The 138,424-nt window shown below is 53.5% G+C and overlaps 4 protein-coding genes and 3 non-coding genes across 8 annotated transcripts; 1 reads left to right on the top strand and 6 right to left on the bottom strand.

Moving 5' to 3' along the window:
* Positions 1–15,776: 15,776 nt before the first annotated feature.
* Positions 15,777–30,407, bottom strand: MYO1G (myosin IG). The gene is made up of 22 exons (XM_065884357.1): positions 30,316–30,407; positions 28,654–28,862; positions 28,383–28,476; positions 27,442–27,607; positions 27,113–27,166; positions 26,282–26,377; positions 25,906–26,025; positions 25,060–25,284; positions 24,821–24,966; positions 24,268–24,382; positions 23,933–24,103; positions 23,654–23,724; positions 22,527–22,601; positions 22,194–22,326; positions 21,324–21,490; positions 20,901–21,108; positions 18,902–19,125; positions 18,186–18,330; positions 17,392–17,496; positions 17,071–17,184; positions 16,009–16,163; positions 15,777–15,933 (listed from the first exon to the last, which is right to left on the bottom strand). Exons 1-22 carry the CDS (start codon positions 30,405–30,407, stop codon positions 15,777–15,779), a joined length of 3,042 nt encoding a protein of 1,013 aa, XP_065740429.1.
* Positions 30,408–36,155: 5,748 nt separating this feature from the next.
* On the bottom strand, positions 36,156–36,288 carry LOC136128624 (small nucleolar RNA SNORA9). The gene has a single exon (XR_010656215.1). It is a non-coding gene; the product is annotated as a small nucleolar RNA SNORA9 (small nucleolar RNA).
* Positions 36,289–46,124: 9,836 nt separating this feature from the next.
* Positions 46,125–103,013, top strand: CCM2 (CCM2 scaffold protein). Its single transcript, XM_065883807.1, has 11 exons — positions 46,125–46,449; positions 61,650–61,805; positions 67,902–68,075; positions 92,016–92,099; positions 92,728–92,911; positions 96,306–96,442; positions 97,349–97,484; positions 100,121–100,178; positions 100,526–100,664; positions 101,369–101,507; positions 102,493–103,013. Exons 2-11 carry the CDS (start codon positions 61,707–61,709, stop codon positions 102,771–102,773), a joined length of 1,431 nt encoding a protein of 476 aa, XP_065739879.1. The 5' UTR covers positions 46,125–46,449; positions 61,650–61,706; the 3' UTR covers positions 102,774–103,013.
* Positions 103,014–104,643: 1,630 nt separating this feature from the next.
* Positions 104,644–114,065, bottom strand: NACAD (NAC alpha domain containing). Its single transcript, XM_065884356.1, has 8 exons — positions 113,999–114,065; positions 106,166–111,859; positions 105,907–106,019; positions 105,751–105,825; positions 105,208–105,354; positions 104,980–105,126; positions 104,748–104,870; positions 104,644–104,658 (listed from the first exon to the last, which is right to left on the bottom strand). The coding sequence occupies exons 1-8, from the start codon at positions 114,063–114,065 to the stop codon at positions 104,644–104,646; spliced, it is 6,381 nt and encodes a 2,126-aa protein (XP_065740428.1).
* A 6,544-nt stretch (positions 114,066–120,609) lies between these two features.
* TBRG4 (transforming growth factor beta regulator 4) lies at positions 120,610–130,496 on the bottom strand. 2 transcript variants are annotated; one of them, XM_065883963.1, is made up of 11 exons: positions 130,397–130,496; positions 128,028–128,492; positions 125,531–125,854; positions 124,750–124,921; positions 124,315–124,472; positions 123,591–123,701; positions 122,683–122,827; positions 122,079–122,324; positions 121,718–121,829; positions 121,490–121,604; positions 120,610–120,843 (listed from the first exon to the last, which is right to left on the bottom strand). In XM_065883963.1, the coding sequence occupies exons 2-11, from the start codon at positions 128,439–128,441 to the stop codon at positions 120,742–120,744; spliced, it is 1,899 nt and encodes a 632-aa protein (XP_065740035.1). In that variant the 5' UTR covers positions 128,442–128,492; positions 130,397–130,496; the 3' UTR covers positions 120,610–120,741. The 2 variants fall into 2 exon arrangements, with proteins under 2 accessions (XP_065740035.1, XP_065740036.1); XM_065883964.1 differs by lacking the exons at positions 124,315–124,472; positions 124,750–124,921; positions 130,397–130,496 and having other exon boundaries at positions 120,742–120,843; positions 128,028–128,441.
* LOC136128621 (small nucleolar RNA SNORA5) lies at positions 124,566–124,700 on the bottom strand. The gene has a single exon (XR_010656212.1). It is a non-coding gene; the product is annotated as a small nucleolar RNA SNORA5 (small nucleolar RNA).
* On the bottom strand, positions 125,087–125,223 carry LOC136128620 (small nucleolar RNA SNORA5). The gene has a single exon (XR_010656211.1). It is a non-coding gene; the product is annotated as a small nucleolar RNA SNORA5 (small nucleolar RNA).
* Positions 130,497–138,424: the final 7,928 nt, after the last annotated feature.

Raw genomic sequence — 138,424 nt, 5'->3', positions numbered from 1 at the left:
GAATAAGTTGCAGACATGATGCGCCTTTACCCTTCAGCATCTTTTTCCCAAAACAAGGGCATTCTCTTGCCTAACCAGAGCACAGTGATCAAAATCGAGCAATTAACAGAGATCTGATACTCTTCTCTAATGGACAGAGTTGAGTTAGATTTTGCCAAATGTCCCAATTATGTCCTTTGTAGCAACAGAAGTTCCCGTTGCGTCCAGTGGGCCCTCATCCTTCTTTGCTTTACTCTGGAGCCGCTTCTCCTTCAACCTGTCTGTGTCTTTCCCAGAGTTGACGTACCCGAGGGGGGAAGGGGCATTATTCTGTAGACTGTCTCTCACTTTGGATCCGGAGAAACTTCCTGACTTCAGTCTGAAAACCCGCCCCGCCCTGGCTAGCTCAACGCCCCACGGCAAGCGAAATGCTGCCCGCCACCCAGATGAGCCTTGGTGCCAGAGCAGGGGGGAAGACGAGGTGGTAGAAGGTTCCAGAGTCAGCAAGGAAGGCCGGAGTGGCAGGCGAGACTCGGTGGGGGTGGGGAGTCAAAGTGTGTTCGTGACCAAACCTGCAGTGGAAACTGCCCTCAAGCCTTCCTGCCACGCGCTGCTCGGAAGCTGCATGACCCCCTCGCCTGCTCCGTCCTTTCCCATCCAGAAGGAAACTGGACTTAAGAGAGAAAGGCAGTCTGGTGGCTTAGGAGAAACTGGTATTGAGGGGTGCCATCCCCGAGGGCACTGGCACTGGGATTCCCGGGCCGGGAACCCAGCCCTGCAGATGCATCTCAGCTTGACGTGCTGGGGGCCAGTATCCAGCTGGCGTGCGTTGAAGCCTCCAGTGACATTTTCTTGGGTTTGCTGGAAGCAAGTGTGTTCTTCTTGCACCATCTAAAGAGATTGCCTCATCTGGCCTGGGCAGAAGGCCTGCACCTGCTGTTTATTCTAGGGATTTTTGTCTTCCAAGAGGTAGAAAATCAATTCCTTGCATTGGTGTTGGGGTCCAGGGGGCACAGTTTCTCAGCCTTGGGACTTAACTCAGTAGCCCCACCTCTCTGCCCCCCGCCATAATTCATAGCTCCTCTTGGCCTTAAAACATAAAATGCTTGGGACACTCCCAGAGGCTGGAGGCGGCTTTAAGCACACCCATCAAGCCCTCTGTACCCCACATTCGCCACCTCCCACATGGCCCCCGATTCCCTGGAAGGGGTACGTGTTCCTTGGAACATTCCAGGCCTCCACTGCTTCACTCCCGTTTCCCAGCTGTGAAATGTGTGCAGACCACTCGGTGGGTGCAGGTGGCACGCGAGAGCCCCAGACAGCATTGCCCGTAGGTGTGATTCATGGGTGTGGCTGAGCTTCCTGTGGACGTTTCCCTCAGACTCCATGCTGCAAAGACCCAGTGTTGAGTAGAGAGAACATGAACACAAAACCCAGGAGGACTTCTGTCTTTCTTTGGGAGGCACATTTGTTGGACAAGAGAGTTGAAGCCCCAACACAACAATCTTAAAAGGAACGGGACCCCTAGAAATAGGACAGTCGGAAAATGTATCAGCTGATAATGGATAAGCAGGCCTGAGGAGGCTGTAACTCAGGTCACTAGTGTTTGAACCCACTCACGTCTTAAACAGCAGGGCGCTGGCCTCCATCCCCATGGTCTCTCCTCAGTGACAGGGGGGTGTGAGGGGCCTCCTCCCAGCTGCCCTGGCGGCTCAGTCAGAGCCAGCTGTGCCCACAAAGCCTCTAGTCAGGCCTCTCCTCCCAGCTGCCGTGGTGAACAGGTTTGCCCTTTCCAAGCGCCTTTAGGTCACTTGTGGTCTTTCCATGGAGCTGGACAACAGCCATCTGTTCTGCTTCTTATTTCGTCCAGAAAATCCCAGTGTTCTGTCTCCCGCCTCCTCCTAGGGGTTCTGTTTCAGCTCCCCTGTCCAGCCTTCCAGAAGGCTGTCTGGCTCTGAACCGGGCCCTGCTGGGTTCCTCCGTCTGCCCTTTGTCCAATTAGACAAAGACTGGTGATGCCCAAGTCCACGCTGAGCACAAGCAAGGCCATATGGTCAGGAGATGAAGGTTTCTGAGGCCAGTGGTAATGATGATGACCTGAACTGAATCTGCAGCTTTTAAAGAACCTTTACCTGGTACAAGTTAGGAACATGGTCTGGGGAAGATGAGAACAAGCCCTATGGGACTGGATTAGAATTGGAGGTATCAACATGAGCTGGTGGTTTCATTACACAGACTTGTGTGTGTGTACACGCACACACACACAGGCAAATAAACACAGAAACACACACATACACGCACATATAGATGCAGAAATATATACACACACTCAGACATATAGGTATGGGTGTATGTATTTATACACATACATTTCCTAGAAGCAATGACACCCCAGTAGCAATGAGCACACCTAGCACCCAGACCTTGGTTTCTTAATACCATTCACTACTAAAAGGAACCAGAGCTCCTTGGAGAAATGGCTGGTTTCAGGGCTGGAGGACAGAAAGCACAAGCTGAGCCTGGAATATCTTGTGTCAGAAAGTAAGTAAATGCTCAAAAAATAAGGGGGACATGTCAAAAGAACACCCCTGTTGGCCAAATCTGAGACAATTTAAGCATCAAATAAAGAATGATAGTAACAGACTATAAGCCACTGAAGAAAATAAGGTTCCATGTATACATGCTGATATAAATGAGTAATTGAGGGAAAGGAAAGCTCTTCTTTTTCTTTAATATTTATCTTTTTTTATTTCATTGCGCTGGGTCTTCGTTGCTGCTGGTGGGCTCCTTAGTTGTGGCATGCAAACTCTTAGTTGCAGCATGCATGCGGGATCTAGTTCCCTGACCAGGGATCAAACCCAGGCCCCCTGCATTGGAAGCGTGCAGTCTTAACCGTGGCGCCACCAGGGAATTCCCAAGAAAAGCTCTTCTTTTCAGTAGAAAGCAAAGTGACAAGTGTAGAAGAAATGGTGGAATCTGACAAGCATCAATAGCAATTATCACAGTAATAATTGATTCCGGCAAGAATCATCAATGGATATTAAAAACAGTGGGTGAAAATTTGCTGGGTAAACTGAATATTGACCTAGTCTCAAAGAATCTCACTGTAAGTACGTGTTAATTACAAAAAGAAAAACAGTGACTCTGCAGCGGAGAAACCTGGCAGCCACCACCCTAAGCCGAGTGATCGCGGGTAACATCACCAGGAATGGGACAAATCGACCTCAGGTGTCATATGATCACAGAGAGGGACACATGTCACCTCTGCAGTATTCCTACCAAAAATGCAGAACCTGCATCTAGTGTTGAGGAAACAGCCGACAAACCTACACTGAAGGAACATCCACAGAATCACAGACAACAAACTAACTTCAAGAATGCCAATGCCATGAAAGACGAAGACTGCAGAACCGCTTCAGATTAAAGGAGAAGGAAGAGATGTGACGACCATGCGATTTCTTCGCCATAAAGAACATTATTGGTGAGATCTGAATAAGGTCTGTAGGTCAGAAAATAATGTGGTGTTAATTTCCTGATTTTGATAATTGTACTTGTGGTTGTGTAAGAGGTTATCCTTGTTTTTAGGAAATACACCCTGAAATATTTAGAATTAAAACAGACATCATGGCTGCAATTTACACTCAAAGGATTCCGAAAAAGACGCACCTGTACAGAGAGCAACAAAGCAGATGTGGGAAAACTTTAGCAGTTGGAGGATCGGTGAAGGGTGTACAGGAGTTCTTTGTGCTAGCCTTGCAACTTTTCTGTAAGTCTGAAATTATGTCCCCCAAAGTTAAAAATACATCTTCAAGTTGTCAAAATGTTTTAAAAATCATCCAAAATAAATTGTGTTGGCCCTCCTTGTCCCATTGTACCCTTTTCAGATTCACTGCCTACTTCAGCATGCAGTCCTCTGGGACTGGTCGCTTGCCCATTTAGAATCTACGTGAAGGTTTTCGAAGCCTTTCTGGGCAGCAGGGAGTCCTCGCTAGGCTGAAACACACAGCTCGCGGGGTATTCTCACAGCTCCTACATGCTCTGCCCTGTGGTCAGTTATTTCCCAAGGCTTATTTTACTGCTGGTCTGCAAACTCCTTAAGGGCAGGGACTGTGTCTTATCTTTGTGTCTCCTTTACAGTGAATACTCAGTAAATATCTAATGGAATTAAGTTGAAAGGAAGTATGCATCGTCGACTCTCCGTGTCTTTGATCACTCGGTAAATCATGAAAATAGCACACAGTGAGCAATTACAATTGAGTTACAACTGGGCATCCTGGTGATGTTACTGTGTTTTCCCTCCTATTAGAAAATGTGTTCTTTTTTTTTTGCGGTACGCAGGCCTCTCACTGTTGTGGCCTCTCCTGCTGCAGAGCACAGGCTCCAGATGCGCAGGCCCAGCGGCCATGGCTCATGGGCCCAGCCGCTCTGCGGCATGTGGGATCCTCCCGGACCGGGGCACGAACCCGTGTCCCCTGCATCGGCAGGCGGACTCTCAACCACTGCGCCACCAGGGAAGCCCTAGAAAATGTGTTCTTTTAAAAAATGTCTTTATTGTAGAAAATTTGGAAAATACAGAAAAGCAGAAGTAGGAATGTAAATGATTCAGAGATGGCAGCATCAGCTCTTCCCTGATGAAGAGCCACCACTACCCGAAGATATCAGTGTCTGTCCTTTCGAGCGTTTCCTATACAAAATTTTAAATGCGAACTTACACATAGGTGTGTGTATATACATATATTCATATTATGCATACTGATGTCTGACATTAAGTTTTTGTTTTTGTTTTTATTGGCCATACCACACGGCATGTGGGAATCTAGTTCCCTGACCAGGGATTGAACCTGTGCCCCCTGCATTCGAAGTGTGGAGTCTTAACCACTGGACCGCCAGGGAAGTCCTGACATTAAGTTTTTATTTTATGCACAAAATTAGATTGATCAAAATCTTTGGTTACCATGTATTTTTATTATTAGTCCATGCGTCACAGCTCTCTTTTATCATTCATTCATCAATTCATTCAATAATAATATTGTAATAAAACTCAAGAATTAGAACACTGACAATAATTGAAATCTACCCTATGTATTCCTCCCAGGGTTTATCCCCCCACCTCTCAGAGGTGACTGAAATCCTAAAGTATAAAAAATACATTGTTTATTTTTTTAACTTTATAAAAAGGGAATTATACTGTAAGTTGTATAAGTCAAGGTTCTCAAGATAAACAGAACCAAAAGGATATATATATCCCTAAAAACAAGGGGGTTAGGGGTGCCAAGCCTCCCCATAGTTGAAAATCCAAGTATAATTTAATCTGCCCTCTGTATCCGCGGGTTCAACAAATCAGACAGTGTAGTACTCTAGTATTTACTATTGACAAAAATCTGTGTGTAAGTGGATCCATGTTGTTCAAGGGCCAGTTATATATATACATGGAGAGAGAGAGAGAGATTTTAAGGAATTGGCTCACGCTACCGTGAGGCCAGCAAGTCTGAAATCTGTAGGGCAGGCAGCGGGCTGGAGAGCCAGGGAAGAACTTGAGTCCAGAGGTCATCTGGAGGCAGAATTCCCCCTTCCTCAAGAGAATCCAGTCTTTTTTCTTAAGGCCTTCAACTGATTGGATGAGGCCCACCCACATTATGGATGGTAATCTGCTTTATTCAAAGTTGACTGATTTAAACGTTAATCTCACCTAAATAATGCCATCACAGCATTTAGACCGGTATTTGAGCAAATATCGGGTACTGTGCCCTGGCCAAGTTGGCACATAAATTAGCCATCACATATATAGCCTCCTGGACTTGATCTTTTTCACTCCACGTTATGTCATGAAGATTCCCACACTTTTTGGGGTTTGCTTGTTTAGCTGGAGTTGATTCATGTTCACTGCTGTATAATATTCCATCACCCTGTTCCATCTTCTGCTGGCGGGCATCAGGGTCATGGCTGCTGTCACAAACAGCCTAGGGGACCCTCTGGCACTTGTTTCCTGGGGTAGAGGTGCAGGGCTTTGTCTTGTGTATATACCCAGGTGCGATTTCCTGAGCTGTGAGGCACGTGAATGTCCAAGCTCATAAGGAAAAGCCAGATGGTTTTCCCGAGTTGTTACACTGGTTTCACTCTCCCCGGCTGTGTTTAAGAGGCCTCTGATTCACAGCCTCTCCAGGCCTTGGCATTGTCAGATTCTTCATTTTCGTCATGAAATGGATGAAAAACTCTTCTGTTTTGCCGCCTTGGTTTACGTTTCCCTGATTAACAAGGCCGGGCATCTCTGTGTGTGCTTCTTGGCTGTAGGCGTTTCCTCATTGGTGAAATGCCTATTCGTGGCTTTTGTCCATGCTTCTATTGGGTTAGTAGTTCTGTATATGTTTTTAACACAATTATTTGTGCTCCTGCCCTGCTTACCTCCCACTGCCACTCCTTTGGGGTCCCAGTGGTCCCTCACGCCTTGCCCTTGAGTGTTGAGGGACTCTGAACCCTCACTGCTTTCCAACAGGTCATGTCCTCATCACAGCCCTCGACCTTCTGTCTCCTTTGGGTTCTCTCACTCGCTCTCCATATGGGCAGCTCTAGCTGGCCCTCTTGCCTGCATCCTGGACTCCATGTGGCTGAGACCAGCCCCGGCCCCGGCTGTCCCCACTGTTGGAGTCTCAGCCACACCATCTGCCTCCAAGTCACCGGCTCTGGCTGAAATTACCCTGCAATGGAACCCGACACTGAGAGTCAGAGCCATGGGTCAGAGTCTTGACTATGCTTCTATTTCCAAAGTCTGGATCCTCCTGTTTTCAGAGTACAAAAGGGTAAACTTCAGGTCCAGGGAGGCGGTTATAACTCTCTCTCTCTTTCCAAATAATTCGTGTTTTCCTGCCTGCCTAGTGGGTTAAGCAATGAGACATCCCCTTTCTTGTCCTCGGATTGAGTTGCTTCTTTGTTTAACACAAGCTTTAGTTCAGGAGATAGAAATACTTATAAAGTATCATTTATTAAAACTTTACTAAAATATTAAAGGAAGTTTAAAATGAAAAAAAATGTCCTACATAATCCTACCAATTCCCTCCGTTTTCATTCTTCTGGTTCCCTTCTAGTTTCTATCCACATGCGTATCTATTTTTATGTTGTAATTACTGTGTGTAGTTATATATAGTATATTGAAAATGAAATAGTTTCTCTTCCCCCCCCCCCGCACTCTACATTACTTTTACATGGCTTGAACATGTCTCCATATTTTTATTGTTATCTTAGTGATCACCAATTTAAATGAGCCGGTAGAATTAAGTGTCCTGTGATGGGGGCTCTAGGTTGTTTCCAGTTTCATGTTTGTTATAAGCAATGCTCCTATGAATAGTTATTTTTACTTGGGAAATCTGCAGGGCTGGCCCACTGGGTCAGAGGTGACACTCGACGTCTGCGTTTCCAAATCAGTTTCCTCCACATAGGTGGCTCACAGTGTAGATTTCTGAAGCTGCTTCCCCACAATTTGTTTTATCGTTTTTCTCTAAATATGGATTTTAAGAGACTGGAAAGTGGGGGAACTAAGATCCCACAAGCTGCATAGTGCGGCCAAAAATAATAAATAACTAAATAATAAAAATGCTCAAAGGACTTGAAGAATAGATGTTTCTCCAAAGAAAAAATATATATAAATGGCCAATAAGCACATGAAAAGATGCTCAAAATGACTAATCATTAGGGAAATGCAAAACAAAGCCACAAAGAGATACCACTTCACACTCATTAGGATGGTTATTACAAAAAAAAAGGAAGGAAAATAATTGTTGGCAGGATGTGGAGAAATTGGAACCCTGTTCTTTGATGGTGGGAATGTAAAATGGTGCAGCCCTTGTGGAAAACAATCTGGTAGTTCCTCAAAAAACTAAACCATAGGGCTTCCCTGGTGGCGCAGTGGTTGAGAGTCAGCCTGCCGATGCAGGGGACACGGGTTCGTGCCCCGGTCCGGGAAGATCCCACATGCTGCGGAGCGGCAGGGCCCGTGAGCCATGGCCACTGAGCCTGCGCGTCCGGAGCCTGTGCTCCGCAACGGGAGAGGCCACAACAGTGAAAGGCCCGCGTACTGCAAAAAACAAAAACAAAAACTAAACCATAGAGTTACCATATGACCCAACAATTCCACTTCTAGTTATATCCCCAAAAGAATTGAACACAAGGTCATGCAGAGATATTTGCACACCTATGTTCAAGCATCATTATTCACAATAGCCAAGAGGTAGAACCAACCCAAGTGTCCATCGACAGATGAATGGATAGACAAAATGTGGTATATACACACAATGGGATATTATTCAGCCTTAAAAAAGAAAGGAAATTTTGCTATATTCTATAACGTGGATGAAATGTGAAGATATTATACTGAGTGAAATAAGCCAGTTACGAGTATAAGTAAGGACAAATACTGAGTGTTTCCACTTACATGGGGTCCCTAGAGAAGTCCAACTCATAGAGATGAAAAGTAGTATGGTGGGTGCCAAGGGCTGGGGGAGGAAGGCTGGGGAATTAGTGTTTAGTGGGTAGAGTTTCAGTTTGGTAAGAGGAAAGAGTTCTAGAGATGAATGGTGGTGATGGCAGCACAACGTGAGTGTATTTAACGCCACTGAACGGTGTACTTAAAGGTGATCAAAATGGTAAATTTTATGTTATTTTACCATAGTTAAAAAATATTTTATAAAAAGAGGAAAAAGAAAGAGAGAGAAGAGCCCATGAGCTGTGCTGGTGAGACCACGTGTATGTGTTGGTTGGACAGAGCCCCGAGGCCACATTTTCAATGGTTTAGTGACAGGTAAACCCTTGAAGAAGCTTGATGAGGCTGGAGAAGGGCCTAGAACTTTGGAGGAGCTAGGTTAGGAGTTTTGGCCCAAATTTGGAGCTGGGTAGGGGTGGGAGGGTGGAGAGGATGACCGGCCAAGGTAGTCCCAGACATGGAAGGACAAACAGAAAGGGGCTTATGTGTTGGGTGAGGTGTGCATTAGCCCAAGAAAGGCTGATTTCAGCTTAGTAGGAAGGAAGACTTCTCACAGTCTTGAGCTCTGAGTCATGAGAGAGTTGCTTTGTGGCACAATGACCCGCCTGATGTGGTCTAAATAGGACCCGGTGACCAGCTGAAAGTCCCACCCCACCAGAGAGTAACACCCTGCCAACCACGAACACCTCTGCGGGGCCTGCCAGACGAGACGCACCTCCAGTCCCTGCAGGGCTCTTGTTCAGCAGTGCTAGGATTCCTTTAGTGATCCCAGGGCCTCGGCACCTCTCAGAGGCTGAACTACAGCCAAGCAGCTGTTTTCACCAGGCCCTGTGTTTGTTTTTTTCTGACAACAACCAATTCTCCGACACCAGGTGGGTGTCAAAGGATTCAATTCATTTCTCACATTCACCTCCCGAGTGAGCACAGACCCCACAGGGGGAGGGCCCAGTCCCACAAGGACACCCACACCCTGAAAGCAGTTGCTGCAGGCTGCCCACTCTTCTGCCCAGCTGACCGCAAATTCAGGGGCTCCTACGACCCTTCCTTTCATGTTCCACACATTGCTAGAATGACTCACAGAACTAGGAAAGCCCTGTACTTGCAGTTGTAAAGGAAATAAATGAACAGCCGTATGAAGAAGAACAAAGGCAGGTTTGGATCCTCTGGGTGGGGCGGCAGAATGCACCACCCTCCCAGCACGTGAGAGCGTTCACCCACCCGGAAGCCGGCACCTCACTGTCCAAGAGCGCTATGGACATTTCATTACGTGGGCCTCAGTGATGAAGCCACTGCCACAGACGGAACTCCAGCTCCAGCCCCCGTGCCCCCGGGTGGGAGCTGATGGTTCCAGGTCTTTCTGGTGACCAGCCCCCCATCCTGAGGCGAAGTGAATAACAAGAGACACTCCCACCACTCAGGCAATTCCAAGGGTCTTAGGAGCTTCAGGCTGGGACAGAAAGTATACACCAAGTACATATTTTTACTATGTTACACCATGGGTTCAGATCCACTGAGAGCACCCGGTGGAAAGTGCAATGAGGCAGGCCGGTGGTCTCAGAGGGGTGACTCATCTCCCTTCCTGTCTCCCCAGGGTCCGCAGGCAGACAGATCCCCATTTCCCTCAGTTGAGAAATGAGGGCATTCACTTTAAGGTTAGTTGCGAAGATCAAATGAGGTGTGTGTCAGAGTGCTTTAGAAATGTCAGAACTAGTGTCTGAGTCTGCCTTTGGGCCATTTCTGCACTTGTGCTCAAATACTGAGATTGGGCTTAATGGCAGATGTGGAAATCATTCATTCATCCCACCAGAGCCTTTGGTGAGAATCATTCTTTCATCCCATGTGGCCTCCCACTGAGCCTGGCCTTCTGTTAGGTTATGAATACCCGCCCACCACCTGCTGAGTGTGGCCTTCTGGAAGGGTCCTCAACTCTAAGAAGGGGAGTTCAGAGCGGGCAGACCACCTCCAGATGTCTGGGAGTTTTTCTTCGGGTGGAGATGCCACCAGGGTATTTGCATAAGAGCTCCCCAGCCCGGGCCAGAGCTGCACTGTAGAACCCAGTGAGGGCTGAGCAGAAAGGCGAGAAACCGGGCAGCCGGCAGAGCGCCCGCGCCCCCTGGTGGCCGTCGGCGGCACCTCGCTCCTTCCCGGACAGGATCTGCGGCCCGGCAGCCTGGCTCTGGGTTCCCTGGTCCATTCACTGGTTGCTCTTGAATGGCTTGCGAGTGCCTGCGGGCCTCCAGAACTCTCGGGCTGTGCTGTGCGCCACCAGCCACAGGGCTCTGAGCACTTGCAGCGGGGCGAGTCCAAAGTGAGGTGTGCAGCCAGTGGCAAACACACCCTGGGTGTCAAAGACAGTACCCCCAGAAGTAAAATGTGATGTTGATAATTTTATATTGGGTGCCTGTTGAAATAATAATATTTTCAATGTTATGTTAAATAAAATATTTAAATGTATTATGGCTGTTAGAAAGCTTAAAATTCCATATGTGGGGTGAATCCCATTTCTTTTGGTTGGATAGTGCCGTTCTAGACCCTTGGTTCCCAGGCTTTGGGATTTCACAGGTGAGCAAAAGCCCGCCACCCCCGCCCCCCGCCCCGCCCCAGGTCTGACTACCAGTTTGATACTTTGCTAAGTGACGGTGTTTTAAAATGTACTACCACCGCCATTCCCGTAAGGATGGGCGTTCTGTTATCAGAGATGCAGGATGCCACGGTCAGAGTAGAGAGCCCGCTGAACTGCCCACTCATGGCCCATTGATTCGTTTTCTCACTGAGTGGGGAGAGCTCTGTCAGACCCAGAGTGCAGGGCGGCTCTCCGAGGGGCCTCTCTTGTGAATGCGCACATGGTCTTGCCCTCTCCCTTCTCGGCGTCCACGCCTTCTGCAACCCGATACCTGCAGGAGCCCTGCGAGGCACGGGGACCGGGAAAGGCGAGGAGGCAGAGGACTGCCCAGCCTTGGTCTGTGGGTGTCACCTGGTCCTTAGAGCCACGGCCACTGTGCGAAGCTGAGCGAGACCCGGGCAGCTGCAATCAATCCCGAGAAGAAAGGGCAGGCTCAGTCCCTAGACCTGGCCCTTGGAATCCCATCACTGTCCCCTGATCCCTGCTGCCCACCCTGCTCTGCTCAGGGACGGAGAGACGCTAGGGAAGGCCACATTCCAGGCCCACATCCATAGGCTCACTGGCGTAGTTCCTTGTCAAGGGTGTGATTTGGGCTCAAAATATTTTTTTTCTTACTGCAACATAAAATACGTTCAGAGCATAAACTTCAGAAGATAGAGTTGACTAAAAGGAGATAGACACACAATGACATCATACAAAAGATAGCACCGTTAGCAGTAAGATCCCTCCTGTCCTGCCCCCTCTAATATACACCCATATATTTTTCAAAACTGTAATTAGGGACTTCCCTGGTGTCACAGCGGTTAAGAATCCGCCTGCCAGTGCAGGGGACACGGGTTCGAGCCCTGGTCTGGGAAGATCCCACATTCCACGCAGCAACTAAGCCCGTGCGTCACAACTACTGAGCCCATGTGCCACAACTACTGAAGCCTGCATGTCTAGAGCCTGTGCTCCACAAGAGAAGCCACTGCAATGAGAAGCCTGCACACAAAAACGAAGAGTAGCCCCTGGCCGCAACTAGAGAAAGCCCGCACGCAACAACGAAGACCCAACGCAGCCAAAAATAAAAGTTTAAGATAAAATTAAAAAATTAATCAACAATCATATTAGGTACAATTGTATTTTTTTAAAAAAAGGGGAAAAAGGGACTTTCCTGGCAGTTCACTGGTTAAGACTTCACGCTTCCATTGCAGGTGGCACGGGTTCAATCCCCGGTTGGGGAACTAAGATCCCACATGCCTCACAGTACGTCCAAAAAAAAAAAAAAAAAAAATGGGCAAAATACTTGAATAAACATTTCTCCAAAGAAGAGACACGAATGGCCAATGAGCACATGAAAAGTTGCCCAATGTCATCAGTCATCAGGGAAATGCAAATCAAAACCTCAATGAGATACCACTTCACACTCTTTATGATGGCTATTTTAAAAAAAGAAATAGGGCTTCCCTGGCAGCGCAGTGGTTGAGAGTCCGCCTGCCAATGCAGGGGACGCAGGTTCGTGCCCCAGTCCGGGAAGATCCCACATGCCGCGGAGCAGCTGGGCCCATGAGCCATGGCCGCTGAGCCTGCACGTCCAGAGCCTGTGCTCCGCAACGGTAGAGGCCACAACAGTGAGAGGCCCGCGTACCGCAAAAAAAAACCCCAAAACACACAAAAAAGAAAATAACAAAAGGTTGGCAAGGATGAGGAGAAACTGGAACCCTTATACACTGGTGGTGGGAATGTAAACTGGTGCAGACACTTTGGAACCATCTGGTGGTTCCTCCAGAAAGTTAAACTTAGAGTTACCATTTGACCCAGCAATTCCACTCCTAGGTATATATGAAGAGAATCGAAAACTTACATCCACGCAAAAACTTGTGCACAAACGTTCACCGCACCATTATTCATAATAGTCCACCAAATGTCCATCAACTGATTAATGGATAAACAAAATGTGGTATATGCAAACAATAGAATATGATTTGTCCATAAAAGAATGAAGTACTGACATGTGCTACAATATGGTTGAACTCTGAAGACATTATGCTAAGTGAAAGAAGCCAGACGAATGAGATCACACATTGTATGATTCCATTTATGCCAGGGGTCCCCAGGCTGCGGACTGCTGGTGGTCCGCGGCCTGTTAGGAACCGGGCTGCAGCAGGAGGTGAGCCACGGGCTAGCGAGTGAAGCTTCATCCGCTTCATCCGATGCTGCTGATCGCTCCCCATCACTCCCCATCGCTCCCCATCGCTCCCCATCACTCCCCCATCACACCCCATCACTCCCCATCACTCCCCCTCGTTTGCATTATCACCTGAACCATTCCCCCCACCCCTGTGCGTGGAAAAACTGTCTTCCATGAAACCGGTCCCTGGTGCCAGAAAGGTTGGGGACCGCTGCTTTATGTGAACTGTCGGAATAGGTGGCTTCTCTTGTTGCGGAGCATGGGCTCTAGGCGCGCAGGCTTCAGTAGTTGTGGCACACGGGCTCAGTAGTTGCGGCTCACGGGCTCTAGAGCGCAGGCTCAGTAGTTGTGGTGCACAGGCTTAGTTGCTCCACGGCATGTGGGATCTTCCTGGACTAGGGCTCGAACCCGTGTCCCCTGCATTGGCAGGCAGATGCTTAACCACTGCGCCACCAGCGAGGCCCAGAAGAGCTGGACTTGAACCCCGTCTGTGGAGCTTCGGGGTGGGTGCCCAAACCCTCAGCTCAGCTTCATTGTAGGGAACGGCCACAGTCTGACATGCCCAGAGCTGGCAGGTTTGTTTTGTGGGTACATGGCCCTTCTGGGGGGAGTGTGTACTTTTGGCATGGAAACTCTATGTGAACAGTTCCCATCCTCAGTGGGAAACCTCAGCAGGTCAAAACACAAGACTGCAAAAGCGGCCCCTTCTGTGGAAGGCGGCCCTCCTGAGAGACAAACCCTTGACAAACCCTCTCTAGACCCAAGCCTGTTTGCTTTCGTTTTCTCACTGATGGGAGCTTTCTCTGCCAAGCTGCCACTCAGCAAACACCTCCTGTCGTTGGTCAGTGAGTGGTCCCTGTGTGTCCACCAGGGCCAGCCCCGCAATGGAGCCAGCAGCTGCGGCGGTGAGCAGAGCAGCGTCCATCAAGGCCACCATGACTGGCGGTGAGGACTGACGCAAACCAACAATGACAGAAACCAATGAAATGTTTGCAGGTGACCTGCGTGCTTCAAGAGAGAAGTACTGTGTGTCTTACTAGCTCAGGACAAGGTGCTCCGCAGAAGGGGGCCATGAGGGTGGGGTGGGAGGGGAATTCAGGGAATAAAGAGCATGTAGGAGAGGACCCGAGGAAGGAGGCTCAAGCAGGTGAAGAGGGGCAACAGGGACACTCCTCCCAGAGGTAGAAGCATGTGCAAAGGTCCTGAGGATGGAAGGGGCTGGGGTCCTGTCACCTGAAAGCGCTCTGCGCTTGTGTGTGGGGATGATTCTGGAAGGCCAGCAGGCCCATCTGATTAGGATGTTGCCGTCTTCCTAAGTGCAGTGAGAAGGGGGTGTTCAGCCGGGTGGCATTCTCCATGGACAACTGGTAGCCGCAGGGAATTAGACCGCAGCAGGTTAGGATTTGAGAGAAGGCGCAAGTCCAGGGTGAGAAGTGTGCTGATCCCACAGTTACTCAGGGGTGGAGACAGCTTGCCTCGGCAGAGGCCCCACATAATGGATGGAGGTGAAGGGAGGCAGCAGGGTTACTGGTGTGAGCATCAGGGACAGGAACACCAGGAGGAGGGGCTCGTCCCAAAGCCACCAGGGTCACCAGAGCCGGGAAGAGATGCCAGAGTAGGCCATCTGGGGGCTTTGGGGGCCTCAAGGCCTCTTCCAGGGCAGGAGCAGCCAGACACAGACCTGTATGGCGGCAGGTGACCCCCCCCGCCCCCCAGGAGAGGAGAGGTGACAGTAACAAGGGGAAGCCTCAGTAAGTTCTCAGCCCTTCCATGACACACCCAAAGGCCATGGCAAACAGACGGCGACCTCTCTCCACACCAACAGGGCACAATCAAACAAGGATGCCCCCAAATTTAGGGTGCCCCAGGAAGAGGAAGAGTGCCACATTGGGGGCAGAGAAGCCACCTACTGAAAGAGGAGAGGAGAGGGCCTGGTTCTGGATGGGGCCGGGGCAGGGGCAGGGGCTGGGGAGAGGCTCTGCTAGCCTGAGCGGGGGCGGGTGTGCTCACTCTGGCCTTCCTTGGGTTGGCTTCCTGGAGAAACCCCAGGCATGGGGACGGGCTCCCAGAGTCTGGGGAGTCCTGGCTACCGGTGTCCCAGAGGTAGGGTTCCCAGGCCGTGGGATGCCCATACCCAGCACCGACACAGACAGCAGCTGGGACAGTGTGTGCCCCCAGTGTGTGCTCTGCCCAAGCCCCGTCCCAAGATGGCCCTGGGACCCCCAAGCTTCCCCAATGGCCCAATAGGAACAATGCAGTCCTACAGGAGGGCAGGAGAGAGAAAGAGACCAAGGCTCTGGGGACATTCGGAAACCCAAGAGGGGCAGCCTTGGATGCAGGGGTCAGCAGAGGACACTGGGGTGAGGTTTGCCAAATCGGCGGTGGCTGGAGACTGTCCGCCCCCGGACACAAGCCTACGCCCGTCACAGACTCAGCGTCCTTTACTGCACTGCGAGACTGCGCTCTTTCCCCGGTGTGGGCGCGGGTGGAGAACCCCTCGGCCAGGCCCCGGTGCGGGCGGGTAGGCCGGCTCAGCAGCCGGGCCACAGGAGGGTGAAGGCACCGCGGCTGCAGCGGAAATCCGGCTCTGGCTGCTCCGGCTTGGGCTCCACGGAGACCAGGCGCCGAGCCCCGCGCTGGGTCAGCGGGATGCAGTCGGAGACGCGGACCTCCAGGGCCCGGCCCTCCCTGAAGGAGGGAGGTCAGGGTCAGGACGGGCAGGGCTCCGCAGCCCCGCAGCCGCCCCCGCGCCCCGAGACTCACCCCTGGCAGTGCGCGGCCAGCACGCCCACCAGCTCCCCGACGCGGTTATCCAGCGGCGGCCGGGAGCGGTGCAGACACACCACCAGGTCGTCGTAGCCCCGCGCGTGCAGCACCACCAGCTGGTCCCGCCCGCTGGTCACGCTCAGCCCGGTCACCTGAAGGGGGCGGGGTCTCAGGGTCAGGGGCGCGGCAGGCCCTCCTCCCCAAACCTGCACCTCCACCCCACAGCCCAGGAGCACAGGCCCGCCCCCCGCACACATCTTCCCCTCCCCAGCACCCCGCCCGCCCCCCTCGGCCTCTCCCGAGCTCCCCTCCTCTCCCCCAGGCCCCACAACCCTGCTGCTCCCTCTAGGTCCCCTTCCTCCCTCTCTGGTTCTGCCCATAAAGGCGAGGGTCGGGCAGGGCGCACCGCACACGAGGGCTTTTTGCCCTAATGGAATGTTCTAGATCTGCACAGTCTAACATGGCACCACTGCTCACCTGTGGCTCTCCAGCACCTGAACGTGCTGGTGCCACTGAGGAGCTGAACTTTTACTTTTCTTTCCTTTTCATTGCATTTAAATAGCCACACGGGTCGTGGCCACCATACCGGATGGTCCTCCAGCCTGACAGTTACAGGGACCCCCAGCCTCAGTCCCTGCCCTGGGTTGCCCCTTGGCCTGTGGGAATATGAGCTGCGACTCCAGGGAGCAAGTGGGTCACAGAACTGGACAGAGGGGTGAAAGGCGGGTGGCAGCCACCCACTGCAGCCAGCTCCACGTGGTCCAGTGGCGGAGACCCCCGGGCAGGCACTGGCACAGATGTGGGGAAGAGGGGCCATTTGGCATTTCGTTCTGCCAAAGAGTGGAGCAGGAGGGGGGCGAGGAGGCTGAGGATGGGGCTCTGCAGGCTGTTCAGCAGGGGCGCATGGGGCGGGGGAGGAGTTGCCAGCCTGAGCTGATGCTGAGCTCCAGAAAGCTCCAGTCATCCCAGGTAGGCATGAGGGAGGGGCCTGGCAGTGCCCAGCAGGACACCGGGCCAGCTAGGGCCTCACGGATGGCCCCGCCCCCGCACAGGGCTTACCACGTCCAGGGGCACGGCCCGCATCACCCGGTACTGCCGGCCTGGCTCCAGCTTGTAGAGGTGCCGGTCTGTGAGCAGAAGCGCCCGGTCCCGGCTTTTGTTGAAGCGATTCACCTGCGGGACAGGTGCTCTCAGGGTCACTTGCCTGCCCCAGGGGGCTCCCCAGCAGGTGTGGCCAGTGGCCTCGCCTCCCTGAGGCCACTCTCTCACTGACTGGGCTGGAGCTGACGACTTTTGAAGTTTCAGGGTCAGCTGTGAAACCTCTAAGCTAGGCCTGGGCCAGGGCTGCCACGGGCCTGCAGCCCTGCATCCACTGCTCACCTTTCGGACATGGCTGGAGAAGAGCACGGCCCCGAAGCCGTCCTTTTCCCGAAGCGTCTTCAGTCGCTGAGCAAACAGGTCTGAGGCTGTGGGGTTGTCTGTGGCCTGAGGACAGATGGGGGCTGCCTGGGATGGAGTCTTGGGACCATGCTTGACTGACAGCAACTCTCAGGGAATTGGCACAGTTATCCTTGACCTCAGAGAACCTCGTCAGGCCATGCGCCAGCCTCCTGGTGGGTCCACCTGCCACACTGGCTTCCTTAAGGCCCACCGCACAGATCCCCTGCAGCCCTGAGGTTCTAGGCACACATGTCTGTGCCGTCCACACCACCCACCAGCCCTGCTCCCCATGCCAGGCCCGGGCAGACTGAGAGATGGAAGGGGCTGGGTGGGACCTCGCTCCTCCATGCCAAGCCACCCACCTGGGCAAACCTCTCGCCCCTAAGGCTTCATCCCCTGCAGAATGGGGCCAGGGGGTGGCTCACAGCACCCGTGTGGGCCAAGGGGGGCCATGGCATGGAGTCAGGGGGCTGTGCCTAAGAAGGGGGATCTGTGCCGGAGAATGGGGGGGCTGCCCTGAAAACACAGGAACACAGAGGGGGAGGTGCTGAGTAAAGCCCAGGCTAGCTGGTTCTGAGTGAAAACCCTTGAACTTCAGAGGCCAGGGGCAGGAACAGAGGGATACAGCCCACAGGACAGCCAGGCTCAGGGAGAGGACAACTGAGGTGGACATGGGCAAGGTTTCAGCCTTGAGCCTCTCCTTGGCACCCAGACCCCACAGCCCTGACACTTACGGAGGACAAGTAGTCCCGGGCCCAGGCCCGCCGGCAGCCCCAGTCCTGTCGCAGCTCCTGCAGGGCCGCCATGGCAGCCACCTTGGCCTTGATCTGAGCCATGTCTGAAGGGGGGATGTTCTTCACCAGCTGCCGGGCCCGCCACCTGGAGAGGGCCAGGTGGTCAGACAGACGCCTGTGCAGCCTCACCCTTCCCTACTCCTGGTTCTGCCCCTTTTCCTGAGAACACACGTTAGTGCCTTTTCATGTCCCTTCCCCCACAGGATAAGGCCAGGCCCCTCAGCCAGGCACTAGCCACCCTCTGTGTCCCAGCCTCCCTGGTCGCAGTGGAAGGTGGCCTCTCCTGCTCTGAGCATGCTGGTTGCCCTTCACACCTCTCCTAAAGAACTCCTACTCAGCCTTCAAAGCCCTGCTCAGTTGCAGAGTTTCCCCCACTTCTAGCTCTGACCCACCACCCTCCCTGCAAGCCTCTAGCAAGGAGATGGAGGCCTGCATCCCCTCCAGATGTCCAGAATGGTGCTGGGGGCGTTAGGAATCTTCCACCGGCTGTGGGGTGTGGGTAGCCAGCTGATGTGCACAGCCCCCTGTTTTCTGCTTATCCAGTGGGACCACCTGTCTCCTGGGTAGCACCAAGGGGTTCAGATGGCCCGGTCCGGGTGTTCAGTGGGCTCTAGCTGAGTGGAAAAGAGTGAGGGGCGGTGGCAGAGGGCGAGTACCTGCAGAAGAGCGCCTGGCAGATGTCCTGGAAAGGCTGTAGCACAGCAGGGGGCAGCGGCCACACAAGGTCACGGCCGTAGAGCGGGGGCTGCCGTGCAGCCTGGAATCGCCGCTGCATCTCTGCTAGGTGAGCGCGCACCTTGTGCCTCCGGAACCAGCGCATGATGGTGTAGACGGCCCTCAGTCGCCGGAAGTGCCGCCTGGCCAGCGTGCCCCGCCATGCCTGGGGGGCCAGTGGGAGGTGGTGCTCCATTAGGCCCTGCCAGGCCCCGCCTCCCTCACCTTAGGAGACCCCAAAATGGAGGGGCACCCGAGAATGTAACCATCAAAACCCAGACTGAAGATCCTACAAGGCAAGCGGCCCAGCGAACCCACAGATTAAAAGAGACTTAAGCAACGTATAGACCCTGAGTTGAACAGACTGAGGACACGACTGGGGACGTGTGGTTATTGACTGGACAGGACGGCAGCAAGTCAGCGTGAACTTTCTAAATCCTGTTTCTGTGATGCTATTAGGTCACGTTCTTAAAAAAAAAACCCCTGTGTGTTATAGGAGATAACAGAGGTAACAATGAAATGCAGTGTGTCGTCCTTAGTTGGATTCTGGGTTTTTAAAAGATGTAATGGGGGACTTCCCTGGTGGCGCAGGGGTTAAGAATCCGCCTGCCAATGCAGGGGACACGGGTTCAATCCCTGGGTCAAGAAGGTCCACATTCTGCGGAGCAACTAAGCCTGCGTGCCACACCTACTGAAGCCCGCGCACCTAGAGCCCGTGCTCCGCAACAAGAGAAGCCACCGCGGTGAGAAGCTCAGGCACCACAACGAAGAGTAGCCCCCGTTCGCCGCAACTAGAGAAAGCCCCCGCGCAGCAACGAAGACCCAACACAGCCAAAAAAAAAAAAAAAAGACTGCTCTACCATACCATTAAAAATTAAAAAATAAAAGATGTAATGGGTCATAGTGGGACCCTTTCAGAAATTTAAATATGGCCTACATATTAGACATTCAGATGTGTAGAATATATTTTATCAGTGTTAGGTTTCTTTTTTTTTTTTTTGGCCATGCCCTGCAGCACGCGGGATCTTAGTTCCCCCACCAGAGATGGAACCCATGCCCCCTGCAGTGGAAGCGCAGGGCCCTAACCACTGCACCGCCAGGGAACTCCCAGTGTTAGGCTTCTTGAATGTGCTAATGTCAGTGTGTTTATAAAGATGGATGACCTTGTTCTTAGGATATGCATGCTGAAGGATTTAGGGGTGTCATTGCTTTATATGGTTTGGGAAAAAATACAAATGTATGCATATGTGAGTATCTGTATGTGCGTATGGAGAAAGAGAGAGACAGAGATGGGGGGGAGGGGAGAACATGATTGGAGCAATCCAGGTGAATAGTAATCGTACGAATCTTTCCACTTTTCTGCAGGTTTGAAATGTTAAAAATAGAACGTTATGGGGAGAGGTGGGAGAATCCTTATCCTTTGGGAAGACATACTGACATGATTATAAATGAAATGATTTGCTTCAGAGTAACTGGGATAGAGGTGCGATGTCTACCCAAAATCACGTTGGTCATGTGACATGCTTGACACAGGGCAGTAGCCTGTAGGAATAGAGCACACCATTCTGCGCGCTTTTCTCCAGGTCTGAAATCTTTCAGAATAAATGGAAGAAAAGAAGGAAAAAAGAAAGGAAGGAAGGAAGCCAGGTTCCTGAGTGTCTTGTTTTGAGCACCTGGGCCTGAGCCTGGTGGCCACAGAACAGAGGGGAACCGAACAACAGCCCCACGTTTTGCTTAAGTCAGTTTCAGCGTCGGTTTGTCACCTGCGAGCGGGGGCTCCCCCGGTACTTGGAAGTGTGCCTGTGCTCCCCTCAGTGCACGCACATCCCCCCAACTCCGGGTGGTACACATCCATCTCTCCCCTCCCCCCAGGTAGCGCACACAGCCCTCTCCTGCCCATCCCCCCACACCCTCCCTGGGGGCCGTCCAGCCCCGCCGCACCTTCTGTAGCAGCAGCACGATGATGGGGATGAGACACGCGCGGCTCTGCTCCAGCGTGACCAGCGTCCGGGGCGAACGGATGAAGAGTTTGCTGTGGCCGAAGGCGACGTCCCCCTGCAGCCCGTGCTGCTCCAGGAGGGCGCTCACGGCTGCCCTATCGGAGCCCAGCAGGTGGTTTGGCCACGTGTACTCACAGGTCATCTTGTACCTGTCACAGAAGGACCGGGCAGTGGGCGCCAGACCCTGTGGAGGAGTGCGGACTCGCCCCGCCTTGACTCGCCCCGCCCCCATTTGCCCCCGCCCACCACGACGCCATGCATGCAGGCTCCCGCCTTGAAGTCTGAAAAGCGCCCGCTGCTTTGGGCACCCGCGGCCCGCTGCTGGAACCCCTCAAGGACACGCCCCCGGGAGAGGGGGCCGTACCTGAGCAGGAATCGAGAATAGGGCTGGCGGGAAGCGAAGCCGGCCCTGCGGACCCTCACGTTCTCCAGCAGCCCCAGGTATGCGACCTGGTGGCGACAGTGGCCCTCATCCAGCTTCGCGGCCACCTTGTCCTCATTGGGCTTGATGCAGCGGACGTAGAAGGGCTCCTGTGGGGACAAAGGACACTCGGAGGGGCCAGTGTCACGGCCCTACAGTCACCCTGCAGGGGCAGCAACCGAGATGTCTCCATTCTGCCATCTCCATCCTCCCACTCTGCCATCAGTCCGTGTGGGGAAGAGGCTCTCGGGGGAAGGGGAGGCTGAGGGCCCGCGGGCAGGCCGAAGGCTGAGGCCAGGAGGAGACTGGGGATGAGGGCTGGCGGGCAGCATGGGACCTGGGAGCCCAGTGCTGGGTGCGGGCAGGAGGCTGGCCCAGAGCCAGGTTCTGACCGGGCAGCAAAGCCCCTTAGTCCTTCCTTTCGCTTCCCAGAGGCCCTGCTGAGTCTCTGGATATTCTGCGTCCTTCCACTGCCCCTCTGACTTTGGGCCCCAAGCTCTATGAGGTGCTCCTGCCACTTTCCTGTCCCCGTGACCCCAGCTTCCAGAAGCTAACCCGTATCTGGGCAGCACCAGGGCTGGGCCAACCCAAGCTCTGAGCAAGGTCTCCCCCAGCCCATCCCCAAGAGGCAATGAGGCTAGGGGAAGGCTGCTGGGACCCTGCATTTACTCAAGCCTCGGCCTGGTCCAGGGCATCTTAACCTGTGCAGCGGCCGGTCCCTCCCTGCTGGAGGGGTTGTGGCTCGCAGCAGAGAGGAAACAGAAGGATCCGGAAGGATCCAGACTCAAGGTGGGGTTGGGGGGGGGGGTGTACCTTGGAGGCCAGGTTTTCCACCAGGGCCACCATGGAGTTCTTGAAGAGCGTGCCAGCCGTCAGGGGGCGCTTGGTCACCTCCGTGATGTCCTGCTGCCCATCTGGCCACATGGCCCGCAGGGTGGGGTCCGTGCTGTGGACACAGGTTGCATGGCCAGCCGCCCTCCAGGACAGCCCACACCCCAGCCTGGCCATTTGTAAGCTTCATGGCCTCAGCTTTGACCCTCAGGCTGTCTGTGAGGGTCAGACCGGAGTGTCTGAAGGTCCTTCCGCCCAGAGCCCCTGGGCCCTCGCCCTCTGGTGCCCACACGCATGCCCACAGAGCCTGCTCACCTGTTGTACAGCAGCCGCTTGAAGTCCTGGAAGAGGGAGTCTCTGTTCTTGTCAATGAAGCCCTCCACCGAGTACCTGGTCGGGGGGGACAGGGCCACTGAGGAGACGGGGCCCTCGGACGGCCCCCAGCATGCCCCTCCCCCTCCCCCCACCTGGTCAGCCTCTCTTCCTTCCTCCTCACGTGCTCGTCTTCTTTTCCCTCTCCTTTCTGTCTTCCCTCTCATCACATAAGCCCTCCTCCCTCCAAAGTTTCTCTCCTGAGAGGTGCCAAATGTCGCATCACTGAACCCTGGCTCTAGCACATACATGCGGTGTGACCTGACCTAGGACAAGTTACTTAAACTCTCTGTACCTCAACAGAGACCACGAGCTCAGAACAGTGCCTCCTGAGTTTCCAAATACATCGGCGATTACAATTACAACCAGGAACTCCTGAGTCATTGGTCTATTTTGTTCCAGTGGCACTGAGAGCCTCAGATTCATCGTCTCGCCCTTTGACTGTTAGAAAGCTCAGCGCTAAAATCTTGGCTTCGCTTGCAGCTCCTAGAAAGGCTCAAGGCCATGGGATCTGACTTCTGGTGGCTTCGTCTTTTGGACTCTTATTTCTTCTCCTTGCGAAGGACACGTTGGACACTTGTGCCTCTCTCTGTGTCACCTCAGATCCACTTCCAGGTGAGGTGAGTGACAGGGAAATTAATAATAATCATGGCCACCCCTGGAAGACACCTGGGGCCTCGGTACTCAGTGTGTGGCCTGAGGACCCGCAGTGTCCATCTGGCCTGGGAGCTTGTCAGAGACACAGCCTCTCACCCCTCTGCTCCTCCTTGCTGGCCTGCACCTGGATGTGCAGGCTTTGCTCAAAGCGTGACAAGAACTGGCCCTGGGCTAGGAGCAGAGGTCCACCCTGGCTGCACCTCGGAATCTCCAGCCCCTCTCCCAGAAATGGGCATTTTTTAAAAAGCTTCCCAGAAGATTGTATGATACAGTCAGGGCTGAGAATCGCTATCTTAAAAGCTCCATTGTATGTATGCTTTTTACTTGTGAATCTGGTGAAGGGCATATTTTCAGTGCCTTAAAAAGGGGAAGGGGCAGAGGGGGGGACCAGACGCTCAGTGGGGGGCCCTTACATGACATCCCCTGCATAGTGCTTGATCCGGAAGTCTCGGCCAAACTCCATGGTCTTGTCTGTGGGGCAGAGCTATGGCGGGGGGGCAGGCCAGGTCAAGGCACAGAAGGTGTGGGGGGATCTGGGGGAGGGGGGGCAGTCCTGCAGAGAAGGCTGAGCCACCGCCAAGGACCCCACCCCCACCCCAAGACAGGCAGCGTGGCACCTGTGGTGCCCTTTCCAGTGCTGGGACCAGCCGGGGGTGCACAGGGCGGGGGCGACCGCAGGGGCAGAGGGGCACCTGGCGGCTGGTGTAGTGCGGATGGTTGCGGTGGTGCGTGTCCAGGGTCTGCAGGAAGATCCGGTCGGTGATGGGGCCCGCGCTGCCGCAGGCCTCATCCAGCACAGCCAGGATGCCCCTGTGGGGCCGCTCCACCAGGTCCACGATGGTGGCGTTGTTGAAGTACTCCACCTGCAGGAGGGCAAACAGGGCAGCTCCCGAGCCCCGTCGGCCGGCCTCGCGCCTGAGTTCCTGCCCGGCGCCCGCTCCCCTCGCCCTCCTCTGCACACACCAGCCCGCCCAGCGCCATGCCTCTCCCTCAGGGCCCGCGCTGTGCAGGACGGCCCGGCACTCACGCTCCGCCAGGCGATGCCCTCCCGCTCGTACTCTTCCTGCTCCTGCTTCAGGATGAGCTGGATGAAGAGCTGCTGCAGCTTCTCGTTGCAGTAATTGATGCAGAACTGCTCGAAGCTGGGGGCGGAGGGGCCGCTGAGAGTCATGCCTTGACTGCCCACCTCAGGGCTTTGGCTCCACGGGGATCGAGCGCAACAAATGGCAGGCTTCCCCGCAAACAGATCCCTAGAAGTTTGCCTGAGGGCGCTGGTGCCAGGCGTCCCAAGTGGCTTCTCTGTCGGGGAGCATCTCCCGCTCCGGGCCGCTCTTTTACCCGCCTGCCCCCAAGTCCAGCACGCATGCCCTGGAGTGGATCTGGGAGTCCCAGCGAGGGGAAGTGAGCCGAGATCTCGCCTTCCCAGGCACCAGTGGACGGCAGCACAGCTGAGGCCGGCTTGAAGGCACGAGCCTGGGGCCAGGGACCGACCGGCACTGACCCAGCCCAGCCGAGCTCCCCAGGACTAAGGCGGCCTTAGAGGGTGGGCGGGGTCAGGGTGTGGTGGCAGGGCTACCCACCTGTTGACAGGGAACACCTCGAAGCCGTAGATGTCCAGCACGCCGATGACTGTGTCCTTGCCGTCGCGTCGGGGGTCCCGGTCCCGTGGTTCCATGACACGGTTGATCCGGTCCACCACCCACTCAAACAGCCGCTGGTACACTGCCTGGGAAGAGGCCAGGAGCCAGCTGTCTCTGACTGCCTCTGGCCTCGTCTCCTCCGGGAAGGCCTCCAGGTTGCCCCCCCACCTCCAGAGCACCTTGGCACAGGCGTCCCGGGCATAGCTGGCCTCGGCCGCAGTGTGGCCCTTCTCGATGAGTTCCCTGCCTCCCGAGGCCACGGTGCGAGCCAGCAGGCAGCGCAGCACCATCCCCCGGGGTGTGGCCGTCAGCTCAGCCACGTGGTCCACCAGCACCTCATCAGTCACCGCCAGGCCCCTCTGCTCCAGACTGCTCTCCTCCAGCTCCACAAACTTGATGTTTCCCTGGTGATGCGGGAACCATGAAGTCAGGCTCCGCGCCTCAGAGGAGCCTGCTGCACCCCTCTGCCCCTGGGGGGACGGGGGGAGGCAGGGACGCGGGGTACAGTAGAGCTTGGCTTCTACCACATACACAGCCAGAGAGAGAGAGGGGAGCGCTTCCTGGAGCACGCCAGAGCCTCCCCCAAGGCTTCCCACCCGAACGTCATGTGAATGGTCCCACTGCATCCTTCTGCAGCTGGCTATGTGCTACCCATTCCTCATGCTTCCTCAGAGAGAACTAAGGCTCAGAGGCACTGAGTAACCTGCCCAAGGCCACACAGCTCTTAGGTGACGGAAGCAAAAGGCCAGTCTGCATGTGTTCAGCTTTACTGAGCCCAGACTGCCCTTGCCTGCTAAGTCTGGGCTGATCTACCAGACAAGGACCAGGCCCATTCTGGGCATGCAGGGCCCACGGCTCAGGGACCGGCCTGTGGGAACCCATAGCCAAAGCAACTCAGTTTCAGCAGAGGGAGAAGTGGGCCAGTTACAGGGCTGGTTGTCAGAGGCCAGTCTCCTCCTCCAGAGGAGGCACCCGGCCAGGGCACCACATGGGGAAATGGCCGCAGAGCCCACAGCCAGGCTCACCAGGTGCAGAATGGCGGCCAGGATCCGGTGCACGGAGGCCACCTCCTCAGGACTGAAGCCGATCACCCGCATGGCCTCTGTCACCGCCTGGTGGTGGCTCTTCTCGTCACTGTCCAGGACCTGGGGGAGAAAGGTCCCAGCACCCCGGTGCCACGCTGAGCCTCGATTCCTCTGTCCCAGTGAGCATGCTCACCCACTGCACCCCCATCCCGGTGCTGAGCCCCGATTCCTCCAACTGAAAGCCTGCCGAGTCAGGGCCCCACCAGTCCCTCTGAGCCGTGCACACCGCCCTGGCCCCTGCTGAAGTCACTGGCCACTAGCACCAGGGTCCTGGGACTAAGCGTGATTAGAGCCTCGGCTCCCTGCCCCCACTCACACTGAGCCCCGCCCCCTGGCGGGTGAAATTATACAGCGCAGGGTTTCTCTGCAGGTGCAGTTCTTGCAGCTCTTTGTCCTCACAGCCCCGCAGCACCTGGAGGACCCGACACCCCTCCGTTAGGCCCCTGAGCTCCAAAGACCCCACCCACGTACGCAGGACAAACAGACGCGTCCTTCAACCACCGCTGACCCAACAAATTCATGGTGTGGGTCAGCACAGTGATGGTGTGGACACCGCCTGAGCCCAGGGAGAACCTACTTCTGGGTCAGATACTGTGTAGACACCACACCTATCCAGGGAAAGACCACTTCAGTGGCCAGACATGGTGTAGATACCACCTGAGTCCACAGAGACCCACTTCAGAGGTCAGACACATTGCAGACATTGCCTGTGTCCTGGGAGGACCTACTTCCGTGATTAGACACGATGTAGATGCTGCCAATGTCCAGGCAGACGCACTTCGGTGAGTCAGAAAGAATGCAGATACCACCCAGGTCCAAGGAGATCCCGCCTCAGTGGGCCAAACATGGTGTAACCACCTGAGTCCAGGGAGACACCACCTCAGTGGGTCTAACCCAGTGTAGACACTATCATTGTCCAGAATCCACCTCAGTGTCAGACATGGTGTGGACGCTGCCCTGCCCGCGTCCAGGGGGACCCCACGTCAGAGTCAGACGAGGTGTACACACAGCCACGTCCAGGGAGCTCCCACTGCAGTAGGGGCGGGGCCGGGGCGATGGCACAGAGGGAGAGGGGAGGGAAAGGGACTGTGGGTGGGGCAATCAGAAGGCCTTCCCTGCAGGTCTCCCCCTGCCTGCTTTGGCTCACCTGGTAGAAGGCATGGAAGTTCCTCTCGCCCACGTGCTGCTTGAGGACCCGAGACTGAGGAGAGAGGAGCAGCTGGACGGAGGCCTGGACGCTGGCCCCACCCCGGGGGACCTGTCCCAGAGCCCCTGGGGCAGTGCAGGTGGGGGTGGTGGCTGACCTGGCTTCAGGGGGAGCCCCGCCCAGTGAAGCTGGGACACCTGAGAAGGTAGGTTCCTGTCCCCAGGATGCCAGGCCTGGGGGGCTCGGCGTGGTGGGGCAGCTTTTCCTGGTCCCCCCAAGGGAGGCCTTTGTGCGGCCCACCTGCCCAGGGTCTCAGTGTTAAGGCCCACCTTCTCCAGCAGGTAGCTGTGGATGTGTCCCCCCACGGGGTCTCCTTTGAAGTCAAAGTTGATATCCATGTACTTGCCGAAGCGGCTGGAGTTGTGGTTGCGGTTGGTGCGAGCGTTGCCGAAGGCCTCCAGCACGCAGGTGGACTTGAGCAGCACGTCCTTGACCCTGCGGGGGGGGCAGAGGGGCCGAGGGGCTGTAGCGCAAAGACCTCACGCTGGGGGCCGTGCCCAGGTCCAGCATCCCCGCCTGAGGCTTCCCCATCACAGGAGGAGAGGGAGCCTGAGGGCCTGGCCTCACCCTGTGCTGCCCTTTGCAGGCCTTTGACTCTGAGATGCTGGGAGAGGCACCTGCAGGGGGCTCACGGCGGTTGTCCTGTAAAGCCTTGAGCCTTGAAAGGCATTGGCCCTGCCTTTCCAGACCAAAGCTGCAGCCCAGTGAGGAGCTGGGTCTGCACGCTCGGTGCTGCCAGCCATGTGTGCTTGGGAACTTCCATCGCTGTTCCCACCCCACTCCTGCCCCGAACCCCACCTTACCCCACCTCAACAGGAAGAGCCGGGGCTCCCACACAGCTCCTACAAATCCCCAGTGGTGAGCAGCTGGCAGGCAGGTGGGCCCTGGGTTCCGGGTTCCTGACCCAAACCCTGACACCCGGCCTGGCATCCTGGGCCTTCCTGACAGGCCAGCCAACCTCTTCACTTCCATCACGTCCCGGAGAGGGCTCAGCACCTGTCTGTCGGCCCTCTGCACCTCACTCCCTTCCTGTCCCTAGAGGAAGGGCAGCCACGTGCTAGGCCGCGCCTCTCCTTGGGTCGAGAGGTCCGGGCTGCGGCTCACCTGGAGGCTTGCTGACAGCCACTGAACTTGGCCTGAGCCGGGCTCCATTGTGTCTCTTGCCCCCCATCAGGCATGAGGCCCCTCCCCACCCCCTCCCCGCCCTCACCTCTCCACCTCCGCCCTCTGGCTCGGGTTGGTGACGGCAGCGATGTACTGCATGATGCGCCTGCTTGCTTCCGTCTTTCCTGCCCCACTCTCCCCTGCCGGAAGGAAGGACAGTCAGACAATTTCTGGTTGCTCCCCCTTAACCAGCTCCCGGTGCCCATCCCCACTCCCAGGTGCTCCAGTCACCTCCCCATCATTGACAGATGAAAACACCGGGGCACAGGGAGGCTGTGAGCCAGAGCCTGGGCCCTGGCTGCAGGGCAGGTAGGTACCTGAGATAACAATGCAGGTATCCCTGGACCGGCGCTTCATCGCCCTGTAGGCAGCGTTGGCCACAGCGTACAGGTGGGGCGGCCGCTCATAGAGCTCGCGGCCCTGGTACCTGGCGATGGCCTCGGGCCCATACAGGGGCAGCTCCTGGTAGGGGTTCACGGACACCAGCACCTCACCGATGTACGTGTAGATGTGGCCCTTCTCGAACCTGGCACAGGCAGGGCCAGTCCTCAGTGCTCGGGGCCTCGGGGACACACACCTAGGTCCCGGGGCATTGGGCCCAGGCGGGAAGCCTTGGGGCCCTGGCCCACCCGCAGGGCTGAGAGTAGACGAGGGAGTGGGGGTGGGGGAGAGGGGTTGCCGGCTGACTTGAGCCTTCCTGGTGCCGTGTGCCGGGAGTCGCACCCCACACGAGGTGGTGGTGGGATCCAAGCTGCTCTCCACGGGGATCCTGATGTCACGGGAATCATGACTGCCCACTTTATTAAGGGACTGACTTGCCCCAGGCCTCGCTGGCCAAGGCAGAGCTGGCAGTGTGGGAAGCTGGGTTGAGGACCGGAGCAGATGCGGGTGGGAGGTGGAGGGAGGGGCCTGCAGCTGTTTCCGCCTCAAGACCTGGGCGGGGACCCAGAAGCAGAAGCGACCCAGCCCAGCCCCACCCAGACAGCAGGGACTGGGAGGGGTGCCACCCCCCTCCCCCCGGGCACCTCCTCATTGTTCTGGGCGCTTCCCTGCAGGAGCCTAGTCGCCCGGAAGGGTGCCTGTGTGCATCATCCCTCCCTCGACGCTTCTGCCCTGGGAGGAGCCTGCTGCCCTGACGGACCCGCCCTGCCCCCGACAGCCGCTCCCGGGTTCCTCTTCCTCAGCTGCCTCAGACGGACGTGCGAGTTCCCTGGCTCGGCTCCCTGCACACCCGGGACCTGCTGGAGACAGACTCTCCCATCTGCAAGCTGTGTGGCCCCAGGCTCGGGGTTCCATCGTTAATACGGAGATGGTAATACCTGTCTCAGAAGCTAGTTTACAGGAATGAGGTGAAAGCATGCTTAGCTCTCTGCCCCCGAGAGCAGCTCATTTCCTGTCTGACTCTCCGTCCCACAGCCCTGACCTTGGCTCAGGGCCCGCCTGGGCCTGACTTCAGCAATCGGGGGTCAGTGGGACCTGTCCCCAAGCTCTGCAGTCACCTTCTGCTCCCCCTGGCTGTCCAGGGATGAAGCCAGCTCCTGGTGCCACCACCGACTCCTCCCTGCCCTCTGCCCTCTGGCAAATAGGGCCCCGTGTCACTTCTACCGGCCATGCCCTGAAGCACCCCACATGCCCCCCTGAGAGTGTCATCTCAGCTTGTCCACCTGCACCCCCAGGGTGGGCCCTGACCACTTCCCTTGGAGCCCCCAGGGCCCAGCACAGCCCCACTAGGGGGACGGAGCATCCACCCGGTCCGGGGGCCTGGCACCTGCCAGGAGGAGGGGTCAGGAGGCACCTGGGCTGTGTGGGAGGCCCGGGTCTGGGAAGCCTGCTCTAGCACTGGCTGGTTGCCCTGGCCCTGAGGCGACAGTCCTTCCTGTCCCAACGTCCCCCTGCAGTCACGCAGACAGCGGGCTGGGGCTGGCGGAGACCAGCGGGAGTGGGGATGGGGAGAAGGGGAGCCCCTGCCCTAGGTCTACCTGAGCTTCAGGTTCTCCATGAAGTCTTCCATGGTCACTTGGTCCAAAAGCACAAAGTCAGGCTTGCCGCACTCAGGGCCTTCGTCCTCCATCCTGCCGGCGGGAAGCACCCAGGCCAGGTTGCCCCGACCTTCCTGTGCAGAGCAGCTCAGGGGAGGGGTGCTCTCGCATAGGCCCAGCCCTCCCTCCCGCAGCCAGTGTGGTGAAGTAGGAAGTGGGTTCTTGTGGCCCCAGGGAGGGGTTGCCCTCCCTGCCTGCCGTCCCCTCCCAAGGGGCTCTGAGCTGTGCTTCCTGGCTCCCCTCAGGGCGTGCCTCACGGTCGGAAACTCCGACCCTCTATGATCTCACCCTCGCCCCAAGCAGCCGCATCTCTGCGGTCCCCAGCCCTGCTGCATCCGAGCCACGGGTGGGACCCTGAGCAGGGTTTTCTTGACGTGGCAGTGGCCGCAAAAGCCGTCAGCTCTCAGACCTCAGCACTACGTGGATTTTCGGGTAGGTACATTGCACCTCGACAAAAGGTGAACAAATGCCGATACCCAGGCCTTTGGGGCAGGAGCCTAGGCAGTACTCCTTCCAAGTGTGACCACGCTGCGATGTGAACCACAAAGCCAGCTTCCAGGCTTAGCCCGCCACAGCCACGGGGCTGGTGGTCTGGGTTCGTCATGCCGAGACCCAGTCTTGCCACTGGTCCAGGCTTCCAGATGTTTCCCAGAAGGGTCCTTTGTGTCCTCGGGGCCCGCCTGCCTGTCCCTCTAGTAGTGAGACCCAGGAGCTGCGCCAGGAGCCCTCCTGTCCCACCTTGGTCCTCACCTCCCAGAGGTGTGGCCTCACTCCTCTCTGTGGAGCAGGCGGGCCCTTGACAAGTGGCCATACGGGCCAGCTCAGACTTCGACCACACGGCGTCCGGGTTGGGGACGCGAGGCAGGTCTCTCTCATCCCTCCCCTCGCACAGGGAAGACAGCGCATTTCCCAAGTTTGAGTCATCCGTGTACTACCTTTGGGATTCTCTACTCAAAAAGCTAGTTTATTTAAGAACTGTCTTTCAGTCAAGTCACTTTTTTTTTTAACCTGGATGAATAAAAGAATTTATTCTATGACATTTAGGGTCTAGACTAGAATATAACTTGGGGTTCATTTTAGCTCGAGACTAGAATAAAATTTCTAACCAAGCGTGATCAAAAGTCTCTTTTTTTAAATTAAGTTTTATTGGAGTACAGCTGCTTTATAATGTGTTAGTTTCTGCTGTACAGCGAAGTGAATCAGCTACGCGTATACATAGATCCCTTTTTTGGATTTGCTTCCCATTTAGGTCACCACAGAGCATTGAGTGGCGCTCCCTGTGCTCTACAGTAGGTCCTCATCAGTCAACTCACTTTTTAAACTCTGAAACATTGTTTGATATGCAAGGGTTTTTCTCCTTCAGAGACTTTAAAACGAATACATATCTAATGAAATTGTTAAGTGCTTATTTTCAAACGCCTGATAAAACCAAGCCTCACAGCACTGTGCCCATTGTTCTGAGGGGACCCTCCCGTCCGGACCAGGCTTTGGCTCCACCCTGCGCCAGGCCTGGGGCTTCTCATGAGCAAGTTCTGGTCAAGTTTCATCCTCTCAGTCTCTGAAGACCCCCTTCGCACCCCTCCCCCTGCCTCTTTGGCTGGTGCTTTTGAAGGGTTTTCCAAACCAAAGCTCAGGAGTACTTGGGGAGTTCTCACAGAGCCTCAAGGTTTCACTTCCCCAATCTCTGGGCCTGGGGTTTGCATTAAATTAACAAGTGAAAAGAATGATGCGGCTGTTCCAGTGAAACTTGAGACATTGAAACCTGAACTCAATAAAATTTTCACGTCATGGGACTTCCCTGGTGGCGCAGTGGTTAAGAATCTGCCTGCAGGGAACATGGGTTCCAGCCCTGGTCCGGGAAGATCCCACATGTGACGAAGCAACTAAGCCCGTGCACCACAACTACTGAGCCTGCGCTCTAGAGCCTGTGAGCCACAACTACTGAGGCCCACAAGCCTAGAAACCGTGCTCCGCAACGAGAAACCACCGCAGTGAGAAGCCCGCGCACCACGACGAAGAGAAGTCCCCACTCGCCGCAACTAGAGAGAAAAGCCTGCATGCAGCAATGCAAAAACCCAACACAGCCAAAGCCAAAAAAAAAAAAAAAAAGAAAAGCTTAAAAAAAAATGTTCATGTCACAAAATAGTTTTCTTTTTCCATGTCAAGACTATTCTTAGGTTGGGGGTTGGCCCGTGGGTTAACCAGTCCCAGCTTTAGACCCTGATGCTGTGGCCCTGCACTTAACTGCAATCAGGACTGTGCTCTCCACTGACAGCTTGCACAAAAGATTTGCCACCCAGTGCCTCATTTATCTGAGGCCAATGACAGCTCACCAGAAATCCTTCCCCGTCCTGGGTCTGGCTGGACCTCTGGGTCCACTGGTCTCAGGCAGGACAAATGGTGGCCCTATATGCAGTCTCCCCGGGGTAGGGTCTGACAAGTTGGGGCACAGTGACAGGTGGAACAAACAGGTGGTCAAGTGAGGATGGAAGGACAGCAGGGAGATGGCCCTGGGGGCTGAGGGCAGCAGTTTCACCCTCATTTTCCGACCTAGGTCGATTTCAAGATGCCGCCCTCTGTCCAGTCCCTTCGATGGCCCCTCACTCTGGCCCCCCTTGCTGGTGCCATTGCCCTCTGTAGCAGGTCCCCAGTCCCTTTGTTTCTCAGTTCCCCTATACAACTGTATCCACTTTAGGATTTGCTTTTACTTCCACCTCATCTCAGAGCACCCACACTGTTGGGTTAGTTGCAGGGAAGGGCCCTGCCAAGGTGCCCTGGAGCGGCATGCACCCACAGAGGCCACACAGCTCATCCTGACGGCGCTCAGGAGGAGCCGCCACCTCTCTCTTCCTCATCTGCTCGGGAGGCTGTCAGAAGCGGTTCCCCTGGTACCCGGCTCCGAGCTGTGAGGCTTTATGCCCCCGCCCCCTCAGGGTGTAGCTGCAGTGACCTGCGGTGGAGGGACCTTTCGTTACTTTTCCATTCACAACATCACTAACAAACTGAATGTAAACGTGGCTCACTGAATCTTTTCTAGCTCAGTCGGCCTTGGCCTAACCTGCTGACACTCCTTGAAAAGGTCACAACGGTGAGCTAAATGGGCTTCCACTGTGAAGTCACTTATCAAATGAAATAGATCATGAGGGTGCATCACTCATCCTCAAAGTATCGATCCACACACTGTGTAGATTGGTGTGTAACCGAGTCTGACCCACGCTGGTGAAGAGGACAACAGACAGAGAACGCCATCAAGCCAGTGGAAGCTACTCCAGGAGTGGTGCCCTACCACCCACTCTGCAGTCTCAAAAGCAATGAGAGTGGGAGACACCCCAGGGGCCTCCTCAAACTTGGCTGAAACTCCTTCAAGGAGGGGAGGGCCCTCCTCCTCTTTGTACCTAACAGAAACAGAGGCTGGACTGAACTACAAATTTTACACCGTTTTATTAAATCCTTTGTTTCTCATTCAGGAGATGTCAGAGCGGCCTGGGTCCTGATGTACAGTGAAGATCCTTGTTCTGGAAGCAGACAACACGGCACCGAAACCTGGGGTCAGAGAAGGTCAGTCAGACATGCATACCTGGCCCTGAGCCACCCACACCTCAGCTGGGCCAAGAACCAGAAATTCCTGACTCCTGGAAGGGGAGCAAGTGAGGATCTGAACCTGCTCAGAGAGCTGTGGTGCAAAGGCCTGGCTTCGAAGTCTGCTGTACCTTCACCGGGTATGTCAGCGCGGGCAGGTCACCACCTCGGCTCCCACTTCCTCTTCTATAAAAAACAAGGAAACAGGGGCTTCCCTGGGGGCGCAGCGGTCGAGAGTCCGCCTGCCGATGCAGGGGACGCGGGTTCGTGCCCCGGTCCGGGAGGATCCCACATGCCGCGAAGCGGCTGGGCCCGTGAGCCATGGCCGCTGAGCCTGCGCGTCCGGAGCCTGTGCTCCGCAACGGGAGAGGCCGCAACAGTGAGAGGCCCGCGTACCGCAAAAAAAAACACAAAAAACAAGGAAACAACTTGGAGGCCTGCTGTTAAAATAAAGTGATGTGAGGATATAGGCAGGGATTGTTGTAATTGCCAACTGCTACTGAGTGGCAATAAACAGAAATGAACCTGAGTTCCCACTCCTGACTCCACCATGTGCCAAGAGGCCTCTGTGACAGAGACTTAGTAACAGCCCACCCTTTCCAGGCTGACACACCACTGACCTAGGAGATTCTTGGGGAAAAGGCTGCAGGTTGAATCCAAAACCACAAAGGCAATCAAAATGCCATGCCAAAGAATCAGACCTCCACGAGTCTAGATAGTAGACAACTATCTGTCCACAAAACAGTCTCGGCAGCTTAAAGACAATTCATCTGAGACTCAATCACCCGACTTAAAATATGGGAAGGTAAGAATAAATGGATGGCTTTGAACCTCTTGACAAGGGGACTTATGGAAAATTAACATATAAAATGGAAGTGAAGTGATTTGCTAGGCCAGACCCTGCACACTTACCACTGCAGAGTCCCCAGAAGAACCTATCGTCTTTGGAAGGGATCATCTCTCAGGTGTCTTCTAGCTCTCACACCCTGGGATTTCTGCTGCTGCAGCTGGAGCAGGAACACAGGGCAGAGTCTGTTGGGGGTTGGGAGGCTGTGCTTTCAGGAACTGTGAAGGGTCTGACATACCCCCCAGCAATGGCACGTGACAAGGTAGCCCATCAGTTACATGGAAGCTGGTAGGAGACACAAAGCAAAGACAGTTGATTACTCACCACAGCAGTAGACAGAGCACCGGCGTTCTCCACCAGCCCCATTTCCCTTCGGGTGACACAAGGGGAGCCAGAAGGCACTCACAATGCAGTGCACTGCACCACAGAAAAGGCACCCTGAGCACAGGAAAGCCAAATCTTTTACAGTCGACAGTGGGCAGGCCTGCTCTCTGCTCTGGAAGTACTAGCTCGTACATACCCAGGCTGTCTATTTGAACATGTTTGAAAAGAAAGTCAAAGGGCAGCCAGTGCCTCGCTCCTAGGACTGCAGAACCATGAGACTCACCGACAAGTGTCCCGACGGCAGCCCCAGGAGACTGGTGTGTTCAGCATTTGCACTTGGACTGAAGAGAGAGATCCGAATCTGCTAGAAGCCTTGACCTTCAAGGGAGAAGGTGTGGTGTGACCCCCGCCATGCAGGAGCATAGGAGCTGTGCTGCCCTGCTATGACCATGCTGGCCATATCCCTGCCTGTACCCAACAGCCCTCGCCCCAAGGCAAGGCCCAATGGCATTTCCCTAGAACCGAAACTTCCTACCCGCTTCTGGATTCCATTCCTCCCTCCCTCCCTCCATTCCACCACTGCAGAATTTAGCCTTTGCTTCTCTTTGGTTTACCCGCAAATGGTAATGTCCCAAAGGGCAGGGCCCAGCCCTATCATTCCTTTCTACTCTTTATTCCCTGCTGCGGGTCTAACTTCACCTTTACCACTCTCTCTGAGCTTCACTTTCAACTTCTGTAAGGCTTCTGTTTGAAGGATATAATAAAATAATACAATAAAACTGACCACAAGCCTGGAACAGAGCAAACACCCGAAATCCAAAACGACTTTGGCAAAGACATCAACGTTCTCTAATCTGCCCGGCGCAACAGAGTAGCCACTTGCCAAATGTGGCTACTGAGCGTCTAAAAATGTAGGTAGGGGGAATGAAAAACTGAGTTTTAAATTTAACCATATGTGTCAAGTGGTCACCACATCACACAGTACAGGTCTGTATGCTGCCCAGCACACCAGATAGGGAAGGCAGCAGGCAACTGTCTGAAATTTCTATAACCTTGCTCTGGATGGAGCAGGGCAAGGCCTCAAACCGTTTCAAAATTTTTCTTGCAAGCACTGTAGGAATGCACAGGGTCACTGCAGACCCAAGCACGCTGGAGGCTTGCAGCCCACATTCCTTCCAGCCCCTAAAGCTCTGGACAGACAGCCGTACTCCTACTGAGCACCAGCCGGGACCAGAAACTGGGACAAGAGATCACGGGTTGAATTAGGCCTACTTGGGTTTACCCACTGGACACAGATAACTGACCAATAGTAGGAAGGGAAGGACTCCGGACAGCAATCCCTTCTGGCTCAGGGAGTAAGGGAAGGAGCCTTGGGAGAGGCAGCTTTGTCAAGCAGTTGAAAGGACAGGAGTTAACTTTAACTTCATTCCTTACGACCCTGTAAATATCCTTATCGCCACCTCATTACACAAAATCGCCTTTGCTTCCACAGTCTTCGCAGAACTGTAGACCATGACGCAAAAGTTGACTCTATCCTCATTTTACCCCATGAAATAATGGTGGAGAAGAACTGCGGGCCAAGTTCCGGGAACGGGGAGCTGGGGCCGGAGCAGTGTCACTTACCAGGCCATCTTACAGATCATCTGCTGCGGAGCAGTCGAGGGCCGTCCACCTGGAGGGGGCACGGGGTCAGCTCAAGCAAGGTCTCGTGTCGCCTTCCTAGTTCTCGCCCCTTGGGAGGCTATACCCACGAGCCCATTCCTCCCGGCGCTGCCTGCCAAGGCCGCATGTGTACTCCGAACGGGATCCTCAGAAGCTCGGTTAGAACCACCCTCGCGTTTCCCCTCCAACCGCAGGGCGGAACGGCCCAGGCCGAGCACCCGCAACGATCACCGGACCGACGGAGCCAAGCGCGGAATAACTTGGAGACGGCGAGCCCGCTCCAACTGGGCCCGGCGCCCCGCACCTCGCACCCCAGCAAGGCCCGCACGCCCTACGACCCTCACTCACCTGGCCTCAGTAGACGGCAGACACCGCCTGGGACCCTTGATGGCACTGGATGGCCACGACCCCCAGAAGCAGCCTCACCTCGACTGCCACCCATGGGTGCAGCCGCGCACGCTCCCGCCGCCCGCTGGCAGACGCACGTGGCGTCACGTGACCCGCGCGGCCCTGGGAGATGACGTCACGAGGGGCGCCAGGGCGAGGCTGGGCGCGCGTTAGCTGCGCCCCTCGGTAGTCCCTTGTGAAGCCGAGAGCGGAAGTGTAGTAAACCGGTGGAGGCGGGGCGCGCCGCGTTCCTGTTACCCCCGGGAGGAGCTGGGGGACCCAGGAAGGTGGGGAAGCGGGCCTCGTAAAGGAACAGGAGGACGGCAGCCAGCGGCGAGCTGGGCGCGGCAGGCTGGTGCAGGCGGAAGGTCGCACAAGTGAGAAGCTGGATGCTTGGTCCTGTTCAGAATAGGGGAAGACACCCCCTTTGCTTTTAGAATTGAATTCTACGCCCTTTTCAAAGGAATGTCAATCCCTAATGGCTAAATATGCCCACGGCTACTCTCACGACTCAGGATTGTTTCCCAAGGGCCTGGGAACACTCCTTCTGAAATGTTATTGTCAAGGGGGAGAAACTCTGATCTCCCAGTGTCCTGGGAGGCTAAGGGCCCACTTGTCACCTGACTCCAAATTGCCCTTAACTATACGGAAGAGTGGAGTTTCTTTCTGTGTTTGCGTCCCTTTTAACTGTGATGCGCATCACATTCTGTCTTTGTGGAGAGGTTCTCTGGGTTGCGAGGAAATTTGGGGTTTAAATATATTTCTTACACGCAGGCAGAGGAAAGCGCATTGGAAGGTACTTAGACTGGAAAGGGCGTGGCTTGTTGGAAATACAGCTAAGCATTAACAGGATTGTAGAGTCTTCAACATGTGGAGCAATGGATAAGAAGTACATATTCAAAGGTCTTGAATATAAGGCTACGAAAGCAAGAACTTGGTTCTGTAAAGAAAAGCTGAGTAATACTTGAAACTCATATTTTATGTATAGCACCTAGTAAATACATTCAAGCAGTTTTTAGTATACAAATCCCATTATTTTGTTAAATGTCATGAGACAGATAGGGTGGGAACAGATTGCTCACATGGAGACTAACATTCACCCAAAGAGGTTAAGTGGCTTGCTCAAGGTCTCATAGGCGGCTAGGGCTTGTTTTATCTCAGATCACTGCTCTGTCCATTCTGTCACTCTGCCATGATGTAATCGAGAGAACCAGGAAGGTAACTGGTTATGGAGGGTCAGAACATGGGTGACAGTGTGGGTGTCTATGTGTGACCAAAAAAGGTGGGCTTGCCAAGGACTAAAAGAGGACAGCTTTTTTCTGAGATGATAACCAACAAAATTCCCTAGAAAGGGGAAGATGTTCCATGGAAACTTTTGTCCAAGTAATAAAAAAGGATGCCAAAACATTAAAAACCACATAATCAAAGCTCAATTGCCTTATACTAGGAGGCTGCATGAGACTGGCACAAAGAGAGACAGACCTGTCAGCAATTTCTTAAGTACTTATCAGAATATTGAAAAGAACTTTTTCTAAAACCACATCTCCAAAGAGTAACTCCATTATTCTTCCAAGCCAATTGGGATGTATGCCTGGAAAGAAAAGCAGAGATTTGGCTCTGAAAGAATACACAGAAAGCAATAGGAGCTTCCCCAGTGGCTCAGCGGTTGAGAATCCGCCTGCCAATACAGGGGACACGAGTTCGATCCCTGCTCCAGGAAGATCCCACATGCTACGGAGCAACTAAGCCTGTGCACCACAACTACTGAGCCTGCGCTCTAAAGCCTGCAAGCCACAACTACTGAGCCCACGTGCCACAACTACTGAAGCCCGTGCAGCTAGAGCTCCGCAACAAGAGAAGCCACCGCAGTGAGAAGCCCATGCACCACAATGAAGAGGAGCCCCTGATCGCTGCAACTAGAGAAAGCCTGCACGCAGCAACAAAGACCCAATGCAGCCATAAATAAATTTTAAAAAAACAGAAGGTAATAAGCAAGGAGGTATCAAAGTAGGGCTTACAAGGTTTCTTTCACCGGAGGCACACAGGGTGGCTCTACTTCCAAGGGGTCATTAATGATTTAGCGTTGGTTTGGTCCTTTATCATTTACAGGCCTGGAAACTGGATATTATAAATGCATTGAGAATTCACTTGAATCAACTCTAAAGAAATTCTTTTCTTCACTAATTAAGTCAATACTGGATTTGTCACATGCACAGCATGGTATGAAGTATTGCATGGCATATGTCGAAGAACAGCTCAGAGACATCTAGGTAGTTATTTGCTAGCTATTTAGTTCTCGATGGGTGAGAGGGACAAAAAGGAAAAAGCTGCAGTCAGCCTTGGAAACAGTGAAAAGATTCACTTAAAAAACATAAAGAGCTGGAATCTTGTAAAGATGTGAGTCCAGGAAACTGTCTTTGAACAGGTCAACTGAGGGTAAATTTTCAGTTGTTCAGGGATTGTTCGAAAACTCTAGCTAGGAAGCATCTGTACAAAGGTGTCTCCAGGTGATGTCAGTGCCTTTCCATCTTAGTCTGGCCTGGTGCACATCATTCCTTTCATTAGAACTCTCAGATACAACGAGGAATCCCACACAGTCCCTATCTTTACAGGAACTTAACGATCTAGTACAGGAATGTCCTAACATGGTTAACATCAGAGACATATGAATAAAGTGCTTTGGGAGCGGGGGAGGAAAAAATTTCATCCAAAGATTTAGTGGAAGAGGTGATACTTGAGCTGGGTGATAAAATCTAACAGGTAAGTCCACCAGGGACAAACCAGGTGTCCAAGGAAGTTTGTTTTATTAATCTCCTGCAACAAGGGAGAATCCCAGGGAATTCTGGGCTGCCTCTCATTACAAGAGTAGAAAAGGGGTATTGTAGGGTTTGGGATTGCACTGAATAATTCTGAGGAGAGGAGAGGAGAGGGGAAGTGAGGATCAGCTCTAGATTGCGGCTTTCATGAAGTGCAGGCAGTTCAATAACTGGGTCCCAGTCATTTTTGTTCATGGGATGGGGCCACAGAGCAGGCTAGGGAAGTAAGTGGTAAGAAAGCAGTAATCACGAAAAAGAAGGAGGTTGTTGGGACACTTTACAGCCGAGGTGTGACCTTGGCAGAAATATTGTTCTCAATTAACACTGCAGCTAGCCTTATGTCTGTTACGAGAGACTGACTACACAGACAATGGTCCGACCATTTATAGAAATAGCATTCTGACCCACAAACCGCAGCAACCAGCCCAGGGAAACAACCCCTTCTCTACAGTAGCCCACCCAGGAAGCTGGCTGTTGTTAAGTCAGACTTGGGGGGAGTCAGACTGCTATCTCTAGTGACAATCCAGGAAAGCAAATGATAACCTCCAAGCAAGCCAAATGGCCAGAACTTGGTCAATAATTTACAGCTTCCCTAATTTTTGTTCCCACTTCTAAATTAGGACCAACCAGAGAAAGCCCTACACAGTCCTCCAATCCATCGCATGGATACCCCACTTCTAGGTAGCCCGCCTCCAGCCTCCCCAGGTCACACCCCCGACTTTTTCACTAGGAAGCTCTCCCACTCCTCTGCCTGCCTTTGGGTCTCTGCCAGATGCACATGACGGTGGCTGACTCCTTCACTATAGCCAGCTCTGAACAAATAGCCTTTGCCTGTTCTCATTTAGTTGGTCCTCCTTCATTTCCAAAATTATCACCATCTGATTATTAGTAGGCAAGATTTTACTTGAAGCCTGGACTTGTGTGTGTGGAAATAAGGCAAAGGCGTTCTAATGGGTAGGAGCAGCCTGAGGAGGGTCAGCCTGGGATCAGGTTGTGAAAAAATAGGGAATACATATATTAGTCTCTACCCCGGGTTCCTAGCACAGAGCTCCCACATCGCTTGAAATTTCCTGGGTGAAAGGAATGTCTTTGTTCTAATGAGGCAACTCTGGGTGGGCTCCCGGATGATTACTGGATGGGAGCTGGTCACCAGAAAGACCATGATTAGGAGCTTGAAATTTTCAGCCCCACCTCCCCATCCTCCAGAGACAAAATAGAGTTAATAATTGATCATGCCTATATGATGAAGTCTCCATAAAATTCCAGTAGTATGGGGTTCGGAGATCTTCTAGGTTGCCGATCACGTGGGGGGTGGCTGGGAGAATGGTGTGTTCAGAAGACAGCTCTATACCCCTTCCCACATACCTTACCCTAAGCATCTTTTTTTTTTTTTCTTTTGCGGTACGCGGGCCTCTCACTGTTGTGGCCTCTCCCTTTGCGGAGCACAGGCTCCGGACGCGCAGGCCCAGCGGCCATGGCTCACGGGCCCAGCCGCTCCGCGGCATGTGGGATCTTCCCGGACCGGGGCACGAACCCGTGTCCCCTGCATCGTCAGGCGGACTCTCAACCACTGCGCCACCAGGGAAACCCTTAAGCATCTCTTTTATTTGTATGTTTATCTGTATCTTTATCATATCCTTTTATAATAAACTGGTAAACAGTAAGTAAAGTGTTTTCCTGAGTTCTGTGATTCATTCTAGCATATTAATTGCACCCAAGCAGGGGGTCCTGGGAACCTCCAATTTATAGCTGGTCAGAAGCACAGGTAACAACCTGGACTTTCAATTGTCATCTGAAGTGGGGGGCAGGGCAGTCTTATGGGACTGAGCCCTGAGATGTTTTGCTCTCTCCAGGTAGATATTGTCAGAATTGATTTAAAATGTAGGACAGGACTTCCCTGGTGGTGCAGTGGTTAAGAATCCGCCTGCCAATTCAGGGGACACGGGTTCGATCCCTGGTCCGGGGAGGTCCCACATGCCGTGGAGCAACTAAGCCCGCACACCACAACTACTGAAGCCCGTGTGCCTAGAGCCCATGCTCCGCAATAAGAGAAGCCATCACAATGAGAAGCCCAAGCACTGCAACTAGGGAAAGCCCACGCGCAGCAATGAAGGCCCGATGTAGCCTAAATAAATAAGTAAATAAAATAAAACAAACAGTAGGTATAAGGAGCAGCTACTGTTCTGAGGGCTGTCTAGGGAAGACCCCCTCCCCCTCCTCCCAGGGCTGAGGGCCAGACTTCGTTGGAGAGAGAATAGCTTCAGCTCACCGAATGGCAGAGAAGTGCTGGCAGAACTGGCTGAAGTCCACCCTCTGGAAAACTGTTCATGCAGGTGTCTTGCTGACTACTCGGATATAAAACTTCCCAACGTGGGTGCTGGAGGGATATGCCAGCTGCTGGGTACTGGGTACTGCTTGGCAGCCCCTCACTGCAGAGCCAGGTGCTTCGGAGAACCCAGAGCTGGAGAAGCTACCCTTGATGTAGGGAGGTAGGCGCTTCAGAGGCCTCTTTCTGCAGGTGCCTGCCGAGAAAGCTCACTGGAACCAGGTGGCAAAGCCCCTTCCTCCTGCACTGCCTCCCAGCGTTTCTCCTGGCAAAGCTTCACACTGGGCCACCTGGCAAAGCAGGAATGCTCAAAGGGCCCAGCTCCATCCCGAAAAGAGAAATGAGAGTGAATGTGGAGCTGAGAGACAATATATTGACCACTGGCACAGGAGACAGTATTCTTTTTTTTATTTATTTATTTTTTTTTAGGAGACAGTATTCTTAAAAAAAAAAATCAATTGAGACAAATACTGGTTTGGTGTCAGTTTACATTCTAGCTGTGCTGCAAGGTTCTTACTGCCAGCTTAGTCTAGTGGCAAAATAGTGGGACTGCTGCTGCTGACTCCAGTTTGCAGTGTGCTTTTGGGCAAACCAACCCATTGGGACCTCATCTGTAAAAGGTGGCAGTTATTTCTGACTGTTAAGTTTCCACCTTTTATTCTGATAGGGTCCGGACGGGCTCGCTGTTGTATTTAAACTTTCCTGACGGGTTTGCCTAAGGAAGTCTGACATTGGAACAGACGAAGTCTTAGAAAAAAGCTTCACTGTGGCCGCAGGAATGGAAGGCAAAACGAGAAAAGAAAAGGGAGTGGGTCCTGCGTCCCTTCCCCAAGGCCTGGCTCCTCCAGGAGGCCCCGCCTTTGGTTTCCCGCAGGCCACGCCCTTCTACTCTCGCCCGCCGCTCCCATCCGAGGCCCCGCCCCTTTTGTCAGCCCCGCCTTCCCCTCCCACAAGCCCCCTCCTATAGCCCCACACTCCACCCTCTTCCCCTCCTCCCCTTCCCCACAGGTTCCACCCCTCCCACCGGCCCCGTCCTCTGCTTCCTGTTGGCCTGAGCTCCCTCTCCCTGAGCGCCAGGCAGGCTGGGAAGTTGGCTGCCGTAAAGATGGCGGCAGAATTGAAAAGCTGGAGCAGCTCCCTTGGCCCTGAGGGGCCGGGAGGGTGGGCTGAAGGCGGGGCAGGCGCGCTCGGGCCCTCCCTGAAGGAAGTGCGGCGGGATAGGGGCGCGATAGGCGCGCTCCCGCGGCCCTGAAGGGGTGGGGAGGGCAGGCGCGTTCTCGGCCGCTCGCAAGGGTTGGGGGCGGGGCGTGTGGGCCGAAGGGGCGTGCGCACGCGGGGAGGGGCGTGCTCGCGGGGGCGGGGCCGCGCCCTCGGCCCGGAAGTGCGGGGTGCGGGGTGCGGGGTGCAGGGCGCGGACGGCCCCTGGCGGCCGCGGGCGGAGACTGCGGCCAGGCAAGCGGCGCAGGAGCGGCAGCAGCCGCGGGGCCCGGGCGAGCATGTAGCGGCAGCGGGCGGCGCGGGGCTCCCGGGGCGGGCCGGGCCGCGGGGGCCGCTCGCGGCGACATGGAGGAAGAGGGCAAGAAGGGCAAGAAGGTGAGCCTGCGGGGCGCGTCCTCCCGAAGGCCGGGTGGGGGGCGGGCTGGACCCCAGACCAAGGCAGGCGGAAGGCGGAGGGGCTGGGGTTCGGGGGACGAGGGGAACACGGGAGGGTCCTTCGGGGCCGCCCGTCGGTCTGCCAGTGCGGGGCGTGGGAAAGTCTGGCTTGGGGAGGTCCGTGGAGGGGAGTTCTGATTTGGGAGGTTCGGCGTGGGGAGGCTAGGCGTGGGGAGGTCCGGGACAGGAGTCTGGTGGGACTCCAGCCTGGAGAGGTCCCGGGCGGGAGTCCGGCGTAGGGAGGCCCGGCAAGGGGAGTTCCGAGGTGGGAGTCCGGCGTGGGGAGGCCCCAGGTTGGAAGTCCGGCGTGGGGAGGCCCGGGGGCGCACACTGTTGGAGGTGAGCGTGGCGGGCAGGCCGGGGACCCCGGGTGGACGGCGCATGGTCAGGCCCGGGACAGGGTCGCGGGAGTCGGTCTCCGCGCGATGGAGTAGGAGGCGAGCCCCTGGACAATGGGGTTAGGTGGTCCTTTGCCGGCCGGGCGCGCGGGGGAGGAAGGAGCCACGCCTTTCCGCCCCTTCCGGTCAGTGACTCTCCCCCAAACCCAGGCTCTGCACATGGCCTTCCCCGCGGGTCAGTGACCCGGGGCTGCAGAGGAGCTGGACCCCGTTATGGGCCAGAAAGTTTTCCAGGGTTAGCATCTTGAGAAAATGGGGTGTAAGGTTAATGTAGAAACATTTGCTGCTTAGTTGACTTCAGTATTGGGGTACCAAGTAAAAGCAAAAACTTCTTCATGGTACAGCCCGTTCACGGTCCGGTCCGGCCGGCGCGGGCTGAGTTTTGCTCTACTTAATACCAGCTGAGTGATTTCAGTGACGTTACATTTGGCAGTTGGATTTAGGACACAGTTCAAGAGGCTCCTTAGTCTTTGTAATTTTTAAAATGTGGCTTTAATTACAAGCTAGAGTAATTGATAAAGAAACTCAACATTTTAAGGAGACAAATAACCATGTGAGATAAGCTATCATTAAAATGTAAAATGGATTTCGATGAAATGTATCTTTTTCAAATACAGGCTTTATAATCGAAGTGTCTTACCTGTTTTCTTTTTAATAAATGTGTGTGCACTTTTATGTGCAAGTTTAAAACAGACCTTGATAAATCCTCTGATCTTCTGCTCTTCAGAGCCAGCTGTGTCCTTCAGTTGACGATTACTCATCACAAGGTGTCCCATTTTAAAAAAGTATTTGAAATGAAGTGTAGCCAGGTGGTCTTCGGGGAATTGTGCAGTGCTTCTCCTCTCACTTTCTTTATTCATTGTTTTGTTAGGTTATTAATACACATGTGTAATTTAAGTGCAGTATCAGTTGCAGTTACCTACAAAGATGGTTTAAGTCTGGAAAACAGCCCAAGAAAGTGATTCAGCCTGCAAGCATTAGACCACAGAGGGATGCTGCCCACCAAAAAGGGGGAAAGCTGAGTTTATTTAGTGTTTCTACCAAAGCTGGTAGATGCCTTCACAAGAAATGTAGTCAGTTGCATCCTTTCCTGTCACAGATAGGCAGGTGGGCCAGGGCCCTTGTAGGAGAAGGCCTGTCACCAGTGCTCATGGCTGCCAGCATTCTGTAGATAAGCTGGCTCAGTCCTAGCAGAGGACCAATCCTGGCCATGCGGTATCTTCCACAATCAGTCCAAATGGTGCCTGCTAAGGAGAGTTATTCTCTTCATGTGGGTACTAGCCCATCTGATGGGGAAGGATGAGAATGAATTTCCCCCAGAACTTTCAACCAGCTCTGGAAGAAACATTTGAACATTCCGCATATTGAGAGAGACAGAGAAGTGGTAAGACATTCCTGAGCTTTTGGAATAGAACCAGTAAATCTCAAGAATTTTATAGTGGGGGCAATGGAAAGATTCAGGCATAGAGAAGATTAATACATTTCATTGTCTCTATTAGAGGAGATAACCTGTTATTACACAGTTGCCTAAGCCAGGAGGTTCGTGTTTTCTGTGTACTCTGCCACTGCCGTATCTCATTTTCCTACAGGCAGGCTAGGCAGAGAGCTCTGGGGCATAGATTTCTATCCAGGCCACGACTTAGCACACTTTACCTCTTGCTCTCAGCCAATCACATGCCAGTAGAACCTTCCTGCTCTGCTCCCCCATTCAATGTGAGGTCACCTCCAACTCAGTCAATTTGATGCTTAAGTTGTTCTCATTATTGTAAATTAACTAGAGCTATCGATTTTAAAACTTATACACAAATTCAAGCAGAAGCAGCGAGTAATGACTTCATAGTTTTATGAAAGTACCATTTGGACATTTAAATTCTCTTTCCAAGTTAGCTTCCTCAAAAAGTGCAGATTTAAGCCTTGTAAAAATGTGGATTGATAGGCTCTTCAGGTCTTCAGATGCTTGTCTTGGTGTTCTGTCAAGCAGTTATTCAGGCTTGTTCTAACGTGGCCTGTTTCCTCAGGACAGGACTCATCGAGCTGCCAGAGAACCAGTAGACCAGAGTGGATTTCATATAGAGTGCACAGGTACAGCCCTGTCCTTACTCAGGCTACCTTGGCACACACGATGATGGTGACTGGAGCCAGTAATGTCCCGTGGAAGGTGCTGGGTGATGGGGTGTGGGAGGAGCTGATGAGAAGATGGGGAGGTCTGGGGTATGGACGTGTGGACAGAGAAGTCCACTAGCTGCCAGAGGCGTGGGACCTGGGGAGTAGGAATGACCATGGAGGTCACTCTCCTGCCTGAACGTCCCCAGAGTGACTGGTACCTTTGAGGCCACCATTCCTACTTGGGGGTTTGGAGAATGAGACTTCCTCCTTACAGAGCAGACCCAAGTTCCATGCATTTTGATACTCTTTTGTTAGGATGTAATTCCTTTTTGTAGGAAGCTTAGGTTTACACTTGAGTTGGATTATGTGCATTTTTATAAAAACACTTGACTCAGATGCGGATCACAGCCTTTGGGAAGACACAGTTGTGGGAAGTCACCCTTGGCCCTCAACCTTGTTCAGGTCCCGGTTTCTGCTGCTTCTGCTGCTGTCGGGGCATAGGTCGCACCACAGGTAGCCATGATTTCAGCCTGAACAAAGTTAAATAGTTTTACATTGGTCTGTTTTATTTGTATTCTTTAAATGAAAAAAACCAAAGGTTATAAAGTACCCTAGAAATGTAGGACTTGGTGTAAATGATAATGAGGCATTATTATTAATTTTGTTGGGTGTAATATTTGTAATGTTTTGTCAAGTTCTGATCTGATAGACATATACACTGGGGTATTTATAGGTGAAACAATATGATTTCGGAGATTTGCTTTACTCAGACTAGAAAAAAAAGAGGGGAGACAGCTGAATGCTTTGGCAGTGGTTATTCATTATTCGTTATTCTGCTTACTTTTGTGAATTTTTGAAGTTTCCATAAGAAAAGTGGGGAGAAAAATATTCCTCTAGGTTATGGGTCCCCAGTTATCAGCCCACGTACTTGCCAAATCATCCCTTAGCTAGTGTCTGTGAGGAAGTGGGAGTTTGAGCTACACCAGCCCTCAGGCAGCCATACCTTCTCTACAGGTATGTGTGCATATGTGTAAGTATTTGTATCGCTGAAATGAAAGTTTAAAGAAATAATTATTACTACAAGCAGGGCACTCTGATTTTTTTTATTCTGTTCTTTTTTTTTGGTTTTTTTTTTAAACTGCTGGTCATGACCTACTAAATTGCTTTTATAACTGTATTGATTCTGTAGGTGTCACAGCCATAATATGGGTTAACAAAGTGAATTTGGGCCTCTCTACCTTGTTTTCTTTCCTCTCGGATGGTTGTCACAGTGATTCTTCGATGGCAGTGTTGCACCCTGGGGTGAGGAGGCCGGAAGACCACTGCAGGAGGTATCTGGTGGAGACCAGATGTCAGGCCGTCAGTAGATGAGTCCAGAATAACTGGCAAACATGAGGCTCATTCCTCTTCTGGTTTGGAGAATTACCGTTTACATAGTATCATGTATTTATTAATTTTCTGCATTAGGAACTGTAAATTCCCTGGTCTTCTTCAGTCAGATTGATAACCCACTGATCGTGATAATTTAGGTTCAGAAAGCACATCAGAATCTTCTAGTACTTTTCTATTTCTGCTCTGGGCATCGTTTGAGAGGAAGACATTTTTATGACCAACAGTACTGCAATAGGGGGCTGCTCTGGAATGGGAAGGGCTGTCAGTGTTCTGCCCTGTGAGGTCAAGGACAAGTGCCTTCTGTACCCAGTAGGTTTGGTCACTGCAGTTACTGTTAGTCTTTTATTTCTTCATTTCTGTCAGCAATAATAACCCACCTGCTCCATCCTCATCACCACTCTGTGGTGTGATGCAGTTAAGTACTGTAGATTTAGCTGATTGGTGTGAAATCATCCTATTTATTTATTTGGGTGCCTGTTACATGCTCAGTACAGTGAGAAGGGCTGAGGCCATCTCATTTTATTTGGAGAGTAAGCTGCTCACACCATGTTAGAGAATGAGAGAGGGCCAGTGCCCTCATATCAGGAGAGACAGGCAGGCATCAGCTAATTCCACCCGGGAGACCATGCATGTGATGTACAGAAGCAGGCAAGGAGGGGACTGAGGCCCTGAAGTGCTGGGAGGGCTTGGAGCCCAGCGTGTTTGTGTGTAGGGCTGGTTTTGGTCCCGGGTGCAGCTGAAGCCATTGGAGGTTTTCATTCATTGCTTTAAGAGTTGTTCATTGTCACTGTGTGCCAGGTGCAGATGCTGGGGAGACAGATGAGGTCTGTGGCCACAGAGCTTGAAGGGGAGCTCAGAGGACAGATGAGGATGGATATTAGGAAGTGTGATTTGATAAGAGTGAATGAGGAAACCTTTTTGTTATGAAGGCATCAAGTACAAGTGTAGAGAAAATCTTCTAATGCAGATTCAAATGCCACAATGTCAAATATCATCAATGCATGAGCAGGTTGTTTCAGGTACACTTTTTCCTCATCCACTCCTGCTCCCCAGGTGTTATGGGCTAAACTATGCCCTGCGCCCCCAACTCATATGTTGAAGCCCTGACCCCCCCAGCCCCTCAGAATGCGTCTGCATTTGGAGATAGGGCGTTTAAAGAGGTGATTAAGGATAAATGAGGTTGGGCTTCCCTGGTGGCGCAGTGGTTAAGAATCCGCCTGCCAGTGCAAGGGACACAGGTTCGAGCCCTGGCCTGGGAAGATCCCACATGCCGTGGGGCAACTAAGCCCGTGTGCCACAACTACTGAGCCTGCGAGCCACAACTACTGAGCCCGCATGCCACAGCTGCTGAGCCCGCGTGTCACAACTACTGAAGCGCGTGCGCCTAGAGCCCGTGCTCCGCAACAGGAGAAGCCACTGCACTGAGAAGCCTGTGCACTGCAACAAAGAGTAGACCCCCACTCGCTGCAACTAGAGAAAGCCTGCGTGCAGCAACGAAGACCCAACACAGCCAAAAATAAATAAATAAATAAATAAGTAAATATTTTTAGAAAAAGGGTAAGTGAGGTCACTAGGGTGGGCCCTAATCCCATATGACTGATGTCCTTATAAGAAGAGGAAATTTGGACAAAGAGACACCGGGGATGTGCATCCAGTATAGGGATGTTGTGGAGATCAGGGAGAAGATGGCTGTTTCCAAACTGAGGAAGCGGCCTCGGGAGAAACCAGCCCTGCTGAACCCTTGGTCTCGGACACCCAGCCTCCGGGACTGCGAGACAATAAATAACTGTTCTTGAAGCTGCCAGGTCTGTGGTGCTTTGTTCAGGCAGACTAAGTGGGTTATTTTGAAGCATACCCTAGACATCACGCTGATGTGACAAGAGTCTAGTGCAGTCAGTCCTCTGCTAGGACTGGTTCGGTGGGACCTGGTCTCATCCTAGCCTGGAGGTTCTGAGGACCTGGTCTCCACTGTCGCCTTAGACGTGGACGAGCTACTCAGAGTGGCGGGACCACTTGCATGTGCTCTGTGTGGGCCGCAAACGGCACACTCACTGTGGTCATGTGACCTAGGGTCTGTAGCAGGGGATTGGGCTGAGCCACATTTGCCCAGCCTCCGTGCCATTGTCCTGCCCCGTGTTCTTTGTGGGCACTTTCACTGCTCCGTTCGCTCGCTCTTATCCCTCAGTCCAAGGCCAGTGGCCGTTCTTCAAATGTGACACGCAGTGTTAATGGTTATGCAATTGCGACAGAGTTTTGATTTGGATTTGTCGATTTAGTAGAAATAAAAAGGACATTTCTTCTTAGCTGTGTGCTGGTGCCAAAAATGTTACAGGTTTTCCTCCGAAGTGTGCCTGAACGGTAGCAGTTTTCTGCTGGATTGCGTTAAGAATTAGGGCATTTGATCACAGGCATTAGATGTGTTCAGTGCCGTGAAAAGGAATCATCTTTAATGGGTGCAGTAGGAAGTTGGAAATTGGGCTTTTGTTCAAGGCTTAGGATGGCAAACTGCAGTGTGTATCTTGTAACCCAGGAGGCGGAAAGAATAGTTGAATTCGGAAAGTGAGAAAAATGGTCATTCTGACCCTGTTGTGTTACCTGGTGTGGGAGATGCTGGCTCACCTGTGTTGTTACTTGTGACTCTGAGAAGAAGAAACTTTTATTTATTTGAATCTTTATTATTCATTCTATAGTTTGAAATGACATGCAGTTTTTTCCCCAGATCTCTAATATGCTTCCTGTGTGTCGTTACCATTAACTCTACAGTCAGGTGTGGTTTAGAATATTCCATTTTCCCCTTGCCATTTACATGGTGGGGATACAGTTTTATTAGTTTAAGGCCTTGGACAGACCTACGTGTCAGGTATGTTATCCTGCTTGTCAATGTCAGGAAACGTTTTGGGTCTGACCGTGTCTAAGTGTTTTACTACTGCTGGTAGAGGTGTTGCTCTAAATAGCTCTTACATTTTATGTTCTGAAATATGCATAGTAGATGAAGGCAGGTACATCCAATGTCAGACCTATTTTAGGCTGTGTTCTAAGCCTCCACATAAAACGTGTGCATCTTGAGCGCTGCTTCTCGGAAGAGGAGTCGACAGCCACAGTGCGCTTCCTCCACCCCGCACGCCCCAAGCATTTTATTATGAAAAGTTTTGAATCCACCAAAGTTGGAAGAATTTTATGGCAAATACCCATATACCCACTGCCTAGATTCTGCCATTAACATTTGGTATGTTTGTTTTATCTCATGTCTACCCATCTCTTCATCCTTCTACCTGTCCATCGACCCATTTTATTTTTCTGATGCATTTCAAAGTAAATTGCAGACATCAGTTCACTTTGATCTAAACACTTCAGCATGCGTATCATTAACTAGAGTTCAGCATTTGTTTACAGTTTTCTTTCTCTGTAAAATTTATGGTGAAACGGACACATCTTAAATGTACATTAGCTAAATTTTGGCAAAAGCATGCACCTGTGTAACCCAAACCCCTGCCAAGAAATAGACCATAATCCTCAATCAGAAAGTTCCCTTCCTACCTCTTAGGAAGTCCCTTTCCCAGGCAACCATTGTTCTGTATTTCCACTATAGATTATTGCTGTTTGGATTAATTTCCAATATACATTAGTATTGTCTGAATTAGTTTTATCTGCTCTAGAACTTGATACAAATGGATTCATACAATATACTTGCGTGCAAGAACCTCTACTCAGCATAATGTTTTTGAGATTCATCCATAATGTCGTGTGTGTGTTATTGCTGAGTAGTAGTCTGTGGTATGTACATACCACAGTTTGTTTATCCGTCACCTTTTGTCGGACATTAGGGTTCTTTTTAGTTTTGTATTGTAATGAAAAGCTGCTGTGAACATCTGTGAATGACCCATTGTGTGGACATATGTTATCATTTCTTGTGGACAATAACTACTAATGGAATTGCCCAGTTATATAGGAACTATATATTTAACTTTGTAAAACACTGCCAAACTGTTTCCTACTGAATTTTTGTATGCTAATTCTGTCAGTTATTGAGAAGGGGGGTGTTAAAGTCTCCAGTTATTGTTTTAGGTTTGCCTGTTTCTCCCTGTAGTTCAGTTCATTTTGGCTTCATGTATTTTTTTTTTGATAAATTTATTTATTTTTTAAATTTATTTTTGGCTGCGTTGGGTCTTTGTTGCTGCACACGGGCTTTCTCTAGTTGTGTTGAGTGGGGGCTGCTCTTCGTTCCGGTGCGTGGGCTTCTCTTGTTGCGGAGCATGGGCTCTAGGCTTGCGGGCTTCAGTTGTTGTGGCTCACGGACTCTAGAGCGCAGGCTCAGTAGTTCTGGCACGTGGGCTCAGTAGTTGTGGCTCGCGGGTTCTAGAGCGCAGGCTCAGTAGTTCTGGCACGTGGGCTCAGTAGTTGTGGCTTGCGGGCTTTAGAGCACAGGCTCAGTAGTTGTGGCATGTGGGCTCAGTAGTTGTGGCACGTGGGCTCAGTAGTTGTGGCACATGGGCTCAGTAGTTGTGGCTTGCGGGCTCTAGAGCACAGGCTCAGTAGTTGTGGCACGTGGGCTCAGTAGTTGTGGCTCGCGGGCTCTAGAGTATAGGCTCAGTAGTTGTGGTGCACGGGCTTAGTTGCTCCGCGGCATGTGGGATCTTCCCAGACCAGGTCTCGAACCCATGTCCCCTGCACTGGCAGGCAGATTCTTAACCGCTGTGCCACCAGGGAAGCCCCCCGGTACTCTCTGAGTTCTTGCTTACGTTTGCCACAAGATGCTCCAGGTTCATCTGATACTTTCTTGTCCAGCCCTGAGCTTGACATTTGTCCAAGGAGCACTGGTTGCTCTCAGTGGAAATGATATTTAGAAACCAAGATCTGGTCAGTAGATGTGCTTATTGCTACTGGGGTGTTATTACTTCTAGATCCTAGAGTTCATAACCCTGATTCGTGAGAAAGTTATTCTGATACAATCTACTCCTCTCTTTTGCAAATAGGAACCTCTTTGGTGTTATTTTTTCTTGACAATATTTTCTGGAGCTCTTTCATTATGGGTATGTAGATTCTTTATTCTTTTTTAGAGCTGAATGGCATTTTCTCCTGTGGATTAATATAATTCATTTAAACAGTAGCCTGTTTATGAACTTTTAGGTTGTCATTTTGCTCTAACAAAAAAATGCACATATTAGCTTTCTACCAACCTTTCCCATGTGTGTAAATGTATTTATAGGATTAATTCCTGAAAATGCAATTATCAGGAAAGCATATGTACATTTGTAATTTTATAGATATTGGCACATTGTTCCCCATAGTGATTGTTCCAGTTTTTCTTCTTCATTTTTAAAAAAAATATATTTGTTTGTTTATTTGGCTACTCGGGGTCTTAGTTGTGGCATGCAGGATCTTTAGTTGTGGCATGTGGGATCTAGTTCCTTGACCAGGGATCGAACCCAGGCCCCCTGCATTGGGAGTGTGGAGGAGTCTTAGACACTGGACCACTAGGGAAGTTCCTAGTTTTTATTCTTAACAGCAATTTATGATGAGGGTGCTTGTTTTTTTTTTTTTTTTTTTTTAAAACATCTTTATTGGGGTATAGTTGCTTTACAATGGTGTGTTAGTTTCTGCTTTATAACAAAGTGAATCAGCTATACATATACATATGTTCCCATATGTCTTCCCTCTTGCGTCTCCCTCCCTCCCACGGGTGCTTGTTTTTTAATATCTTTGCCCACATGGCATATTTCCAAGCTGTTGAATATTTGCCAAGCTAGTAGATGAAAATTGCATTTGCTAATAATTTTGGATTTTATTTTCCAAAGTGCACTTAAAAGTTGGTTTTTTAAAAAGATTAATTAATTAATTTTTGGCTGCATTGGGTCTTTGTTGCTGCGGGGCTTTCTCTAGTTGTGGCGAGTGGGGGCTACTCTTCGTTGCAGTGTGCAGGCTTCTCATTATCATGGCTTCTCTTGTCGCGGAGCATGGGCTCTAGGCATGCAGGCTTCAGTAGTTGTGGCATGTGGGCTCAGTAGTTGTGGCGCACAGGCTTAGTTGCTCTGTGGCATGTGGGATCTTCCCGGACCAGGGCTCGAACCCGTGTCCCCTGCATTGGCAGGTGGATTCTTAACCACTGCGCCACCAGGGAAGTCCTGGTGCTTTCTGTTGGTTTTATTTATTCACTTATCCATTTTCTTTGATTCCCCAGTCCTCACTCCTCTTTCGTGCCCCTCCTTCATTGGCAACCATCCTTACCTGTTTGATGCAGGTCCTTTTGTTTGTGTACCCTTGTAAAATGTTTATTATTTTGATGTGTGGTTTTTTTGTTTTTGTTTTTGTTTTGCGGTACGCGGGCTTCTCACTGTTGTGGCCTCTCCTGTTGCGGAGCACAGGCTCCGGACGCGCAGGCTCAGCAGCCATGACTCACGGGCCCAGCCGCTCCGCGGCATGTGGGATCTTCCCGGACCGGGGCACAAACCCGTGTCCGCTGCATCGGCAGGTGGACTCTCAACCACTGCGCCGCCAGAGAAGCCCTGATGTGTGTTTTTAAGAATCTTTTTATTTTGAAATAATTTCAAACTTAAGAAAAATTGCAAAACTGGCCCAGGAATTCCCCCTAATTCCTTAGCAGAATTAGCGCTGAGGTGGTGGCCTCTATGGAGGTGGAGTTGCATGTGCACTGCCCATCCCTTACGCTCAGCAGGTGCTCGGCGTCCGTGTACGCATCTCCTGTGTTGCTTCCATCACATTCCTGATGACGTGCTCACCAGGGATGCGGATAGGTTTCCAATGGCCGTCCTCTTGGCTGCACTAGTCTCTTCTGGTCGCCCATCACCAGGGGGTCAGGCTCTAGTAGAGATGCTTGTTGACTTTGCCCATGGCAGCGCTTCCTTTGTGGGCGCTTACATGGGCTCCATGAAGATTCGACGCATGGATAGGTTGTCACATCTGTCCTGCAGCAGGGAACCTGGATGTTTGGCCCTTGGTCAGTGTGTCCAGTGTGTTGGACTGTGGGACACTCATGATCAGTCATGCAGGCAGCTGCAGCCTTCCGTGGGTCATGCACCTCAGAAGTGAGGCAAGCTTTACCATCCGTGACCTGGGACCGGTCTGGTGGGCGAGGCTCTACCTGCGTCAGCAGTGTGGGTAAGGTAGTGGACCTTGCTTCCTCTGGGGCCAGACCACGTGCAGCCTCCTGTTTATGGAAGTGCATGGGTTTTACCTTTAAGTGGAGCTGTTCTTTCTGTTGGGCGTTTCTGGGGCGGGTCTCACCTTATGAGAATGCAGTTGGGAGAGAACTTGTTCGAATTGTGCTCGAGCTGTCATCGTTTTGCCTTCGGTGAGCGTTCCTCCCCCTCATCCCATTCCCACCTCGGGTGCTCCTGTCCTTACGGGAGAAGCGCCTTCTGTATCCCAAGGGGCCATCAGGGATTGGCATCCTCTCTGTTAGTGGCTGTGGGGTCAGAGTGTGACATGCTGTCCATGATGCTGTCCAAATGGCCCACAGGTGACCCGGGGAAGCCAGGCCTTGGACTTTGCTTTCCTCATGACCTGCCCCTTTAGACAGAGGTGGGCGGGTGGCACGTAACCCTCGCAGGTGGTTCTCTCTGGGAGCCATCAGTCTGCTACGACTCCCACAAGAATGAAGTCCCACCATCACTCGGCACGTGCCGGCTGGGCAGCCGATGGAGAGTTCAGGCAATAAAGGTCTGCTGTTCACTTTGCCAGGTGTAGGCAGACTGACTTGTTTTCTTCCCAGAGGGCACAGCGTTCTTTCAGAAGGCACTGGTGGTGTCTGAGGTGGCACATTGGGAGCCATCAGTGGCAGCAACACATTCAGGCCCGGTTGCCATGCCAGGTGGCATGGGGACAGCGGCCCTGCTGTTTGAGGGCTCCATGCACCAGTGGCTTCTATTACGCTGACTGGGTGGAACCTCAGGCCCAGACATGGGTTCAGTAGTGCGTCTTGGCCCCTTTAGGGGTGCCAGCAACTCTTGCCATGCATTTGTCAAGGCTTGCCATGCAGGGTCACCTACACCAGCCTCCAGGCCCTCCCATCAGTGCCTCGTAGCTTCTCTCCCAGTTACACGGGCCGATGAAAACAGCTAGTGCAGCTCAAATGCAGAAACCACAGTCAGTGTTCAAGTCAACAGCACAGGAATATATGGGGCCTGAGGGTCCTCGCCCTCCTCCCCACGTACCCCAGCCCCCCAGTTCCCGCACCCCAGGCTGGGCTCTTGTATCCGTTGCTGTCTCCTCCCGCCCTGTTGCTCTACAGCCCCTCCAGCCAGCTTGGCTTTTCCCTTCGTCCTGTTGGAACGCCAGCGTATAATAGAAGATCTGTTTACGATTACAAGTACATACTTTAGGGTTAAAATGAACAGAAACATCCAAAATCTCTATAAGAAAATCTCCTGAAACACACAAACATGGACTTGAAGAAGTGGAAGACACCTGTGTTCGGGTGGGATAGTGGCATCGTGACTGTGTCCGCTCTCCCTGAATTAATTTTTAACATGATCCCAATGACAATACCATGGGGCTTGTTAATGAAACGAGACCACTTGACTTAAAGCTCCTTTTTTGTTACGCCCAAGCAAGAACAATCTCTGAAGAAGAAAAATGAGGGAACAACCCCAGATGGGGTTGTGCCGTCTCGCCCCCGATTGGAGCTGTGGGGTTGTCCTGGGATAAGCTGCAGGAACAGAGGAGAAAATACAGAAACAGGCCCCCCTCCATGGGGAAACCTGAGTGCCCAGTAAAACGGTGTTTCACAGCAGTGGGCACAGCTGAGCAATGGGCGATATTGGGGTAGCTGGACAAGCGTGTGGAAAAGGATGAAATCAGATCCATCCTTCCTAGTGTACACAAGGGTGAACAGGTGGTTCAGAGATTTAAATGAAAGCAAAAATAATTAAGCCATAGAGGTACTAGGCAAAAACATGGGTGAATTCTTCAGTGATCTGGGAGATGAGGAAACTTTTTTGGCCGTACCGCGTGGCTTTTGGGATCTTAGTTTCCTGACTGGGCATCAAACCTGGGCCCTCAGCAGTGAAAGCGTGGAGTTTTAACCACTGGACCGCCAGGGAATTCCCGAGGAAACTTTCTTAACTATTATTCAAAATTCAGAGCAAGGAGGGGAAAGACCAGATCTGATAACATAAACATAAGCAAAGTAAAAAGACAACAAATCGAGAAAAAATATTTACAACTTATAAAACAAAAAGCAAATATCCCGTATATAAGGTGCTTCTAAAAATAGAGAAAACAAAGGCTGAGGACCTGAGAGGAAAAAACAAGTCGAGAGATGGGAGCAGACAGTTCACTGAAAAAGAAACTCAAATGGCTTTTAAATGTGTGAAAAGGCAACTCAGACTCTTGCATAATAAGAGAAATGCAAATTAAGAGCACACTGAGCGACTTTTTCTCACCTTTCAGGCCAGCAGACATCCCTACTTGGTCAGGCATGAGGAACCGGCCAGCATAGCTCCTGACAGGGCATAAGGGGCTCTGTCTGGCTGAACTCTGGTGACTGACCCAGCATCCCACTTCGGAAACCTCCCCCAAGGAAACATGGGCAAAAACACGAGGCAGTTCGCGCACCAGGCTGTTCATTTTGGCCTCAGTCCATCCCTGGGGTGCAGGCTCGCTAAACCGTGCTGCAGCCTCACAGCGGCCGGGGTGGGAGGGTGCGGCGTAGAGCCCTATCTTCGATGATTCTCTAGAGGGGAGGGGCTGACCTCTCAGCATGGGCCTTGTGAGTTTGGACCATGTAACGACTGAAAGGATTACAACTGAATCCAAACATTAAAAAAAAAATTACTTAAAAAAATCAAAAGCAAAGTATTAGTAAAAATGGCAAGAACAAACAAAAGACATAACGCCACAGAAAAGAGTTATTTCAAGTAATTAAATCATAGAAATTCGACAGCAGGCCGACAGTGGGACATACACCAAGGACAAGAAAAGCAACGAAAAAACTTTAAGCAAATTGTTTTCAGTAATCATTTTATTAGTAATAATACTGGTATTATTGCCACTGTTCCATATGTTTTAGGATAAAGTGGAACTATAGTTACATTAACATTACACACTGGCTTTCACCATAGGAGGAGTGGGTGGGTGCAGATAATACCAAAGAATGTGATCAATAACCCTGTAATCCTACTTTGGGTTGGAAATACTGTGAATTCATGAGGTTTTTCTCTTAAACACAAGGTGCTTATTTCCTCAGTCTCTCTGGTGCCAGGTCCCAGGCGCAGTGAACCCCCTCGGTGAGTGGCAGTGGGCCTGAAACAGCACTTTCCTCTAGAAGCAGCCGTGGCCAATTCTAGGTCTGAGGAGCCCTCGGCAGCTGCCAGGGTCCACTTTGAAGAGGCCGCCGCTGGCCGGGGTGGGACAACTGGATCGTCCATAAGATGATGACTAATGGATTGTTTAGCTCCAGCGATTCCAAGGAAGCAGCATTGCTGAAGAGAAAGGATGATGCATTTAACTTGACTTTTCTGAAGGATCTGTACCTCAGCGTGACCAAGTAGTCGAGGAGGGAAAAGGTCTCTTTATGTAAATGTTTCCACTAATAAATGATAAAGGAATTGTGGAACCAGACTGTTGAAAAATATCCAACTATGAGACAAAGGGGCCAGGCCATAGCCATCAGTGGCCGGTCACTGCCCAATATTATGTGCCCCCTGATGGAAGCATTCTTGAAGAAACATCGCACTTGAGTTAAATAAAGCCTCACGATCTGACCACCGGTCTACAAGAAATACAGGGGCTGAGAAGCATCTTCAAAGTTCTGACAGAGATACAGCCTGCAGGAGCCAGAAAGTGGGATATTCTACAGGACGACCTGCCCTGGCTATTTAACAAATGCATCAAGAGACTTAAGAATTGTGTCGGCTCAGGGCAGTCTATCGATGGACCTGATTCACATCTTGATTTGAACAAACTATTAAAAAAAAAATGTGAGTCTATTGGTGAAAAATTTGAACACCAGTTGGATAGTTGAAGATTTAAAAAAATTCCTGTCAAGTTTTAAAGCAAAATAATGCTACTGTGGCAGTTTTAAAATTTCTATTATTTTTTTTTATAAATTTATTTATTTATTTATTTTTGGCTGCATGGGGTCTTTGTTGCTGCACGCGGGCTTTCTCTAGTTGTGGCGAGTGGGGGCTACTTTTCGTCGCGGTGCACGGGCTTCTCTTTGCGGTGCCTTCTCTTGTTGCAGAGCATGGGCTCTAGGCGGTGGGCTTCAGTAGCTGTGGCACGTGAGCTCAGTAGTTGTGGCTCGCGGGCTCTAGAGCGCAGGCTCAATAGTCGTGGCGCACGGGCTTAGTTGCTGCATGGCATGTGGGATCTTCCCGGACCAGGGCTCGAACCCGTGTCCCCTGCATTGGCAGGCGGATTCTTAACCACTGCACCACCAGGGAAGTCCCGATGTTTTCTTATTTTTCATCTTTCGCTTTATGTTCTAGGATAGAGTTGGCAAGCTTTTCATGTAAAGGACCAGATAATAAATGTTTTAGGCTTTATGGGCCAAGAGGTAACATTGAGGGTTTTAAGTAGGTATCACATCAGAAGAGAGAAAACAAATTTCCACATTTTCATTGGTGAAATTCAAAGTGTGATAATCACTGAGTACAATTTTTTTGGGACTCAATCCTAATAGGAATGGAATTCTTTTGGGGGGGCTAACGTTTTGCTTAATTGGGGTTCAGAGTTAGTGCTGTCGATCATCAAGATGATTGGAACGTTCATTTGTAACAGTGCCACCGTATTCCGGGTCACTAATTGGGCTTTCAGTTACACCCATTTTATTATTCAGCGATCATGTATGTAATTTCTAAGATACCTTTCTTGTTTGCTCTGTCTGTCTCTGTCTCTCTCTCTTGGCTGTGTTTATGGATGCTGTTCTCCTCAAATGCCTCTAAACCCTCCAGAATTTAAGCCCCCATCCAGTCTCTCCTTTGCCCCCTGTGCTCCCTGCCCTTTCTCTTCCATGCTGACCCTGGTGATCATTGTATCTGTGAAAGCAGGACAGGTTGGCTTGTATGTGCAGCTGGTGGGCTTCCTTTAGTTTCCTGTGTTTCCCCAGGAGGGGCAGCTCTGGGACTTTGGAAGGGTGGGCTGCGTGTCGCATGCAGGGGGACCTAGTGGGGAGCAGGCAGTGGACTCAGGCCCCACAGTCACCAGGTTACGTCCTGGGGGCTGCTCCACCTCCTGAGGTCTCTGAATCTCACTCCTGGTTCCCTTTCCCTCAGGGCTACCTGATTCTGCTCTGCAGAGGCAGCTTTTAGAAAGAAGGAGAAAGCGGAGTCCAGACAGTACCCATGGTGCCCTGTGTGTCTAAAGAGATAAAGGGATAGTCCAGTCAATACCACATGTTTATTCAAACAAATCTAGTGCAGTACTCCTTACCCGGTTTACTGTGCTTTCTACATCTGCGGCATGTGTAGTGGTAACTGAGGCATGAAATTATTGTTCTGAACCAGTCTTTTCAGAATCAGGAAATACTAAACTTTGTTACAGTTTAAATCGAACCATATGAAATAACCATTTTTATGGGCAGAAAACTGTTGAAAATTAGCACTTTGATCAAATCAAATCTAATATTAATAAATCTAATGTCAGTAAAATTGTATTATATTTGTTATGTTTTGAGCTGTGAATATGGTCACTCTAAATCATCACTCTAATTAACCAGAACAGTTAATTAAGTAGCCTCTCCTATTTGCAGCCATTCTGGAACATCTAGAGAGTGTAAGGGTCTTCAGCATCAACAAACCCAACTTCTCCTTTTCAGGATCAGATTTGACCCTGAAGGAGTTAAAGTGAGCTTGCTCAAGGACATACTCTTTAGTTTCAAAGTTGCATCTCAAACGCAAGAGTCCTGGAGGCAGGTAGAGGCTTTTGTAGGCTGACGGTCATGGAGAAGGTGTGCTCTGCACAGGCCCCCTGGACTACAGTGCCCTGAAGCAGGCAACAGCCGGCCGGAGACAGCCAGGTCAGCGGGTCCCACCACATAGGTGACAACGCACGTCAGGAGGGGGAGCCCCAGCAGTGCTCTCAGCTTCCTTGCTTACTCTTTCTAACTTTGTCGTTTGGATTTGCAGAATGGTCGGACTTGCAAAATAATGTCCTTCAACTGACTACACGGTATTGGCTAGAAATGTGGGGAGGCCACCTGTGGGCTCTGCGTGCTAGAGGTAGTAAGGAAGATTCACTGGTTTAGTAAGAGGATGGGCTGGTTTAGTAAGAAGATCTGCTGATTTGGTAAGAAGGTGGGCTGGTTTAGTAAGAAGATGGGCTGGCTTAGTAAGAATGTGGGCTGGCTTAGTAAGAAGATGGGCTGGTTTAGTAAGAAGATGTGTTGATTTAATTAGAAGATGGGCTGGTTCAATAAGAAGATGGGCTGGTTTGCTAAGAAGATCTGCTGACTCGGTAAGGAGATGGGCTGGTTTAGTAAGAAGACGTGTTGGTTTAATTAGAAGATGTGCTGGTTCAGTAAAGAGGTGTGCTGGTTTAGTTAGAAGATGTGCTGGTTCAGTAAGGAGATGTGCAAGCTTAATTAGAAGATAGGCTGGTTCAGTAAGGAGACGTGGAGGTTTAGGTAGAAGACGTGCTGGTTTAGTATGAAGATGTGTGGGTTTACTTTATGTCTTTTCGTGCATGCAGCCTGTTTGGATTTTGCCAGCAGTTTTAGGGTGTTGCCTGCCTCACACTTTTTTAAAAAACTGTAAACAGCTTCAGTGGGGTTTGCAGAAGGAAGCTGTGGTTTCTGGTCTTCCTGTTCATTCACGTGTTTTTTTCAGAGGGAGGGCTAACATCTGACCATATTTTTCAACAAGCTCAGAAGTGAACAGAGGAGAATGCACGGTAACTATCGGCAGAGGGGGAGGAACCAGAATTCCTCCAGAGAAATTCCTCCTCACACAGACTTTCCAGCGGGGTGTTCCATGGAGAACGAGGTAGGTGCAAACCCAGCGTGGAAAGAGCCATCTAGAATGATTGTTTGGGTCTTGTGACCTTTATTTTGGGAAGGTGGGGTGGAGGGTTCCTGCTGGCTTCCGGGTCTGAGAACTGGCAGCCCCCGTGGCCAGCGATGTGAGCAAGGTGAGCTGTTTGTAGGTTGTTGGGTTCGTCCATCTTCACTTAAGGAGTAGGAGACCGTGGATGTCAGGTCTGCTGAGGAAGAGTGACGTTCATGTAGATTTGTAGTCAGTTAGGTCCCAAGATCTGAGTTGGAAAATGATTTAGGGAAGAGGTCAAGAAAGGGCACGTTCACGGTGCAGACTCGCGCCTGGAATTTCACCCGTGACGCCTGAGGGAGGAGGAGTGCCCGGCAGGAGTGGCCGCTGCGTGCCCGGCAGGAGTGGCCTCGGCCGCCGCGTGGACGGTCAGGCGCAGTGTGTGTCACCGGAGCAAACCGCTGCAGTGGGGGAGGTCAGGTTCACGCCTAGTCCTGAGATGGGGAACTCGAGGTCTGTAGGAGGTCCTGGGGCGCGGGCTGTGTCGTACTCCTTATTTGGGCCTCTGCGGCACCTAAGAAAGGCTCTTTTTCTGTTGGTAGGCGCTTAAGTGCTTCACTTTCTTTTTAAAAAGATAGTGAATCTGTTGACTTGCGTTACAGGGAGTTGGAGTTAAGATAGGCAACGTTGAGATACAGTTTTAAACAGTGGTGCTTATAGGAGAGGATTTGTCGGGGTGCTTCGTGTACTTGGGCGGGGGTGAATCTGGGGAGTAGCCGCTGCCTTGCCCAGCTGGACAGTTGGACAGTGGCTCTGCCCGGCCCACGCGCTGGCCTGGGTGTCTCTCCCTGGTGTTGTCCCGCAGCCCTGCGGAGCCTGATCCCCGCTGAGCAGTCCCCCTCTCTCTCCCTCAGCAGAAGGGGCCCTGGGGCAGGGAAGGGGGTCCCTTGAGGTGCAGCCCCAGTGCCGGGCACATGCCAAGTGCCCATTAGACGTTTGCTGAATGCCGAACTGAAGGACCCCAGGGCATTGCACTTGAAGCCTTTGTTCTGGGGCGGTTTTGTGTTATTAACTAAAGGAGTAGGTAAGGGTGCGTGAACACCGTACTGAGGCATTCGAGGTGCCTGGCGTGGGTTTCCTTCCTTCACTGCCGCACGCTTTCTCTAGAACGCGCTGGGCTGAGCCTGGTGCACGTGGAGTGGCTCGGTGTATGTCACCTTATTGTTCACTTTGGTCCGCAAGTAGAGGCCACTGTCCCATGAGCAGTCGTGCTGGTTCCTTCAGCACGCGCATTTCATAGTATAAATGAATAAACAGACAGTCTGACGGAGAAGTTAGCCTCTGAGAATTTGTTTAGGAGATGCAGTTACTCGGAGCCTGGTCACCCCAAGTGAGATGCTAAGTCAGGCTTTAATCTAACAATACCCAAGGCCAGCCTGGCCCCTGGTCCCTCCTCTAGGAAAGCGCTAAGTGGGCCAGAGTTTGTTTGTGTGTGTGTGTGTGTGTGTGTGTGTGTGTGTGTGTGTGTGTGTGTTGAAGAGCTACATTTGAGGTTTCCAACTTCAAAAGTTGTTTCAGGCATAAGATGGAAAATACATTGTAAGAATACGTAGTAAGCATCTAGGTATCACTTCTGAGCCAGTTCAGAAGTTCTGCACAGTTCTAGGAAGCAGCGTGTGTTCCATGTGAGAAGTCTGCAGGTGCCTGACAGGGCCACCGAAGCCCCGCATCCCCTCCCTGGATCTGTGCCTCGCACCCTCGGTTGGTTCCTTCAACACTCAGGGCCCCCGTTTCTTCACGAGAGATTCGGGCACAGATGGACGCCGGGTGGCACTCAGTGCCAGGGCTCCATTCACGAAGAGAACCCGTGCTTGGCGTTGTGCTCCTTCCAGGGGCTAAATTGCTCCTTTTGTCTTTTGGGGTCAGAGATGGCAAGATCATTTCGGTGATGATGAACATGGGCGCTCAGTGAAAGTACCTGTTGAGTGAAGGATGAACAATTACACGGGCTAAAACCACTTTTTAAAACTCTGTTTTGATTTGGAGGCTATTCCAGTGAATTAAAGAGTCCACAGTCGTTTAATGGAATCCTGATTCTGTGCATCGGAATATTCTTTTTCTGAAATTAATTAATTAATTTATTTATTTTTGGCTGCGTTGAGTCTTCGTTGCTGCGCGCGGGCTTTCTCTAGTTGTGGCGAGCGGGGGCTACTCTTCCTTGGGGTGCGTGGGCTTCTCACTGTGGTGGCTTCTCTTGCTGCAGAGCACGGGCTCTAGGCGCATGGGCTTCAGTAGTTGCGGCACGCAGGCTCAGTAGTTGTGGCTCGCGAACTCTAGAGCACAGGTTCAGTAGCTGTGGGGCACGGGCTTAGTTGCTCTGCGGTATGTGGTATTTTCCCGGACCAGGGCTCGAACCCGTGTCCCCTGCATTGGCAGGTATATTCTTAACCCCACTGCGCCACCTGGGAAGTCCCAGAATATTCTTAATTGTTCTCAGTTTATTTTTTTCAAGCAGAACTTTCTTTTACATTTTCATGTTTAAAAGCAACATAGGCTCCAAAATCCTGAGGTGCCCTCTTGTTCATTGTGTTTCTGGAGAAGCTGAGGGGCCCCCACTGTGCCTGCCATCCCCCAGCTCCCAGCCGTGTCTACTTTCCAGCTCCTGCAGCGGGAGCGGGGCGCGCACCTCCTGTGTCACACGCCTGCTGTCCTCGGGTGGGGCAGCCGCCCCCGTTCTGTGCTGAAACAGGGTGAGGCGGCAGAGGAAAGCTGCAGGTTTGCTGGGTGCATTTCTTTACATAATGGTTTCAATATTCCACTTTCTAGGGAGGCTCATCCACCGGTCGAACGTATTTGGGATGTTAAAAAAAAAAAGCACATGTTGCCTGGGGTATGCAACACTGAGGACTGAGTTAGGAAAGCTGTGTCTGATTCCAAATCAGTCATGCCAACTTCATGCTTGGCCAGGTGGCCTTGTGTGCAGCCTGGGTTCCGGGGCGGCTCCCCTCGCCTCCGCCAGCCTGTGAGCAGTGGAGGGCAGGCGCCATTATTCGTCACGGGGCCTCACGGGGCCGTGCCTCGTTGCCAGGGTAGCTCCTTTAAAAGCAGGGCATTTGGGCCCTAAAGTACACCTTCGAGGCACCTGGCTGGCAGTTCTCATCATGGATTCAGTCCCTGTTCATCTGCTTTGGGCTTATCTCCCCCCGCTTGACGGTGACCACCTTGAGGGTGGGAATTCCGTCTCACCCCTCCACGGGGCCTTCCTGATGCTGGCTGGCACAGGCATCAGACACATTACTGCTCCCCTGTACGGTGCTGGCTCCCAAGAGGTAAAGGCAGCAGAAGACGGAGTGGGGCTCAGCGTACTGATCCTGGAGCAGTAGGAGGCGTCTGCAGTGGGCGTCCTGGTTTCCTTGGCCTGCAGGGGCCAGACAGATGAGGCGTATGGGCTGGCAGAGGGTCTCTCCTTAAGGTGGGTTGCAGGACTCGGGCTCTGGGTCCTTGCCACACAGACTGATTCTGTGTGCGGACTGTGACTTCATGACCCGTCCCTCAACATTAAAATAACAGCATGGTTTGCATGTGGCCTGTGGACCTGGCGATTTAGCACGGGCTTCTTGGTAAGAGGCTGACCTTGGCAAACCCCTCGTCTCAGAACTGGTTTCCTGTTGCTTCCAGGTGTAGAGGAGTAGCGAGGTAGGGCAGCAAACAGGTCGAGCTGAGCTGTTCTCGTGCGCCATCAGGCTCAGAATCAACCGTGGGCTGTGCCCGTGCTGGTTATGATTTGGGAGAGTGAACTCTGTGAGGTTACCAGGTAGAAATGGTGTAGGGACAGATGTTTACTCCGGCCACTTCGGGATATAGGTCATCTGTGTAACATTGTGCCGCGTGCCTCGGTACTTCCACAGCCCTAGGGCAGTGCCTTGCGCATCACAGGAGCTGGGAGGCTCTCAGTGCGGATAAACTGTCAAGCAGAACAGGATCGAAGAGTCATGTGTGTGCCGTTGATCGCCTCGGATGCCAGCCAGAGTGGCAGTCACGGTTCAGGGCCTGGCCTGACCTGCCTGCAGTCAGGCTGGTGAAACGTGATGTTTACATTACTCAGCTCTCAGTGTCGCTTGCTTTCAGTGTAAACTTTACCATCGGTGCTTGTCTGGCAAATTGTGGGTGACGGTGTCCCACCGTTTCCACGTGAGCCCTACATCGCGGTCACCTGGTCCAGACCCCGTCCTCCCGGATTTCACCTGAAGTGCCTCACCCTCTCTTCCACTCGCCGAATTTGTGCTGGGGCTGACAACTCCTGTGGGATCGAGGAGAAAGAAGCCTGAGCGGGCACCGGGGGCGGGCTGTCTGAGGGCTGGGATCCGCCGTCTCCGGCTCCTCCGAGGAGCCCCCTCGCTCCTCTGCAGTTCGTCTGAGACTGTGGAGGTGATGCTCTCCTTATGACGATGGGATTGACTCTTGTCTCCCTTAACCTTCGTGCTTTTATCTTGTCTCCGCTTAAGTGTAAGCAGTTGTAGGCAGGAGCTGTACTCACCCTTTAAAAACGAAATCTTACGATTTCACACGCGGACAAGGGCAGAGAGGAGTAAATGAAGCCGCACACGGGCACGCTTCCCCCAGCCCCCCACGCAGCACGAAGCACTGGGGGGCTGCACTGGGGTGGGCAGTGGGAACTCGGTGGGTTTCCAGGGCGATGAGGGGCGCTCCAGTATTAGTTGCGGTGGATCAGTGGGGTAAAAGGCAGCTGTCCAAGGGCCAGGTGCTCAGGGGTAAGGAGTGCAAGCCAAGGAGCAGAGGAGGAAAGCCGGGCTCTGGCTATAGAAGGAGTAGGAAGGATGCTGGGGTCCCCTTGGCTGAGGGCGTGTTTTGGGTGGGGCGGGTCCTGCAGGACCTCCTGGAGACCCCCGAGGCCTCACCTGCCTTTGTGAGGGAGTTAGGGCCCCTCTCCATCCTCCATCTGTGAGATTGACAGGCTGCTGAGGCGCCTCACAGGCATTGTTTTGGGTGGCATATGGCATGTGGCTGAATTTCCCTCCCCCTTGCAGAGGAGGAGCAGGAACGAGAGCTTTTGGCACATGTTTGATGACATAGGTATTTATTTCTTGTAAGTGTTGGTCAGAGCTAGGCCTGCCCTAGGTCCCGGCCGCTGTCTGGTGTTGGGTCCTGCCCAGGCAGGCGAGCTGCAGAATCGCAGACAAGACAATGGAAGGTGACTTCTCGGTCTGGTGTGGGTCACCACCTTTGGGTTTCGCTGCTGTGTTCGGTGATGTTTCCCTGCCGAGGCTGCACATTGGCGTCTTGTGTTCTCTGGTTTTACGTTCCTTTGCGTGACTGGAAGCGGTCACCTTTGGCCTCTGCGTGCAGGTGCCCAGTGCCCATGCCTGACTCTCTGAACATCTGTGCCCGTGGAGGGCCTGGAGGGCTCTTACAGAGCTGCAGGGAGGGAATCCTGGGCCTTTTCCTGGGGCCCGCAGGCGAGGTTGACTATTCTCCCCGCTGTCCCTGGCTCTCCCTCTGCAGGTCTACTTTGATCGCAGGGTTGGCCTCCAGGCCCCTCTAGACACTGACTATGGGGTGAGGTCACCCAGGTGCTGGTCAGCGCCCTGAGCCCCCGAGGCCCCGGCGGAGGGAGGGGAAAGCAGAGCGCGTGCTGCGTTCCTACGGGAGAGGGAAGAGGCGGGCCTCACGGCTGCTGAGCTGAGTTTCCTGTTGATGCCACAGCCCTGACCACAGCTCCCCGCCTTCTCCGAGGACCCTGCAGTGAAGTGACCCAGTGGAGCCGGGAGGTCACTTCAGAGCAATGCTGCATTTTTGTCTTCTGAGGGAATCTCCCCCTTCCTGCCCCTTCTCACCTCCTGAGTTTATTCACCTTGAGAATTGGCCCTTGACCTTGTAAGTGTCCATGAGCAGGTGAGGGACCAGCCCCTCGGTGCCTGAGGCGGCACTGGGCCCAGCCCACCCTGGCTGGCAGTAGCCGGCCCGTCTGCACGGGGACCGTGGTGGTGCATCTGGCCGCTTCCGCTTGTTAGCCATGGGTACAGCGCAAAGCCTTTGTGAATAATGAACTCCAATCATTGCCGTTTCTGCCTGCAGCCTGGAATTGTGTCGCCGTTTAAACGAGTATTCCTAAAAGGTGAAAAGAGTAGAGATAAGAAAGCCCATGAGAAGGTGACAGAGAGGCGCCCTCTGCACACTGTGGTGCTGTCCCTGCCTGAGCGCGTTGAGCCCGACAGACTGCTGAGCGACTACATCGAGAAGGAGGTGAAGGTAAGTCCGCGGCCGCAGGGCCCGCCTGCCCGCCGCCAGCAGAGGCCCCCGAGGCACCAAATGCTGCGCTTCTGGGACGCGTCCCCACTCACACCTCGGGTGCCTCCCACCCGGCGGTGCCCCTGCGGTGGTGTGTCTGACAGCTGGGTGCCCAAACCCCAGGTCTCTGTCTTCCGGCCCCATTTCTGGCTTTCTCTCCAGTAGCAAGCTGCCTCCTTTCTCGTAAAGGTTGGCCGTGTGTTTCGGTTCCTTGGTCAAGGCCGAGAGCTATTCCGTGTGCCATTGTCACAGCCCAGGACACGGGCTCCTGAACCCTGTCAAAGCCCGCGCCCACTGGTGGGTAAACGTGACGCGCACTAGTGTCCTGTCAGGGCTTCCCCTAAGCACTGCGTGAAAAGAAATGAGAGAGAAATCAGAGAGAATGGGAGAGGGGACCGCGGCGGTGAGAGAGGCCCGTGAACTTGCAGAGGGAGCTGACGAAGGTGGGGTGAGCCCACAGAGCTGGACCTGCATCCCTCAGAGGACGCGGAGCTGTCCAGCTGGACCTGGGGGCTTGGGGCGCGTGGAGGACGGTGTGGGCTTGGGGGAGGGGTTTGCTCTCACCTGCCACGGGGGGGGGGTGGGGGGTCTCCCTGGTAGAGACATGACACTAGGGGGGCTTTAGACGTGGGGACACCTGGCCCGGAGGAGGGTGGGGAGAGACCCAGTGTGAAGATGAGCAGGTTAAGTCAAAGCGTCTGTCCAGAACGGTGAGAATTGCCCACCCCCTTTCCCTCAAGCTTCCAGATAGGCCTGCAACCAGGCCTCTCCCACAAGGGGATCCTCAGAGGAGTGCTTTCATGTGGAAGCCACACAACCCGCAGAAGTGCTGCCTTGAATGACCCTGGGGTGACCACCCAGCCAGCCTGAGAGAAGCTGACAGTCTCCACCTCTGCCCGTGCACACGGCTTCTTTCGTGGGCAGTCGAGGAGAAGTACACGTTTGAGGAAGACGTTTCATCTAAAGATAGAGCCCAGGACAAACGCAAGACGTAAACATGAATGCAACAGCAGCAGTGCGGAAACTAGGGGAAAATTAAAAATACATAATGTTGTCAGAAAGATAAGAGGAAATACTGTTAACTGTGAGACAACAGGATAACAGGTGGAGACAAGAGCTTTTGGAATGAAAGGATCTTAACTATATGTCGTAAAAATTCATTAGAGGGGTCAAAAGATAAAGTCAGGGCAGTCACCTGGAAAGAAAAACCAAGAGACAAGGAGATCCAAAATCAGTAAACAGAAGATGAGAGAAGGAAAAAAATGATAGGAGCCGTCCAGAAGGTTCAGCCTCTGACTCATGAGAAGAAAGAATGGAGGAGAGTGGGAGGAAGTTGTTAAGATGGTAATGGAAGGACATTTTGCAGAAAATTCACCAACAGACATGATTCTCAGATTGAGAGGGTCCCTTTCTGGTCATGATGACCAGACAGGTTTCTAAAACGTGAGCCCTCAGAGCCCGTTCTGACGAGGTTCTTGGGAGATGTGCTGCCTCAGAGCACAAGGACGCACCAGGAAGGTGGGAGATGCAGATCCAGAACCGGGGCTCTAAGCACGGAAAAGAACGGAGGGAATTCCCAAGACGGGAATCTGAGGAACAGGCTAGGGCAGCTCTGGGAGAAGAGAACACGGATGGTTTTATATGTTGGAGTAGAGGCTGCTGAAGAATTGGGAAGACAGAATTGTACTTTGAAAACAAAGCAAGTGGAGGGAAGGGTAGGCCCATATTACACCATGAAAATTTAAAGTTTGGGGACTTCCGCGTCCAGGAAGAGGGAGTCGACATATTTTTCCCTATTCCTCTCACTAAGTACACCTAAAAATCCTGGACGTTATATATGCAACAACCATAAGAAGACTCTGAAAGGTAGAGTGACGGCAGACCAGCCAGGGACCTTGGGACCCAAGGGGGGGACCCCATTGGTGAGTGCCCTGGTTCTCTTTTTCCTCATGTATCCCAAGCTTGGAAATGAAGAAGCTGGCGACCCAGAACAGCCAACAGGTGCACACAAAATCCCAACAAAACTCACTTTCTCTGGCCAAAGGACCAGGAAAGGGATAGCTTAGCAGGACAGAAAATGTTTTACAATACCTGCTCAGTTCCAACCAAATGTGACTGAAAAACCTGTGGCCCCGCTGCTGCCTCTACCAGCAAAGACTGTGTAGGGGCCAGCACCCACCCCAGAGAAGGCTGAGTAGGGAGCTGGGGCTTTATCCCTGATGAACCCCTAGTGGAACTGCGGTGTCAGTGGAGACCATGTGGGGAGCCTGGAATTCTGCCCTCAGACAGCAGCAGTGTGACACACACCACCCCTCACACACACCACCCCTCATGTCATTGGGCCACTTGGGGAGCCAGAACGCCAGCCACATCCAGCAGGGAAGAGGAGCCCCCCACTCAGGTGGCAGCGGAGGCCAGTGGGGAGTCAGCCCCTCCCCCTGCTAACAGAGTGTGCTCCCCTCCCCCTGTGGGACTAGAGCAGATTTCTGACACTTGTGTCCTCAGAGTCCTGGAGGGAGAAGAGATGGGGTGAGGTGAGGCTGAAAAGCTGATCAAAGGAATCATGGCTGAAACTGCTGTGATTTGGTAAAAGACAGACTCAGAGATTCAAGAAGCTCACCACAGACAGGATGAACCCAAAGCGGTCCACACCAAGACACGTCGTAGTGAAACTTCCGAAAAGTAAAGACAAAGACAGTCTTGAAAGCAGTGAGAAAGAACTTTACCTGTAGGGAAAACGGAAATGATAGATTTCGTGTCAGAAACCACGGAGCCAGAAGGAAGTGACGACATCCTTCAAGTGCTAGGAGACCCTGAAGAATCAGAGGCTGATGAAAGCGCCACAGGCGACTCTGCACCCTCAGACAGCAGCGAGCAAACGGACCAGTTTCTTGAAGAGCACAGACTGCCACGGGTCACCAGTCAATAGATCATTTGAATAGTCCTGCAACTATTAAAGAAATTAAATATCTAATTTGAAAGCTCCCATGAAAAAGTCTCCAGGCCCAGGTGATTTCTGGAAAATTCTATCATATGTTTAAAGAGTTAACACTAATTCTACAGTCTCTTCCAGAAAAACAGAAGGGGAGGGAACACTTTTTAACTCATTTGTGAGGTTAGTATTTCCCTGACACCAAAATCAGTTAGTACGAAGCAAAACTAAATTACAGACATGAATACAGATGCTTAGGTATAAATGTAACAAAACGTATAGGATTTGTACGCTGAAAACTACACAACACGGATGAAAGGATCAAAGATCTGAATAAGTGGAGAGACATACCACGTACACGGATTGGAAGATTCAACCAGTTAACATGTCAGTTTTCCCCAAATTGATACACAGGTTTGATGCATTTCCTATCAAAATCCCAGCAAGATATTTTGTAGATAGAGACAAGTGTTCTAGAAGTTATATGGAAAGGCACAAGAAGTAGAATCGCTGGAAGGGTTTGAAAAAGAAGAGTTAAAAGAGAGAAATCAGTCCGCCTGGTTTCAAGATGTACTTTAGAGTTACAGCAGTGAAGACTGTGAGGCAGCAGTAGAGGGACTGACGCAGTCATCAGTGGAACAACATCATGAACCCAGAAACAGACCCAAACAAATACACCCAACTGATTTTTGACGGAGGTGCAAAAAGCAAGTCAGGGGAAGGACCGTCTTCTTAGCAAATGGCGCTGGAGCTGTTGGGCACCCACTGAGAGAAAAATGAACCTCACGCCGAATCTCACACCTTACACAAAAATTAACTCAGAATGGATCATGGTATTAAAGGGAAAAGGTAAAACTATAACACTTCTAGAAAAACACCTAAGAGAAAATCTCCAGGACCCAGGGTAGGCAGAGACCTTAGACTTGACATCAAAAAGGGAACGATTGGTAAACTGAACATCAAATTTAAAAGCTTTTGTTCTGCAGAGGACTCCATTAGGAGGATGAAGACACAAGCTACAGACTGGGAGAAGATATTTGCAAACCACCTACCTGCCAAAGGTCTTTCATCTAAAATATATAAAGAACTGTCAACGCCCAATAGCAGAAAAGCCAACAGTCTGATTAGAACATGGGCAGAAGTCATGACGAGACATTTATTTCGCCAACGAAGACAGTCAGATGGGAATAAGCACATGAAGATGTTCGACATCACTAGCCGTTAGGGAAGTGCAGATTACACCCACAGGGAGGCATCACTACACACCAAACAGAACGACTGACGCATAAGCAAATGCTGGCGAGGATGCAGAGGGCCACTCATGCATGGCTGGTGGACATGTAGGATGGTGCAGCCGCTCTGGAAAACAAGTGGGCGGTTTCTTAAAAACTAAACATGCAGCTAGCGTCTGACCTGGCAGTTGCACTCTGAGTATTTATCCCAGGGAAATGGAAATCTGTGTTGCCACAGAAACCTATATGTGAATATTAAAAGCAGCTTTATTCATAATGGGCAAAAACTGGAAATACCCCAGATGTCCTTCAGTGGGTAGATGGTTAAGCAAATGATGTGCATCCATACTGTGGAGCCCTACTCAGCTGTAAAAAGGCATGATTTACTGATTGCTTCAACACCCTCCAGGAATCTGCAGAGAATTATGCTAAGCGAAAAAAACCCAATCCCCAGAGCTACATACTGTATGATTCCCTGTGCATAACATTCTTGATATGACAGAATTATTGAAATGCGGAACAGATAGGGCTTGCTAGGGGTTAAGGAGGAGACCAGGTGGGTGGGAAGTGGGTGCGCCTGTAAAAGAGGAGCGGGAGGGACCGTGTGATGGAATGTTCTGTAACCTGACCTTCTAGTCACTGTCCTGGTTGTGATGCTGGGTGATCACGAGATGTTACCTTAGGTATAACAGGGTGCGGGGTACAGTGGACCTCTGTGTATTATTTCTTACAACTGCACGCCATTTACAATTATCTTAGAATTAAAGGTTAAAAAAAATTAAAGACTGCATAAACAAAATTGTGATTTCACTACCTCTTGGCACAGTGGTGAAATGGAATGTACCTAACAGGAGGATATAAGCACCAAGTAATGATTAAGTAATAAATTATCTAAATTGTAAGAAAAGAAAAAAGGAAGGAGAGATGGGGGCGGTGATATAAGGGAATTAACTCTTTCTCTGCCGTAACTGGAAATCAACAGCTAATGTCTTAGACTGATGAATCAGGCAGTAGCAATGTAAAATCGTTACTTAGAAAGTTGGCCCTAGATCCGGGAGACCCTGGAGTTGCTGCCTCTGGGAAGCAGTTTATAGGGTTGCCTGGGTTGGGACCAGATGGTTGTTTTTTGTTACACACTTCTGGGGACTATTTACGTTTTTAAACTTCCTACATGTGTCACTTGGATAAAAATAAAAACAGCGACGACAACACGATGCACTAGTGGTGAGGAGACTTTTCCTCCCGCATACTCGAGTGTAGTTCGTTACGGGAAGTATTTTGTATTCGGAATGAACATTACTAACATGAAGGTGAGAGGCACTTAACAGTTGCTCCTCGTTTCTGAATGCTTACCTATATGGCAACACTATTTAACATTTTAAATACATTTTCTCATTGAATCCTCACCCGGCTTTTTTAAAGCAGAAGCATTCTTCCCAGGGTTTCGACCCCATGAGGCCCAGGGTGGTGCAGGGGTGCAGGCTCGGGACCTGTGAACCGACATTCTGGCTTTTAATTCGTGGGGCAGCAGCGGGTAATTAATCACATGTGTGATACCAAACCCAAGATGCTTCTTGATAAGATTTGTTATTTCTTATTTATTGTATTTTTAAAAATTGAATAGGTAAGTTATGGACATGGTACAACATTCAGATGGTAAGGAGATGCCTGGTGAGGAGAGGTCCCCAGTCCCCCCACCCCCCCGCCCCTGGAAAGAACCATTGGCATCAGTTTCTCGTGTGTCCCTGCACGGGCGGTCTGTCCGTATCCGAGCACACACGTGCATTTGTTCCCAAATGATTACCTAGTGCACACTTTGCACCTCATTGTTTACACGCAACAGTGTATCTCGGCACATCTCGGCACATAAAGCTGCCTCGTCCATTTCCCTCCCATTATAATGGCTGTACCATATTTTATGTGACCAGTGATCTAGTCATACATATTTAATTTGTCTCTGTTACACATTTTACTAACCCTCTAGGATAAATTGCAGAAGTAGGATTGCTGGGTGTAGGGCTCGGTTATTTTTATCCTGACAGACATTTCCAGTTGCCCTTCATGCGGGATTTAAGCTGGTGCGCACCATGGGCAGTCAGGGCGAATGCCTGTTCATCCACACTCTGAGGGGCCACACAGTGTACCTGCGGGCTTCTTGATCTTTGCCAGCCTGACGGTCATAGTCTGTTACGTTGCAGTTTGTACTTACGAGTGAGGTTGTGTATCTTTTCATATGGTTGCGTCAGATCTCTTAAGTGTCTTTCTACAGCCGTTTTTCTGTTGGGTGGTTGGTGGTTTTCCCATACGTTTTCCCTAGCGCTCAGTGTGGTAGGTGAGTTTGCCCTTCGCGGTGAAGTTAGTTTTAAGGTTTTCCCTGTTTGTCGCTTGCCTTTGTTCAGAGATGTCTCGGTTCTCTAGAAGCAGGGCCTGCAACTGGAGATTGTGTTGGATGATTCAGGGTGTGTTCTCAGGAGAAGGGGAGGAAAGGAAGCAGGATGGGGCAGAGGAAAAAGATGTGTATCTGCCCACTTACGGGCACGTAAGGGGCCCCTAAAGGCCACACAGGCGCCTCTTTGTCCCCAGTACGTAGCAGCTTCCTCACCTCCTCATCATGATCCGGGCCGGTTGCCCCTGCAGAACAGTGCCACCTTTCTCTGCTTGCTTGTCTGCTGTCATCAGGAGGGGACTGTGGTTTTAAGTTTAGATCCCTTTTGTGTCCCCTGGTAGAAGCATTTGACCCCTAGAGCCAGGCTCTCAAAACAGATGGAGCCACAAGTTTCAGGGCTGGGAGCACACGCTGCCCAAGCGGGTCTCCTGGATTGATGGTGATCAGAGCCACTCCTGCTGCCGTACCTTGGACCCCAGACCCATCCGTTCTGTCCACTGGGGACCAGGCGTGGTGTAATGACCGTTGGTTCCAGATGTGCCCTGCGTTCTGAGGAGATGTGGCATCCTTTCAGGTGTCCCCTCCTGGATGTGCCCCGACCCTGTAGAGGACCTTGATGGTGGTCTGGGCCCCTGAGTTTCAGCATTTTCTCAGGCCCTCTTTTCCAAGCCTTGAACAGTTTCCTTCCCCCGTGTACTGTTACTCACGTGAGTGACTGTGAGTCCCTTCGGAGGGAACTGGGGGCGTTGCTGCAGCGCACACTTGTGTCGGTGTTACAGATTCCTTCTCCTGGGGCTTGGCCTTTCCCTCAGGCACTTCCTGGGACTGGAAACCGGGTCAGAGACTGCCACTTTGCGTTGGAGCAGCACACTCAGGGGTGGTGTCCTTGTTTGTATACATGAGGCGGGACCGTGGTTGGCTCCCAGCAGCTCTCTTGCCCCTGGGAACGCTTCTGCTCTAGTTGCATCTCTGTGGGGCCTGCATACCAGCTCCCCCTCCCCGCCATTCGACCATTTACAGTCACCGCCCACTGCAGTGAGCACGCCTGCCTGCCCTGCTCCTGGTGGCTGAGTGCTGCCACCTGGCTTCTGCTCTTGCAGGGTTCTGCCGTCCCCCTCGCTCCGGGAAGCCTAGTGCTAAAGCATCTCCCCCATTAGCTCTCCCCCTGAGAACAGCCACCACAGAGCTGCTGGGTGGTGCCAGCACCCCTGCCAGCCCATTCGGTCCAGCTCATCCTTGAGAGTGAGGTGTCTTCCCAGCCCTCCCAAGTAGCAGGGGCAGTCGTGGGGTTCCAGGTCTTACACGGTAGACCCCGTCCAGCGGACCCACCTCTCTGCATCCTTTGGAACCTTTATCCACAGTTTGCTCGGTAGTTCTTCAATCTCCACTGAGTTTAACATGGGCCTTGTGTTTGCTGAGCTTCTAAGCTGTGCTAGCAGCGCATGAGGGCCGTGTCCGGGCCCCTGACCAGGGTTAAGTGCAGAGCCCCGTAGACACGCTCTTCCAGCTGGGGGTCCGTCCACCTCCATCTGACACCTGCTGCTCCATCAGTGTTCAGTCTCTCTTCCCAGCGGGTCCCAATCGTGCTATGTTGAGATTTGATCCAGGAACAGGTCTTATGGCCAGGAGGGGCGGAAGGGGCAGACCCTGAGGAGAACAGCATTGTCATGAAAGGTGCCCATCCCAGTGAGGCCTGTGTATCGTTTTTGAGCAAGGGCTGTGTGTGTGTGCATATGTGTGTATGGGGGCCCTGTGGCTTCTAACAAGTGGGATTGGGCCACTTCTGCAGGCCTAGAGTGTTGAGAAGGGTATGAGATTGAGTTTCTCAAGTGCATCTACCTAGGTGTCCCCACCCCACGTCTCAGAGTCCTGCCCTTCCATCAGGGCAACTTGTTGATCGAGGTCAAACAGGTGGATGTTATAGGGAGGCTGACTTCGGCTCAGTATAAAAATGGACTTCTCTGGTATCTCATCAGCAATTATTTTTGGAAATACTTTCCGCTGTTTAGAGCTGAAGTGATGAGCTCACCAGCACGTTCCTGTGTTGGCTGCAGTCTCTATAAGGGCGGCAGGAACGGCAGTGGGGTTAGCGGGTGCCCGAGATAGTCCGGCTTTTGCTGCCAGGGCTGATGGAGCTGATGTGACCGCTAGTCAGATGTCCCCTTGGTCTGTGTTGTTCCATCACGTTCATCCCTCTGCAGCTGTGTCCTGAATGTGCTATGATCAGTTAATTGGCACAGCACCCCGCGCCATGTCATCTCACGGCGGGTGTGGGCTGGTCCCTGACATCGCTGAAGGAGGCTCTGCACATTGGTCAGGACCGGCAGGGGACCGCCCAGGACGGTGGGGAAGGCTTTTGTAAGAACTGCCCAGGAGGCACGCTTTGTCCCATCTGGAGTTACAGCAGGAATGAGAGCTGCAATTTTCCTTTTTGACAAAACGTGTTTTACGAATACATATTTTGCAGCAAAACAAGTCTCAAATGAGTGAGGACTCACCTCTGTGAAGAAAGTAGACTCCTTCTCGGTGATCTGTGAGCCTGAATTTGAAGTGTGGTGGCACTCTGAGAAAGGCAAGATGGTGGTGGTGACATTGTGTCCCCCAGGCCACGTGGAGGCGAGGCAGTCCTTGTACAGTCCTGCAGACATGATAACACCAGGGCACTTTTATATGACCCCAACGTAGGCAATATTTTTTTAATTACTATTTGAATTTAAGCAAAATTAATAATTTGGGATGATACACATCTAGAAGTGGTAACTAATATATAGTATAATACTGATTATGATTCAAAAGGTTTTTAGCAGATGCAGTTATTGAGTGAAGCTAGGGTACGGTTTTTTTATTGTGGTGAAATATGCATAACATAAAATTAACTGTGTTTAAGTGTATATTTCATGGTACTAAGTACTCTCACGTAGTTGTGCAGCCATCACCACCATCCATCTCCAGAACTTTTTCTTCTCAGAACTTTTCAGTACGATATATATATACACACACCACATATTATTTGTCCATTCATCTATCAGTGGGCATTGGGTTGTTTCCAACTTTTGACTACTGTGAATAATGCTGTTACGAACATGGGTATACAAATGTCTGTTTGGGTCTCTGTTTTCAGTTTTTTTTCTTTTTTTAATTGTGTTAAAATATAGCATAAAATGTGCCATCTTAAACATTTTTAAGGACGCAGTTCAATAGTATGAGATACGTTCACGTGGTTGTGCAGCCATCACCACCATCCATTACCTTAACTCTTTTCATCTTGTAAATCTCAAACTATACCTATTAAACAAAAACTCTGCATTCTTTCCTCCCCACAGCCCCTGGCAACCATCGTTCTGTCTCTGTGAATTTGACTTCTCTAGGAAGTTCACATGAGTGGAATCATACACTGTTAGTCTTTTTGTGACTGGCTTGTTTCGCTTAGCATAGTATTCTCAAGTTTTACCCGTGTTGTAATGTACTGCAGAGTTTCCTTCCTTTTTAAGGCTGAACAATATACTGTTGTATGGATGCACCACATCTCGCTTATCCGTTCATCCATCAGTGGACACTTGGGTTGCTTCCATGTTGTAGTTATTGTGAATGATGCTGCTAGGAACATGGGTATACAAAAATCTCTTTGAGACCCTGCTTTTAATTCTTTTGGGTCTATCTATACCCAGAAGTGGAATTGCTGGGTCATATGGTAATTCTATTTTTAATTTTTTGAGGAACCTCCATACTGTTTTCCACAGCAGCTGCGCCATTTTATGTTCCCACCAACAGTACACAGGCGTTCCAGCGTCTCTGCATCCTCGCTAGCACTCGTTATTTTCTCTGTTTGTGTTTTGTTTTTCACTAGCCATCCTAATGAGTTTGACGTGGTAGCTCATTGTAGTTTTGATTGTATTTCTCTAATGATTAGTGATCTCAAGCATCTTTTCATGTTCTTATTGGACATTTGTGTATCTTCTTTGGAGAAAAGTCTGTTCAAATCTTGTACCCATTTTGGCATCAGGCGTTTTTTGTTGAGTTTTAGGAGTTCTCAGTATATTCTACGTATTAATCCCTTGCCAGATATATGATTTGCAAATATTTTCTCCCATTCCGTGGGTTGCTCTTTTACTCTGGATAGTGTCTCTTAATGTACAAAATTTTTAAATCTTGTTGAACTCCAATATGTCTGTTTTTTTGCCTTTGTCGCCTGTGCCTTTGGTGTCATATCCAAGAAATCATTGCCAAGTCCAATATCATGAAGCTTTTGTCCTATGTTTTCTTCCAAGAGTTTTATTGTCTGCTTGCGGTTCTTTTACATAGATATCCAGAAGTGGAATTGCTGGATCATATGGTAATTCTGTGTTTTATTTCTTAAGGAATGACCATTCTGTTCTCCACAGTGGCTGTACCATTTTACAGTCCCACCAGCAGTGCACAAGGGTTCCAGTTTCTCCATGTCCTCACCAACACATTATTTTCTGTTTTGATAGTAGCTGTCCAGATGGGTGTGAAGTAGTATCTCACTGTGGTTTTGGTTTGCATTTCGCTAGTTACTAGTGATATTGAAAATCTTCTCATGTGCTTATTGGCCATCTATACACCTTCTTTGGAGAAATATCTAAGTCCTTTGCATATTTCTTAATCAGGTTATCTGGTTTTTTGTTGTGGAGTTATAGGAGTTCTTTATGTATTCTGGGTATTAACTTCTTATCAGATACATGATTGCAAATATTTTCTTCCATTGGGTAGGTTGTCTTTGCACTCTGTTGATGGTGTCCTTTGATGTACAAAGTTTTAAATTTTGATGAAGTCCAGTTTGTCATTTTTTTTCTCTTATTGCCTGTGCTTTTTTTCCCCCACATTAAAGGTTTTTAAAATTGTGTTAAAATACACATAACATAAAATTTACCATCTTAACCATGTTTAAGTGTACAGTTTAAGTGTTCTAACATTCACATTGCTGTGCAACCATTACCACCATTCACCTCCAGGATTGTTTTCACCTTGCCAGACTGACACTCTGTACCTATTAAACAATAACCCCGTTTCTCCCTCATCCCAGCCTCTGACAGCCACCATTCCACTTTCTGTCTCTCTGAATTTGACTACTCTGGGATACCTCATATAAGTGGAATCATATAGTATTTACCTTTTAGTGCCTGGGCTTATCCATGTTGTAGCATGTATCAGAATTTCCTTCCTTTTCTTTTTTTTTTTTGCGGTACGCGGGCCTCTCACTGTTGTGGCCTCTCCCGTTGCGGAGCACAGGCTCCGGACGCGCAGGCTCAGTGGCCATGGCTCACGGGCCTAGCCGCTCCGCGGCACGTGGGATCTTCCCGGACCGGGGCACGAACCCGTGTCCCCTGCATCGGCAGGCGGACTCTCAACCACTGCGCCACCAGGGAAGCCCTCCTAACTTTTTAACTATGAATAATATCCCACTGTTTATAACACAATTTGTTTATCCAATTCTTCTGTCAAGAATTGAGTTGCTTCCACCTTTTGTTATTGCCTGTGCTTTTGGTATCATATCCAATAAATCATTACCACATGCAATGTCATGAAGCTTTTCCTCTATGTTTTCTTCTAAGAGTCTTATAGTTTTAGGTCTTAAATTTAGGTGTTTGATCCACTTGAGTTAATTTTTGTGTATGGTGTTAGCTAAGGGTCAAACTTGATTCTTTTGTGTGTGGAGTCTTGTTTTCCCAGTACCACTTGTTGAAAAGATTGTCCTTTCCCCATTGAATGGTCTTGGCACCCTTATCAAAAATCAACCGACGCTGTATATGAGGGTTTATTTCTGAGCTCTCTATTCTATTTCATTGCTCTGAGTGTCTGTCTTGATGCCAATACCACACTGTTGGTTATTGTAGCTTTGTAGTAAGTTTTGAAATCAGGAAGTGTGAGAATAGATGAAAGGTAATATTGATAAATTTAAGGAAGGGTTTGCATTTAGTTTACATGAGCACATAAGAAGACAATAGGGCTTCCCTGGTGGTGCAGTGGTTGAGAGTCTGCCTGCTGATGCAGGGGACACGGGTTCGTGCCCCGATCCAGGAAGATCCCACATGCCGTGGAGCGGCTGGTCCCATGAGCCATGGCCGCTGAGCCTGCGTGTCCGGAGCCTGTGCTCTGCAACAGGAGAGGCCACAACAGTGAGAGGCCCACGTATCGCAAAAAAAAAAAAAAAAAAAAAAAAATAGAAGAGGATAGAAAGGCCTCTGCTAGCTGCACATCTGTGACAACGTTCTGGAATGTTCATTTGTAACAACCTTAAGTATGAGCCAGTAATTAGATGTGCTGCTTATTTATTTCTAAACTGTTCTGTCAGAGGGGTGGATTCTCAGCCCTGTAGAGAGTGGGGAAACTAATACACAGTTTAGTTTTATTCTCTCCCCCTCACCCCCAGCTTAGAAAGGATAAAATCTAAAACTTCTTAGAATGAGTATGCATTTCCCTTTGGAGCTTCCCAGCACACACTGAACAGCTTTTGAATGCAGCTGTTCTGAAGTTTAGGATGCTCATCTGACTGTGCCTAGACTCAGCCTATATCTGCCACTGTGCCCTGTGTGAGCTTCTGCCAGTCCCTCTCACTTCCGTGCCAGTTTTCTTCTCTGTGGGCAGGTGGTTGCCTGGCACAGCAGTAGGTGAACTGGCTCAGGCCTCTGTGTTTACCTTGCTTGCGTTTGATAATCCCCAGAGTAACCTGCCTGCTTGGTTCCCCAGTCAGAGAGGGCATCTGCAAACAAAGACAGTTTGATTTCTTCCCTCCCAGTCTTTACCTCCTATTTCCTTTTCTTGTCTTACTGCATTATCTAGGACTTCCAATACAGTATTGAAAAGCAGTGGTGAGAGGGGACATCCTTTCCTTGTTCCTGGTCTTAGGCAATCTTAGAGCTTCTTACCATTAAGTATTGATGTTAGCTGTAGGTTTTTTGTACATGTTCCTTATCAAGTTGAGGAAGTTCCCCTCTATTTCTAGTTTGCTGAGAGTTTTTGTTATGAGTATTAGGGATTGTCAAATGCTTCTTCTGCATCTATTGATACCATATGATTTTTCTCTTTAGCCTGTTAAAGTGGTGGATCACATTAAATAATTTTTGAATGTAGAGTCAACTTTGCATACCTGGGATAAATCCCACTTGCTTTTGGTTTATAATTCTTTTTATACGTTGTTGGATTTGATTTGCTAATATTTTGTTGAGGATTTTTGTATCTATGTTTATGAGAAATATTGGTCTTTCCTTTCTTGTAGTATCTTTGGTTTTGATACTAAGGTAATGCTGCCTCAAAAAATGGGTTAGGAAGTGTTTTTCTCTTTTCATTTTCTGGAAGAGGTTATAGAGAATTGATATAGTTTCTTCGTTAAATGTTGAGTAGAATTAACCAGTGAATCTGTCTGGGCCTGATACTTTCTGTTTTAGAAAGTTATTATTGATTCAATTTCTTTAATAGCTTATATGCCGATTCACATTATCCATTTCTCCTTATGTGAATTTTGGTAGATTGTGTCTTTCAAGGAATTCCACTGGTGGTCCAGTGGTTAGGACTCTGCGCTTCCACTGCAGGGGGCCTGGGTTCAATCCCTGGTCAGGGAACTAAGATCCTGCAAGCTGCACAGTGCGGCCAAAAAAGAAAGAATTCCTTTGGGATCTGAGAACATACTTTGTATGGTTTCTGTTCTTTTAAATTTGTTAAGGTGTGTTTTATGGCCCAGAATGTGCTCTGTCGTGGTGAATGTTCATGTGAGCTTAAGAAGAATGTGTATTCTGTTGAATGCTGTTGTTGGATGAAGTAGCCTGTTGATAGTTATATGCAGTTGGTGGAAGATGTTGAGTTCACCTTTCTCCTTAATCATTTTCTGCCTGCTGGATCTGTCATTTTCTGTCCATTTCTGAGAGGGGGGTGTTGAAGTCTTCAGCTGTAATAGTGGATTCATCTGTTTCTCACCGTAGTTCTATCTTTAAAGTCGGTTTCTTGTAGACAGCATATACTTGTGTCTTGAATTTTTTATCCAGTCTGACAGTTTTTGTCTTTTAATTGGTATATTCAGATGATTCACATTTAAAGTGATCATTGACATAGTTGGATTAATATTTACCGTATTTGTAATTGTTTCCTATTTGTTGCTCTTGTTCTTTGTTTTGTCTTCTACTCTATTTCTGCTTTATCTGGTTTTATTTGAGCATTTTTATAATTCCATTGTTTCTCCTTTCTTAACATATTAATGATACTTGTTATTTTGTTTTTTATTATTTTATTTTTGGCTCCTTTGGGTCTTCGTTGCTGCATACGGGCTTTTCTGTTCTTTTCTTTTTTTCGGGTACACGGGCCTCTCACAGTTGTGGCCTCTCCTGTTGCGGAGCACAGGCTCCGGATGCACAGGCTCAGCGGCCATGGCTCACGGGCCCAGCCGCTCCGCGGCACGTGGGATCTTCCTGGACCGGGGCACGAACCCGCATCCCCGGCATCGGCAGGCGGACTCTCAACCACTGCGCCACCAGGGAAGCCCCGGGCTTTTCTTTAGTTGGGGCAAGCAGGGGATACTCTTTGTTGTGGTGCGTGGGCGTCTCATTATAGTGGCTTCTCTTTTATTTATTTATTTATTATATGGCAGGTTTTATTAGTTCTCTGTTTTATACATATTAGTGCATATATGTCAATCCCAATCTTCCAGTTCATCCCACCACCACCACCACCACCACCATCCATGCCCCCACTTTCCCCGCTTGGTGTCCATATGTTTGTTCTCTACACCTGTGTCTGTTTCTGCCTTGCAAACTCGTTCATCTGTACCATTTTTCTAGATTCCACATATGCGTATATGCATTAATGTACGATATTTGTTTTTCTCTTTCTGACTTATTTCACTCTGTATGACAGTCTCTAGGTCCATCCACGTCTCTGCAGATGACCCAATTTCGTTCCTTTTTATGGCTGAGTAATATTCCTTTGTGTATATGTGTGTGTGTATATATATATATATATATATATATATACATATATACACACCACATCTTCTTTACCCATTCGTCTGTTGATGGGCATTTAGGTTGTTTCCATGACCTGGCTATTGTAAATAGTGCTGCAATGAACAGTGGGGTGCATATGTTTTTTTTTTAGTTATGTTTTTCTCTGGGTATATGCCCAGTAGTGGGATTGCTGGGTCATATGGTAGTTCTATTTGTAGTTTTTTAAGGAACCTCCATACTGTTCTCCATAGTGGAGATTTATCAATTTATATTCCCACCAGCAGTGCAAGAGGGTTCCCTGTTCTCCACACCCTCTCCAGCATTTGTTGTTTGTAGATGTTCTGATGATGCCCATTCTAACTGGTGTGAGGTGATACTTTATTGTAGTTTTGATTTGCATTTCTCTAATGATTAGTGATGTTGAGCATCTTTTCATGTGTTTGTTGGCCATCTGTATGTCTTCTTTGGAGAAATGTCTACTTAGGGCTTCTGTCCACTTTTTTTTTTTTTTTTTATTTGGTGGTACACGGGCCTCTCACTGTTGTGGCCTCTCCTGTTGCGGAGCACAGGCTCCGGACGTGCAGGCTCAGTGGCCATAGCTCACGGGCCTAGCCGCTCTGCAGCATGTGGGATCTTCCCGGACCGGGGCACAAACCCGTGTCCCCTGCATCGGCAGGCGGACTCTCAACCACTGCGCCCCCAGGGAAGCCCCTGCCCACTTTTTGATTGGGTTGTTTGTTTTTTTAATATTGAGTTGCATGAGCTGTTTATATATTTTGGAGATTAATCCTTTGTCAGTTGAGTTGTTTGTAAATATTTTCTCCCATTCTGAAGATTGTCTTTTTGTCTTGTTTACAGTTTCCTTGGCTGTGCAAAAGCTTTTAAGGTCCATTAGGTCCCATTTGTTTATTTTTGTTTTTATTTCCATTACTCCAGGAGGTGGGTCAAAAAAGATCTTGCTGTGATTTATGTCACAGAGTGTTCTTCCTATGTTTTCCTCTAAGAGTTTTATAGTGCCCAGTCTTACATTTAGGTCTGTAATCCATTTTGAGTTTATTTTTGTGTATGGTGTTAGGGAGTGTTCTGATTTTATTCTTTTACATGTAGCTGTCCAGTTTTCCCCACACCACTTATTGAAGATACTGTCTTTTCTCCATTGTATATCCTTGCCTCCTTTGTCGTAGATTAGTTGACCATAGGTGCGTGGGTTTATCTCTGGGCTTTCTATCCCGTTCCATTGTTCTATATTTCTGTTTTTGTGCCAGTACCATATTGTCTTGATGTCTGTAGCTTTGTAGTATAGTCTGAAGTCAGGGAGTCTGATTCTTCCAGCTCCATTTTTTTCCCTTGAGACTGCTTTGGCTATTCGGGGTCTTCTGTGTCTCCATACAAATTTTAAGATTTTTTGTTCTAGTTCTGTAAAAATTGCCGTTGGTAATTTGCTAGGGATTGCATTGAATCTGTAGATTGCTTTGGGTAGTATGGTCATTTTCACAATGTTGATTCTTCCAATCCACGAACATGGTATATCTTCCCATCTGTTTGTGTCATCTTTGATTTCTTTCATCAGTGTCTTACAGTTTTCCGAGTACAGGTCTCTTACCTCTTTAGGTAGGTTTATTCCTAGGTATTTTATTCTTTTTGTTGCAGTGGTGAATGGGATTCTTTCCTTAATTTCTCCTTCTGATCTTCTGTTGTTAGTGTATAGGAATGCAAGAGATTTCTGTGCATTAATTTTGTATCCTGCAGCTTTACCAGATTCATTGATTAGCTCTAGTAGTTTTCTGATGGCATCTTTGGGATTATCTATGTATAATATCATGGCATTTGCAAACAGTGACAGTTTTCCTTCTTCTTTTCCAATTAGTATTCCTTCCTTTTATTTCTTTTTTTTCTCTGATTGCCGTGGCTAGGACTTCCAAACCATGTTGAATAATAGTGGCGAGAGTGGACATCCTTGTCTTGTCCCTGATCTTAGAGGAAATGCTTTTAGTTTTTCACCATTGAGAATGATGTTTGCTGTGGGTTTGTTGTATGTGGCCTTTATTATGTTGAGGTAGGTTCCCTCTGTGCCCACTTTCTGGAGAGTTTTTATCATGAATGGGTGTTGAATTTTGTCAAAAGCTTTTCTGCATCTATTGAGATGATCATATGGTTTTTATTCTTCAATTTGTTAATATGGTGTATCACATTGATTGATTTGCATATATTGAAGAATCCTTGCATCTCTGGGATAAATCTCAGTAGATCATGGTGTATGAGGCTTTTAATGTGTTGTTGGATTGTGTTTACTAGTATTTTTTTGAGAATTTTTGCATCTATATTCATCAGTGATATTGGTCTGTAATTTTCTTTTTTTGTAGTATCTTTGTCAGGTTTTGGTATCAGGGTGATGGTGGCCTTGTAGAATGAGTTTGGGAGTATTCCTTCTTCTGTAATTTTTTGGAAGAGTTTGAGAAGGATGGGTGTTAGCTCTTCTCTAAATGTTTGATAGAATTCACCTCTGAAGCCATCTGGTCCAGAACTTCTGTTTGTTGGAAGATTTTTAATCACAGTTCCAACTCTGTAACTTGTGATTGGTCTGTTCATACTTTGTGTTTCTTCTGGTTCAGTCTTGGAAGGTTATACCTTTCTAAGAATTTGTCCATTTCTTCCAGGCTGTCCATTTTATTGGTGTAGAGCTGCTTGTAGTAGTCTCTTAAGATCCTTTGTATTTCTGCAGTGTCCATGGTAACTTTTCTGTTTTCATTGCTAATTTTATTGATTTGAGTCCTTCCCTCTTTTCCTTGATGAGTCTGGCTAAAGGTTTATTTTTTGTTTATCTTGTTTTTTTTTTTGTTTATTTTCTTTTGTTTATCTTATTTTATCTTCTCAAAGAACCAGCTTTTAGTTTTATTGATCTTTGCTGTTGTTTTCTTTGTTTCTATTTCATTATTTCTGCTCTGATCTTTATGACTTCTTTCCTTCTAATAACTTTGGGTTTTGTTTGTTCTTCTTTCTCTAGTTCCTTTAGGTGTAAGTTTAGATTGTTTGAGATTTTTCTTGTTTCCTGAGGGAGGCTTGTATTGCTATAAACTTCCCTCTTAGAACCGCTTTTGCTGCATCCCATAGGTTTTGGATCGTCATGTTTTCATTGTAATTTGTCTCTAGGTATTTTTTGGTTTCCTCTTTGATTTCTTCAGTGATGTCTTGGTTATTTAATACTGTATTGTTTAGTCTCCATGTGTTTGTGTTCTTTATATTTTTTCCCCTGTAATTGATTTCTAATCTCATAGCGTTGTGGTCGGAAAAGATGCTTGATATGATTTCAGTTTTCCTAAATTTACTGAGGCTTGATTTGTGACCCAAGATGTGATCTATCCTGGAGAATGTTCCGTGTGCACTTGAGAAGAAAGTGTAATCTGCTGTTTTTGGATGGAATGTCCTATAAATATCAATTAAATCTATCTGATCTACTGTGTCATTTAAAGCTTGAGTTTCCTTATTAATTTTCTGTGTGGATGATCTTTCCATTGGCGTAAGTGAGGTGTTAAGGTCCTCCACTATTATTGTGTTACTGTCGATTTCCTCTTTTATAGCTGTTAGCATTTGACTTATGTATTGAGGTGCTCCTATGTTGGGTGCATATATATTTATAATTGTTATATCTTCTTCTTGGATTGATCCCTTGATCATTATGTAGTGTCCGTCCTTGTCTCTTTTTTTTTTTTTTGCAGTACGCAGGCCTCTCACTGTTGTGGCCTCTCCTGTTGCGGAGCACAGGCTCTGGACGCGCAGGCTCCAGATGCGCAGGTCCAGTGGCCGTGGCCCACGGGCCCAGCCGCTCCGCGGCATGCGGGATTCTCCCGGACCGGGGCACGAACCCACGTCTCCTGCATCGGCAGGTGGACTCCCAACCACTGCACCACCAGGGAAGCCCCTTCCTTGTCTATTGTAACATTCTTTATTTTAAAGTCTATTTTATCTGATATGAGCATTGCTACTCCAGCTTTTTAAAATTTCCATTTGCATGGAATATCTTTTTCCATCCCCTCACTTTCAGTCTGTATCCCTAGGTCTGAAGTGGGTCTCTGGTAGACAGCATATATATGGGTTTTGTGTTTGTAACCATTCAGCGAGCCTGTGTCTTTTGGTTGGAGCATTTAATCCATTCACATTTAAGGTAATTATTGATATGTATGTTCCTATTACCATTTTTTTAGTTGTTATGGGTTTATTTTTCTAGGTCCTTTTCTTCTCTTGTGTTTCCCACTCAGAGAAGTTCCTTTAGCATTTGTTATAGAGCTGGTTTGTTGGTGCTGAATTCTCTTAGCTTTTGCTTGTCTGTAAAGCTTTTGAGTTTTCCGTTGAATCTGAATGAGATCATTGCTGGGTAGAGTAATATTGGTTGTAGGTTCTCCCTTTCATCACTTTAAATATATCATGCCACTCCCTTCTGGCTTGTAGAGTTTCTGCTGAGAAATCAGCTGTTAAACTTATGGGAGTTCCCTTGTACGTTATTTGTTGTTTTTCCCTTGTTGTTTTTAATAATTTTTCTTTGTCTTTAATTTTTGTCAACTTGATTACTATGTATTTCAGCGTGTTTGTCCTTGGGTTTATCCTGCCTGGGACTCTCTGTGCTTCCTGGAGTTGGGTGGCTATTTCCTTTCCCATGTTAGGGAAGTTTTCGGCTATAATCTCTTCAAATATTTTCTCGGGTCCTTACTCTCTCTCTTCTTCTCCTGGGACCCTATAATGTGAATGTTGGTGGGTTTAATGTTGTCCCAGAGGTCTCTTAGGCTGTCTTCATTTCTTTTCATTCTTTTTTCTTTATTCTGTTCCATGAGAGTGAATTCCACCATTCTGTCTTCCAGGTCACTTATCTGTTCTTCCGCCTCAGTTATTCTGCTATTGATTCCTTCTAGTGTACTTTTCATTTCAGTTATTGTGTTCTTCATACCTGTTTGTTTGTTCTTTAATTCTTCTAGGTCTTTGTTAAACATTTCTTGCATCTTCTCGATCTTTGCCTCCATTCTTTTTCTGAGGTCCTGGATCATCTTCACTATCATTATTCTGAATTCTTTTTCTGGAAGGTTGCCTATCTCCACTTCATTTAGTTGTTTTTATGGGGTTTTATCTTGTTCCTTCATCTGGTACGTAGCCCTCTGCCTTTTTATTTTGTCTGTCTTTCTGTGAATGTGGTTTTTGTTCCACAGGCTGCAGGATTGTAGTTCTTGCTTCTGCTGTCTGCCCTGTGGTGGATGAGGCTATCTAAGAGGCTTGTGCAAGTTTCCTGATGGGAGGGACTGGTGGTGGGTAGAGTTGGGTGTTGCTCTGGTGGGCAGAGCGCAGTAAAACTTTAATCCACTTGTCTGCTGATAGGCGGGTCTGAGTTCCCTCCCTGTTGGTTGTTTGTCCTGAGGTGACCCAGCACTGGTACCTACAGACTCTTTGGTGGGGCTAATGGCAGACTCTGAGAGGGCTCATGCCAGGGAGCACTTCCCAGAACTTCTGCTGCCAGTGTCCTTGTCCCTGCAGTGAGCCACAGCTACCCCCTGCCTCTGCAGGAGACCCTCCAACACTGGCAGGTAGGTCTGGTTCAGTCTTTTATGGGGTCACTCCTCCTTCCCCTGGGTCCCAGTGCGCACACTGCTTTGTGTGTGCCCTCCAAGAGTGGAGTCTCTGTTTCCCCCAGTCCTGTCGAAGTCCTGCAGTCAAATCCCACTAGCCTTCAAAGTCTGATTCTCTGGGAATTCCTCCTCCTGTTGCCGGACCCCCAGGTTGGGAAGCCTGACGTGGGGCTCTGAACCTTCACTCCAATGGGTGGACTTCTGTGGTATAAGTGTTCTCCAGTGTGTGACTCACCCACCCAGCAGTTATGGGGTTTGATTTTATTGTGATTGCGCCCCTCCTGCCGTCTCACTGCAGCTTCTCCTTTGTCTTTGGATGTGGAGTGTCTGTTCTGGTGAGTTCCAGTGTCTTCCTGTCGATGATTGTCCAGCAGCTAGTTGTGATTCTGGTGCTGTCACAAGAGGGAGTGAGCGCATGTCCTTCTACTCCGCCATCTTGAACCCTGTGGCCCTCAATTATACTTCTTTATAAATATTTTTAGTGGTTGCCCTAGGGTTTGCAATTTACATTTACAACTAATCTTAATCCGTTTTCCAATAACGCTACATTGCCTCACAGGTAGTGCATGCACCTTACAACCAAGTTAATTACCCAGTACATCTTGCTAGTTTTCTTTTGAACAAGCTGTTATCTGTTAGATCAATTACAATAAGTAAAGTAGAAGGTACTATTTTACCTTCATTTATTTCTTCTTTCATGTTTTTTCCTTGATGTAGATCAACTTCTGACCAAATCATTTTCCTTCTCTCTGAATAAATTCTCTTAACATTTCCTGCCTGGTAATCATGAAATCTCCCAATTTTTGTTTGCCTGAGAAAGACTTTATTTCTCCTTCACTTTTGAAGGACAGTTTCACCAGATGTAGCATTGTAGGTTGGTGGGTTTTTCTGTCAGCACTGAGTGTTTCACCCTTCTCGTGCTTGCGTGGTTTCTGAAGAGAAGTTTGATATCGTCATCACCCCGGCTTCTCTGTAGCTAAGGTGCTGTTTGATGTTTTCCTGTTGCTTACTTCAAGGTTTTCTCTTGGTCTTTGATTTTTTTGCAATTTGAATATGATATGTCTAGGTGTAGTTTTTGGTTTTGTTTTTTGTTTTGCTGTTTATCCTGCTTGATGTCCTCTGAGCTTCCTGGGTCTGTGGTTCGGTGTCTGACATTGAGGAAGTTCTTAGCCATTATTGCTTCAAGTATTTCTTGTGTTTCTTTCTCCCCTTCTTTTCCTGGTAGTCCCACTACACATTTGTTATACCTTTCGTAATTTTCTATTGTTGGATATTCTATTCCTTTTTTTTGGTTTGTTTTTTCCCTTCTTTTCTTTTTTCTCTTTCCTTTTCAGTTTGGGGAGTTTTTACTGACATATCTCCAAGCTGTGTCCATCTACTGGTGAACGAATCAAAAGCATTCTTCATTTCTGTTGTAATGTTTTTGGTTTTTAACATTTCCCATTGAATTTTTTCCTTAGAATTTCCACCTCTTTGCGGACATCGCCGATCAGTTCTTGCATCACGTTCACTTTATTAGAGCCCTTAGCATGTTAATCATAGTTGTGTTAAATTCCTGGTCTGATAATCCCCGAATCTCTGCCATATCTGAGCCTGGTTCCGATGCTTGCCCCGCATGTTCAGTGTTCTTTGCCTATTACCATGCCTTATAATTTTTTGTTGAAAGCTGGGTATGGTGATTCAGGTAAAAGGAGCTGAGGTAAAGAGGCCTTCCTGCCTGGTCCCCAGAGTTTTGTCTCAAGCTTGTCCGTGCCCATGTCCAGCCCTCGGTCAGTCGCCTTCCGGTGCGCCTCCCAGGCCGGCTCCTGTGGCTTCTCCCCGGGGGCTGTGATTCTCTGTCCCCCGTTGCTCTCTCCAGTTCTGGGGGCAGCAGTTTGCCCTGTGACCTTGTTCTCTAATGGATCTGAGAAGACATGTTGATGTTTCAGTTTGTTCAGCTCCTTTCTTGTGAGGACAGGAGTGATGACGTCGAACTGGAGGCAGGAAGTCTGTTGTCACCCCGTTCACAGCGACCTTAAACATTCGAGTCAGTGAGAGGATGAGAAATGTTGGCTGTAAGAGAAATCAGTAACCCATTAAATCCCATTTAAAAACTGTGTTAATGGGCGGAGGTGGGACGTGAGCACAGCTGACGCAGCACTGCGACTGCGCCGCACTCGGGCCCTTTTCACTGAGGTTTGTTGGCCAGGTGCTCCATGGCCTCGCGTCACTTCATTCCTCCGTGCTCGTCGCTCAGCTGCCTGGCCCTTCGTGACTGAACACGTTTACCTTTAGCAGGTTGTGCGGAACCATTGTTTTCAGTTTCCGACCATGACCCGGAAACACAGGCCATCCTTGTCTGTCCTTTTATTTACTTTTCATCTTTATTTTTATCTTTTGGTCACACCATGCGCCTTGTGGGATCTTAGTTCCCCTATCAGAGATTGAACCAGGGCCCCCTGCAGTGGAAGCCTGGAGTCTTAACCACTGGCCCGCCAGGGAAGTCCCTTGTCTGTCCTTTTAGGATCCAGAGTCCACCAAACTAATTTTGAGGTGTCCTTTACAGGACTTTGATGACAACATTGATGCAGTCTGGTGGGAAGTGTGGGAGTGTTCTCCTCAGCCGGTAGAGGTTTTGCTAAAAACTTGGAGCACGCCGCCTTGAGGAGTCCCCCACCGCGAGCCGGGACGGCGGCCAAGGGGCCTGGTGGTGGGGATGCGCGAGGCTCTCGCACTGCTCTGCTGGCACGTGGTGGTGTTGGCTCATCTTCCCCTTCTCATGGCACTTTCTCTCTCCACTTTCTTTCAGTACTTAGGTCAGTTAACATCCATCCCAGGATACCTGAATCCCTCCAGTAGGACTGAAATCCTGCATTACATAGACAATGCAAAGGTAACCCCATCTGCCTGACTCTGTCCTCCTAACCCTCAGCCTGCTCCACCTCCCGGCCCTGACCTCTGACCCTCAGCCCGTTCCACCTCCCGGCCCTGACCTCTGACCCTCAGCCCGCTCCACCTCCCAGCCCTGACCTCTGACCCTCAGCCTGCCCCACCTCCCAGCCCTGACCTCTGACCCTCAGTTTGCTCCACCTCCTAACCCCAAGCTCTGACCCTTGTTCTCTGACACCAGCTTTTGGCCCACTGACCTTGGGCCTTCATGGCCGTGAGGGACGACCCAGTCCCATCATGTTAAGGGTGCACTTGGCCCTTTGCTATCAAGACTGTTCCTCAGTCTGAACATGAACTTTATTCTCCAGACTTGCTCCTGGTGGTTCTGGGCTGTTTCACAATTCACGTGTTCGAGATATCCAAACCACATGCCACAGGTCTGAGTCTAAGGGCGGTTCCAGAAGGACCCCCCACGTGGTTTGAACACAGCAGTGCCCTGGGGGCGAACACGGCTGCACCCTGCTCACGAGTCAGCGCTGGCTGTGTGGGCCGCGTGCGCCACATACAGTGCGGGGTCCCAGGGGAGCCCGTGGCCGGGCCCTGTGTTTCTGATGCCGTGTGGTTCCTTCCAGAGAGCCCACCAGCTCCCCGGACACCTGACCCAGGAGCATGACGCTGTGATCAGCCTGTCTGCCTACAACGTCAAGCTGGCCTGGAGGGACGGGGAGGACACCATCCTCAGGGTCCCCATCCATGACATCGCCGCCGTGTCCTACGTGCGGGATGACGCCTCACACCTGGTGGTCCTAAAGACAGGTATGGACCTGGGGAGTGGGGTCAGGAGGGTCCTTGGCAGATGCCGACCACACCTCTGTCCTGAGGAGTGAGTCTGTGGATTTCATGGAGCTCTGGAGACAGTTTCTACAGCAGTGGGTCAGCCACTGCTGCCCACTGTGCCTGAGAGAAACCCTCTGTCCAGAGAAGGGCAGTGACCCAGGAGGCTGTGAGGAACAGGTGCTGAGCTCAGCCACTGTCACTCAGCGTGGCCCCCGTCCGGGATGCTGACGTGGCCTCTGATGCCCCGGTCTGGTAGAGCCCTGGGCGCAGGTGGCCCCACAGGGTGAGGGTTGGCCTCAGCTCAGCCCAGTCAACATTCAGCCCCTGCCTTTGGCCAGGCAGTCTTCCCAAAGCGGGGGGAGCAAAGATGAGACCAGACCAGCAAGGAGCTGTCTGCGAGACGTTCTCAGTGTGTCCGTATAGGAGAATCAGAGAGAACCTTAAACCAGCCGTCAGCTCCCCTCGCCCAGCCCACTCCTCTCACCTGGTGATGAGGGTGCAGCCCCGCCTTACTTGGCACTGCCGGACAGGCTGCCCGGCAGGTCCAGAGCCCCGGCCTAAGTCCCCGAGAAATGAGGAGAGAAATCACAGTTTCACACATGCCGTGCCCTTCCCGGCGGGCAGTTCTCAGGTTGTCGCTGCAGCACGGGCGCCGTCCTGGGCTCCTTTAGGCACTGGCGGCGGCTGGGTTGAGCCCCGGAGCTGCTCATTTCCAAAGGGCCGGTGGTGGGGCGTGAGGGTGGCCCGCTGGACCGGCCTGGGTCGCACGTTGTGCTTCCGGCAGTGCAGAGTTGTATTTCTGCTTGAGGTTGTTAGTTCACAGGGATCCGAGGGCTTTTTAAAAGCCAGGGCCCTGGTGAGCTTTTTCATCACTGACTCCTCGAGCTTCAAGGAGGTTCCCGTGCAAGGGCCCGTGAATCCGGTGGGGATGCTGCGGGCCCGTGTGCACAGGTAACTGAAGCGGTTTGTGCAGGTGGCTGCCGGGATTCCTACAGCCCCTCTCCTCTGTGTGGCTGTGGCTTAGCGTCCCCTCCGCAGCGTCACACACAGCGCACACACACACTCCCCACACATGCTTGTAACACCCGTGTACATCCTCGCACTCACGGGTCCTGCACACTCACACACTCTCACTCATACTCGCTAGTGCACACGCACACACACCCCTGCTCTGTCATGCCGCGCTGCGGCGCGAGGTCCCCTCTGTGCTCTGCTTGTCCCTCATTTCCCGTGTTGCGTTCAGTGAGCAGCTGCCGTTTAATGACAGGCATTATTTTAGGCTGAACGACATGAAGCTGCATTTTAATCTACAAAAATGACACCTGAAGGTGGCTCAAGCTAGTAGAAAGCACGTGACATGAATGATCTCGTTTAATCTCCATAGTAAACCTGTCGGGAGGATTCTGTTTACTTCCACTGCTGCTGCTGGACTAACTGGGAGCAGATGGTCACCCGGTGGGTGGGTGGTGGCCGGCTGGTTGAGGAACTGGCTGTGTAGCTGCTTCCACCAGCGCTGCCCAGCGCCGTGGTAGCTGCCATGCCCTGCCAGGGGACTGTCCCCGCAGGAGGCCCGAGGTCTGGGGCCTCCCTAGGGACCGAGTGATGAGGAGAGCACTCTGGCTGCGGGCCTACCGGCGTTTGGGCCGGTAGGAGGGGAGCCGGCCCCTGGGTTTCTTGTGTCCAGAACATTTCTCAGCGTTAACCATAGAGCAGAGTGCTAGGAAAACAGGTAACCGAGTTATTTCTAAGACAGGGGATGAGCTCCATAGGAGAAACTTCCCAAAAGATGAAAACCAGGGCCCTGGGCTTTGAGAGCTTTCAAGTTAAAGGAAGAGAATGAATTCCGTGTCCTGGAGCGGCCTCCTCATTCTAGCAGATGGCCCTGAAGGGAAGCCTCCAGACTGGGGGCCTCCTGGTCTCTCAGAGGCTCCTGTGGCCATCAGGCGTGCTGTGTGTGAAGTGATGCACGTGGCCGTCCTCAGCACAGGTGCCGGCGGTGGTAGCTAACACTCAGCACCTACTCCCTGCAGGCTGTCTGTGTGCCTCCTTCAACCCGGGCTCTGCTGGCATTTGGGACAACATGGGGTCAGGGGTAGGGGTCAGGTCTGGCTGCAGGAGGTTCCGTGTGGCAGGCAGAGCTCGGAGGGCATGGGGACACCTCGTTAAAGGACGTTTCTGTGGATGTAGGCGAGTGGACAGTGGATCTGAACCGGGACCAGTGGGGACAGCCTGTAGGACTGTGGCTGGGTGCACCTGGGGGACTGGAAGTGGGCTTGCTCTGCGTGGCTTTGGAGCCGTATGCCTGCTTCCTTGAGAGCAGCCATGGGTGTGAGCCACAAAGCTACTAAAAGTGTTCTAAAACAGTAAAACAGAACAAGTGGAATCCACGTTACTAATGTATTTCGTTTAGCTCTTTATGTCCAGACATCATGTCAGCGAGGCCAGGGTAAGTCGCTAGGGAGTGCTCACGCAGTCTTTTCTGTCCTGAGACCTTGTGGGTAGTTTCCACTTCGGGTAGCGCTCAGCACCTGTGGCCCGTGGGTCTGTGGGACGGTGCAGTCCGGGGTCTAACCGTGGGATTCGTGGGGCTCAGCCTCCACACAGGGTGCGGCCAGCCCTGCACCTCAGAGCCCTGGTCTTTGCAGGCCCATCCACCCCAAGCATGGCTGTTCCTGGTTGGGTTCCCGTCTCTCAGCTGTGTCTGAGCTTCGGGTGGTCTCCCTTCTGGGTGGGCTTGCGCTGAGCTACCCCGGCATCAGGGGAGCTCAAGCCTTCACCTCCACTTCCTGCTCCCAGGTGTGTCTGAGCATCTGCTCAGACAGGCCTGGAGCCCTGTTCCTGTAGAAGCTTCCCTGGGCCCCAGGCCCCCCTTCCCACTTCAGGAATTCCCCCTCGCGTCCCACAAGACCTTATGTGTGAGGAGGCGGTGTGTAGTGTTAGGAACACAGGCGGGGGCTCTCACGTCTAGATCCCTACCTGTCTTCTGCCCCTCGCGCACCCTCGGGCCTGGCGCTCTGCCCCCGGTGCCTCGTTTCCCCATCTCTTGTCAGGATTGTGTATTAACCTTGTCACTAGAACCCTGTGAATGCTTTCTTTTGTGTAGATCAAAAGCAGCTGAATATTAGCAGTTTCATATCTCAGCCTAAGATATTCGCACTGTCTTTGGCAAAGATGCTGGAAGGTCATGTAAGGTGATGGCTTTGAGTGGGCAGTGGCAGGGGAGTGAGGATGGGAGGGTGCTCTTGTGAAGGGAAGGTGACGATGGGGGTGTGCCTGGCTCGGCCTGTTCCCACCTGAGTCAGGTAGGGGCTGCCCAGAGCCTGCTGCTGAGCTCCCACACCTGCCCTAACCTGCCACGGTGTTGACTTTCCAGCCCAGGACCCCGGCATCTCCCCCAGCCAGAGTTTGTGTGCAGAAAGTTCCAGAGGCCTCACCGCAGGCTCCCTGTCGGAGAGTGGAGTGGGGCCTGTGGAGGCATGCTGCCTGGTGATCCTGGCCGTGGAGAGCAAGGTGAGCAGGGTTGGCAGCTGGTACCCAGGCCCTGCCCATGGCCTGCCCATCCCCCCCATATCCTGACCCAGCCCCACCTACAGCTTGTCCAGGCTCCACCCACACCAGAGCCAGCCCCGCCTATATCCTGATCCAGCCCCGCATACCACCTGACCCAGGTCCCACCCCAGGTCCCACTGGCTCCCAGTCTACTCGTTTGTTCTTCTCTTGGTGGGCCTCACCCCCCCCTTCCCCCATGCTGACGGGGGCCGTGGTATGTACCCCAAGCTGTGCCCTTGGGGAAGATGCTTGGGAGTGGGGAGTTGGGGCTTGGGGCCCCACCTTGGCCACCCAAGAGCCACCAGCCTCGGGGAGCCCCTTGATACCCTTCTGTTAAGCTTTCACATTTGTGAGACCAAAGCAGGGCCGCCCCACCTTAGGTAGCCTCTGATCAGCATCCCTCCTCCCCAGCCCTGCCCACCTTCCAGCTGGGAAGTTCTTCCTCATGGGGCCGCCTCACTGGCCTGTCCCCACTGGAAGCTCCTGCAGACACTGTCCTGTGTCCCAGGGGCAGAGCCGCCCCACATGGGACGCTGCGTTAACGGCACACGCGTGAAACACTTGTGCGGTGTCAGGAGTGCCGTCCGTGTGACCTGGCACAGGTGCTGTTCCCTCCCTGCCCCTTTCCCGTGGCTGGGACAGGAGTGGGGAAACAGTGCTGGCTGGAAGGGCAGTGGAGGAGGAGGGCTGGCAGCTGACGCACTTGCGGGTCCAGCCAGCTTCCTGGGTGTGGGCTGGTGTCCTTGCGGCGCCGTTGGTTGGGCAGTGGGAGGCGTCAGGCCCTCGGTGCAGGTGTTCGTTCTGCATCTGAGGTGTCGAACGCCCGGAAGCGGCCCAGGAAGCCTCCGCATTGTCCTCCGTTGGCAGGTCGCCGCAGAAGAGCTGTGCTCCCTGCTCGGCCAGGTCTTCCAGATCGTGTACACGGAGTCCACCATCGACTTCCTGGACAGAGCCATATTTGACGGGGCCTCGACACCCACCCACCACCTGTCCCTTCACAGTGGTACGTGAGCAGGAGGGCCCCGCCGCCCCTTCCCACCGGGGCTCACTCTGCTGCGAGCTCTTCCCAGGACAACACCTGGGCAGCCTTGTTGTGCGGTGGGGGTTTGAGCCGACGCCCTTTGTTCCCAGACTTCACTGTTCGCGTTAATCTGCAAGTTTAATCAAGGCACACGTGTTCCCCCCGCTCCCTGCTTTAGACCACCTGGTGGCTTCCTACGTAACTTTGGGGGCCAGGAACACTTTTTCTGGAACCACGCCTGGCCAAAGTCACTTTACCAAACTTAGAACCCAGGGCCGGGCGGGGCTCCCAGCGCTGGGGCTGAGAGTGGGTATGGGGCCCCTTCCAAGACAAGGCCTGCCCGGGGCGGGATGGGGGGCAGTGGCAGGAAGAGCAAGGGGCCCGAAGGCGGTGTAGCCGGACCAGCGCTCAGAGCCGCTTCCTCCGTGTGGGCACCTGGGGAGCGTTTTCCAGAATCTGTGAGCACGCACAAGTCGCGTCATTTGCGTGGGAGCCCACTTGAGCTCAGTCTTCTAGATACCAAGAGCATCCACCTTTCAAATGCTTAGTATACCGAGGACCCGTGGCTTCTGTCAGTCAGGTGAACAGAGAGAAAGGTATTGGAGGCAGCGCAGCGGTAGCCTCCGTGGCAGGCAGCCTCTGGTCTTTCTGTGGAGAGTCCAGCCCTGCACGCGCCCCCGGCGGCTCACGTGTCTCCACGAACAGCGCAGAACCCTTTGCGTGCTGACGAAGCTGAGGGCGCTTTCTGAGGAAGGGCTGGCTCTCTCACCTTCTCCTTGTCTCGCCGTTCATGCTGGAGCCGCCACAGCACTGCAGAGACAGCCCGGTGAGGCCGGCAGCCTGTCCTTACGGGCAGGTGGGGAGGTTGAGGCCCAGAGGCCCGCGGCTTCCGCAGTGGGTAGCAGGTGGTTTATTGAGCTCTACTTAAACGTTCAGCATTGAGATTTCCAGTAGTGGTTTTTTTTGAATAAGCTTTTTTACTAAAAAGTACACAGATCGTAATTACACCATTAAATGAGTTTTCACGAAGTAAACACAGGATGTTCAGCCTACCCGCGTGGGCTTCCTTCCTGCCGGCCTCCTCTCTGCGTGGGTGTCATTTGTCCCCCAGCCCTCAGGTCTCCCTCTGGGGTCCAGGCACACCCGCACTCACACCACGTGTGCCCATGCACCCATCACATACATCACGCACACAGCACACGTACGTGCGTCACGTCACACGTGTGCACACACTCCACACAGCACACATGCTCACATCCTCACAGACACTTCACGCCCACGAGCGTGCACGCTAGACGCTCACAGCATACGCACTCCCCATGCGCGCACACTCTCAGACACGCGTCCTCTGCTGGTTTCTGCCTCAGGGCCTTCCTTGCTGGGTCAGTTCTCTCCTGCTGCTGTGACAGGTCACCACGACTGAGCAGCTTCAGCCACACAGACTTACTGGTCTCTCACGGTTCTGTAGGTTCGAGTCCACCGTGGGCCTCACTGGCTCAAATCAGGGTGCGGGCCAGCGGCCTTCCTCCTGAGACTCCGGGGAGAAGCTGCTTCCTGCCTTTTCCAGCTTCCCGCGGCCTTCCTCCCTCCACGGTCACAGCCATGGTGGCATCTCTGACCTCCTGTTGTCGCAGCTCCGTCCGGCCCCTCCCCGTCCACACCAGAGGGCCCAGGGCACACATCGAGCCCCCTCAGATAGCCCAGGGCGTCTTCCTGTCTCAGGGTCAGCTGCCCAGCAACCTCTAGCCCCGTCGCCACGTCACCTGGCACGTGCACCTGGGGTTTGGACGGGAGCATCTTGGGGCCATTACTGTGCTCACTGCACACTCCCCTCCTACTGCCAGAAACGTCCTCTTTCTCTCCCTGTTCCCTCCCCACCCCCACGTTTTCTGATCCCTTTTCTCTTAAAGCTTCGCTTGCTGCGTGTGGTGGTGCCTCGGCGTCCCTCCTCGTCTGTGTCACACGGACCTTAGGTCATCTCTTTGGTGTTGCCCAAGTAGCTGCTGTGTACCAGGTCCTTTGCTGGTCTGAGGGTCTCAGGCACCCTGAGGCCCCGTGTCTGTCCTCGGGGAGCAGCCATCCACGTGTGGAGCCTGGCTGGGTCCAGGTTGGGGCTCAGACCTGCCAGCTCTGATCGTGGCTTCTGCCCTCACCAGCTGTGTGGCATGGGGCAAGTTGCATAACCTCTCTGATTCAGTTCCTCATCTAAAAGTTGGAGCAGTGGTGATACCTGCTGGGATCAGAGAAGACAAAGTAGCACAGCCCCTAGGACGCTGCCGGGCGTGGTGCCCACATCTACCAGTGGTGCTTCTCTTGCCCCAGCCATTGGGAAGCCCTCTCCAACCCTGCCACGTGGCACATCCTCCGAGAACCGGAGCATTGTCCCACCTCCTGCCCAGCCCTGCAGCAGGTGGCGCATCTCACAAGACCCCCAGGAGGAGCAGGCACGGGTGCAGCCCGAGGGGTGCACCCCGGGGGCCTGGCCGGCTCTGCCCATGAAGGCCTGCAGGTTCCCCACCACCAGGGCTCTGCGTCTCCTGCTTAGAGCTTGGACACTGGACTCAGTGCCCCCTCCCTCACGTAACCAGAAGCTTCTGTGTTCTGCACTTTCTGCACAGACGACTCTTCCACAAAGGTGGACATGAAGGAGTCCTATGAGACGGAAGCCAGCACTTTGTGAGTACCCCGCCCTGGTGGTGCCAGTATGGCTGCCTGGCTCCACCCTCCTCGTCGGTGTCCCTCCCCCTGCCCCCGCCCCCTTCAGGAGCCTTCCCGTCAGTGGGCTCCCCAGGGTCACACCAGTGACATCATCACTCCACCGAGACCCTGCTAGGCTGAGGGCCCCTGCTGGGTCCTTCCCTGCACGTGCCTTTCTCTGTCCGGCCCGAGCCCCGCCCTCCATGACAGGCCCCCTCCTCCTCTCAGACCCTGGCCCTAACTGGGCCCCCATGGGGGGTCGAGGGTGCAGGCACGGGGCAGGGCTGGGGGGCCGCCCACCCACGGCTCGGCTCGCGTCCTTGCAGCTCCTTCCCCGAGTGTGCGCGTGCAGGCGGCGCGTCGCCCTTGTCCTTCTGCACGCAGACGGCGCCCCACGCCAAGACGGTCAGTGAGAGCGAGCTGAGCGCCACGGCCGCCGAGCTGCTGCAGGACTACATGCTCACGGTACGCTGCCCGCTGCCGCCGCCGCCGCTGGCAGGAGACCCCGGCCCCAGAGAGCCCACGTGCTCTAGCAGGCCTGTGCTGGGGCCAGCGGCGCCTTGGGGTTAGAATCTCCTTGCGGGGGTGGGGTAGGGCCGGGGAGGGGAGGATGAAGGCGTGCTTCTCTGTGGGTGGGGCTGGGGGTGAGCGTGGGCCCCTTGCTTGCAACTGGGCCTCGCTGCCTTTCCCACCAGGTCAGTCTTCAGGGAGGGCGTGAGTTGGCCAAGGCCTGAGCATGGGGGCTGCTCTGGCCTCCGGGGCTGGACCACAGGCCTGTCCCTGGGTCTCTGGTGGTGGACGGTAGCGGAGGACCGGGTCACTCCCTGGAAGGGCCAGATGGGCCTTGTCATCGCTCAGCAGATTCTTTTACCCCTATCCCCCGACCTCACGTGACGTTCTCATTAGAAACTCGGTCAGCTGGCTGAGCATCACTGTGGGCTCCAGGGCGCTGGTCGCTGCCCCCCGGCAGTGGTGTGCAGACGCGCCCTCTGCCCGCTTGCGGGCAGCCTGGTCAGCCGCGCCTGCAGGTTGGGGCGGACGGTGCGGGCTCCCCTCTCCCCTGCCGGCTGGAGCCGTGGAGCTGCAGGTCCTCTGGGGTCACGTGGGGTGTGGGCAGGGGGGCGGCAGCGCCGGTCACCACCCCGCCCCGGGCCCGGCTCTCTCGGCAGCTGCGCACCAAGCTGTCATCGCAGGAGATCCAGCAGTTCGCGGCGCTGCTGCACGAGTACCGCGACGGAGCCTCGGTGCACGAGTTCTGCATCAACCTGCGGCAGCTCTACGGGGACAGCCGCAAGTTCCTGCTGCTCGGTGAGCATGCGGCGGACGGGGGCGCCGTGAGGAATGGGGCCAGCCGGCGAGGCTGAGTGATGCGGCTGGGAGGGGCCTGTCCCAGTGACGGGTGGGGACCTTCCCCCGGGGAGGCGGGAGGGGGCCCATGGGAGCCAGACTGAGGGTGAGGTGGGCGCCGCGCTGCCTGGCGAGCGCCGGGGGAGGCTCTGCAAGGAGGTGGCGCTTGTGCGGGTTTGGGAGGCGGGGCAGGAGCTTGCTGGGGGTGGGAGTGAAGACGCCATTCCCAGTGAAGGGCAGCCTTAGCCGAGGCCCGGAGCTTAGCACGCGGAGTCAGCACGGTGGGCGGGTGCTCAGGGCCTGCCACGGACAGGGCCTGCCACGGACAGGGCCTGCCACGGACAGGGCCCTGGACGGTTGCCCAGGCGTGCGAGGCCGGTAGCGCCTCTGCTTTCCCCATGCTGACCCCGGAGAACACGGCTGGTTGACGGTGGCTGGTGGAGGCTCCTGGGTCCTGGGCTCTGCCCCCAACGGTCCGATGAGGGTGCACTGCTCATGGGGGTGAAGGGCTGGAGGCGGACCTGCTGCATCCAATCCGAGCTCTTGCTGACCCCACTGCCCCCTGGAGTCAGTCGCCACCCGACGCTGGGGTCCACAGCCCCTGTTCCTACTGTCCTCACATAGGAGGGGGTCTCTGTCCAGGAAGTGGGTGGTCAGCCGGGCGCCGGGAGCACAGCTGGGCGGCGGGGCCCAGTGCTCGGAGCCCTGCGCCAGCCTCCCCTCCCCTCCGCTCTCTCCTCTCCTCTCCTTTCCTCCATCTGGAAACCTGTGCAGTGGGGCTTCTGTGAGGACTGAGGGGAGTGATGCGAGGGTGTGGCTCCCGGCCCACGCCTGCCCCGCTGCAGAGGCAGGGCCGGGCTAGACGCAGGCGGGTGGTGGGGTGGCTCCCCCGGGCTGTGGGCTTTTGTGCAGGAGCCGCAGGGTCAGGTGTGCCATGTGTGTGCAGGTCTGCGGCCCTTCATCCCTGAGAAGGACAGCCAGCACTTCGAGAATTTCCTGGAGACCATCGGGGTGAAGGACGGCCGCGGGATCATCACCGACAGCTTCGGCAGGTACCGCCGGGCCATGAGCTCCACCTCCACCTCCACCTCCAACGGGAACAGGGCCGCGGGCAGCTCTGACGACCAGTCCGCACCCTCAGAGGGGGACGAGTGGGACCGCATGATCTCGGACATCAGCAACGACATCGAGGCGCTGGGCTGCAGCATGGACCAGGACTCGGCCTGATGGCACCGGGACCCCTGCCAGCCGCCCTCCCCGCGTGGGGCCCCAGGCGCAGGTGGCTCTACTGTGAAGGAGGCACCCTGGTGCTGGGGCGGAAGGCCGCACTGCGCCCCCCTGCATGCCACCCTGCCTCGGGAGGGGGTCTTGTCAGCCAGACCCCGGACAGCTGTCATTTTGCACATGACGTTTCTATTGAAACTCTCAGAGACCTTAAAAGAAGTTTACCGCAATGTGAATAATTTATCTCTGCTTGCTAGCGTGTTCCTGCTCCAGTGGGGTAGGAGCTGGGGTGTGCGCTCTGGCCTCTGTCTCAGACCCGCATGCCCAGGCTGGGCACAGTGGGCTGGGCGCTCATGCCCGCTGCCTAAAGGGAGGGCCTGATTTGGGGTTGTGGACACAGGGCAGAGAGCAGGTGTCCTAAGCACATGTGGACGTGAACATCAGGCCCCTGCTGGCGGGACCTGGGCACTGGGCTGTCTGAGGGGCGCTGGCTGTCCTCCCCCAAGCCCCAGTCCCCGGCTCTCATCCACAGTCATAGTGGTCTCCATAGCAGACCTGCACACCACCGCTTCACCGGAAGTGCCGTCCCCACCCTGAGAGTGCGTCGTCTTAGAGCCCAGGGTCGCCGGTCGTCAGGAAGGCCAGTGGGGGCACTGTGCCTGCCCCTTCAAGGCCCTTTGCCTCGTTCCCCCCTGGGCTCAGCCCCTCCTGTGCCCTTAGGACATGGGGAGGCAGTGGCGGTGACCCCAGGGCAGGGCCGTCGGGTTGCAGGCTGGGGCCTGGGCACTGCTGTGTGGGCGCGGGAGGGCCCAGCTCCAGGACTGCTTCCTCGCCCGCAAGACGCCTGCGCGTTGCTGTGAGGCCCCTGACCGCGTGTGCGGGAAGCACCAGGCTCAGCAGGGTGGGTTACTTGAGCCTGCAGGAGGGAGGGCAGGGCCGTGGGCTCGCGGTGAGGCCGTGTGGGGACCAGGCAGGGGTCTGCAGCCCCCTAGGCTCCCCCCTCTTCTGAGGGGCGGGGCAGGATGGGAGGAGGGGTCTCACACTTGGCTCTGGCCCTGGCTCTCCTGGAGCTGCTTGTGGGCCTGGGTTGGGCAAAGCTAAGGGAGACCGTGGTTAGGTGTTGTCTCTAGGCGTGTGTGCAAATCGACCTGCCCTGGAAGCATCTGGAACAGCTAAAGATAGCCACCTAGTCTTTAGAGGGGCCGGCATTTCCACAGCCCCCCATGGGCTTGCGCACGGAGGGGACCTGGTGTCCCAGGAGTGTCCTGTGGCCAGTCAGGAACTGCTCCTCCTTTCCGGGGGCTCCACCCACACATGGCCTCCCACTTGGTGGTCTCCCTCTTCTGTCCTGGAGCGTGGCTTCCACCCTGCGGATCCCTGGCCTTTGTAGGAGAGAGGAGAGGACACGGGGAGGCTGGTGATTCCTAGAGCCGGGCCGTGGTGAGGGGCCAGGAACTTTGGGGCATGAACTGCTGAGTCCCTGAGCAAACGCTGCCTTCCTGCAGCTGCTGCGGTTCAGGGCCGCTGCAGAAAACTCTGAGCCCCTGCGTCTGGGGAGTTCCTTCCGGAAACTGCAGTCCCCAGGCCCACACCTGGGGCCGCACCCAGGTGACCGGACTGCCCGCAATCTCTGGGCAAGTTGGGTGCCCTGGGACGTGGGGGAGGGACCACCACCCTCTGAGACTTGGGGGAAGGACCGCCACCCTCCTCGGGGCCTGCATGGCTTCAGGAAGCATCTTCACGCTCCCTCCAACCCGTTTAGCCAGAGCCTGCGCTGGGCGAGCCTTTGGAGGAGCAGAGGCGATGAGGGGACACCGGTTTATTGAGCAGCAGAGCTTGGGGGCAGGGGTGGAGCCAGGTCTCTGGTCAGCAGCTACATTGTCAGCTCCTGCCGGAAGCACACAAAGAGAGGGTCACATTGTGTGAGGCCACAGCGGAGACGGCAGCAAGGCGCCTGCGAAGGGGCCGGCCACTCACCATGATGGCGTTGACGATATCGCTCTGGTTGTCCCTCAGGGCCCGCACGGCCTTGGCCCTTGACACGTTGGCCTGCGCCATCACCAGCTCAATGTCCCGAAGCTCCAGCCCCGTCTCGTCCACCTGGAGCGGGGCAAGCAGGGAGGTGCTGTAGCGGTCCCCTCCCCCGGGAAGAGGCCCCCAGCAAAGCTGCCCCCCTCGCGGGGCTGGGCCCTGTGCCCCTGGGCCTCACCTCCTCGTCGTCGTCCTCTTCCTCCTCCTTGCACTCTGGCCTCACCCTCGGCCCCGGCGCTGACTCGGGGACCAGGGCGGAGGGCTCCGAGGGTACCTTGAACTTCTCAGCCGCAGCTCTGTGCACCTGCTGAGACAGGTCCTCGATCTGCAGCACAGAGCACAGCTGTCAGCCGAGCCCACGCCTCCAGCCCCCACCCCGCGCCCACGGCCGGCCGGCCGGGTGGACCTTGGCCTCGCCGAAGACCACGTAGGTGTCCGAGGCCGGGCTCTTGAAGACGTCAGGCTTGGCGATGACAAAGAGGATGTTCTTGGACTTCTGGATGGTGATCCTGGTGACCCCCTGGATCTGTCGTAAGCCCAGCTTGGACATCGCCTGGGGGCACAGCGGTCTCAGGCCCGGGCAGCAGCCCCAGAGGTCCCCGGTGGGGGCTGGGGGAGGGGGAGGCGGCGCACTGCCAGGATCACGAGGGCTCTGCCACTGACTCCCGGGGACCCTCTGTGGACCCCCCCCCAGCTGGCCCCCCGCGTGTACAAGAGGGCGTCGGCCCCGGGCTGAGAGGCCACGTCAGTTGACAGCCCAGGCCCAGTTACTTGCACGAGGTGTCCCGTTACTGCCTTTACCAATGGGCCCCTGCCAGTGGACTTCATCGGCCGTGGGGTGCGAAGGGGTCCCCTTAATGCAGCCAGCCCCAGTCCTGGGTGCTTGGGTTGCTGGCCAGCCTGGTCCCTCCCAGTGGGGGGGCAGGGTCCCAGCAGGGCCCCAGCCCACCTTTCGGGCCTTCTTCTCACTGCGGCTCTGCTTGACTTTGGTGACGGTCTCCTCGCTCCCGCCGCCTGCCGGGGCCTGAGGAACAGAGGGGTCTGAGCACCCGAGGGTGGGGCTTGGAGCCCTCCCAGGGCTGTACGTGCCCCCGCGGTTGGGCACCTGGGCTGGGCACTGCGCGGTCCGCGGTCCCGAGAGGTCCTGTTCCTCCAGCTCGGCCGACGACTCCCCATGGCTGTCCGAGTGCTGGCCGGAGCCCAGAGCCTGCGGCGAGTCTGAGGACAGGGCAGGTGTGAGGGTGGCCTCCGCCTTCTGGACAGGGGCCTGGGGGTGAGCAGCACTGGCTCTGCACCAGGGGGTGGCGTCCCCACCCCTTGCAGCCCCCAGCTCAGGACACTGCTCCAGCCTGGATCCCCCTCACCTTCTTCCAAACTGTCCTGGTCATCCTGCTGCTTGGCGGCTGGGAGCCCTCGAGGTCCGGCTGGGCTCCGGAGCCCAGAGCCAGGAGGCACTTGGCAGGGGGGCGAGATCCTCGAGGCCAGGTCTTTGGCATGGGTAGCCCCCTTGGGGGCCGCCTTGGGGCTGAGGAGTGGGGAGTGGGGCGGGAGGCTGACCTGCCCGGCCCCGGGGGGATTCTTGGTCCCTGAGAGGGCAGCCACCACCCGCTGGGCTCTTGCCCGTGGTGGTGGGAGTCCCAGAGAGCCCAGGGGCTCTGCGCCCTCCCCCAGGTCTTCCCCGGGGACCTGGCAAGGGCAGGGGGCAGGGGGTGCCGCCGGGGGTGGGACTGTCTGCATGAGGACACCAGGAGCAGAGGACTCAGCGCCCTGGATGCTGGCTTGGGGTGCACTGGGCAGGCCCCCTAGGGGGTCTTGTGGAGGCTGCGGCGGAGAGGAGCTGAGGACTCCCAGGGCTGCCCGGGCCTGCTCTCCGCTGTGCAGGCCGCTCACGGGCTCTGGCTGCCTTGAGGGCGGTGGAAGTGCCAGGGCAGGATCTTTGGGACAGCTCCCTCCCAGCCTGGGTACAGCCCCTGATGGAGACTCTGGGCAGGAGCCCAGCCCAGCCTCTGAGGCCACAGCCACGGGAAGCCTGGGCCCCAGGGCGGCCCTTCCCTCCTCCACTGGGCTTGGGGGCCCCACCTGGCCAGCCTCCAGGCTGGCAGCAGGACATGGCTCTGGGCTGCAGACGACTGCCTTTAGAACTCCACGCCCCTGGTTCTCAGCCCCCGGGGCCTCCTTTAGGGGCGAGCTGGGCTCAGCTCCATCACCCCCTTGCCCACGGGCATCAGGACAGGCTCCCTGATCAGGTGCCAAAAGGCCCTTGGCTACTTCCTCCCCACTGGAGTCAGGCTCAGGTGTGTCTGGGGCCTCCGTGGCAGGCTCAGGTGTGTCTGGGGCCTCCGTGGCAGGCTCAGGTGTGTCTGGGGCCTCCGTGGCAGGCTCAGGTGTGTCTGGGGCCTCCGTGGCAGGCTCAGGTGTGTCTGGGGCCTCCGTGGCAGGCTCAGGTGTGTCTGGGGCCTCCGTGGCAGGCTCAGGTGTGTCTGGGGCCTCCGTGGCAGGCTCAGGTGTGTCTGGGGCCTCCGTGGCAGGCTCAGGTGTGTCTGGGGCCTCCGTGGCAGGCTCAGGTGTGTCTGGGGCTTCCGTGGCAGGCTTGGAAGGGCATGCATCTCCGTCCAAGGTTATCCGAGCATCTGCAGCTGGCTCCAGGCCACCCAGATGGATCTGATCCAAGGCCAGAGAGTCTGATCCTCCAGTGTGGTCTGGGTCCCTTTTCTCAGGCGCTGGCCTCAGTTCCAAAGTCTTGTCTCCTTTCTGTTGGGCTGTGGTGGCCATGGGCTCTGTCCCTAGGGTGTAGCCTGTGTCAGCCTGCAAGGCCTGAGGGCTGGCCTTGGTGGCAGGTCCTTGGCTAGAGGGGAGGCCTGCATCCTGCAGGAGCAGGGATGCCGTCAGGTCCACTTCTTCCGACTGGGGTTCAGGGCTGGCCTTGGAGGCCAATTCCTGGCCCGAAGGAAGGCCTGCACCCTGCAGGGGTGGGGATGCAGTCAGGTCCACTTCTTCCGACTGGGGCTCAGGGCTGGCCTCGGAGGCCAATTCCTGGCCCGAAGGAAGGCCTGCATCCTGCAGGGGTGGGGATGCAGTCAGGTCCACTTCTTCTGGCTGGGGCTCAGGGCTGGCCTTGGAGGAAGATCTCTGGACCAAAGGGAGGTCTGCATCCTGCAGGGGTGGGGATGCAGTCAGGTCCACTTCTTCTGGCTGGGGCTCAGGGCTGGCCTCAGAGGCAGGTCCCTGGCCAGAGGGGAGGCCTGCATCCTTCAGGGACAAGGGTGCCGTCGGGTCCACTTCTTCCGACTGGGGCTCAGGGCTGGGTTCGGAGGCAGATCCCTGGACTGAGGGGAGGCCTGCATCCTGCAGGGACGGGAATGCCGTCAGGTCCACTTCTTCCGGCTGGGGCTCAGGGCTGGCCTTGGAGGAAGATCTCTGGACCAAAGGGAGGTCTGCATCCTGCAGGGGCTGGAATGCTGTCAGGTCCAGTTCTTCCGGCTGGGGCTCAGGGCTGGCCTCAGAGGCAGATCCCTGGACCGAGGGGAGGCCTGCATCCTGCAGGGACAAGGATGCCGTCAGGTCCACTTCTTCCGACTGGGGTTCAGGGCTGGCCTCAGAGACCAATTCCTGGCCCGAAGGAAGGGCTGCATCCTGCAGGGGCTGGGATGCCATCAGGTCCACTTCTTCAGACTGGGACTCAGGGCTGGCCTCGGAGGCCAATTCCTGGCCCGAAGGAAGGCCTGCATCTTGCAGGGGCGGGGATGCAGTCAGGCCCACTTCTTCCGGCTGGGGCTCAGGGCTGGTCTTGGAGGCCAATTCCTGGCCCGAAGGAAGGCCTGCATCTTGCAGGGGCGGGGATGCAGTCAGGCCCACTTCTTCCGGCTGGGGCTCAGGGCTGGTCTCGGAGGCCAATTCCTGGCCCGAAGGAAGGCCTGCATCTTGCAGGGGCGGGGATGCCGTCAGGCCCACTTCTTCCGGCTGGGGCTCAGGGCTGGTCTCGGAGGCCAATTCCTGGCCCGAAGGAAGGCCTGCATCTTGCAGGGGCGGGGATGCAGTCAGGCCCACTTCTTCCGGCTGGTGCTCAGGGCTGGCCTCGGAGGCCAATTCCTGGCCCGAAGGAAGGCCTGCATCTTGCAGGGGCGGGGATGCCATCGGGTCCACTTCTGACTGGGGCTCAGGGCTGGCCTCGGAAGAAGATCCCTGGACCAAAGAGAGGCCTGCATCCTGCAGGGACAAGGATGCCATCAGGTCTACTTCTTCTGGTTGGGTCTCAGGGCTGTCCTGGGGGGAAGATCCCTGGCCAGAGGGGAGGCCTGCATCCTGCAGGGGCAGGGATGCCATCAGGTCCAGTTCTTCCAGTTGGGTCTCAGGGCTGTCCTGGGGGGCAGATCCCTGGACTGAGAGAAGGCCTGCATCCTGCAGGGGCAAGGATGCCGTCAGGTCCACTTCTTCCGACTGGGGCTTAGGGCTGGCCTCGGAGGCAGATCCCTGGCCAGCGGGGAGGCCTGCATCCTGCAGGGGCAAGGATGCCGTCAGGTCCACTTCTTCTGGCTGGGGCTCAGGGCCGGCCTCGGGGGCAGATCCCTGGCCAGAGGGGAGGCCTGCATCCTGCAGGGGCAAGGATGCCGTCAGGTCCACTTCTTCTGGCTGGGGCTCAGGGCCGGCCTCGGGGGCAGATCCCTGGCCAGAGGGGAGGCCTGCATCCTGCAGGGGCAAGGATGCCGTCAGGTCCACTTCTTCTGGCTGGGGCTCAGGGCCGGCCTCGGGGGCAGATCCCTGGCCAGAGGGGAGGCCTGCATCCTGCAGGGGCTGGGATACCATCAGGTCCAGTTCTTCCGGCTGGGGCTCAGGGCTGGCCTCGCGGGCAGATCCCTGGCCAGAGGGAAGGCCTGCATCCTGCAGTGGCAAGGATGCTGTCAGGTCCAGTTCTTCCGGCTGGGGCTCAGGGCTGGCCTCGCGGGCAGATCCCTGGCCAGAGGGAAGGCCTGCATCCTGCAGTGGCAAGGATGCCGTCAGGTCCACTTCTTCTGGCTGGGGCTCAGGGCCGGCCTCGGGGGCAGATCCCTGGCCAGAGGGAAGGCCTGCATCCTGCAGTGGCAAGGATGCTGTCAGGTCCAGTTCTGGCTGGGGCTCAGGGCTGGCCTCGCGGGCAGATCCCTGGCCAGAGGGAAGGCCTGCATCCTGCAGTGGCAAGGATGCTGTCAGGTCCAGTTCTGGCTGGGGCTCAGGGCTGGCCTCGTGGGCAGATCCCTGGCCAGAGGGGAGGCCTGCATCCTGCAGGGGCAGGGATGCCATCAGGTCCAGTTCTTCCAGTTGGGTCTCAGGGCTGTCCTGGGGGGCAGATCCCTGGACTGAGAGAAGGCCTGCATCCTGCAGGGGCAAGGATGCCGTCAGGTCCACTTCTTCTGGCTGGGGCTCAGGGCCGGCCTCGGGGGCAGATCCCTGGCCAGTGGGGAGGCCTGCATCCTGCAGGGGCAGGGATACTGCCGGTTCCACTTCTCTTGGCCCGGGCTCAGGGCTGCCTGCAGCGGCAAACCCCTGGCCTGTTTCTTCCTTTAGGTTCTGTAGAGAGTCGAGGCCCGCCTCTCCCTTCGAAGTCGGGGGCTCTAAGCCTAAGGCAGCGCCGTCTCCCTCCTCCAGGGACTGAGGTGTGATTGTGGCAAGAGGTGCTGGTCCCATGGTGGAGCCTGCCTCTGCTGCCCAGGCCCGAGGGGTCACCGCAGTGAGGCCTGGGGCTTTCTGTGGGACGTGAGGAGCCATGGCAGCAGCGGACACCTGGCCTGGAGCGGGGCCCACCCCCGTTATATCGGAGATGGGTTCCTGGCTCTTGGCAGCCCGGCCAACCTCTCCCTCGGACACCCCAAGAGTGGGCTCGGGGCCCCAGGAGGCGGCCTCACCAGGACTGTCCTGGAGCAGGGTGGTGGGCTGTGCGTGGGGCTCCCCGCTGTACAGTCTCTCATCGTCACCCCCCGCGTAGGAGGCCGAGTCGGGGTCAGAGGAGGCGGCCGAGGTGTCATCTCGGAAGGCGAAGGCCTCGTCCATGCCCTCAGTGATGGACAGGTCGGACAGCGACTGCAGCGAGGACGCGAACGTGCTGTCGTCCTCGCCTTGCCCGGCCAGGTCCCCGCTGGGGCTGGGGGCCTCCTCCTCGCCCTCCTCCGCCTGCTCCTCTTGTTCTTCCTCGGGGGGCAGCGGGGTCACCTCGACAGCCTCCACCTGGAAGATTAGGCTGCCCTGGAAGGGCAGGAGGGAAGCAGGGATCATCGGGTCGTTGGCCAGGAAGTCCAGCTCGAAGAAGTGGCCCTCCTGGCCCCAGGAAGAGCTGCTGTCTGCCGAGAGGCTGGACTCTGGGGACGAGGTGTCCGGGGTCCCGGCAGGGGGCAGCTCCCTCTCATCGGCCACAGACCCAGGTGGGGAGAAGCCCCAGCCTGAGGGCACATCCAGCCCTTCAGCCGGGGCCTGCAGGCTCATGGAGCAGGATGGAGATGAGGCCCAGCTGTCCCCGTCCGCCGTGATGTAGGAGCCCGAGGGTGAGGCTGGCGGTGAGTTCCCCAGCTCAGCCTGGGCATCCTGGGCATCCCTGTGGGGCCCGGGGCCAGGGAGCAGGGTGGAGGCTGTCTCCGTCGGGGTGGAGGGAGGGGTGAAGTAGGAGTCGGAGTCGGGGGCAGGGAAAAGCACAGGAGGGTCACCCTGAGAACACAACTCGGGGGGTGGGTTCAGGCTGGCGTGCCCACCCTCCCAGTCCCTGAGCTCTGGCAGGGTTGCCCTGGGCAGTGGGGATGCCCGGCACGTCTCCTCGCCCATCACAATCCGGGGCTCCAGGGAGGCTGGGAGAGGACCTTCAGCAGGCCGAACCTCGGGGGGCCCTGGGCTGGGGTCGCCCTCTGCCTGGACTGCCCAGGCCGAGGGGGCGCGTCCCGGCCCTGCATCCCAGCTGGCTCCGTCAGGCGGGGGCCGGGCACCCGGCTTGCTGGGCAGGAACGTGAGAGCTAGGGCACTGGGCTTAGGGGTCAGGACACAGTGCTCCAGCTGGTCCCCCCTCGGGGTGGTAGCCGCAGCCGCATCGCAGGACAGATCTGTGGAGAGAGAAGGGCGTGAGAAGGGCAGGCATCTTCCCTGAGAAGCAGCTCCCAGGCTGCAGCCGTCCCTCCCTCAGACGGGAGTTGAGCACAGGGCTGGGGGCCCGCGGGGGTGGGTGTCCGCTGAAAAGAGAGGTCACGCGAGGGAAAGGCGATTGCTGTGCCTTGGGGAGGATTTCCAAGAGTTCTGACCACGGTGAGCAGCTTGAGGTCTGGCTCTTCTCCGAGGTGCTCAGTAAAGATGAGACCAGCTCCCGTCGCCTCAGACACTAGCCTGCTGACTCCTTGCCCGTAATCTGCGCTGCCTCGGCTGGGCTTGCCAGGAGACGCCTGCTTATGACCTCCCAGGTCAGTGGGCCCCCAGGGAGTAGGAGGCCTGCACTCCACTCAGCTCTGGAACATTCCAGATCTCACGCCTGCTGTGAAGTGGGGCTCTTGCTTCTCTGCCTCATCTCTCCCCTTTCCTCGCTGCCCGCACCCGAGGCCAAGCTGTCGGGGTCTCCCTGGGCTCCACCCCACCCCTGTTCCCAGAGCTGTCACGTGCACGAGGGGAAGCAGGGGCCACAGCGTGTGGTCCTCAGGCAGGACGTCCCAGCTCAGCCAGAGGCCGTGCTGGCAGTGGTGCTCGCCCTCCGGGGAAGCAGAGGCGGCCCTGCCCTGCCCTGTGTGCAGCTGTGGGGGCCTGAGAGAGCGTCCAGCTGAGTCTCCACGGTGGCAGCCGCCCCGCAGGGCTGGCAGGCCTGGCTCCCTCTGCCAGGGACATCTGTGGGGCGTCCCACAGCAGTGGACAGGGGCTACCCAGCCCCGGCCACATTCTCTGGAGGGTTCCTGTTCTACCGTGCTCACCCAAGACCTCCCACAAGTACATCTCCTGTGCCTCAGCTTCCAGTATGCAAAGGGGAGAGTGTCTGCCAGGATTAGAGGGGAGCTTACGCAGGGGCAGCCCCCTCCCCAGGCTGCCCGTTGGCTGCAGCAGTGGCAGAACCTGGGCCCTTGGGCCACACTGCTTGGGGTGCTGGCGTGGCTAGGGGGTCCTGAGAAGGGGGTCCTTTGGGTCCACTGGAGTGTGATGAATACCTAACCCCAGGAGGTGGGTGTGGCAGGCAGGGCTGGGTGCTGGAGATCAGGCTCTTGGCACTGAGCCTGGCGTGGTACCCCTGTGCACCGCACTAGACTCCAGGGCCCCAAGGCAGCCAGAGGGTGAAGCTGGGCCAAGGGGGCAGAGGAAGGGAAGCCAAAGGTCAAAGGCTTTTGTGCCTCATTCAAGGTCGCCAAACAGTCCAAGCAGAGCCAAGCAGAGCCAGCCCCACCGGACCCAGAGGGGGCCCAGGCCCCTGGACCCAGCCCTGGTTTCATCCCCAGAGGACTTCTCACCCACAGTCAGGTGCCCTTGGCCCTCCCGGAGCCTCACATGGCTGACCTCCTGTCCGGTGGCCATCCCTGGCTGGTTTTCCCAGGCCCAGGCAGATTCCCTCCCATACTTGCTGACTGAGTCTCTCCAAGGATTCGGGCCTGCACTCCAGGGCTACTGCTCCCCAGGCCATGCTCCCCCAGGGCCTCCCACGTTCCAGACCTCAGCCCGCACCTCCAGCTTCCCCAGGCTCCAGCTCCAGCCCTGTTCCTCCCTCCTGAGCCAGGACCAGTCGCCAGCCCTGAGGCGGCTCTCAAGCATCTGGAGGGGCGGGTGCCCGGTGCATCCCCAGTGGCCGGGGTGCAGTTGACAACCCGCAGCCTCCAGTCCAGAGCTGCAGGGGCCGCGAGGCCCCTTGCTCCCCCAGACAATGGGGCGCGGCAGGGGACCCTGGCGGGGAGCACACGGAGCCCTGGACGCTCGAAGGCCTTCAAGTCGCTTCTGGCTCCTGGAGGACATCCCTGCTCCACCCCGCCCTTCCCTGCAGTCCTGAGTGGGAGCCAGAGCTGGGCTAGGATTCCGGTGCCCGGAGGGGCTGGGGACCAAGGAAGGGGACGGAGCGGGGATGGAGAGAGAGAGGGACGGAGAGAGGGCGGGGAGCGGAGAGGAAACGGGGACGGAGATGGTATGGGGACAGGGACGGAGAGAGAGGTGTGGAGAGGGGACGGGGACGACGGGAGGGGTTGGCGGAGACACACGCAGGCGGGAGAGCCCCGCGGCCTCACCTGTGCGGGGCCCTGTTCCGCCCGCCTCCGGCAGCAGCAGCTCGGCGCGGGCAGCTTCCCCCGGCATGACCTGGCCGTACGCCCGTCCCTCCGTCCCCTGTCTGTCCGTGAGTCCGTCCCGCGGAGCCTGCGCGGCCACCGCCCCTCGGCCGGGGGGTGAAGGGGGTCAGTGGATGACGTCAGCGCCGCCCCGCCCGCCCAGCGCTCCGAGTGAGCGTGCGCGGGCGCGCCAGGCACTGCGGTGCGCCGGGAGCGGAGGGGGTGGGACAGCCTCCTTCCCTCCCCATACCCCACCCCGGCTGCACTCTCCACCCGCGGTCCGCGGCCCCGCCTTTCCCGCAGCATCACCCCTCCGCCCCCACTAACGGGAGAGGGGTTCAGGGCCAGTAGGAGGCGTCAGCCCTTAGCCGGGTCGGGAAGAGTCAGAGGGTCTCCAGAATTCGGGGTGCGGGGCCGGGGGGGTGTTGGAGGTTCTGGGGGGCTGAGCGCTTTGGGGGAGGCGGCGGCGTAGTACCCCTGCTCGAACTCCCGGCCCCCAGCTACCCGTGCAGGGCTCCCCAGCCTAACCCAACGCCTCCATCCAAGAGGAGAGCTGGCGCCGCAGCTCCTCACTGATTGGCTGGTCCTCGCACGTCGGTCTCCGTGGCAACCGCCTCTCGGCTCCATGGCAACTAGAGCTGGCTGGCGGGAGCGCAGCAGGGAAGGTAGCCCCAGCGGAGCTCCGGGCTGACTGGTCCCCGGGGCTCCCCGCGGCTCAGCGCTGTCCCACCCTTCAGCTCTCGGGCAATGGAAAGAAGATGGAGAAACACGCCTTCCTCCATTCTCAGCAACCGCCCCTGCCACACCCCCGAGGACGCAAACCCTCCCCGAGCTTTCCGGAGATGCGCTCTTGCTTCCACGCAGGCCAGCCTGCACTCAGATTCGCCGAGCATCCGCCCTGTGCCAGGCTCCGGGAGACAGATGAACACTGTCACCACCCCAGAGATAGACGAGGGCGGGGGCAGGCAATCAGAGCGGCCATTGTTGCGGAGGGAGTCTCCTCCATCCTCAATCTTCTGTTGGCTCTACCCCAGAGCCCACGGAGCCAGGGGCTGCCTGCTGGGCATCTCCCCGGTGCACCAGGCACCAGACACATCATGTCCCAATCTAAGCCCTGCATCTTGCATCCCTCTCTGTCGCTGGAAATCTGTCCGTCTATCCCACTGGTGGGGGACTCCTCTTCCTCCCTTTCCTCCACACCCATCTTCACCCTCTTGGGTCTTGGAAACACCCAAGAGTTTCTAAGTTGCTCCTTCAGGGAACTCCCTGGCGGTCCAGTGGTTAGGACTCGGCGCTTTCACGGCTGGGTCCCGGGTTCAAGCCCTGGTAGGGGAACTAAGATCCCACAAGCCGCGGCACAGCCGGGGCGGGGAGAGTTGCGTCCTCCTACGGCCCCTTTCTCATCGCCTCAGCGGAGTCCTTCCTAAGTCTCACTTCTCTGCCAGCCCCTGTGGCGTGAGCTTGTCTCCCTGCTCCTCCTGACTAAGCCAAGAAAAATGCAGGAAATTAGAGACCACCAAAACTGAACTCTCAAAGATGAAAAGAGGAAGGTGAGCTGGTGAGGGACCCCAGGACTGGAGGAACAGTAGAGCAGCCCACCCAACAGAAGGGGACCCAAGCCCGGCATTTCCTAACCCACCCCTCCTCCCCACACACAGATGCTAGCAGGACGAGGGCCAGTGGACAGGAGTCTGTCACAATTCTAGGGAGTCTGGCAGAACTGGTACGAAGATCAAGGGACGTCTCCTGATATGGGGTCAAGGGAAGCACATTCCTCCCCACACCGTGCCCTGCCTCACTCAGGCTCCTGCCCCCCCGACCCCAACCAGAGGCTCTGGCGGATGGGGGCACTGGCAAGGGAAACTCCACGACGGCAGGCTTTCAGCCCAGCAAGCAGGGCTTCCTCCCCCAGGAAAACACCCCCTCCCCGACCCAAGGCACAGGATGGTCCAGCCTAGGAAGTGCCTCCCACCCATTCGAGAGCACCAGCAGGGCCCGGCGGCATGAGACCAACACAGTGCAAGAAAGCCCCTGAATGTTATACTGTCCTTAGATCCACAGGCCGTGAAAGCAGCCCAGGACCTGCATCTTGAACCCAAGCAGGATGACTGCCTGCTAAAAGTAAAAATTTGAACATAATAGCCTGTCTGGGATACAATTAAAAAAAAAAATACCCATCATACCGCGGAAATCAGGGAGGAACCCAACAACCAGGAAAATCACATCTAGAAGAAGAAAATTTTTAAGAAACACAGAACTGAACTGAATGAAGATAAAAATACAAAATCAGATTATGTGGTCTGCAGGTAACAGTGCTAAGAGGGATATTTACAGCACATCAGAAAAGGGGAAAGGTCTCAAATCAATCATCTAAGTTTCTACCTCAGGAAACTAGGAAAAGAAGGGCAAAATAAACCAAAACAAGCAGAAAGAAGGAAAGAGCAGAAATCAGTGAAACTGAAAACAGGAAAATAACAGAGGAAATCAATGAAACAAAAATGAATAGTTCTTTGGAAAATTGATAAACTTGCAAGATGGACAAAAATAGAGAAGACACAAATGACCAGTATGCAACGGGGGCTATAATGGTTAATTTTATGTGTTAACTTGAGTGGGCTTAGGGATGCCCAGTTAGCCCGTTAAATGCTATTTCTGGGTGTGTATGTGAGGGCATCTCTGGAGATTAGCATCTAATTCAGTAGACTGAGTAGAGATCCGCCCTCACCAATGTGGGTGGGCATCAGCCCATCCGCTGGGGTGGGGTCAGAGAGAAAGAAAAAGATGAAGGAATGGTGGATTCACTCTCCTTGAGCTGGGACGTCCTTCTCCTACCCTCGGACATTGGACTCCAGGGCTGATACCAGTGACACGCCACCCCACACCCCTCCCCATTCTCAGGCTTTTGCACTTGGACTGGATTTATACCAATGACTATGGTTTTCCTGGTTCTCCAGCTTGAGAAATGCAAATCATGGGACTTCTCGGCCGTCATAACTGCAGAGCCAATTCCTGTAATAAATCTCCACTTACATTTTTCTCTCTCACATATTCTGCTAGCCCTGTTTCTCTGGAGAATGCTGACTAATAACAGGGCTACAGAGTCTGAGGGCATTTCAAGGATACTAAGGGAATGCTACCAAGAATGCTCAGAAATTCACCAACTTGGAAGAAACGGACAATTACTTGAAAATTGAAATCCACCAAAAATTCAAACTAGATGAAATAGATAATATGAATAGTCCTAAAACCATGAAAGAAATTGAATTTGTAACTTAAAAAAAGCTTCCCCAAAGAAGTCTTCAGGCCCAGATAGTTTCACTGGAGTTCTACCAAGTACTTAAAGTAGAATTAACATCAATTTTAGACAATCACTTCCACAAAATAGGAGGAAACACTTCCTAACTCATTTTAGGAGACAAGAAATACCCTGATACCCAGACCACGCATAGATAGTGCCCAAAACAAACAAACAAAAAATACAGACTAATATCTTCCATGAACATAGGCACAAAAAAATCTAAAATGTAAGCAAATCAAATCCAACAATGTATATAAAGAATTACACATCGTGACCAAGTAGAATTTATTCCAGCTATGCAAGTGTGGTTCAACACTTGAAGATCAATGTAACCCTCTACACCAACAGACTAAAGAAGAAAAATTATATATCAATTGATACAGAAAAAGCATTTGACATAGCCCATCAGCCATACAGATTAAAAAAAAAAACAACTCAGCAAGTTAAAATAAACTTGATAAAAATCATATACAAAAGCCTTAAAGCTAACATCACCCTTGGTGGTGAAAGACTGAATGCCTTCTAAGATTGGGAACAAGGCAGGGATGCCTGTTCTCAACAGAAGCTCCCCTCCCCCACCCTTTTTTCAAACTGCTGGAAGTTCTAACCCCTGCAGTAAGGCAAGAAAAGTAAGTAAAAAGCAGATGGACCTCAGAATGAAAGCATGAGGAGCTCCACTGACCAGCTCCCCAGTGAAAGCTGGTGAAAATTATAAAACAGGCAAACATTTAAAGCTCTGGGAAGGGTCTGAAGGGCAAATAGGTGAAGCAATAGCTAGTCAAGATCTATGCTGGGAATTCCCTGGCGGTCCAGTGGTTAAGACTTTGTACTTCCACTGCAGGGGGAGTGGGTTTCCCCCCCCGCTGGGGAACTAAGATCCCGCATGCCACGTGGCACAGCCCAATAAAATAAAATATATGCAAATTTACAAAGAAAGCAGTCTGGAGTATTTGAGAATCCAGCGTGTACAGAGTGCTGCAGCCAAGAACACAGGGCCCCTCACCCCCTGCCCCTACCCTGGGGGGATGAAGGGCTTTGGCACTTCTTATCCTGCCCCCAGATACCCGCTGCTAGAGCTGAACCCCAGGCAAGTGTGGCCAAGAGGTGGGGCTCCCTTCTGTTTAGTCCCCACTTGTGCGAGAGAGACTCTATTTCACCAAAATTTAGAACTTTTGTGTTTCAAAGGCCACCATCAAGAAAGTGAAAATATAGCCCACAGAATGGGAGAAAATATTTGCAAGTCATTTATCTGATAAGGGACTTGTTTCTAGAACGTATGAAGAACTCTTACAACCCAATAAGACAACCTAATTAAAAACTGGACAAAGGATCTGAATAGGTATTTCTCCAAAAATTGTATGTAAATAGGCCATAAGCACATGAAAAGATATCATTAGTCATCATGGAAATGAAAATCAAAACCACAATGGGATAGCGCTTCATACCCACCAAGATGACTAGAATAAAACATCAGGTAAGTGTTCAGCATCCCTAGCCATTAGGCAAATGCAAGTGAAAAGCTATCACTCCATACCCTCCAGTTGCTGCAGGAACCCCTGCGAACACCAAAGGCTGGCAGGGATGTGGAGGTCCTCACACTGCTGGTGGGACCGTAACACGGTACAGCACCGCCCGCACACACTGTGGTAGTTTCTTAAACAGCATAGAAATCCCATACGACCCAGCAGCTGTATTCCCGGGCACTCATCCCAGCGAAGTGAAAGCTTAGGTTTACACAAACACCCACACACAGCGCTGAATCAGTCTAACAGCAGTAAAGAGGAAGGACCTACTGGATGAAATGCCACAGAATGGTGCCCGTGAAGAAACCCAGTATCTAAAGGTTGTACACTGTATGATTCCTCGATAGAACATTCTCCAAGTGACAAAACACATGAGGACAGGTTGGCAGCTGCTGGTTAGCTGAGAACAAGGTGGAGGTACGAGCATAAAGGACAACACGCGGTGTCCTGCATGTGGACCTTTATTCCCGTCAGTGTCCTGGTGTGACATGTGCCAGAGCTCTACAAGATGTCACCTTTGGGGAAACTGGTAGGGGCACAAGAGACCACTGTGTAGTTCCTTACAACTGCAGAGAAGCTGTTAAAGTATCTCAGATAGAAGCCAGAGATCCTGGTGAACAGGACGAGCTCTTTCCTCGCTGGGAGCCCCCAGAGGCGCCCCCGCTGGCCCAGCCCCGCGCGCTTGTCCACACTCGCCCTTCACTGTGCAGTGCTCCCTGCTCCCTCATCTTGCCTGGGCTTGGACTCAGCAGCTTCAGAAAGCCATCTTGGCTGCCCCTGTCTCTGGGTGAAGAACCCCCGCCAGCCTGTGCAAGTGACAAGGAGCCACGTCCTGTGAGCTGGTGCCCAATGGTTCCCCCGCTACCCCAATGCCTGTGTGCCTCACTCTCTGAGGGACCGCTTTGGAGGGAGCGGGGAACAGCTGGGATGGGGGCCCACAGGGGCGAGATGGCCCTTCTCCTCTGCTCAGCCCCACTCACACCAGCCTCTCTCCACTCTGTACTGCTGGAGGCACATGACACTGCCCTGTCTCCAGCAGTCTCCTGTGAGGGACTGCAAGAAAGCCCATTTTTTTTGGCCATCCTGCGTGGCTTGTGGGATCTCTTACCCAACGAGGGATTGAACCCTGGCCCCCAGCTGTGGAAGCGTGGAGTCCTAACCACTAGACTGCCAGGGAATCCGGAGAATGCCTATTTCTTTCCAGCCTCTGGGGGCGCTGCTGCTGGTGTGGTGAAGGGGCCCGGGCTACGCAGGCAGACAGTTCCCACAATGGCAGCATGACACCACGGCACTCTGGTCTGGGTGTAAGGATAGCAAGGGGTCTCTTCCGGCCCCAGTGTCAGTCAAGTGCATGCCTGTCTTCTACTCAGAGCCAGTGCCTCCTGAGTGACTGGCCTTATGCCACGTGGCAGTGTAGGCCGTCAGGGTCCCCCACTCTCCCAAGACCATCGGATGGGAGGGGAACTCCCAGGACGACTGTCATCAGTAACCACGCCATGATTAGAACCCCAAGCCATGCACTGAAAACCCCACTGCCCCCCGCCGGGAAGGTCCCCGTGCGCTGAGGTTCAGCACTGCAGGACTCAGCCGCTGCTGGGGCTGACTGCCAGCCCTGAGCAACAGGCCAGCCGTGCACGAATGTACACAAGAAGGGTCCTCCGTGGGTGGCAGAGAAGCTGGTACAGACAGGCAGCTGATTAAACATTTATTACCCATGAAAGAACGACCTGCCACTCAGAGATGCTGGCCATCAGCCCACTTCCGGCCAAGGTCCTGCACTGAGGTTTGTCCTCGAGCGTGCCACCTCTGGCCCACCAGTGCTCGTGGCTAGGCCTCCAGGGGAGTCCGGCCCCCTGGTCACACAGTCCTTGCTACGGGACAGGTTACTTGGCCAGCTCCTCTGCCACTGCTTTGCGCATCTTGTCCTTGAGGTAGGCGCTCTTCTGCCATTCAGACTTAAGTTCCAGCCACTCGTAGTATGGGACCTGGGGAGGCAGGAGACAAGTCAGGACAGGCGGGGACCCTTGTCCCGCCTGCTGCCCTGCACACCACACTCCTGGCCTCCAAATCCCGAAGGAGGAAGCCCACGGAGCTGCCGCAGCATGGGTGGGGAAGAGACCCTGACTTGGTCAGTGCTGAGCTGCAGGGGCCCACGGCTACACAGGACCAAGAGCAGCCTCTAGATTTTAAAAGCTGTGCCGAAAGCAAAACAAAAAACCCAACAGGAGAGTCACTCATGTGAATCTCTGGCCCCTAACAGGACAGCCTGCTCCCATGGCAGAAGTCTCTGCAGTGAAAAGCTGGAGCCAGGCCCCAGGGCCGGAGCACAGCAGAACCCTGGCTGAGGCACACGTCGGCACTCGGACCCGGGCACCTGGTTGCTCTTACCCCGTCTAAGAGGCCCTGGCTGTGGAGATGGGAACAGTGCCTACGGCATCAGATACTTAAAAGCTGTGTGACGTTGAGAAAGATACAACACCCTTTCAAGCTTCCCTTTTCTCACGTGAACGGGGAATCCCAACATGGCTGACCTCAAGAGCTGGGGTCCGTGTGAGCACTGGCTCCTCCCATAACCCGACTGGGCCGGAGGCTTCTCCCTGTGCAGTCACCACCCACCCAACAGACACTCACATCGACCAGCAGGAAGCCAGCGGCCAGCAGGTGGCGCCGGGCCAGCACGAAGCGCCCCAGTAAGTCTTTGCTCCGGCTGTTGAAGTTGGGGAACTCCCAGCGCAGGAAGGCCAGCCTGCAGGAAGAGGGGCGCTGTGGGTGCTGACAGCTCTCCTAGGCCCCTGGAGGGAAGAGGGGATGCTGAGGAGCCAAGTGCACGTGGCCCCCGAGGCTCGTGTGGTCGCTCACCTCTTGGCCCCCGGCGGTAGTGGCTGGCTGCCAGAGGGCAGGGCGAGATGAGGGGCCACAAAGGCCCTCAGGGGCAGGAGCTGGCTGTCTGTGTCCAGCAGCACCTCAGCATCTAGGAAGAGCACGGAATGAAAACGTGTTGGGGACTGTCCCTTGGTGTCCAACTGGGCTGACAGCCCCGCCCCTACGATGGATGAACAGAGACCCTGGAGAGCAGAAGGGGCAGGTTTAGAACAGTCCCCAGATGGGACTGCTGGGTGGGGGAGGGGAGGGGAGGGGAGGGGAGGAAGGGGAGGGGAGGGGAGGGGAGGAAGGGGAGGGGAGAGGGAGGGGAGGGGGAGGGGGAGGGGAGGGCCCTCACCCAGAACCCAGCCATACTGCGTGGCCACCATGAAGCTGCCCTTGTCGGCACTCCCCAGCAGCCCCTTCAGCGTCTCCTGCAGCTCCTTCTGCAAGGGGGTCGCCTTCCTGTCAAGGGCCGAGGGCCTGGGGACCAAGGCTGAGGCTGGCAAAAGGGGGCCCGTGTACTCGGGGTGCTCCAGCTGGGCAGTGGCATTGATATGGAGCAGCTTCTGGAAGGTGCTTTGATCCTTTCGGGACTCGACACCTAACGGTAGAGGATGGAGAGAGAGGGGAGGAGCTGGCGGAGGGCCAGGAGGAAGACGGTGGAGGAACACGGGGGGCCAGGTGGGAGAGCCAGAGGCACCCCTCACCCAAGTCTCACCCTGGACTCTGGGCCAGGAGCAGCGGGAAGAGGGTCTGCCGGTCACCCACTAGGAGTGGACAGAGAAGGAGCAGATGCTGGGTGAGCCCGGGCTTGCCCGGTCTCCCCGATGGTGAGCGGAGCCCTGAGGCTCCCAGGCGCCCTCCTGGCTCAAGGCTGGGGCGGTACTTGGGATGGGGCGGGGGATGCACAGGGGGCTTGCCATCACTCAGGAGAGGGAGGAATACCCCCCACCGCTCACCTAGAAACTGGGTGTGAAACTCAGGGTGGAGCACAGCCTGCAGCTCGGCCTCCAGCACCTGCTGCAGCACACACAGGGCCCACACCACGTCCACCTGCAGGGCTGGCTCCAGGCCCGCCAGCTCTGACCCCAGCTTCTCATGCACCTGGGCAAGGACGGGGTGGGGTGGGGAAAGCAGGTTTGCTCCGTGGCCGCAGGCATCCCTGGGTGGGCAGCACCTGGAGCTGCGTTATGACCTGGCCACGCTGAGGCCCAAGGGGGTGATGGGGAGCAACGCTGGCCAAGGTGCTCTTGGTCAGGCTTGGGGCACCCCTGGTGGAAGGTACCAGAAACCCTCCTCATCCCTTAGGCCCAATCTGGACGGCAGCTGTGTTCCCCCCCGCTGCCCCTCCCACTGGCAGGGACCTATGGCACAAAACCACGTCTCCTGCACAGGGGAGGTATTTCTGGCCCTGAGAGGAGTTAGAGGTTATGAAAGGGGAAGCAGCTGGCTGGCTGGGGCAGTGCCCACCGCGGGGCCCTAGGGTCATACCCAGTCCACTCACAGGATGCTCTCACCCCTGCAAGTGGATTGAGGTCTCTGAGCCCCAACAGGGCATTGAGGGAGCCCTAGGAAGCAAGAGCAAGGGTCCCCCAGCCCTACTGCACAGTGAGCCATCAGATGCCCTCCTGACCCTTGGCTGCCATGCTGGATTTTGCGTGTCTCGTCCCCAGACAATCCCTGGGACGCCTGGCTCTAGCCAGCTCCATGTGCCCATGCTGGGCCTTCTTCCTTACTGCCTACACCCGGGGCTCCTCAGCACATATCCGGTCTCTTCCCTCCCTCCCACTCGGTCCCGAGCTGCTCCGAGGAGGGCTGAGTATCCGAGGTAGGGAGAGTGTAGGAGCTGGGGGCGTGTAGACTGTACCAGGCTGAAGAACGGATCCTCCCGTTCTGGGCGGAAGTTCACACGGGCGAAAGCCAGGAGCATGTTGTACAGGTGTGGCAGAGTGATGCTCTGGGCTCTGTCCAGGACGTGCTGGGCCGGTCAGGTAGGACAGAAAGGCCGGATGAGAGGTGCCCGGTGGCCAGTGCCCCATGCAGAACTGGCCCTCCCCCAGAGCCCATGAGCTCCCAGCCCCAAGGGGTAATTTACACAGCGCAGTGGGCAGAGGGCCAGACCCTATCCTCCCAGAGGCAATCACACACACAAAAGGCCCCTGACGACAGCTTTAGAAATACTCCTCAGCCTACAAACACAGTTTCAACCTGTTGCACATGAACCTAAGTGCAAACGTCCTCTTTCTTCACAACTCCATTCTGGGGCAGCTGGAAGTTTAGGGAGAGTTCTGAGTGGATTCTCAGCCTCGCTGTCTACACTGCTCCCCACACAGCTACCCAAAGACAGACAAAAACTCCTACGAAATTTGGTGAAAGAATGGAAGAAACCGTTTACAACTATACTTTCTTTCACTACTAAATCGTATCATTTCTCTCCAAATAAGCCAGAATAAGGACTCCATGTTTGCCACCAGGAAGTGTTTCCAGGCCGGAGGGGCCTCCCTAATGAAATGACCAGGGAGCCGGCTTACGCAGTGGGTCAGGCACAGAAGGCCCTCAAAGCCAGGCCTCAGGCCTGCACCCCAGCTCACCTGGGCAAAGGCCTCAAACAGGGGCAGATTGAGCCACTTAAGGAAGGCAAAGGACTTGGTGCAGCGGGCCACCTCGCTGGACGTCAGGCTAGGAGTGTGGGGCAACAAGTCTGCAGCCAAGCGCTGGAACACCTGCGTCTGGTGGAAGCCGAGTTTGCCTTGGGGACAGAGCCCGAGATTTAACTGGTGAGGATCGGCAGGCCACCCTCAGGCCCACCCACCACCCACCCTGGTCTCAAGAAGCAAGAGCTTGGTGTCTGTAACCAAATTTATCCCTGAGGCCCAGCAGAGAGGATCAGGGCCTGTGAGTCACAGTGTTTCTGTGGCAGCCTTTTAGGCCAGTGTCCGCCACGGGTGAGGCAGGCACCGAATTTGACACAGCTGCGGCCAGAACTCAGCCCCCGCCCCACTCTGCTCTCCGTGCACAGGGCTCACCATAGGCGTAGGCCAGGTCCAGGAGGACGCCTTTCGTCAGGGGGAAGGGCTTCTGGACCAGGTGGTACGAGATGGCCCGCAGCAAGGGCACCGACCGCCGGTTCTGAGCTGCCAATGTCACCAGCACCTTCCGCAGCTCCTCGGGGCCAAAATGCTCCACCAGCTCCAGGCACTGTCAACCACAGCCGGCAGGGTCAGCTCGACGGCCCGAGGGCCAGGGGTCCCATGCAGTGCAGGCCCTGCGAGACAGTAACTGGGCCTGAGCTTACTAAACACAGGCCCCACCCGTGCAGGGCCTGCCCCCACGCCCACCCCAGGGAGCCCCCAGACCGGGGCGCAATGTCTGCAGCCAAACTTATCCCCAGGCCCCAGGGCAGAGGACCCGGGGCCCATGAGCTGCGGAGCTTGCTGTAGCAGTCATCTGGGCCAGCCCCCGCTACCACGGGAACAGGGGCTGAATTTGACTTGACTGCAGCGCTGGGGGTGGAGCAGGGGGTGGGCAGGCGTGGAATCTCTAGGAAGCACTAGCTGGGGGCTGAGCCACTGGGGTGGCCCAGGACACACTTCAGGAGTTGCCGGCCATGCCGCCTCCAGGTTATGTGCAAGATGCAATTTTGGAGGAATACAAAGGAGTGGGGTTCAGGCTCTGCACCCCCCTGGCTGGATCCTTGGAGGAGCCAGTGGGTGCGGAGAGCTGCCTCCAGCTGTCTGAAGCGCCAGTCCCTCCAGTGCCATGCCTCAGCCTCCGGACAGAAGCTGCCAGGGCTCTGGATCTCAGTACCTTGTCCTCCAGGCGGGTCATCAGAGACTCGGAGAGGTGCCCCGTCTTCATCATCATGGCCACCAGCACGCGGCTGTCATCAATTTCTGCCCAGCGCCGCTCCAGCTGCACCAGCAGCTCGGCCAGCAGCTCCTGGGAGTCCTGCTCCTGCATGTAGTTGGCGCTGGACTCGGCCAGGAAGGCCAGGTGCTTGTACTTCAGCCTGCGCATGCGCCAGCGGACCTCCTGCTCCACCGACCGCAGCTCCTTGGAGGTGGGGGGAAGGCCCAGTGCATAGAGGCTCCGGAGCAGCTTCACGAGGGTCCCATGCCAAACTGCAGTGATCTGGGTGGGGGGACACAGGCAAGGTCACACCCGGGACCCTGCTGACCCTGTGCTGTTACAGAGCGGGCCGAGGCTCCGAGCTGGTGGCTGCCTCCCTAGAAGCAGCTCCCCACCTGTCACTTACGCGGGCGCACCAGGCTGCTCCTCCCTCACAGCTGTCTGGGCCAGCAGGCCCACCACAGTGCTCCCTGCAGGGCGTGTCTCCAGGCCTCAGAGGAATACGGGGGCCACTCGGGGAGCCCTCTGGTCCCACCCCCAGGGAAGGCAGTATTCAGTAGCTGAGCAGGGCTCTGTTGTCTGCGGCGCTAAGGCCCTTAACTCCGCCACTCTGCAAGTCTCCTGAGCCCTCATCTGTGAAATGGGGCTGCAGTGCTGAGAGGGGGAGCTGAAATCACACACACGTGAGGGGCAAACAAAAAAGCTGTTGTGTGAAAGGCCGGGCAGAAGGAGAAAAGTATGCGGGACTTCCCTGGCAGTCCAGTGGTTAGGACCCTGCACTTCCACTGCAGGGGCCGGGTTCAGTCCCTGGTTTGGGGAACTAAGATCCCACAAGTTGCGTGGTGCAGTAAAACAAAAAATAGGTATGGGGCTTCCCTGGTGGCGCCGTGGCTGAGAGTCCGCCTGCCGATGCAGGGGACACGGGTTCGTGCCCCGGTCCGGGAAGATCCCACATGCCGCGGAGCGGCTGGGCCTGTGAGCCCTGCGAGCCATGGCCGCTGAGCCTGCGCGTCCGGAGCCTGTGCTCCGCAACGGGAGAGGCCGCAACAGTGAGAGGCCCGCGTACTGCAAAAAAAAAAAAAAAAAAAAAAAAAATAGGTATGAATTTGATCTCAGCATCACATGAGCCTCCAGTGGCTCCTGCTTTTTCTGCAGATTTCCCTGAAGTAGGAAGGCTCTTTAAAAGAAATCTTGTTCACTGCTTACATTTCTAAATACTTTGTTCCTGGTTCATTACTAGCTTGTAATTTTGTTACAATGTAATTTGTTACAGTGTAATTTTGTAATTACAATTTTGTAATTTTGTTCCAAATGTTCAGTCTTGTCTCTAAAGCTTACTTTGTATATAAAATGTTCAATGAATAACAACTAGAATTATAGTCTTAGAAAAAAAAGGGATCTACTTAATTTTTGAGTTATATTCTCAGTAAGAAATAAATCTCTACTGTGAACCGCACATACACACTTAACTAAGACAAAAAGTTCCACGAAACACTTCCCTTACTACATGTGAACTGTTTTCTATATTACTCTATCTCATTAAAAACACTTGGCCACTTCCACTACACTTTCATAACCTACAGTTTGAAAAATTTCATTTAACGTGGCCCCTTCCTTGAGCTGCGACTCTCCTCTTCACCATCCCTGACAAGTGGACACAGGGCCTCACCCTTCTGGAGCAGCCAGGGGGAGGGTCTGTACCTCTCTGCTGCGTCCCAGGCCCTCTGGCTCCAGCAGACCCCATGGAGCCACGGGAAGGGTCTGCGTGAAGGGAGTCCTTCCTCACACGGAACATCAACTGGGTAGAGTCCTGCCCCCAATCCCTGCCACACACAGGTCCCTTCTCTCCACGCTCCACCTTTAAGGATCTGATTGGATAACGCCCGTGGGCAGCTCAAGTTTCTGAGATCCTCCGCTAGTCACCCCTCATCTCCTCCAGCTTCAAGAGTGTTTCCCCCGTCAGCCAGACACTGAGTGGGGGCTATGCAAGCCAAGACTGCAGGGCGAGGGGGAAAGCCCCCAAGGCATTGAGAAGAACGGTGCTCGATCCTTGTGCTCCTTATTTACTGTGTCTGAGTTGCTTATCTGCAAGATGAGGACAGCAATGTTCACCTAACAGACCTGCTGTGAGGATTAACAAGAGAAAGCAGACCTAATTGGGAAGGAAATCCAAAAAAGAGGAGTTATATGTATTTGAATAGCTGATTCACTTTGCTGTACAGCAGAAACTATGGTGTAAAGCAACTATATTCTAGTAAAAATTAATTTAAAAAAAGAGAAGAAACACATTAAAGTACTTTGGAATCTATAAAATGAAAAAATACCACTGGACGTGGAGGGCCTGAACACACAGCAGAGCTCCTGTCTACACCCGGAAAGTGACTGGATGCTTCCGACTCCAGGGCCTCTGCCGTTTTCTGCTTGTTGAACCCGCAGGAAGGGCTCTCGAACCCACCTGGCTGTTGACAAGATGGAGAAGTTGCCGAAAGCGGGCGTCCTGTATGAGCAAGGCTTTGTCTTTCGGCTTCTCAGACAGCAGGCGAGAGAGCTGGATGAGCGTGAGGGCGGCGTGGTTCTCGTGCAGACAGTGACCGCCACCCAGAAGCTCCAGGAGCTCCTCTGGCCTGGTGGCCTTCTCGATGAGCTGGTCCACCTCCTGGTGCTCAGGGTAGGGAGTAAACACCTGTTCCTTCTCCACAAGCTCTGACAAAGGACCTGGGAGGCGGGAGCTGGATGAGGTAGCCGAGGAAGTAAGAGGCTTCTGGGCTCCCCGGGCGAGTCTCAGCTGGCCAACCGGGGACACGGCAGGGGCCAGACGGGTGGCTTCCCTCAGGAGGCACGTGCATCGCTTCACTAGCCGAACAGCCATGGCGGCCTGGGGGGCGGGGAGAGAAGCCTCCTAGCAAGTGACTCCAAAGCCCTGAAAAGAAAAAGGACAGAGAAGGGAGTGGTGCAGAGGCAGTTCCCAACTCCCAAACACAACAGAAGAACCAGACAAATGAAAAGGAGTTACAAGGACTTCCCTGGTGGCGCAGTGGTTAAGAATCCGCCTGCCAATGCAGGGGACACGGTTTGATCCCTGGTCCGAGAAGATCCCACATGCCGCAGAGCAACTAAGCCCACGCGCCACAACTACTGAGCCTGCGCGCCACAACTATTGAAGCCCATGTGCCCAGAGCCCATGCTCCGCAACAAGAGAAGCCACCGCAATGAGAAGCCCAAGCACCGCAACAAAGAGTAGCCCCCGCTCGCCGCAACTAGAGAAAGCCCGAACGCAGCAACGAAGACCCAACACAGCCAAAAATAAAGAAATAAAATAAATTTACTAAAAAAATAAAGAGTCACAGCCACACTCCCCATAAACCAGCCCAAACCTCTCCTTCCTGACTGACCATGCGTATGCAGCAGCGTTTTCTGAAGCAAAAATCTCAGAGGACTTCTGCTTCAGTACATAATATAACCAATAACAAGACTTAGGAGCACCACTTAGGAGCTTGGCTGGAGGGTTTCCAGTCCTGGCTGTAGAATCACCTAGGGAATGGTTCAACACCTCAGAATCCCAGGCCCGACCCAAGACCTCTTGAGTGGGAGTCTCTGCACACAGGGCTTGAACAGCGTTCCCCCCTTTTTTAATTTTTAAAAGTACGCAAGATTAAAAATTATTGACTTATGGAGACGATGAGACAGAATATTTTAAATTAGACTACTCATGGAAAACCCTGGACATATCATCCATATATACATCCCACAGCTTCTGTGGATGTTATTTTAATACTTACAGATTGTGAATGAGCCTCCCCAAACCAACCTACACTATTACTCACCGACCTACTAAACACACACGCACACAGAGACACACACACACACTTTCCAAGAGCAAACCTCCTGAACCAATCATAAAAAGCACTTCACAACATGGCCCAGAACTGTCTTCCCAGTTTTACCTCTTTTTCCTCCCTGGAACACACCCTCATTCTAAACAGGCCTTGCACTTTCATTACACCTTGGCAGGGCAGGGCAGGGCAACGCCTGCTGCCTCTTTTTTTTTAACCCCCCTTCATAGGGCTCGGAAAATCACCCCCCATCTTCCCGCACCCAGACAAAAAACGTTACCTCCTCCAAGAATGTTACATATCCCGATGCAGCTGCTTTTAACAACTCTGTCCTGCTCACCAGCGTGAATAAATGACCTGGGTAAGGCACCCCGCCGGGGCACGATAAAAGGCGTTATAACCTGGGCCTCCCTCCTGCCAAAGCAGAGAACGTGTTTGACCTTCGATTTCCGAGAACTTGGCCTGGGACATTTTATTTTTACGTGAGGTCACTGTTGTAACTGTAGAAACCTTAGATTAACTGTACATAAAGCAAGAGACTCAGAGAGGAGGAACACCGACCCAAGGGTAACATCCACCACCCACAGAGCCCCAACGGCGGGGAAGCACTGAAAACGTTCCCTACTAAAGACCGTCCTACGAGCTAGCGAGGGAAACAAGTTCAGAAGCCCAACGGGGATTTGTGGAAACACCAACCCAGAAGTTCGGCCCTCAGACGCAGAAAGAGAACGACTTGTACGAAGGCCAGCCAGCGACAGCGCGGAGGACCAGGGCGGAATCGCAGGCCGCCACGCTGGACCTCGGAAAAGGGGCGCGTGCGCACGAGCAGGCGCGGCTCTGGGCCGGGCCCGCCCCCACCCCTGTGCCCCCCGTCCCCCACCCCTACCCCCTGCGTCCCGTGCGCCCTCCCGGTCTCCTCTCCCGGCCACGCCCCCATGCCTTCAGGACCTAGGCTCCTCAGGACCCTCTTCCCCCCGGCCCCGAGACCTACGCAGCCACCGCCGCCGCTGGCGCAAGCACCCCGGCTGACCTCCATACGCCCCAGCACGGCCCTCGGCCTACGCTGCGCGGCGCGCTCTTTTACGTCACTCGGTGCGCCGCCGGAAGCGAGGCTCGCCGCCGGAAGCGAGGCTCGCCGCCTGCCGCCCAGCCGGAAATCACTTCCGGTTCCTTTTTCCTGCTGGGGCGATGTTCGCTCAGGGCGCGGACTAGATGAAGTGAGTGACAGGTGTTGAGCAACTTCGGAAAAATGGGAGGGGCGGTGGGGAAGAATAAAGTGTCCAGAAACGGAGGCAGGGAGGCCTGGGGGCCTTCTGGTCAGTACCCGGCTCTCATTCGGAGTATAGGAGGCGACGCTTTGTCGTCAGTGCGTGCTTCCCACCACCTCCCACCCCCGCGCCTTACCCGCGGGCTTCTCACAGCCTCTAGAGAAGCCCCGGCTGTAGACTGCTCAGGGCTGGGCTGTGACACGCTGGGAAGGCCTCTCAGCGCAGGTGTGCGGAAATGTAGGCACCAATTGCCTAGATCTTGCAGTTTTTCCAAAAAAGAATCTAGGATTCTGGAATTTTATGTGCAGTCTCTTGACTTTTAAATATTGACGTTTACTTGTAAAAGAAACTGCGAGGTAAGCCAAGCAAGATGTATCTGAGTTGTGTATGTGGACTTGATTTATCTTTCTTCCTGCACGCCTTTTTTTTTTTTTTTTTTTTTTTTTTGCGGTACGTGGGTCTCTCACCGCTGTGGCCCCTCCCGCTGCGGAGCACAGGCTCCGGACGCGCAGGCCCAGCGGCCATGGCTCACGGGCCCAGACGCTCCGCGGCATGTGGGATCCTCCCAGACCGGGGCACGAACTCGCGTCCCCTGCGTTGGCAGGCGGACTCTCAACCACTGCACCACCGGGAAACCCTGCACGACTTTTTATTTCCATGGAATTAAGAATTGCTTTGTATTTTTGGCTTAAGATTCCAGGGACCTGCCTGGCGGTTTATTTTTAATTTAGTTTTAAAAAATAAATTTATTGGGCCTATCTGGTGGCGCAGTGGTTGAGAGTCCGCCTGCCGATGCAGGGGACACGGGTTCGTACCCCGGTCCGGGAAGATCCCACGTGCCGCGGAGCGGCTGGGCCCATGAGCCATGGCCGCTGGGCCTGCGCGTCCGGAGCCTGTGCTCCACAACGGGAGAGGCCACAACAGTGTGAGGCCCGCGTACCGCAAAAAAAAAGAAAAAAAAAATTATTTATCTTTGGCTGTGTTGCTGCACGCGGGGTTTCTATGGTTGTGGAGAGCGGGGGCTACTCTTTGTTGCAGTGCGTGGGCTTCTCATTGCCGTGGCTTCTCTTGTTGCGGAGCACGGGCTCTAGGTGCATGGGCTCAGTAGTTGTGGCTCGTGGGCTCAGTAGTTGTGGCTCATGGGCTCTAGAGCGCAGGCTCAGTAGTTGTGGCACACGGACTTAGTTGCTCCGTGGCATGTGGGAACTTCCCGGACCAGGGCTCAAGCCCGTGTCCCCTGCATTGGCAGGAGGATTCTCAACCCCTGCGCCTCCAGGGAAGCCCTCCTTGGCGGTTTAGTGGTTAAGACTCTGTGCTTCCAACGCAGGGGGTGTCGGTTCGGTCCCTGGTCGGGGAACTAAGATCCCATGTGCCGCGTGGCTTGGCCAAAAAATTTTTAAAATGGAAAAAAAAAATTCCATGTATTTGTCACAATTTCTACCTCAACCCTTCACCAGTTGTATAAATCTCTCAAGATGTTCAGACACTTCAGCTAGGTCACCAGTTTAATCTTACTGAAGAAGTGTCTTCCTGAACCTTCTGACCTCCTATGTGGATTATCACCGCTATGCTCTCAGCACGAGTGTCATCCTGGGATCTCCCTTTACCATGTCTCAGTATTCCTTTTGCTTCTGTTGATGCTAGCTCTTATTTTCTGTCCTTTATCTTATTTCTTGATTTATGCCCTTGTTTGGGTGGAGCACATCCTTCAGTACCTCTGTGAGAAATGATGCAAAGGAGGTCAGTAAAGGCCTTGCAGGTCTGAAATGTCTTTATTATATCTTCCTGCTTGATTGATAGTGTGGCTGGGTGTTTTAGAAATCATTTCCTGATTTTGAAGCCTTGGTTACTCTGTGAGCCTCTAGCTTTCAAGCTTTTTGAGTTTATGTGGAGTCCAAAAATTGTACATGAGGTGTTTTTTCGCCCGTCCTCCTTCCCTTCCTTCTTCCTTTTTCTTCCTGTTTTCTTCTCCTCTCCTCTGTTCTTTTCCTTTTTTTTTTAATTTCTAAAGTATGGAATCTAAATCTAAATCAATGAAAAAAGGATGTTGCAGTCATCAAGCCACTACAGCTGCACCTTGATGGTGAGCCCTGAGGGGACTCAGGATGGGGTACTGGCCCCAGATAGCTGAGGTGCATATCAAAGGAATGATTTCAATGAGCCCAGACTAGCATCTTCGCATACATAAAAAGCGCTAAATTAATTAACTTGAGATGCCCGGTTTTCTTTAATTAACAGTTATCTTTTGTTGTTATGACCACCTGGTTTTTGTTACAAAACTATATCCTGGTTCCTCTTCAATACCTCTTTGGAGCAGTCCCTCAGAGCAATCTGAGAGGCTGCCTCCCGGGTTTGAAATCCTCAGAAAGTCCACCAAATAAAACAATTCTCAACTTTTAGGTTGTGTATTTTTTTCAGTTAACAGGAGCCAGTCCCATGAGACCACATATTACATGATTTCATTTATATGCAATGTCCTGAAGAGGCAAGTCTGTAGACTTGAAAGTAGATGAATTGTTTTCAGGGGCTGGGGAGATGGGGGTGGTGGCCTAATGGGGAGTGACTAATGGGTATGGGATTTCTTTTTGGGGTGGTGAAAATGTTCTGGAATTAGATAGTTGCACGATTAACTGAACGTATGATGGGCCGCTGAGTACACATTAAAGAGCGAATTTTATGTTAGGTGAATTATATCTCAATAAAGCTGTGATATTAAAAAGAAAAAGAAAGAACGGTGGGCTAAAAAGAAGGAACTCTAGCACATGAGTAGAGCATATTGGCAGTGAACCTCGCCATCAGGCCGTTTTCTTGGGTAGCTACTGCTGTCATCTTCTTAGGTCTTTCCTCTTGGGCTGGTGAGACTTTGCAGAGGCATTTCCAGAGCTGCCAACATTTTGGGAGCCTGGCTGAGGAGGACAGCTGGGTGGGTTGGGGTGTGTGGCCTCAGGTTTGAGCATGCGAATGTTTCCTTCATCATCGTTACTGTTGCTACGGAACAGACGCCGCCGCTTGCTTTATTGTGCTTGTGGATGTTTTGAGGATGGCTTGTCTCTGCTGTGCAATGACTGGGGCCTCCACTGGAACCACTCAAAGCTAGAGACAGTCTACCAAGAGCCCGCGTGTGCCAGCCTCTCTTGCTTAGCTCAGGGGTTCAACCGTGGGTGCTCCAGCAAACAAAGGAGACCCCGTTGCCTTTCATGACCAGCCTCAAGAAGCACACAGGGTCTGCGTTCTCCATGGTGGAAGTGGCCACAGCCCCATCTAAACTCAAGAGGGGGTCTCTGACCTCAGTCTCAGGGGGAGGAGTGCCCAAGGATTTGAGGCTGCATTTAGAACTGCCACAGTCACTCAGATTTTAGCAAGGTAAGCCCACTCTCCCAGAGGGTTGAGGCAATTCATTCCAGATGCCCTCCACTACCCTCTCTGGAGAGAAACTTCTGGCCTTTTTTCGGTGGGGAGAGGTGTTGGAGAAAGGTAGTTACTCAGTTCTGTGGGTTTATTTATTTGGCTGCATCGGGTCTTAGTTGCAGCACAGGGTGGGATCTTCGTTGTCGTGTGAGGGATCTTTTTTTTTAGTTGCGGCATGCAGGATCCTTTAGTTGCGGCATGCAGGATCTAGTTCCCTGACCAGGGATGGAACCCGGGACCCCTACATTGGATGCGCGGAGTCTTAACCACTGTGCCACCAGGGATGTCCCCTTATTTCCTTCCTGATTCTTCTTGCTAGCACCCTCCACCTTCCTCCTGATCCCAGAACCGCCTTTTTGGTGACTTTGAGGGATGGAATGGCCTGGGGCGGGGATCTGACCTGAATGCCCTCCTCGGACTGCAAGGTCCTCGATGAGGAACAAGCCATGGGTCCACCTGGCAGGACATCAGAGCTGTAGGAGATGAGTTTGTCTCCTTCCCAGAGGGAGGGTGGAAAGGAGAGCCGGGATACCTCAGAGCCTTTCTCATCCAACACACTTGCTGACAGATGAAAACTGAGGTGCAGAGAGGTGTGGGGACTCGCCAACACCTGTTCCCATTCCAGTTGGAATCAGGGCCAGATGAGCTGACAGATGACTGTGAGGAGGTTAGGGTACCAATTTGGTTCTACTACCTGCCCACCCTGTAACCTGGGCCGGGTACTGAACCTGCCTGGCTCAGTCTCCAGGTCTGTCAAAGTGCTACTTCAGGATGTGTGGTCAGGATGCAGGGATACAGGCCTCTGTCGGGAGCCCTCCAGATAAGCCCCCCACGTGGTTACCCTCCCTCCCTTCCCTCTGCCTCCTTCCAGGCTGAACCTCGCACTCTCGCTACCACCCTCTGCTAACAGCATCTTCTCTCCTGAAATTGTGCCTCAACTAGATGAGCAGCCATCCTGGTGTGCCCACCGTGGTCCTGGTTTTAGCACAGAAAGTCCCCATCAAGGGAAATCCCCCAGTCCCAGGCCAACCAGGGTGGTTGATCACTCTGTCCTCAACCTGCCCACTCTCTTTCCCCAGGTGTACTCAAACCACAACCTGCCAGAAGCCCTGGTGCGCAGAAGAGCCCCGACACAGCACGTCTGAGGCTGCCAGTCCTGACGGGCCCGCCGGCCGGGTTGGCCCTCCACTGGTGTCTGGAAACGTGACCGCTAAACAGTTCCCTACGCTGACGACAACTTTCCCGCTATGGTAAGAGTAGCCCCCTGCACCCAAACTGGACAAGTAGTGCGCTGTGCTGACACCTTCTTTCCCTCGGAGAGTCTGGAATTTTGGTACATGCTGGGCGGAGGGTGCTTACAAGACCAGGCCCTGATAAAACCCCTGATGCTGAGTCTCTAGCGAGCTTCATTGGTAGATGCTTCATGCCAGTGGTCCCAGCTTGTTGCCAGGGAATTCAGTGCCTCCAGGGTGACTCTAAGGGGAGAGGTCTAGAAGTTCATGACTGGTCTCCTCCAGAGTTTACCCCATGTGCCTTCTTCTCTTTGCAGGTTTTGCTCTGTCTCCTTAGTTAGAATAAATCTTAGCCATGAGTGTGACTCTATGCTGAGTCCTTTTGGAGAATCACAGAACCTGGGGGGTGGCCTTGGGGACCCTGGACAAACCTGGCCAAGGGCTTTCCTCTCAGGAGAAGACTTTCCCTCAGGGCCTGGTAGCATTGATGCGTCTCCAGACCCCCGAGTAAGAGGAGGAATCAGACCTGGTGGCTGTCCCAAAGTCAGCCTGGCCCCAGCTCTTGCTGGGCACATGAACATGTCCTTTCTGCCCTTCTCTGTGTATAGGAAACTGAGGCCCAGGGAGGGCAGGACAGCCCATGGGCACATGGAGAGTGAACATCCGGGTCTCCTGCAGCCGCCCAGACCTCCCCATGCCTCTCCGTCCTGGCCAGGGGCTCGCTCCCAGCTGGGTAGGGTGCTGGGCCTCTGCCCTCCCGAATCCTGAACACGGCCAGCTTCCAGGGGCCCACAGCCCATGGAATTACTCTTCCAGCCTTCCCCCTGGCCCTTCCTTCCATCATGTCCGTCCTTCTACCTTTCCATCCATCCCCCTTGCCCATCACTCCACCTTGCCCAGCCTTCCACCTTGTCCACCAGCAAGTCTTGCGGAGCCCTCCTGGTGCGGGGTGGAGAGGTGCACAGTATAGTGTATGGAGTGGGGCCTGGGGGTGGCAGCCTGTGGGCCAGGCACTGAGCCGTACTGATGGGGCCCTTCTTCCAGCCTCTCCCGCCTTCCACCTGGGCTCCTGCTCTGGGGTCTGTAGGAGCTGAGTACCTGTGCTGCAGGGGGCAGCCTCTCTCTAGATAGAGCTATGGTGGGGCTAGGGGATCAGCCTAGTAGGGTGCTGGGAGCTCTGGGGTGGGCTGCTGTGAGCAAGCATTGAGAGGTGGTGCAGTGGGGAGAGAGCCCCCTTCACAGCCCCTGGGTCTCTCTGGGATGGATGTCCAGCCCCTGAAAGTGGCTATTAAAATATAGCGTGTTAATAGAAAATCTGAGATGACTGCCGGTGAAGGTAGTTTATCATTCACAGTTCCCAGGAGAAGGAGGCACATCCCTCCATGAAGAGCCACAAGGGGAAGCACAGGGTCAGCCAGGAGGTGGGGAGGTGGCGGGGCAGGAGTGGGGAGAAACTGTGGGTTGCTTTACTGTGGTTTCCTTGGAAGGAGCTGGAGAGGAAGGATGAACAGGCTTATTAGGACCGGCTAGTGTGAATAATGTCAGTGGGCTCTGGGGTGGAGGGTCTCCCCCTAGTGGTGTGGTCCCTGGCCTTGCACTGGGAGAGTGACCAGGAGTATAAGACCCCCTAGACGAGGTGGTGGGGGTGTGGTCTCCGGCTCGTTTGCGTTACACCCCCAAGGAGGGGTGTGGGGGGCAGGAGGCTGAGCAAGGTGAGTCAGGCATATCATCGAGTTGTCCAGGGTATGCATGTAGGACAGATGTTAGAGCATCAAGTTTACAGAAGCTGGACACGTGGTTAATGCAGAGACTGGGGCATGATGAGCATTCTCTGCAGGGGAGGAGTCCTCAGCATGGCGGGGGGAGGGGGGAGGCTGGTGAGCCCCCCCACCCCGTTCCTTCTAAGCTCAAGTCAGGGTGGGCTCAGGGCCTGCCGGGGATCTTTCCTGGGTTTGGGCCCCGGCAGGAGCGGCAGCCCCGTCGAGGGACTCAGCTCCATCTCAGACTCACCTCTCTCCCCAGAAGCTCTTCCGGCACCTGCCCAGCACAGGCAGGGGTGTGGGAGGGTGTGCCCACTGTCCTCCAGCCTCCGGGCTTCCTGGAGGTACGATAGCACCGCACTGTGAGTCCCTTTGCATGGTAGGTGTGGCTCCCTCAGGACCTGTAGCCCCATCTTTCTCACACCCTGGAACGGCCCTTTACCTGCCCAGCGTCCAGGCCTCCCTCCCGTGCGTCCTCCTGCAGCCCCTCTCTGACGCTGCATTGTGCTCCCAGCTGTGCATTACCCAACTCAGGACCTTCCAATGTGGCTGCCCACATACCCTTCCCACCAGCTGGCCCCCAACATGCCCCAGTCCTGGAAGGCCAGCCTTCTTTCCCTTTTTACTTTTTACCTCCCCTGGGAGCAGCTAGAAATGCAGAATTCCAGACCTCCAGAATTGGAATCTGCATTTTGGCAAGATTCCTGGAGATTGGGGGCACCTTGAAATCAGGAAGCCCTGCAGCCTCACCCAGCAGTCCTTGACTTCCTGGAGCTGCTGAAAACAGCGTGTGGGCCCCACCTGCCTTTCTGACCCAGTGGGTCTGGGTGGAGCCGTCTGACACCACCAGGTGACGCTGCTGCCGATGTGGGCCGAAGTCTGGGAACTGCCCACGCTGCACTTTGAGCCACCTGAGGTGGCAAATTGGCCTGGGTGTAGGTGTTCAAAGAACTGAAAGTTGCTCACATGGACTGTAGGTGTCGAAAACCGGGCTGCATATAAAAACTGAATAAAAACTGAGTCTGGTCCTTGTCCCTGGCACACAACTTCAAAGACTTGCAAATTCCTGAGTGATAGGAGTTTCCTTACAATTTCCTTTTGTTATTTGTAATGAGCCCCCTTCCCATACCCAAGTTTATGCTAATGAGGTGACTCTAGGCGTGGAGGGTGCTACCGTGTGATTAGAGGGCTGGGGATTGAGTTAATCACCGATTGCTGATGAGTTCCTTTTTTTTTTTTAAATTAATTGTTTATTTATTTGGCGGAGCTGGGTCTTAGCTGTGGCACGTGGGATCATCATCATTGTGGCATGCAGGATCTTTAGTTGCGGCATGCAGGCTCTTTAGCTGCG

Source organism: Phocoena phocoena, chromosome 9, assembly GCF_963924675.1.
Source record: "Phocoena phocoena chromosome 9, mPhoPho1.1, whole genome shotgun sequence".
In the NCBI taxonomy this organism is placed as follows: domain Eukaryota; kingdom Metazoa; phylum Chordata; class Mammalia; order Artiodactyla; family Phocoenidae; genus Phocoena; species Phocoena phocoena.
This window is presented reverse-complemented; position numbering and strand designations above follow the sequence as displayed.

Excerpts from the sequence above, each read along its gene's own strand:
- TBRG4 (XM_065883963.1), bottom strand. The coding sequence starts at position 128,441 with ATGGCTGTTCGGCTAGTGAAGCGATGCACGTGCCTCCTGAGGGAAGCC. Across the intron at positions 125,855-128,027 it reads TCCATCTTGTCAACAGCCAG|ATCACTGCAGTTTGGCATGG; the intron begins GTGGGTTCGAGA and ends CCCCCCACCCAG. Across the intron at positions 123,702-124,314 it reads TGTTTGAGGCCTTTGCCCAG|CACGTCCTGGACAGAGCCCA; the intron begins GTGAGCTGGGGT and ends TGACCGGCCCAG.
- MYO1G (XM_065884357.1), bottom strand. The coding sequence starts at position 30,407 with ATGGAGGACGAAGGCCCTGAGTGCGGCAAGCCTGACTTTGTGCTTTTG. Across the intron at positions 23,725-23,932 it reads CGCACTACACCAGCCGCCAG|CTCTGCCCCACAGACAAGAC; the intron begins GTGCCCCTCTGC and ends CCCCCGCCATAG. Across the intron at positions 21,109-21,323 it reads TATTCTCGATTCCTGCTCAG|GTACAAGATGACCTGTGAGT; the intron begins GTACGGCCCCCT and ends CTTCTGTGACAG.
- NACAD (XM_065884356.1), bottom strand. The coding sequence starts at position 114,065 with ATGCCGGGGGAAGCTGCCCGCGCCGAGCTGCTGCTGCCGGAGGCGGGC. Across the intron at positions 106,020-106,165 it reads CCAGGACAGTTTGGAAGAAG|ACTCGCCGCAGGCTCTGGGC; the intron begins GTGAGGGGGATC and ends CCCTGTCCTCAG. Across the intron at positions 105,355-105,750 it reads GTGAGAAGAAGGCCCGAAAG|GCGATGTCCAAGCTGGGCTT; the intron begins GTGGGCTGGGGC and ends CTGTGCCCCCAG.
- CCM2 (XM_065883807.1), top strand. The coding sequence starts at position 61,707 with ATGCACGGTAACTATCGGCAGAGGGGGAGGAACCAGAATTCCTCCAGA. Across the intron at positions 92,912-96,305 it reads CCTGGTGGTCCTAAAGACAG|CCCAGGACCCCGGCATCTCC; the intron begins GTATGGACCTGG and ends TTGACTTTCCAG. Across the intron at positions 96,443-97,348 it reads TCCTGGCCGTGGAGAGCAAG|GTCGCCGCAGAAGAGCTGTG; the intron begins GTGAGCAGGGTT and ends CTCCGTTGGCAG.